The 144,179-nt window shown below is 41.1% G+C and overlaps 9 protein-coding genes and 2 pseudogenes across 14 annotated transcripts in view; 4 read left to right on the top strand and 7 right to left on the bottom strand.

Moving 5' to 3' along the window:
* The first annotated feature begins 8,461 nt into the window (after positions 1-8,461).
* On the top strand, positions 8,462-13,258 carry LOC309637200 (olfactory receptor 52I2-like; annotated as a pseudogene). Its single transcript has one exon. The product of its transcript is annotated as an olfactory receptor 52I2-like (transcript).
* Positions 13,259-13,600: 342 nt separating this feature from the next.
* TRIM68 (tripartite motif containing 68) lies at positions 13,601-28,169 on the bottom strand. 3 transcript variants are annotated; one of them, XM_082411402.1, is made up of 7 exons: positions 23,290-28,169; positions 20,235-20,716; positions 18,522-18,617; positions 17,489-17,650; positions 16,900-16,922; positions 16,204-16,304; positions 13,601-16,012 (listed from the first exon to the last, which is right to left on the bottom strand). In XM_082411402.1, the coding sequence occupies exons 2-7, from the start codon at positions 20,658-20,660 to the stop codon at positions 15,462-15,464; spliced, it is 1,359 nt and encodes a 452-aa protein (XP_082267528.1). In that variant the 5' UTR covers positions 20,661-20,716; positions 23,290-28,169; the 3' UTR covers positions 13,601-15,461. The 3 variants fall into 3 exon arrangements, with proteins under 3 accessions (XP_082267528.1, XP_082267526.1, XP_082267527.1); XM_082411400.1 differs by having other exon boundaries at positions 17,390-17,650; positions 23,290-28,164; XM_082411401.1 differs by having other exon boundaries at positions 17,390-17,650; positions 23,168-23,308.
* A 4,541-nt stretch (positions 28,170-32,710) lies between these two features.
* On the top strand, positions 32,711-51,912 carry OR51E1 (olfactory receptor family 51 subfamily E member 1). 2 transcript variants are annotated; one of them, XM_082411432.1, is made up of 2 exons: positions 32,711-33,436; positions 49,186-51,912. In XM_082411432.1, exons 1-2 carry the CDS (start codon positions 33,326-33,328, stop codon positions 50,179-50,181), a joined length of 1,107 nt encoding a protein of 368 aa, XP_082267558.1. In that variant the 5' UTR covers positions 32,711-33,325; the 3' UTR covers positions 50,182-51,912. The 2 variants fall into 2 exon arrangements, with proteins under 2 accessions (XP_082267558.1, XP_082267557.1); XM_082411431.1 differs by lacking the exon at positions 32,711-33,436 and adding an exon at positions 41,135-41,190.
* On the top strand, positions 33,450-37,944 carry OR51D1 (olfactory receptor family 51 subfamily D member 1). The gene is given in 4 exon segments (XM_082411430.1): positions 33,450-34,888; positions 34,892-35,227; positions 35,231-35,629; positions 35,631-37,944. Coding segments are annotated over 4 exon segments (951 nt in total). The 5' UTR covers positions 33,450-34,777; the 3' UTR covers positions 35,736-37,944.
* A 2,140-nt stretch (positions 51,913-54,052) lies between the features above and the next one.
* LOC309637208 (olfactory receptor 51I2-like) lies at positions 54,053-60,284 on the bottom strand (annotated as a pseudogene). Its single transcript has one exon. The product of its transcript is annotated as an olfactory receptor 51I2-like (transcript).
* An 11-nt stretch (positions 60,285-60,295) lies between these two features.
* On the bottom strand, positions 60,296-89,981 carry LOC309667833 (uncharacterized protein). The gene is given in 6 exon segments (XM_082476783.1): positions 60,296-61,653; positions 61,657-61,729; positions 61,731-61,799; positions 73,865-74,942; positions 81,655-81,993; positions 81,996-89,981. Coding segments are annotated over 6 exon segments (2,973 nt in total). The 5' UTR covers positions 82,597-89,981; the 3' UTR covers positions 60,296-60,840.
* An 11,774-nt stretch (positions 89,982-101,755) lies between these two features.
* LOC309637206 (olfactory receptor OR51C1-like) lies at positions 101,756-117,916 on the top strand. Its single transcript, XM_082411434.1, is given in 2 exon segments — positions 101,756-104,563; positions 104,566-117,916. Coding segments are annotated over 2 exon segments (942 nt in total). The 5' UTR covers positions 101,756-104,040; the 3' UTR covers positions 104,985-117,916.
* Positions 117,917-124,370: 6,454 nt separating this feature from the next.
* Positions 124,371-125,748, bottom strand: LOC309637229 (hemoglobin subunit beta). The gene is made up of 3 exons (XM_082411480.1): positions 125,590-125,748; positions 125,238-125,460; positions 124,371-124,626 (listed from the first exon to the last, which is right to left on the bottom strand). The coding sequence occupies exons 1-3, from the start codon at positions 125,679-125,681 to the stop codon at positions 124,498-124,500; spliced, it is 444 nt and encodes a 147-aa protein (XP_082267606.1). The 5' UTR covers positions 125,682-125,748; the 3' UTR covers positions 124,371-124,497.
* Positions 125,749-132,500: 6,752 nt separating this feature from the next.
* On the bottom strand, positions 132,501-134,172 carry LOC309637230 (hemoglobin subunit beta). The gene is made up of 3 exons (XM_082411481.1): positions 134,023-134,172; positions 133,671-133,893; positions 132,501-132,756 (listed from the first exon to the last, which is right to left on the bottom strand). The coding sequence occupies exons 1-3, from the start codon at positions 134,112-134,114 to the stop codon at positions 132,628-132,630; spliced, it is 444 nt and encodes a 147-aa protein (XP_082267607.1). The 5' UTR covers positions 134,115-134,172; the 3' UTR covers positions 132,501-132,627.
* A 3,036-nt stretch (positions 134,173-137,208) lies between these two features.
* Positions 137,209-139,445, bottom strand: LOC309637235 (hemoglobin subunit epsilon-4-like). Its single transcript, XM_082411485.1, is given in 5 exon segments — positions 137,209-138,126; positions 138,129-138,150; positions 139,002-139,202; positions 139,206-139,224; positions 139,349-139,445. Coding segments are annotated over 5 exon segments (438 nt in total). The 5' UTR covers positions 139,441-139,445; the 3' UTR covers positions 137,209-138,022.
* Positions 139,446-139,487: 42 nt separating this feature from the next.
* Positions 139,488-144,179, bottom strand: part of LOC309637231 (hemoglobin subunit epsilon-1) — an 8,988-nt gene continuing 4,296 nt past the window's right edge. Inside the window, exon 3 of the mRNA XM_082411482.1 lies at positions 139,488-144,179. This exon is cut by the window's right edge and continues 1,842 nt beyond it. The gene's annotated coding sequence lies outside the window, so the exon portion shown is untranslated.

The raw sequence follows: 144,179 nt of genomic DNA on the forward strand, positions 1-144,179 counted from the left end.
GTCTCAAAGGCAGAGTCACCCTAGAAAGGAGGATATAAGCCCTTAACCCCACTCAAAAGGGCTGGTCAGGTCTTGTGAGTACTGCTGATATTAAGATCACATTCTGGAAGTGATGGAACAATTGGGGAAAGAAAAGGAACAGGGAACACATGATACTTTGGTTCAAAGCTGTGAGAGGAAGGGCTATGTCTCACCTTGGGATGATGGAGAGACAGTTTTCCGGGACCAGGGGGAGTTATGAGAATAGAAACTGGGCAGTAGGGATGATTGGGGGTATGTGCTTTTGGTTGTAGAGTGGAGGCATAGGGTTATCATAAACACAAAGGCTTCATTTGAATGAATTATGCATTACTACTTTTACCTTTAAGACAATCTTAATTTGAATTGTGTATTTCCCACCCTTTAAATAGGAATAAAAAATCCTCACATATCCTATGATTTACTTAAGTGACTTGTCTAAGCTTTTGCTTACTGATTGGCTCTCCAGGTCTTCATGTGAATGTCTCTGCAGGGTTGAAGGCAGAGGCAGGTTCTAGGCTGGAAATGCCTTAGGAGAGTTTGGACAGAGCTTTCTGAAGTACAGTGCACCTTAACAACCAGGAAGCAATTGTGCCTGTATCTTGATCTGGGTAGTGGCCACGAGGGTGTGTTCACGTGCTCACTTTATAAAACTTTATCAACTATACACCTTCTGTGCATTTTACACAGTATATATTGATATGTTATACTTCAATCAAAAAGTTAACCAAAAAATAAGCTTCAAGATGCTGAAAGAGTAAGATGTGGAGATCACCTTCCTCCCCACAAATACATTAAAAATACATCTACATGTGGAACAACTACAGAACACCTACTGAACACTGGGAGAAGACCTCAGACTTCCCAAAAGGCAAGAAACTCCCCACATACCTGGCCGTGTGGCTGACAGGGTCTTGGTGCTCCGGTTGGGTGTCAGATCTGAGCCTCTGAAGTGGGAGAGCCAAGTTCAGGACATTGGTCCACCAGAGACCTCGTGGCCCCTCATAATATCAATTGGCGTGAGCTCTCGCAGAGATCTCAATCTCAACACAAAGACCCAGCTCCACTCAACGACCAGCAAGCTACAGTGCTGGACACCTCATGCCAAACAACTAGCAAGACAGGAACACAACCCTACCCATTAGCAGAGAGGCTGCTTAAAATCATAATAAGTTTACAGACACCCCACAACACACCACCGGACGCAGTCCTGCCCACCAGAAAGACAAGATCCAGCCTCATCCATCAGAACACATGCACCACTCCCCTTCACCAGGAAGCCTACACAACCCATGGTACCAACCTTACCCAATGGGGGCAGACACCAAAAACAACAGAAACTACGAACCTGCAGCCTGTGAAAAGGAGACCCCAAACACAGTATGTTAAGCAAAATGAGAAAACAGAGAAATATGCAGCAGATGAAGGAGCAAGGTAAAAGCCCAAGAGACCAAATAAATGAAGAGGAAATAGGCAGTCTACCTGAAAAAGAATTCAGAGTAATGATACTAAGATGATCCAAAATCTTGGAAATAGAATGGAGAAAATACAAGAAACATTTAACAGGGATCTAGAAGAACTAAAGAGCAAACAAACAATGATGAACGATACAATTAATGAAATTAAAAATTCTCTAGAAGGAATCAATAGCAGAATAACAGAGGCAGAAGAACGGATAAGTGACCTGGAAGATAAAATAGTGGAAATAACTACCGCAGAGCAGAATAAAGAAAAAAGAATGAAAAAAATTGAGGACAGTCTCAGAGACCTCTGGGACAATATTAAACTCACCAACATTCAAATTATAGGGGTCCCAGAAGAAGAAGAGAAAAAGAAAGGGACTGAGAAAATATTTGAAGAGGTTATAGTTGAAAACTTCCCTAATATGGGAAAGGAAATACTCAGTCAAATCCAGGAAGCACAGAGAGTCCCATACAGGATAAATCCAAGGAGAAATATGCCAAGACACATATTAATCAAACTATCAAAAATTAAATACAAAGAAAAAATATTAAAAGCAGCAAGGGAGGGCTTCCCTGGTGGCGCAGTGGTTGAGAATCTGCCTGCCAATGCAGGGGACATGGGTTCGAGCCCTGGTCTGGGAAGATCCCACATGCCGTGGAGCAACTAGGCCCATGAGCCACAACTACTGAGCCTGCGTGTCTGGAGCTTGTGCTCCACAACAAGAGAGGCCGCGATAGTGAGAGGCCCACGCACCACGATGAAGAGTGGACCCCACTTGCCACAACTAGAGAAAGCCCTCGCACAGAAACGAAGACCCAACACAGCCATAAATTAATTAATTAATTAATTAAAAAAAAATTAACCTATCTTTAAAAAAAAAAAAAAAGCAGCAAGGGAAAATGCAACAAATAACATACAAGGGAATTCCCATAAGGTGAACAGCTGATCTTTCAGCAGAAACTCTGCAAGCCAGAAGGGTGTGGCAGGACATATTTAAAGTGATGAAAGGGAAACAACTAAAACGAAGACTACTCTACCTAGCAAGGATCTCATTCAGAAATTAAAACCTTTATAGACAAGCAAGAGCTAAAAGAATTCAGCACCACAAAACCAGCTTTACAACAAATGCTAAATGAACTTCTCTAGGCAGGAAACACAGGGGAAGGACAAGACCTACAAAAACAAACCCAAAACAATTAAGAAAATGGTAATAGGAACAAACATATCGATAATTACCTTAAATGTAAATGGATTAAATGCTCCAACCAAAAGACACAGACTGGCTGAATGGATACAAAAACAAGACCCATATATATGTTGTCCACAAGAGACCCACTTCAGGCCTAGGGACACATACAGACTGAAAGTTAGGGGATGGAAAAAGATATTCCATGCGAATGGAAATCAAAAGAAAACTGGAGTAGCAATTCTCATATCAGACAAAATACTTTAAAATAAACACCATTACAAGAAACAAAGAAGGACACTACACAATGATCAAGGGATCAACCTAAGAAGAAGATATAACAATTGTAAATATTTATGCACCCAACATAGGAGCACCTCAATACATAAGGCAAATTCTAACAGCTGTAAAAGGGGAAATTGACAGTAACACAATAATCGTAGGGGACTTTAACACCCCACTTTCACCAATGACAGATCATCCAAAATGAAAATAAATAAGGAAACACAAGCTTTAAATGACACATTAAACAAGATGGACTTAATTGGTATTTATAGGACATTCCATCCAAAAACAACAGAATACACTTTCTTCTCAAGTGCTCATGGAATATTCTCCAGGATAGATCATATCTTGGGTCACAAATCAAACTTTTGTAAATGTAAGAAAATTGAAATTTTATCCAGTATCTTTTCCAACCACAACGCTATGAGACTAGATATCAATTACAGGAAAAAATCTGTAAAAAATACGAACACATGGAGGCTAAACAATACACTACTAAATAACTAAGAGATCACTGAAGGTATCAAAGAGGAAATCAAAAAATACCTAGGAACAAATGACAATGAAAACACGATGACCCAAAACCTACGGGATGCAGCAAAAGCAGTTCTAAGAGGGAAGTTTATAGCAATACAATCCTACCTCAAGAAACAACTCAAATAAACAACCTAACCTTACACCTAAAACAATTAGAGAAAAAAGAACAAAAAAACCGCCAAAGTTGGCAGAAGGAAAGAAATCATAAAGATCAGATCAGAAATAAATGAAAAAGAATTGAAGGAAATGATAGCAAAGATCAATAAAACTAAAAGCTGGGGGCTTCCCTGGTGGCGCAGTGGTTGAGAATCTGCCTGCCAATGCAGGGGACACGGGTTCGAGCCCTGGTCTGGGAAGATCCCACATGCCGCGGAGCAGCTGGGCCCGTGAGCCACAACTACTGAGCCTGCGTGTCTGGAGCTTGTGCTCCACAACAAGAGAGGCCGCGATAGTGAGAGGCCCGCGCACCGTGATGAAGAGTGGCCCCCACTTGCCGCAACTAGAGGAAGCCCTCGCACAGAAACGAAGACCCAACACAGCCAAAAATAAATAAATTAATTAATTTTAAAAAAAACAAAAAAAAACTAAAAGCTGGTTCTTTGAGAAGATAAACAAAATTGATAAGCCATTAGGCAGACTCATCAAGAAAAAAAGGGAGAAGACTCAAATCAGTTGAATTAGAAATGAAAAAGGAAAAGTAACAACTGACACTGCAGAAATACAAATGATCATGAGATATTACTACAAGCAACTATATGCCAATAAAATGGACAACCTGGAAGAAATGGACATTTTCTTAGAAAAGCACAACCTACTGAGACTGAACCAGGAAGAAATAGAAAATATAAACAGACCAGTCACAAGCACTGAAGATGAAACTGTGATTAAAAATCTTCCAACAAACAAAAGTCCAAGACCAGACGGATTCACAGGCAAATTCCATCAAACATTTAGAGAAGATCTAACACCTATCCTCTTCAAACTCTTTCAAAATACAGTAGAGGGAGGAACACACCCAAACTCATTCTACAAGCCCACCATCACCCTGATACCAAAACCAGACAAAGATGTCACAAAGAAAACTACAGGCCAATATCACTGATGAACATAGATGCAAAAATCCTCAACAAAGGGACTTCCCTGGTGGCGAAGCAGTTGAGAATCCACCTGCCAATGCAGGGGACACGGGTTCGAGCCCTAGTCCAGGAAGATCCCACATGCCATGGAGCAACTAAGCCCGTGCACCACAACTACTGAGCCTGCACTCTAGAGCCCATGTGCCACAGCTACTGAAGCCCGTGCACTTAGAGCTCATGCTCTGCAACAAGAGAAGCCACCACAATCAGAAGCCCGTGCACCACAACGAAGAGTAGCCCCCGCTCGCCGCAACTAGAGAAAGCCCGCGTGCAGCAACGAAGACCCAATGCAGCCAAGAATAAATAAATAAATAAATAAAATATACAAAAAAAAATCCTCATCAAAATACTAGCAAACAGAATCCAACAGCACATTAAAAGGATCATACACCATGATCAAGTGGGGTTTATCCCACGAATGCAAGGATTCTTCAATATATGCAAATTAATCAATGTGATAAACCATATTAACAAATCGAAGGAGAAAAACTATATGATCATCTCAATAGATGCAGAAAAAGCTTTTGACAAAATTCAACACCGATTTATGATAAAAACCCTCCAGAAAGTATGCATAGAGGGAACTTACCTCAACATAATAAAGGTCATATATGACAAACCCACAGCCAACAGTGTTCTCAATGGTGAAAAACTGAAACCATTTCCACTAAGATCAGGAACAAGACAAGGTTGCCCACTCTCACCACTATTATTCAACATAGTTTTGGAAGTTTTAGCCACAGCAATCAGAGAAAAAAAGAAATAAAAGGAATCCAATTTGGAAAGGAAGAAGTAAACTGTCACTGTTTGCAGATGACATGATATTATACATAGAGAATCTTAAAGATGCTACCAGAAAACTACTAGAGCTAATCAATGAATTTGGTAAAGTAGCAGGATACAAAATTAATGCACAGAAATCTCTTGCATTCCTAAACACTAATGATGAAAAATCTGAAAGAGAAATTAAGGAAACACTCCCATTTACCACTGCAACAAAAAGAATAAAATCCCTAGAAATAAACCTACCTAAGGAGACAAAAGACCTGTATGCAGAAAACTATAAGACACTGATGAAAGAAATTAAAGATGATACAAATAGATGGAGAGATATACCATGTTCTTGGATTGGAAGAATCAACATTGTGAAAATGACTATACTACACAAAGCAATCTACAGTTTCAATGCAATCCCTATCAAACTACCACTGGCATTTTTCACAGAACTAGAACAAAAAATTTCATAATTTGTATGGAAACACAAAAGACCCCGAATAGCCAAAGCAATCTTGAGAAAGAAAAACAGAGCTGGTGGAATCAGGTTCCCTGACCTCAGACTATGTTACAAAGCTACAGTAATCAAGACAGTATGGTACTGGCACAAAAACAGAAATATAGGTCAATGGAACAGGACAGAAAGCCCAGAGATAAACCCACGCACCTATGGTCAATTAATCTATGACAAAGGAGGCAAGGATATATAATGGAGAAAGGACAGCCTCTTCAATAAGTGGTGCTGGGAAAACTGGACAGCTACATGTAAAAGAATGAAATTAGAACACTCCTTAACACCATACACAAAAATAAACTCAAAATGGATTAGAGACCTAAATGTAAGACCGGACACTATAAAAGTCTTAGAGGAAAACATAGGAAGAACACTCTTTGACATAAATCACAGCAAGATCTTTTTTGATCCACCTCTTAGAGTAATGGAAATAAAAACAAAAATAAACAAATAGGACCTAATGAAACTTCAAAGCTTTTGCACAGCAAAGAAAACCATAAACAAGACGAAAAGACAACCCTCAGAATGGGAGAAAATATTTGCAAATGAATCAAGGACAAAGGATTAATCTCCAAAATATATAAAGAGCTCATGCAGCTCAATATTAAAAAAACAAACAACCCAATCCAAAAATGGGCAGAAGACCTAAACAGACATTTCTCCCAAGAAGATATACAGATTGCCAACAAACACATGAAAGGATGCTCAACATCACTAATCATTAGAGAAATGCAAATCAAAACCACAGTGAGGTATCACCACACACCGGTCAGAATGGCCATCATCAAAAAGTCTAGAAACAATAAATGCTGGAGAGGGTGTGGAGAAAAGGGAACCCTCTTGCACTGTTGGTGGGAATGTAAATTGATACAGCCATATGGAGAACCGTACGGAGGTTCCTTAAAAAACGAAAAATAGAACTACCATATGACCCAGCAATCCCACTACTGGGCATATACCTGGAGAAAACCATAATTCAAAAAGAGTCATGTATCACAATGTTCACTGCAGCTCTATTTACAATAGCTAGGACATGGAAGCAACCTAAGTATCCATCGACAGATGAATGGATAAAGAAGATGTAGCACATATATACAGTGGAATATTACTCAGCCATAAAAAGAAACAAAATTGATTTATTTGTAGTGAGATGGATGGACCTAGAGTCTGTCATACAGAGTGAAGTACGTGAGACAAAGAAAAACAAATACTGTATGCTAACACATATATATGGAACCTAAAAAAAAAAAAAGGTTCTGAAGAACCTAGGGGCAGGACAGGAATAAAGATGCAGACGTAGAGAGTCGACTTGAGGACACGGGGAGGGGGAAGGGTAAGCTGCAACGAAGTGAGAGAGTGGCATGGACATATATACAGTACCATATACAAAATGCATAGCTAGTGGGAAGCAGCCGTATAGTACAGGGAGATCAGCTCTGTGCTTTGTGACCACATAGAGGGGCGGGATAGGGAGGGTGGGAGGGAGACAGAAGAAGAAGGGGATATGGGATATATGTATATGTATAGCTGGTTCACTCTGTGATACAGCAGAAACTAACATACAATTGTAAAGCAATTATACTCCAATAAAGATGTTAAAAAAAAATTTAACCAAAAAAAAAAAAAAAAAAAGAGAGACCAAGCAGTAATGTTAAATGTTTTGGATAGGTCAGATAAAATAAAGAATGAAAACACTGGATTGGCAACATGTTATTGATGGAGATCATTGTTGGTCTTAGCAAGAACATTTTTAGTAGCAATAGACTGAAGAGTGAAAAAGAAAAAAAAAAAAGACCAACAAAACTGTCCAGTCATTTGAAAGCACTAATAAGATATGTAAACCTCTAGCCGTGCTAATTGAGAAGAAAAAGGAAAGGGGGGGGGGGGAATCTCTCAAGAGAATGAAAGGTATGACTAGTTACAACTTGCCAGGGCTAGAGAGAGGAGGGATGGGCAGGCACCGGCTGAGACTGCCCTCAGAAGAAAGGTGATTTTATACAGGGCAGAGATGCAGAGAGGAAGATCTTGGATCAGAGGTGAGTGGGGGGAGGAGGCATTCTGGTTCCTTAGGCTCTTCTTCGACTTTTTAAGGAATGATGCTTAACCTTGAGTTTGTGGCATTCAGGAAACACACAGCTGTCTTAAGGATATATATTTTTTCACTCTGCACTATCATTCTACTTCAAAAAGTTTTCCCGCATCTTCTCATGATCTATAACTGAAGATGTTTCACCCATCACAGCAAGGTCCTCTGACCATGAAACAGAGCTCGTTACTTTATTCAGTCTTTATAAGTTCCGTTATAAGGCATTTATGTTTAGGGGTTTTTTTTGTTTGTCTGTTTCAATGAAGACCACAGATTGTAATCATATCCCAGAAATTTGGCTTTTTAGAAAACTTCAGAGGACTCTCATTAAGGCTGCTTTGGTACCTGGGTGTGGAGTCAATTAGTGGTAGGCTCTCCAGGGGGTAAATGGAAGGGGCAAATGTATGTCACTTGATTAGCATTGAGAACCAGGTAAATGTTTGTCTCATCCTTGGTTAAAAGAGAAAATGCTACTGCAGCTGACGGGATTCTGTGGCCAGTACTCCATCCATCTGATCTACTCAATTTTTTAGGGAGGAGCCAGGCCTGATGAGAAATCCAAGAAGGGTCAAGTGAAGGCAGTCTCCAAGGGTATGGAAAGTTCTCAGCCTTAAAAACTCCTGACTGAGGGGAGGGACGGGGTGATAATTAATAGCATGCTAGTCTCCAGGCTTGGCAAATAAGCACTCTTCATTTAAGATTGCCTGCACACCTGGGAAACAGTTCTTGGCCTATATATGACTATTGTAAAGTCAACATAGTCACACAATTGGTGTGGTGACCCACTAGCCTGAGGCCTTGAGAGATGCAATATTAGGGAAGTGAGAGATTGAGGAAGGAGAAGATGCACAATGTGACATGTTCAATCTCACGAAGTTTCATCCAACAATTATTAAATATTAGGAACTGAACATACAAAAATAAAAGAAAAACTCTTTCCTCTGTTTTCTCATTCATTCATTCAACTGTTTGCTATAATGAGTACACATATCTTCTTTTAATGGACTTGTGCACCACAGCTATGGGTGCACACACTTGGTATAAGGTATAAGGCCATGAACAAGACACATATGATTGAATACAATAAAGTCACAGGTAGAGTATTGGAATTGTCAATTTAGGTCCCTCAGAGGTCAGCATGGATGAGAGTCTATAAAAGCTCTAAAGGTACCTAATTTAGTTTCTGTATGGGATGGGGCAGGAGGCAGAGAAGACTTCCTGAAGGATGTAACTCATGATATTTGAACGATGAACAGAAGTTAGTAAGGCACAGTACTGAGGAGGATGGAAGGTGGAGCAGGAAAATTTTGTCAGATGTCAGTTCCTTAATCCTGTGGTCCACTGAGTTGAGAATACCATCAGGCTCTCCTAACACCATAGCTGGGAACAAGTCTTACAGGATTGCATCCTTTTACATCATTTTATATATTAACAGGAAAGCAGTCTCATCTGTGATGCTGGGGCCACCCTACAACCATACAATGGAACCCCCTGCCACCTCGTCCTGGTGGGTATTCCAGGTCTGCAATCTTCACATCTTTGGCTGGTTATCTCACTGAGCATCATGTATACCATAGCCCTGTTAGGAAACACCCTCATAGTGACTGTAATTTGGATGGATTCCACTCTACAAGAGCCCATGTACTGCTCCCTGTATATTCTGGCTGCTGTGGACATTGTTATGGCCTCCTTGGTAGTGCCCAAGATGGTGAGCATTTTCTCCTTAGGAGACAGCTTCATCAGCGTTTCACTCAGATGTATTTTGTCCATGCAGCCACAGCTGTGGAGACAGGGCTGCTACTGGCCATGGCTTTTGACTGCTATGTGGCCATCTGTAAGCCCCTACACTACAAGAGCATTCTCACACCTCAAGTGATACTGGGAATGTGATCATCACTATCAGAGCTATCATATTCATGACTCCACTGAGTTGGATGGTGAGTCATCTGCCATCCTGTGGCTCCAATGTGGTTCTCCATTCCTACTGTGAGCACATAGCTGTGGCCAAGTTGGCATATGCCGACCCCATGCCCAGTAGTCTCTACAGTTTGATTGGTTCCTCCATTACTGTGGGTTCTGATGTGGCCTTTATTGCTGCCTCCTATAACTTGATTCTTCAGGCAGTATTTGGTCTCTCCTCAAAGAATGCTCCGTTGAAAGCATTAAGCACATGTGGCTCCCACGTGGGGGTTATGGCTCTGTACTACCTACCTGGGATGGCATCCATCTATGTGGCCTGGCTAGGGAAGGACATAGTGCCTTTGCACATCCAGGTGCTCTTAGCTGACTTGTACATGATCATCCCACCAACCTTAAACCCCATCATCTATGGCCTGAGAACCAAACAAATAAGGGAGTGAACATGGAGCTTGCTGAAGCACTGCTTCTTTAATCACTCCAACCTGGGTTCATGAACACAAAGTCTGTTCAGACCTTGAGCGTTCCAGCCAAGTTCAAAGATGCCTTAGAGGTCTGTGGAGCTGGTTTGGTTCACCTGGTACCACAGAAGTTCTAAGATGAAGCTGTAAAGGGTAACTTTGCCTAACTTTTCAATTTTTAGCAAGGATATAAATGAAATAATTTTCTGACAATGTGTTTTATGGTTTCAATTAACTAGTATCTGAATCAGAGCTAAGTCTGGGAAGATAATATAGATTGGGGATTTTTCTTTCCTTAGATTCTGACCTACATTTCCAACTTAGTATCCTACCAGTCCCTCTGCAGAAGAAACCAACTGTTAGGTACCCCCATACCTGACTGATTTTCTCACAACTGTTCATCTCCTTATGTTATTATATGGAAGCAACTGTTAATATATATGACCTGACCTCTGGCCCATTGATGAATCCACTCAACTTGGGTCATGTGCTCACACCTGGACCAGAGTCTGTCTCCAGTCAAAATGGATCCCAGTTTATCTGAGGAGATACAAACTTGGGGTCACTGATGGTGGCCATTTTCCAGCACACAAACTTGGAAAGAGAAATCTGTTCCACAGCAAGAGAAACAGATTAGCAAAACGGGATGAAGAAACTAAGTCTCTGGTTCTCTGGTTACAATTCATTTTCAACACCTAGGTACATCCCTGTTATTAAGTTCTATAAGATATACCTCTATAGCCTTTTAATATTCCCACTATTGTTAAGCTAGTTGTAATCAGTATACTAATCACCAGCTTTCTGTTTCTAAGCAAAAGAAGCTAAAGCAACGTGAGTTTGGTTTTGACATCTATCTCTTTGCTTCTTAGTCCTGCTTGTGTAACTTAACTGTAAGATACAAAATAGAGGGATCAAATATAACACAGGTCTTTCTTCTTTTGGACATCTCTAAGGAGGTATGCTCTGGGATAAAAAGGTTAATAGAGAACAATAATAATAATGAAGTTGAAATATCACCACTCTTTCCAGGTCATCAGATAATTCATTGGTTTTTGTTTTTATTTTCCCCTTTCGGAAAGTCTTAAGCTGAATAATCAGTGTATGTTAAAAGAAAGAGATTTCATATGTAAGAGGTACATATATTTGACCCTTGTATATCTGAAAATCTTAAGATAATTTCCCAATAAGTGTTGATGGCAAGTTATTGTATTTGAGTCTTAATATCTCCTTTCTACTGATGAGGAAACAACACTAATTCATAGAGGGTATTGAAGATAAAATAATGAATGGAAAGCACATAAAACAATACCTGAATTAATGTATATACTTTAAAAATATACCCAGTAAATTTCTAATTCCATAATTTTAAAGGGTAGCCCTAGGCACTATTGAAACTGTATTCCTGCGTAGATCAGCATTCATGCGGTAACTGTTCCAGAGGGATCTCATGCTTAACAACTTAGCATCCATACTCTTTGCTAATATTGATATTTACCTACCTAGAATGTATTCTATTTCTGAATATCAGAGAAGTAGGAGTCAACCTCTCAAAATCAGATAACGATGCACTGAGTTCCCAAAGAGTAGAAAAAAGAAACTCTCCTTCCCTTGCAACCCCACAACATAAAACCAAATCAAGATCGTGAGATGGTTAAGCATATTTGATAAGATTTCCATTTAGTCACACTATTCTTTCTCTACAAGCAACCCAATGATTTGGCTATGCCCATTTAATCAACGAGTTATTAGACGCATTAAAGCATCTGATGGAAAGTGACAAAGGGATAGTCCAGCCTGCATTCAAAACAGAAATTTCTTTTCGGCATTTCAATCAGAAGCCTGCCCTGCCAGCTTTGTGTTTCATTCACACTGGTACTCACTGAAACTAGCTGAGACCCACCGTTGGTACTCAAATATTGAACTTCATACTTCCTAAAACGGACTGGTTCTCTGCCATGGCTGCCCCAAACAGAAAAACCTGTGCTTCTCCCAATATATTCAGATACGACCCCCGCCCTAGCATGTGAAGCAACGTGTGCTCATTTAACTAGAGCCTGGGAGCAACAGTAGACTATCAGTGTTAGGATTCTTAAGAGATTACAGCCAATCCTGCCTGGAAAAAAAGAGAGATTGGATTTCCTGTGGGGAGTTGCTACCCCAAGGTTTGCCCGCTGTCTCCACCTTTCGCAGGACCCAAGCATTTTACCTTTTGAATAGCCTTCCCCCTCAAGGCTCAGGCATTGCACCCCTTGGTTTCTCTGCCAGCAAAACAAGGATGGGCAAAGTTCACCCCTGCCTTGTAGTGAATTATCACACCAAGTTGGAGGTACAACCCTAGGCATTCCAGGGAGCGGTGCAGGCACTCTGCCCTCCACATGGCTACCTGCCTTGTCCCCTTCAGGACCACTTTTCTAATTAGCCATCAAATCAGTTTTTGAACAGGACTGTAATTAAATAACATCCAGTCTTTCATGCCCCTATAAGGCAAGAAGATCTTATTTTCGTTTTGATTCTAGGCATATGAATGAAAGTTCCCTCACTTAAATATTTAGACACACACACACACACACACAATGCTAGACTGGGGCTACTATGGTGAAGCAGACAAATAAGGTTTTGTTCTTAGAAAGGAAGTGTAAGCAACCACCCTAGAGAAAAGGATTTTCATACACTTAAGACCTTTTATCTTTTTGCCTGGTCTTCAAAATCAGACATTATGATAACACATAATATACTTAACCTCGTAATTCTTTTAACAAGTAATCACAGCACCCAAATCAGCTTATAAATGTAAAAAAAAAATTTAAAAAAAACCCCAAAGAGCACATTACAAATAATGCCATTTCACTCCTTAATTCATTCTAGGTTTGAATGAATTTATCACCTAATAATTCTCTTTTTCTAGGAACCTTCCAAGATTTGGCCTAATAAGACCACAGAAAAGAACAACACCGATTCAGTCCCTAGACTCTCTGTTAAGTTTCCATGGACATAGCTGGAAGCACTTCCTAAAGATCTATTTCTCAAGTCTATACACACTTCCCCAGGGAGTCCCCCTGCCCCGCCCCCCTACACACATAAAGATATATGTTCCCTCTAATGTAGGTCTGTTCAACCCTTTGCCAAGACCAGGTCTGTGACTTACCAGTTCATTCCCCTCCAGGCGGGTGATAGCAAGTTCTCCCCTCCTACTGCTAATGCTCAAGGAGCAACTTGGAAGCATGGTGGGAGGAATGAGTTTATTTCTCCATTTTGGCCTGTTTCACCTCCTTCATATGTGAACAACCAATACAATTAAGGTAGAAAAACAATTTTTGCTATTCTTTATTACAGGAATGATTTTGGTTCTGCCTGTACCTAACCTAGTATCTACTTTGCTGCCCAATCCTAACTCAACAGTCACTACTTTCAAGCTTAAACTACATCAGAGGTTGTGTTACACAGCATCACGGTGACAATACATAATGTATATATTGTAGCCCCTCACAACAGGCAAACCCCATAGTTCTCACATGCTTGCTTTAGTTTGTTTCCAGCACAATCATTCCCACATCACACTTTTAAGACCTGTAATGATTATTTTCGCCACACACAACAATCACTCTAAAGGGCCAATAGCCCAGATATACAGTCTTAATTCCCTTTCATTATCATATATGGCTTTTTGTGCCTAGGCCTATTCTTCCTCCCCACACTGCCCTTCTGCTTTACTCCTTCTGTCACAGATTTAGGGAAGAGAAAGGCAGAATATTTACCAGAACCATGAAGATTCCCTTGGTGACAAAGATCCAAACTTTAGCCCAACGAGCTTGTGGGTGAGCCTTCCTTTCAGTGCATTTGTTTTACATTTTTCTTTGTATTATTTCCATTCTCTATCCTAATGTCACAGTCCCTGTTCTAACCCAAAGACAAACACATATAATAGACGCTCAATATATTACTGTGGCCCGGAGTTTGCCAGGGCATGGGTATCTTTTGGTCTAAAAGGACAGGACTGTCAGGAGAGGCCCTAAGAAACTAAGGCAGTGCTGCAAAGATGCTGTAAAAAGGTGAGATGGGAAGGTTGCCACCACAGGCAAAATCCATGGCTTGCCTTCCCTGCCCCTGAGAAAGGAACAAAAGTACGGGATGGATCTGAGATCTTCACAACAATCCTGCGAGGTAGGAGAGTATGCAGTTACTATACCCATTTTCCCATTGAGGACACTTAAATTCTTTCAAACATTGGGGTGTTTCAGACCTGAATGTAATGAATGATATGCAGACATGTGACCTGAGAAGTGAGTTTGTCAGTTTGGTTTCATTTGAATGTGAGAAATACTTTATACTCTATACACTCTTCTTTCCATCAGCTTTGTGAGAAATAACTGACTGCACTAAGGCCATTTCAGTTTCTTCATCCATGAAGTGAAAATCAAAACAAGGCTCACAGGTTTTCTGATTCTGACATTTAGAGAAAAGGGCAGGACCCGGACACAGGTCTCCTTAGAGTCTGAGATTAGTGACTTGCCCAGCTTGTGCTCAGAGAGGGGACGGCCACTGGGGTGGTGTGGGCAATTGGCGGTGCATTTCTCCAGTTGGGAGGTCAGAGAGCTGGGGTGAAATGCGGGTGCTCAGAGGCCGTAAACCTCAGCTGAAGCATCCTCCCGCTGGTATCAGCAACCAACTCTGGACACGGACAGTATTCTTCCGGCTTGTTGGTGAACCTGACCCCATGGGTTTCCTGAAGATCGGATCTAATTCATCATCCTCACTGAATTATGGCACTGACGGGGATGGGGAAGAGGGGCGTGACCTGCAGAAAGGACTATCCTGATCCTTAGGACCACCGTGATCCTCGCCAAAAGCCTTGTCATACTTCCCGCGGGGGTGCAATGCTCCTTTTGCCGAGTCTCAGCTTTTTAACATGAGTGGTTTAGTGGGAGACTTTGGCCCAGTAGCGACAGACCACTGGGTCAGGCAGAGAACTCCCTGGCTTCCAGGCTCAGCTCAGTTCAAGGGGACCCTCGTCAGGGGCAGGGTCCTCCAAGACCCCTGCGGGCCAGGCAAAATTCCAAGGCCTCTGGCTAAGATGGTGGCTCTCTTATTCCTCCCCGTCCAGGGAGCAGATGGCCAGGGGAGCGGTGTTGTTGGCTCCGATGCTGTAGCAAGGACTGAAATAGGGCAGGAGGCGCCCAGGGAAGGGATAGTGGGGGAAAGTGAAAATGTGGGAGCCGCTGTCAGTCACGTTGTAGAAGGAGATATCATGGGCCTCGTAATCCAGGAAGACTCCCACCCGGCGGGGAGGGACGGGCAAGGACAGGAGCGGGTATTCGTCGGTGCCTGCCCGGTACTCATTGCCCTTCCTCAGCCTTATCACCCAGAATCCGTAGTGAGGGGATAAATAGACCACCTCCTTCCGGTCTACATTTTCCTTACACACTCCCAGGCCCCATTCAGACCTGTCTCCCACCTCCACCTCCCAGTAGTGCCGACCCGAGGAGATGCACTGACTGCCCAGGACGATATTGTAGCGGTAGAATCTCTCAGGATTGTCGGGCAGCTTCTGCTTGGTGTCTCCATAGCGCACGCATTTTCTGTCCTCAGACACGATGAGGCGCGAATACGCAGTGTCTGGATCCAGCCGCACATCCGCTAAGGAAAAAGATCCTGGTTGGTACCGACACAGAGCGAGGGGACCTGGGCGAGGTCTCTGTGATAGATACAGCCAGCGATTTCCTCGATGACGGGTGGGCGATGGGCATCCCAGAGGGCACTGAGCCATTTCATTCCTCCGGGAGGGGTCCCGCCCCCCGCTCATCACAATCCCGCCAAGCATTCATTACCTGCATACGTCTTCAGGATCTCTCTGAGCCCCAGCACACGGCAGTCCGTCTTCAGCTCCAGCGAGACTGGTTCTGGTCTCTGCAGGCTCCAAGACTTGCTCCTGGTAGAGAGGGGTAGGCCTTGGGGCCAGAAGTCCTGGCTCTGCCACATAGGCCTTCCCTTAGTACAGGGAAGGGGGCTTGGCCAGGGATGGAGTCAGCGAGGTGCCCCTCCCCAGCAATACCAGGCGGAGCAGAGATGTGATGATTATTTGACTGAGCTGAACGGCTTGTGGCACAGAGAGAATATTCACATACCTAGGCCATGGGAAGGGTTAGGTGTGAATCTGACACTGGGAGAGGAAGAGGTGTACTGCAGAGGAGAAGGGCCCATATGCAGACTCAGAGCACCGATGTTACTGGAGACAGCTGCAGTCTTCTCCCCTCCTTGGGCCATCTACTTGAAACCATACATTTTATAGCTTTACCTGAAACTCTTATTGGTAATGCTTGAAATGAATTTGGCCAAGCACAGAGAAGAAAAAAGAAGGATGTTCAAAGCTTCCTGAGCCAATACAATGGAAGGGGCAGAAGATTACGGGCCAGCACCCACTTTTCTGTAGGTACTTGGTCTACGTTCCTTCCCCACTTCTGGCTCTGGCCAGGCCCCACTTTCTCTTACAGGGCTGTCGAGGGGCTCCAGAGATGGAAACATACCTGTTTAAGACTTCCTGAATACCCTAGAAGGAGAAAAAGATATGCAGCACATGAGTATGCCCCGTTCCTCAGAGGGACCAGACAGACACAGAGCTCTAGGAGGGAGTTTCTCCGAGGGAAAGGGAAGGCAGAGAGCAAAGCTGGAGAGAAGGCGTGCAGAGGGAGCGGGGGAGAAGCCTACAGGAGGCAGGCAGGGCAGGCTGAGCCCTGGCTGCACTGGCCAACTTCGGGCTCCATCTCAACTCTCTGGCCAGAGGGAGGGACAGGTATGATGTGAGGGCCGCCTAGACAATGTCCATCTAGGAGGCCACGAGGTCATCCACCCAACCGGGGGTAGGGGAACAGCCGGCACGGGCAGCGGGTATACGGGATCCGTGTCTGGTAGGCCGAGTGCTGACAGGTCCCACTGAAGACTAGGTACCCCCCTCTCCTAGAGTCCCAGGCTATCCTCAGCCCTTGCTCAGACTTCCCAGGAAAGCCTGCTTCTCACCTGCAGCATCCAGCGGACAGGCCTCTGAGACCTTTCTTCCAGCTCTGCGATCATCCTCCACAGGACCCGGCTCTGCTGGATGAGTGCATTGTGACTCACCCCCAGTTTCTGCGTGGTCTCCCCTTCCTCCTGCTCCAGGCTGGCCAGAGCGGCGGCGGCCTCTACTTCCAGCCGCCGACCTGGTGGCTGTGTTTTCTTTAGTAATCGCCGGTATTTCTCAAACTCCCATATGATGCTCTGCTTTCGGGTTTCCACCTGTATCTGTAGAGCCAAGATCAGAAATCAGCACGGACACTGGTCGTGTAAGGGCCACCCGGGATTGAGGACGTTGGTATGTGCACACACACACGCACTCTGGAATGTTCTGGTACCAACTGTGTGCCAGGTACTGTAGAGGCAAAGATAAAGGATATGATTTTTCCTAACTTCCTGTTCCCACAGCTCCAGTACATGCTCCTCAGTCCCTATTACTAACTCTTGTTGACCCCAGTAGGGCCCAGGATATTACCTTTGTACTATATATTCCAGACTGTTTTCCATTTCCAGAATAATATATTCTATCTTCAGAATAATGACCGGAAGCATTACACTTAAGCCTCTAAGACAGTGTAACAACTACACTGTTAGATGATTTTGCTTCTTACTGGTATTGTATCAATTCAATATGCTGTTTTAGACTGATTCAATGTTACCTTCTGTTGATCACAAGTTCTGATAGTTTGATAGTTATAGGCCTTGAGTTTATTTCTGAAATGATTTTCTAACATTTTAATAACTTAATTTTTAGTAAATATGCTTTAGCTGAGGAAAGAGAAACAGAAACTGTGCTTTACTAAGCATTATACAAGTCATACCCCTGTGAGCTAAAGCATATGTGAGGTGTGTACTTTTCCTTTCTCACATATGAGGAGAGCCCAGAATTTATCTCTACATCACATTCAAGAAACTGGAAGTGAGTGGTCCCAAGGCCGGCTGAAGGCGGCACACCTGGTAGAGAAAGCTGGCATGAGGACCCCAGGCTCTCTGACCTCAAACCCCACATTCTGCCTCACAGAGATGAGGAAGGTACCATAGGCCAGCTTCGGGACAACACAGGGACCACACAGACTCCTTTCCCCAGGGGGCAACTTGCCTTCCAGTTGGCAGTTCGTTTCCTCTCACCAACTTCCAGCTTCCAGGCCTCTTCTTGCTCTTTCCTCAGATGTTCCAGAGCCTCATGGAGTTTCCACTGAAAGAGACAAAAACCTCCTGAGGACACCTCGCGTAGCCTGGGTGGATAGCCAGACTTCCTAGCATTGGTAGGTGATGGGAAAACAAGCATCCCTCAGGGGGTGGGCCAGAATGCATGCTGGGAGAAAAGGGTGTTCCCTTTTCACAGAGGGAGCAGATTCCTGCCCAGATTACATCCAAGGTCTCTCTATCTGAGAATCATTTCAACTCCCACAGTCTCTAAGTTTCTGTAAAGCAGAAGAAAAGGTCCATTTCCCACCTGGCCAGAAAACTATCTTGGACTTTCCTATCCATGCCTCTTTTTATCCTTATCTGCTCTGTTATCCTACAGCCTCCTAAACCTTGTTATTCAAAGTGTGGTCCATGTGTGTCAGCAGCATCAACGCCACCTGGGAGCTTGTTAGCAATGCAGGATCTTGGGCTTCACCCCAGACCTCCTGAATTTTAGCAAGACCCTTGTGTGGTTCATATGCACTGTAAAGGTAAGAAGTACCATCCTAGACTCTAATGCGAGAGATGACTACTGGGAAGCATAAAGTAATCTCATAATAATATTGACCATTTTATTAAAGATGTCCTAACAAAACTGAGGCTTAGAGAGTGACCTACCCAAAGTCATTCAGCTAGTAAATGGTCGGGCTGGGATTTAACCCAGCTCTTTAACTCTTATGCCTATGGTATACTGCCTCCCTATTCTAATACCTGCAAAACAAAATAAATAAATACTTTTAATTTTTCAGAAATTCTTTTTGCATAGGAAAACAGCTAATTCAGGGGATTCATCTTACAATTTTACCTTCTAATCTCAACTTCAAGAAAGAGAATTAAGACGAGTACAGGATCAATGGATCACAGAATCAATGGGATAATGATTCCAATAAAGATATGTCAGCATGGACATCTAAGGAAAATATAAGAAGTTAGAAGTTGATAGGATAGCTATAAAAAAGGAGCAGTGGGTGTCACAGATGGCTCCCCCTATCGCCTCCAATAAACAGAAGGTAAGGAGAAGAGAAAGAACAGTGGCTGAAGAGTAAGAAGGCCTTTGATCTTCCTTTAACTAACTTAAGTCAGAAGGGACCCTACAACACTAGATTAGACAATCTCACTCAATCCTAAATGACTCAGCCATGGTCCCTTCTAGCTCTAAAACCAATGGTCATGATCTCAAATTTCTAAGCCTTTGTTTTGTCTATAAAATGAGGAATTTAAAGTGACTCACCTGATGTTCAGTGATTATCTGTGGCATTGCTAGGAGGAGTTTGCACGTTCTGATAGGTACAGCCTTGACCACCTCATCCAAGGCGCCCAGAACCCCAGCTAGACCAAAATGGTCTCCCTCAAATTCTTAGTAAGGAAAGCAAGTTTGGGTTAGGCATTAAACCTGTTGGGATTGGGGTGAGGTGTGGAAGTGGGAAAGAAGGAAGTCAAAGGAGGTCATAAATGTAAGGAGAGGTACGGCTCACTGTATCAGGTCCCCGGGATCTGGGGGTGTGAGAAGCCAAAGGAATCAGCTCTCATTTTGTCTCTGGGGCCCCCGGTCAAGTTCTTGATCTAGAGATAGCCAAGTGGGGGGCAGGGGAGAGACTGGGGGGAGCTGGCCTTCATCTCCCACCTTATAATCCCAGGCGACATCCTCCATGGGCACGACACTGTGGGCCTCGTGCTCGGGGGACCGGCCACAGGCCTCGCACACGATCAGGCCATCCTCTTTGCAGAACATCTTTAGCTGTTCCTCGTGGACCTCGCACACGTCGCCCTTCAGCCCCATTCCTGGATGCAGCCCTAGCCGTCGGACTTTTTCTACAACATTGGCCAGCTGCCAATTAGGCCGCAGGTTCCTTGGCTGGATGGGAGCCCGGCAGAGAGGACACGAGTAACCCCAGTTCTGGGATTCTCCTGGGACCTCCCAGAGTCCAGAGAGACAGTTGTGGCAGAAGCTGTGGCCACAGTCGATGCTCACGGGCTCTTTCAGGAAGGTCATGCAGATGGGACAGGCCACTTCTTCTACAACGGCTTCCACCAATGCTGCGGGATCCATGGCTCCTGTCACACCCTCCTCAGAACATGAATAAAACTAGGCGGAGCCACTGAAGGCTGAGAAGAAGGAAAGAAACACAAATAAGGGCAAAAAGAGCAGAAGAGCAGAGGGATAGGTAAAAGGGATAAGTAGTGACTGAAAAAAATAACTTCCTCTTTTGGATCCTTTCTGAACCCTGTTTAATAAGCTCTGGCTTTCCCAACTGAATCCACTGGGTCATGTTTCTCACACCACAGAAGGGACATCTGGGGATGCCTGAGTGTTGGGATGCTGGGAATTCTCAGTTTCCGTTCACCGGGTCATCTCTGACCCTCCTCTGGGTTCGCTCGCCAGCCCATTCTCACTCCACCTCCATCATGCTCTCCAAATCAGCACTGTTTCTCTTGAACTTCGTGTGGTTTCACTATCCAAAATAAAGCCAGAAATACCCACCTTCCTCACTCTCTAGGATGCTTCTATGTATATTTATGTACGTCAAGGTGCAGAAAAGGTAATATGCCAGAAGCCCATTGCCTATATGCTCAATTTGTTTTCTTGTGTTGCACACTGAAGTGTAAGGTATAAGGGAACCAGCAACACTTTCCCCACCTCCTGTGAACCTCTGCCCACTTCTCCAGCACTAACATCCGCTAAGATGCCAAGACACTCTCCTCAGTGATACATTAGAAGCAGATATGGACAAACAGCCCTTGGAAGATAAAAACAAAGGTCATCTGATGATAATTAAACCCATATTGATGAATTCACTACTCCAGCAAGAAACCTGAGATTTCTGCTAGGGCCATATGTGGGCACAGAACTTGAATGACCAATGGCAGGCTCTTGGTACAGTTGACAATGTCTATTTGTTCACCGTGCAAGTTTGTGTTACCAGTTAGTCTATAAAGGGAAAAGCCCTGATGGTCTTAGTCATCGTTGTATCCTTGGACCTAAAAAGTGCCTGTCATGCAGTTATTGCTGAATAAATATTTGCTGAAGGAATAAATGAGCTAGACACAGAAAACAGTTCTTAAACCCAAAATGCTTTTATAATTAAGTTAGGGAGTTGAGAGCATATTATACATTAATAATAATAGCGAGCACTCCTTGAGTACACTATATGCCAGGCACTCTTCTGAGCATTTTACATGGATTGGCTCAATGTATTTCAAAACCCTAAGTAGAAACCATTATTCTACTCTCCCCTCATTTAACAGATGCTTGGTCCAGGGCTCTGCCATTCTATCTTGGGCAAAGTACTTAACCTCTCCAGCTTCAAAGTATAATAAAAATTCAAGAGGAGAGAGAAATCACTATGGTTTAAGGGTAGTCCAGTGAGGTTTCCTGAAGGAAGTGGGGCAGTAAGTAGATTTTGCAGAACTGTCTGTCACAGGCCATCAGCAGGTCCTGCCTTCTCACTGGCCTCCCTGCCTCTTGCTTTTCCTCCTCCCACTGTCACTACCAAACTGTAGGACCAATATCCTAAAACCTTGTTTTACTAAATCACTAACCTACTGAAGAGCCTATCCTGGTTCCCCAGCCCTCAGTCCAACAAGAAGCTCTCTCTTCACCCTGAAACAGCCCAGTCAAGCAAAAGGAGGAACTTCTCGCAGACACTTTCTCGCAGACCCCGTGTCCATTCATTCCACCCACTTGGATTCCTGCTGTCCTCCCAGCTTGAAATGACTTCTCCAAATTCCTGCTTTTAATGTCATTTGACATGTATGTGTTTACTGTCTTACTTCCCACAGTAGAAGTTTCATGAGGATAGTGACATACTCTATTTTGTTCACGACCATATCCCCAAGGCCAGAGACAGTGCTCAAATATTTTTGAATACATGAGTATTAAATGTAAATGTTAAGGTCTAGCTGATAGTAGGCTCGATGTGGAAGAAATGTCAGTATCCTCATCTACCACGGATGGGCCCCAAGAGCTACTACCTAAAGCTGACACAACAGAGTCTGATATCTATGATTTAAAGCTACAGAGATCAACAAAGAATTGAAAATAGCTACTGAAAATTGAGAAGATGGTGGCAGAAGGGAAGTGGGGTAAAGAATTATCAAAATGATAAATCAAGAAATGCGATGGAAGCACATTATTTAGATTTAGTAGGGTCATAAAAAGCTCTAAACATGAAAAAGTTAAATGTGGTGGCCTCTGAAAAAAAGGATTTAGGGGCGGGTACTTATTGCCTTATTGTTTTGTTTTCATGATACACAGATTACTTTGACAAAACTTTAATTATTAAACATTTAATTGCTTCAACCGTGCATTTGGCAGAGTGGGAAGCCTTCTAGGAAAGACATTTGCCGGGGGAAAGGGCGAAGCCGGGAAGAGACTCGAGAGGAGGGGCCAAAGTGGGAAGTGAGGAGGCGGTGACCTCCGGAGTTCGGGAGGAGAGAGGGGGAGGGTAACCTCCGGGCCACAGGACGCCGGGCAGGGCCCGAGGGTCCCGGGCGGGTGCGGGCAGAGTAAGGCTGACGGCCTGCAGGACCTCTGAAGAGGCACAACTGTCTACCCACCTCCCTTCTCAGCCGGGAGTAGCACCCCGAGGCTGAAACCGAAAGTGGAGACGCCCTGTTGGTTCCCACGGCCGAGTGTCCGCAGCATCCGAAGCGGCTGGCCCAGCCAGCCCGGCACTTACCGCCGGCGCGGAGACCAAGGCCCCAGCAGCGCCCAACTCCTTGGTTTCTCCTGCAGGATTCCGAGGCCCCGCCCACAGGGCCGGAGCCAATGAGCTCGCCGGCGGCATCTTTGTGGGAGCAGCCAATCACAGACAGCGAACAGGACAACCCTAGCCAATCGGAGGAGAGGACAGGGCCCTGCACACCTCTTGGCCTGACGGCGTATTTTCTCTTTTTTTCGGTTTTTCTGGCCTTTTCCCCCACTCAGAACCCTTTAAACTGTAAAAGGGCCCAGGAGTCAGTCGAGGACGGGTCGAAGGGGTGAGGCCCCTTGGCTGAGGCCGCTCGGGCCATGCAGTAAGAGGCCTAGCTGGCCCTCAGCTCAAAGAACCCCTTGCGTTTCACGCTTCCGTTCTGGATGACTAGTGGCTCTTCAGGGCGAACCTTGTTCCTTCCGTGTGGTAGCTCCGGACATAATGCTGTTCCTTTGCCAGTTTTCCACGTTAAACTCAGCAGCCTATGAGATCAGCCAGCCATGTCTGATTCTGAGACCCAATTTAGTGCAGGGCTGGGCACTGATAATGCAGTGGACTCTGCACTTTGCTGCAAGATGAGCGACCTCTCCTGGCTCCAGGCTGCAGATGGTGGTTTCTCATAAAAAACCCTGGGTTTTCTTGGCAAGCTCTTATCCTTCAGTACTTCAGCAGGCAGTCTCTCATCACTATTGCCACACCCCCCTTTAGAGTTAGAAGCAGATGGTGGGAAGTGGCGGAGGAGAAGTGGAATTCCTCGTCTGGAACTGCTATACAAATTGGAAAAAAATTTTAAACGACCGGTGTTCGTCCCTCGCCTAAACGCACAGACATGTGCACACACAAAGTGCTACTTAAGGCAGTGATTTCGGGTTTTCTTTGTAGTCTCTGCACCTTGTCCTTTTCCTGATACTTCAGTGTTTACTGAATAAGCAAATAAAGGCACATCCTGCCTGTGTGGAAAATAACCAGGAAATCCTCCAACTGAAGCCCAGTTCCAAATGATTTTCTTGTTGGAACTGTTACTCTTTGGCTCTTCATGCCAATGTCAGGGCTCAGGCCATGGTTGAAATTCTGAAGGGTGAGGCCCAGAAAATTCCTGAAACAAATGGGACCATGAGCAAAAAAAGAAGAAAAGAGGTAGCTGAGGTCTGAGCTGTACCCTGTGTCTCACTTGGATCTGTAGGCATGGCTGCCTAACAGAGTAGTAAATGGATTAATCGAAACAAGCCACTTTAAACATTTATTGAGCATTCACTTTTTGCACTTTGTGTTGGGTGCTGGAATTACAACCATAGGCCACAGACTGTTTAAGGAACTCAAAATCAAGTTAGTTGTACAGTGGGCCCTTAAATATTGCAGGGGCCAACTGTACAGTCAAAAATATGCATATAACTTTTGACTCCCCCAAACCTTAACTGCTAGTAGCCTACAGTTGGCCTGAAATCTTACCAATAACATAAAACAGTCGATTAATACATATTTTGTTTGTATTATATGCTGATAATAAAGTAAACTAGAGAAAAAATGTTAGTAAGAAAATTATAAGGAAGAGAAAATGCATTTACTATACTGTACTATATCAACATCATAACTTTACATCTTCTGTTTACAAGATGAATCATCAGTCTATCAATACATACATCAATATTGTCTTATATGATACAAAACACTGTAGATGTTATAGATATTATTAACACTAGACATAAAAAATGAAAAGATAATGTGAAAAAGAAATTAACATTTGTAGTTATAATAATTCATGCATTGATAACAGAGAAGCAGCAATGATTGCTTTGTGGTAGCCTAGTATAATTGATGTGATTGCTTCACCGTAGCCTAGCCTATACACTAATGAATGAATCATAAAATTTTTATGGCATACAGTATTATAGTCATATTAATAATATAGTATTGGAAACACTTTCATTTTTTAAAAAACAACTTAAATGTGATGATAGGCTGATATACAATTTCTCCATTTATGAGAGAGACAGGTATATTGTATGATAATGTAATTCTTTGAAAGCAAAGTTGTAAAACAGTAAGAAAATTAACACATTAATTTTATATTAAATATCACTCACCTTATGCCTATGTAAGGATAGACTAGTATCTACATATAATTTATGCATTCATGACATACCTAACTTTTTCTTATTTTTTTCAATATTTCCAGGCTACATGATTCATCTGTGAGATTTTTCAAATTGTTGCAAATCTCCAAAACATTTTCTGATATATTTATTGAAAAACATCTGCATATAAGTGGACCCACACAATTCAAACCTGTGCTGTTCAAGGGTCGATTGCACTTCTCTGGAGCTTCTGTGAAGTTAAAGCAGTTAAAGGGGAGATCTTTTTCATTTGTAACTTGGCAATTTGTCCATAACTATGATTGGCTCTCAAGGGCCCTGGCAAAAGGGCACCTTAGTATTCCTGAGGGAGGGGGTTTGTGTTCCCGAGGAGAAAGCTGGACAGAGCACTGTTGAAGACAGATCAGTCCAGTGTACAAGCACAGCAGCTCTTCTTCCTGGCCTCCATCAGGGTGCTTTGTTTGCTGTGAGAGGCAGACAGCTGTGTCCAGGTGAGGCTCTGTCTTGGATATAGCCCATGGCTGTAGCTACAGATTCCAACCCTCTGCCTGAATCCAAGATGGACCAGGACAACAAGTTGAGTGGCTAACTGTGGGATGAGCTCTATCTGTGCTAAGGGAGAGGAGTGGCAGGGAATGGAGTCCCAGCTTCCCATGGTGATAACCTGCTTGATAATACACACTTTATTGACTTCCTTTCCTTCCATTTCTCACTTGTCAACACTCCTAATATTTCATCCTGGGATCACCTCCCAGTTAAGCTACTTGAACTCAGATCCATGTTTCCAGTTTGTTTCTGGGACACCCACACTAAGACAAGTCAGATTATTTGCTAAGACAATTCTTAAATAATTTCTCCATGCTATCATAGTAATTATGAAAGTGTGATATTGGTGCAGGGTACCACTGGGCCAATGAATAGAAAAAAAAGCCCAGAAGCACATCTGCTCATATATGGCCAGTTGTTATATGACAAAGGTAGTACTATAGAGCAATGAAGAAAGAAGGATATTTTTAATAAATGGTACTGGAGACACCAAATATCCATATGGAAAAAAATGAAACACGAACCCTAACCTCATATCACACACATATGGATTGTAGATATAACTATAAAAGTCAAAGCAATTAAACTTCCCAAAGTAATTTAAAAGAATATTTTCATGATCTCAGGTAGAGATTGATTCCTTAATGCCAGCAAATTCATCCATGAATATTTATTGAGTGCCTGCTATGTAACAGGCACTCTTTCAAGTGATCGAAATATATCAGTGAACAAAACAGAAAAATGCTTTTGTGGAGCTTACCTGCTAGCTGGTATAATTTGGCATTACTTTGTAGGCATATCTGTCTAGATGCATACAGGATAGTTTATTTTTTATTGGAATTCAGAAATTTCATCTGAAATTAAGTATACATCTTTTATTTTATGAATGAGTGAGCATGTTATATCTTAAGACAGGTTTTGGGCTTTCGGAAATTTTCTCCTAGTTATTTCCTTGATTGTTGATTTTACTCCATCGGCTCCATCCCCTCCTTCCTTTCCTTCTGGAATGCCTGTATTTTCCCCTCCATGTCTCTTACTTTTTCTTGCCCAAGTCTGTATATTTGCTGAAAAAGCAAAGAACTGTGCATGGCCAACTTGAGAGATTCTCCTAGAATGTTTTGCAGAAAGACAATGGATATTGTCTATCCAATCAGTGATTTGGTTTTGTTGTTGTTATTGTTGTGTTTTACACCTTAGGGATTAAGGGATTCAAGAAAATACTCCTATCTCTTCCCACTCTTGGTTAAGAACCACCCAAGATTTCCCCATAAAATTTGCACACTCTGTTTTATTGTTATTATTTCAAATAATTCTTATTTTCTTGCACATTGCTTTTCTTCAGTAGCAATCTGTTCATGTTTTAACACAACAGGATTTTCTCAGCTCTCACTGATGCTATGGATTTTTTTTCTACGTTCTTCCATTTCTGCCCTGTTTCCTACTGGGCATTTGATCTGGTTTCTCATATTTGTTCCCTGTCTTCAAGCTCTGATATTTTCCACATTACTTGCTTCCTTTGTTTGCTCATGGTTATGAGAGATGATTTGATAAGTCACTGTCCTTAGCTGATGTAGGTTCTCATGGAGTTCTGCCTCCTTCTCAGTGAACAGTAGATTGGGCGTCATCTTAGGAAGGTTATAAGGAATGGCACAGGTCAACTGGCCAGTCCATACTCTTAAGTAAGGTAAGACCCATGGAGACATGAGGCAGAGCTCTTTCCACAGGGACCAAATACTGGAGGCTCCAAAGTGAGGGCCTCTCAGCAGTTTCTTGAAAGCTTTCCTTCAAGGTAGGTTAGTTGCCTTCCACCATACTCTGAACAGACACACAGGAATCCCAAATTTTAGAAAGAACTTTTGCTCTCTTTTGTGTGACAGGAGTGTAGATTCTTACTGAAGGTTATCTTATTTGAATTTTTTGACACACAAAATTAGAGAGAATCGAAGATGTATTGCCATATTCCCAGAACCCTCCTGAGTGCAATGTTGAATCTTTTCTTCTTCTTCTTTCTTTCTTTCTTTATGTGGCTGGGTTGGGTCTTCGTTGCTGCACGCAGGCTTTCTCTAGTTGCGGTGAGTAGGGCTACTCTTCGTTGTGGTGCGCGGACTTGTCATTTCTCATTGTGGTGGCTTCTCTTGTTACAGAGCACAGGCTCTAGGCACACGGGCTTTAGTAGTTGTGGCACGGAGGCTCAGTTGTTGTGGCTTGTGGGCTCTAGAGCACAGGCTCAGTAGTCGTGGCACATGGGCTTTGTTGCTCCACAGCATGTGGGATCTTCCCAGACCAGGGCTCAAACCTGTGTCCCCTGCATTGGCAGGCGGATTCTAAACCACTGCGCCACCAGGGAAGTCCTCCTGTTATTATTTTATAATGGACTTCCTTTTTGCTACATAACCTTGTATGGTCCCAAGATAGAAATATCAGGTGCAATCCTAGCACTGATGATACAGTGATGATCAAGATATTCCTTGCTATCACTTGAGTTTAAGTTGAACAAGCATAATAACAAAAGAAACAATCATTAAAATAAAAAGACAACTTATGGAACAGGAAAAAATATTTGCAAATCATCTATCTGATAAGGGGTAATATCCAAAATATATAAGGAACTCATACAACTCAATAGCAAAAAACATAAACAAAAACAATCCCATTAAAAAGGACTTGGGCAAAGGACTTAAAAGACATTTTTCCCAAGAAAATATACAAATGGACAACAGGTAATGAAAAGATGCTCAACATCACTAATCATAAGGAGATGCAATGAGATAATACCTTACATCAATTGGGTTGGCTATTATCCAAAAGACAAGAGATAAGTGTTGACAGGATGTGAAGAAAAGAAACCCTTGTGTACTGTTAGTGGGAATGTACATTACTACAGCCACGATGGAAAACAGCATGGAGGTTCCTCAAAGATTAAAAAAGAAATAGAATTACCATATGATCCAGAAGTACCACTTCTGGGTATGTATCAGAAGAAAATAGAATACTATCTCAAAAAGATATCTGCACCGCCACATTCATAGCAGCATTATTTACAATAGCCAAGAAATGAAAACAACCTACATGTCCACTGACGAATGAATAAAGCAAATGGGTTTATATTTCTATTCATTGGCCCAATTTTCTACCTTGCACCAATATCACGCTTTCATAATTACTATAGTTTTATAATAAGTCTTGATATTTGATATAGCAAGTCTTCCCACATTGGTCCAATTCTTTAAGAGTGTTGTGGTTATTTTCAGCAATTTACATTTCACTATAAATTTTTAATTAAACTTATCAAGTTCTACAAAATGACCTGTTAGGATATTAATGAGATTGCATTGAATCTGTAGAAAAATTGGGGGAGATAATTAAATTCTTCAATTAAATTCTTAATATTATTGAGTTTTCCAATAGAAGAACATAGTTTATTCTTCCATTATTTAGATCTTCTTCAGTTTCTCTTAGGAATTCCTTCTGGTTTCCTGTGTAGAAGTTTCTCTATATCCTTTACTGGATTTATTCTTAGCTATGTGATTTTTCTCTCCTATTGTAAATGTTGTTTTAATAAAACCATGTCTATTTTATAAAGAAATACAGTGGAATTTTGTATATTGACTTTGTAATTTGCAATCTTTTTGTACTTACTAATTCTAATTATTTATCAATGGATTCTTTTGGATTTTTATACATATTCAGTCACTAATCCACAAATAATGACTATATTCGGTTGGCCAAAAAGTTCGTTTGGGTTTTCCATAACAGCTTATGGAAAAACCCAAACGAACTTTTTGGCCAACCCAATATAATTTTTTTCTAACTCTCATGCTATATATTTCTTTTTCTTGCCTTAATACAAGTTATTAATGTAAAGAATCATTTCTAAATCCATATTCTCTTTCATGAGGGCTGTCTGTGGCTTTGTATGGCCATGTCCATCAGTGTTTCCTAACAAAAAACAATGGAATTATTCATCTGCAAAAGGAATTCGGATACACTTGGAAACAAGAGAACATTTTCTTACAGGAAAGATTTCCTTGTAGAAACAGTACCTACAGTGGAATCTAAGAATGGTTACTATGTAGAGGAGGGAAACAAAGAGGTTGACTATTCCAGACAAAGCAAGTGCTTGGAAGTGGGTGTAAGAAAAGAGAACTTTCATTTGAGGAACTGAAAGAATGCCAGTGTAGGACCATATTGAGGGACAGTTGGTGGGTCATGAGATGGGGCTGGGGAATTATTATCAGCAAGTTCATATAACTGAGCATCTCCTAAGCCAAGAATTTGAGTATATCCCTGGCCAGAGGTCTCCATTATTGGCTGGTCATTTTAACACTCTGTTTACGTTGAATGATTTTTTCCTTATTTCTTGTGAAAAATATTGAAACAACAATATAGGGATATACAATTATTTTAAAAGTTCACCTTATGCAGTAAGATACTATTCTTGTGACTGTAACAAGTGAAAAAATGCTTGAAAAATTCCCATGAAAAATCTTCATTCAAAAATTGTGCCAACTTGGTGCTTGACGTTACTAGTAAAAATTTAAGGGGACCGCCCATTAAACATGACTCAATTGAAGTAACTGAATTGTGAGTTATGAGTGAACATCAATAAGAGGACCAATAATTTCTGTAATAAGAGTGAATGAAAGAAGGCTATGTAAACCTCCCCTTTTAAATGTACACATCAGTGTCCATCCCCCCCTACAAAAATAGGAGGATATGATCTGTTTGGAATTATGAAGGATAATTAATCTCATAATGTTAAAGTTTTCAAGTGAAACAAAGGGAAAAAAGTAAAGTGATTACATCAAGATTAGGGCCCAGAATAGATCTTCCTCAGGAAGGTTGTTTAAACAGATATCTGAAAGCTAAGAATTAATAAAAACAGGAAGTAAGATGAGTATTTTTACCATGCGGAAAAACATGCGAAAGCTGAAGGGTGAGAGAAAGCATGGCACATTGAAGCAGGGGGATAATTTCAGTGTGCCTGCTACTTGGCTTGCAAAAAGGGAGGTAGAATGGTTGAAGATAGGGTGGAAATGTGCACTGAGATGGCACAAGAAGGTTTAAGAATTGGGTTATGGAGTGTGAACTTCAACTTTTCATTCTAAAGTCAATGGGGAAATGCTATGAACTGATTTGTGTTTGGAAGATCACACTGGCCACAGTGTGGACAGTGAATTGGTAGGAAAGATCTTCAATGAGGCTGACCAGTGAACAAGTTATTCTGATGGTCTAGGCAAGAGATTATCTTGGTTAGGAGGCAAAGGGGATGGAGAAAAATAATCTGATTCATGAGATAACCAGGATATAAATTAAAGAGAACTTGGTGACTGATTGGATGGGATCAGAGAGAGGTAAGAGAGAGGGAGAAGGCAGAGATGAAGGCGTCTAGGTTCCTGGCTGGGGCAACAGAGTCATTTCTGTGACAGAGAACAGAAAACACAGATTGGGGGCATAGACTGCAGATCAGAGATAATGAACTTAGTTGGAGGCACTGAGTTTGAGGTGCCTGAAGGATGCTTAAATAGTGATGTCCAATAGACACTCCCATGTCTGGAGTTCAGGATATTGGTTTTGCCTGTTTGGGTGATGCTATGGGAGCAATTAAGATTTCTCATGGTCACTATACAGAGGGGGAAGGACAGAGGGTCTACCTGGGTCACAGCGTTGATGAACTCCACTAGGAATATGAGAAATAAAGGACAGGGAGCCTCTCTACTAACTCCATCCTGTTGACATTTACTTGTGTTTAATCTCATTGAGCTCCAAAATACAAATTTTAAAACTCTCCTTAGAGCTATCAATTCTTCATGTATTGCCCATTTCACTCCTTCTCTTCACATACAAACTTCTCAAAATAGTGGTCTACACCCATTTTCTCCATTTCTTCCCAACTCACTCACTCCTCACTCTGCTGTATTCAGGACCCCATTCCTACCAACCCACCTCAACAGTTCTTCCCAAGGTAACCAGTGACTTTTTATTTTCAGTCCTCATACTATTTGATCTCTAAGCAGCCTTCTGCACTGCTGTCCACTCTTCCTCCTCAATGTATTTTCTTCCTTTGGCTGTTGTAGCACTATCTCAACTGCATTTCCTCCTATTTCATTGGCTCTTCCAGTTGTTTTGAGCAATAATAATGAACACAATCATTCACTGGAGAATTGCTAGTATCTCATTTTATTTTTCGCATCAAACTGAGGCTAAGGATGGTATGTGATGGAGCCCAGATTTGGACATAAGTCTGTTTCCTGATAGAGCCCCACATTTAAACAACCATTCTACACTGTCTCATTTGGGGGCGGGGGGCAGGAGAGCCATTATTAGCAGCCCGAGGGATAAGGAGTTGGCTTATTAGGGAGAGAAGTGTGAACTAAGGAGCAGCCGTAGTGCAGTGGCAGGAGCTCAGATTCAAGGTAAGTTAGGTCTTTGGTTCATCATCCTCAGTCAGTGCCCAAGTAGCCACGAGGCTGCAATTCGCCTACATTACCATAAGGGGGCAGCATCAAGAAGCGACAGGCAGTGCCTGAGCACAGGGCTGGATCCCCTTGGATAGTGCGTCTGAGAGTGAGCAGGCGTATTCACGTCTGTGTGCTTTTAGGTGCGCGCCCACGCCTCCATTCCAGTAGCTCCTTTCTTCCAGTGCAGGTCATCCCTCACCTCCACTGCATTCCCCTTACCTCTAATCTCCTAAGGTGGCCTTAGACTAGTAACAGAGTGCAGCCCCCCGGGGTAGGAGTCTGGGTTCAGATTTACTTGGGCGCCTGAGTGGAGCGGTGCTCCCAGGGAGCCTGGAGTAGTTCACTGTTCATCATCCCTCACGCTCCCTAGGGCCCCCAGGGAAGCTATATAAGGGCAGCTGCCTGGGGCGGAAGCATTGTTGGTGAGTGTGCCAGGCTTAGCCCAGGGTGGGGAGGAAAGGGGAGGGGAGGGGAGGGGAGTCTTGCCTGGGCCCTGGGAAGTTCGCGGAGACCCAGGCAGGGAGGGTGCATTACCTGAGGAAGCCTGGTCTTTGCTCAGACAGCCTTGTTACTTGGAGACGTCTGCCAGCGGGCACTCTTCCTGATTACAACGTCTGGATCCCAGACCTGGTTCAGTGACCTTCCCAAAGAGGAGTTTCTTCAAACCACTGTGCGGCTCATTCCAAACTTTGTCTATCCCTTGTGCCAGGAAGGACTCCCCAGTTCCAGCTGCCCACCCTTCACTGAAAAAAACAAGGCAAGGGGGATTAATTTAGCGGGAGAAAAATACTTGTGTGTGTGTGTGGTGGCGACTGGTAATGAAGAAACAAACTGAGAAGCTGGGCTGGAAAGTTACGTGGGAGCCACATTGGGAAGGACTTTGAATGTAGACTGTGGAATTCCACCTCGATCTTGAAGGCTATGGGAGTCACCTGGAACTTGCTAAACAGGAGCCTGACATGTCCAGTTTTGCCATTTAGATGGCAGCCATGTAGAAGGTGGATTGAAGTGTCTGGGTTTGGAAGCAGGGAGGTGAGTTAGGAAGTTCTTTTCATAATCAGAGCAGAGTGGGTGATATAATGAGGTTGGTAGGGAGGGAGGATGTGTTAAATAAAAAGAAAGGCACAATTGATTACTTGGAAAAACAAAATCACAGTGGAGGAGAAAGAGCAGAGAAATCAAGATGGGACTAGCTTCCCTGACCAGGATGACTCAGGTGACCGATTGGTACCATTCAGAGGGGTCCTATTTGGGACAAGATGAATGTGAGGCCCTTAGGCTATCCAAGTAGAACTATGAAGAGGCAGCAGGTTATATGGGTTTGCATCTCAGGACAGAGGCTTAGAACAGAGTGGTCTGTGTAGAGAAAGGAAATTGAGCTTGGGGTGTTCTGTGCTCCCCAGGGAGGATAGTGGAGGAAGGAGGATGTGTTGTGGATATCACAGAGCACTGGTGGCAACACAGACTGATTTTCTCTTCATGTCTCAGCTGTATCTGGTTTCCATGTCACAGCCCAGCCAAGCACAATCTGGGACTGACTCTCATGTGGGCCTTGAGAGATCCCAATGAAAGACTATATTCCATTCTTTGTTGGGGGCTGGAAATGATAGTCTTTCTTCACTCCTATCTCCCCACCTCCCAGAAGACCAGAAAGCTTTTCCCCAATTTTTCTGATTAAAAAAAAAAAAAAAAGTCCCCTGGAGAGAAGGGATTTATTGTTTTTTAACCAGATTTCTGGACCCTTCCCCTGGAAAATCTGATTCTCTGGGCCTGGACTAGGACCTGGAGAGATAGTGTTTTCAATAACCACTTCAGATGGTTCTATCAAGGAATTTTAAGAAATGGTACTCAGGCTGAAACACAAACCTATCTCTTGAAATCTAGGCTCAGACTGACCCCCTGCTTCCCATCCTAAAATCAGATTAGAGTGAGTCTTAAAGGAAACCACAGACTGAACCTCAAACTCTGAACTCAGACAGACCCTAACCCTAACACGCACTAGAAAAGCTGGGATCTGGAAGGATCTGTGCAAGCCTGGCAGTTGTGTTGTGGAAGTGGCCAAGAGCAGTGTCTGTGGTCAGAAACATCAGCTCTGGAAATGAAGAGCTCTTGCACGTGTGTTCTGAGTGGGCTTCACACACTGAGATTAATGGGACCCCCAGGGAGGTATGTCTGTGAAGAATTAGAGCAGAAGGAGGCTGGAGTTCAGGATTACCAGAAGTACTTAGGCTTTGTTTGCTGCCCTCACTGTTTCAGTGTCCTTTCCTAATAAGTCCTTTCTCTCCTCTGAGCCATGACTGAGTGATGTTTCTCCTTTTCGCTGTCATAGACCCTGGACTAGGGATGCAGAAACCTTGATTCCTTGTTCCTGCCATGACCACACCAAATGGAACTCCGGTCTACCCAGCATACTTCCTGATGATGGGCATCCCTGGCCTGGCACCTAATGTCCACTTTTGGCTGGCTTTCCCACTGTGTTGTATGTAGGCCTTGGCCACCCCGGGCAACCTGGCCATTGTCCTCATCATCCGTGTGGAAAGGTGCCTGCATGAGCCCATGTACCTCTTCCTGGCCGTGCTTTCTAACATTGACCTAGTCCTCTCCTCCGTTACTATGCCCAAGATGGCCAGCCTCTTCCTGACGGGCATCCAGAAAGTCGAGTTCAAAGTCTGTCTGGCCCAGCTGTTCTTTATCCATGCTCTGTCAGCCATGGAGTCAGCTGTCCTGCTGGCCGTGGCGTTTGACCACGTTGTGGCCATCTGCCACCCACTGCGCCATGCTTCTGTGCTCACGGGGCCTACGGTCACCACGGTCACCAAGATCTGACTAGCTGCCTTGACCAGAGGATTTGTATTCTTCTTCCCCCTGCCCTTCATCCTGAAGCAGTTGTCGTACTGCCAAACACACCCTGTCACACACTCTTTCTGTCTGCCCCAAGATATTATGAAGCTGTCCTGTACTGCCACCATGGTCAGTGTGGTGTACGGGCTCTTCATCATCCTCGCGGTCACGGACGTCGACTCTCTCTTCCCTGGCTTCCCCTGTATCCTCATTCTGAGGGCTGTGTTGGAGCTGTCCTCTCGGGGGGCGGCACTCAAGACTTTCAACACCTGCGTCTCCCATCTCTGTGCTGTGCTGGTCTTCTATGTGCCCCTCATCGGGCTCTCGGTGGTACACAGGCTGGGTGGTGCCACTTCCCTTCTCCATGTGATTACGGCTAATATCTGTCTATCTACTACTACCACCCATGGTTAACCCTATAGTCTATGGAGCCAAAACCAAGGAGATTCATTCACGGGTCCTCCATATGTTCTTACAGGATGGCAGGTGAGCAGGATAACCTCTTCAGTGTCCTCAGTCTCTACCAAAGATGGCAGGATTTGGGTCCTGTTGAACATCTTGGTGATTGCAACATCCAACCCACTGGGATGTCTGCTCCCAGTTACTTAAATAGACCTTGAATTTCTGTCTCCAGGAATGTGTCAATACAGAAGGACTTATGACAGTTTGGACAGGACATCCTGGAGAATGGTCACCCTGGTCTCTCCGCTATGGTGGCCTTGCTGTATTCCTCTCTCCCAACTAGAAAATGCACCCAATACTGACATGAGAAGGCTGTAAATGACATACCTTATGATTCATTCCAGTCTTGATATATGATTTTAATTATTTTGCTTCCATGTATCCATGTCAGTGAATCTGTGTTAGCTATAAAGCTTCTTTCTTGGACCCCAAAGTGGTTACACAGCCCCATTTTTAGGGGTTAATGAAGGTATTTGGGTGATAGTAATTGGAGGGAGGGAGATGGTAGCAAGCGAAGAAACAGCTCACATGAAATGTTACTTTTCTGTATGCATGTGAGTGTATTTATGTGGAATCTGCCAATGTCAATGTCATCTACATGGTTCTGTTGGAGACTGTTTTTCCTTAAGGGTGATGTTTATCCTGGTTGTGGCTGTGAGTGTGTTTATGTGACTATATGTATTTTTAGTGTGTGCGTGTGAGGACATAGAACATGTGCCAGTTGTGTTTTGGTCTGTGTGATAGTTGTGTCCTGGTGTGTATACACTACATAAATAATGTCTCTGTACGTTTATTATGTTTATGTGGCCTCTGTTAGTTGGTATGTGACGTGCATCTATGTGAGAATGATGGACAATATCTTTATGTGTATCTGATGAGAATGCTGCCTCTTTTTTCCTTCGTATCTGTAATATGTAAATGTACGATGTAAAATGTTACATATTTGTAACAATGTGGAATATATAATATGCATGAGTGTGTGGAATGTGTAGTGTTGGGATGCTGTGCCTTTTGGCATGTGTGGTGTTTATCTTTGGGCGTATATCTGTTGTGCATCGTATTTGTGATATGAAATCCATTTGTGTAATATATATGTCTTTAGTCATATGTAGGTGGAATATAATGTCTGAAGGATATGTGAGAAAAAAAGATATGTGTACAAGGGGGCGTGTGTGTGTATGCATTGTTTGTGATTATTGTGTTTTAGGGAGTATTTCCTTTGTGCACTGGGTATGGATTATATGACACAAGAGTGGGTATAACTTCTGTGTTCCTGGGCACTGACTGAAGAATGTGTGTGTATATCAGGGTGGAGGTAGGAAGTTGAAGTAATTTCCATATTTGGGAGCCATGACTCAAAGAGGCCCAGTTTCTTGGCCTGGGCTCAGCCTGGGATTATGTTTCAGTCTCTGGGACTGATAGGAAAGCACAGTGGTTATCTTCTCAATAGGCAGATCACACCTTCATCCTGACCACAAGGATTTCAGGTGCTTCTGTGACTTCTTCCCATCTTTCCTCCCACCCTTCAGGAGGTACTGACCTCCCTAAATTGTTGGCCTTCAATAGCAAATCACATATCTTCCCCTCTCCCTTGGCTTTCTTGCTAATCTACTAAACCTGTTTAAGTGTCCTTGATTGTAGGGAGTTTCTTTTAATCCCTTTGGGGAATCAGTGAACAAGGATGGGGGTTGAGTGTGAAGGAGAGCAATAGGAGACATTGTGAAGACTCCGTCGCCACCCCACAGCGGTCTCTCCCCCCAGGTGGACTCACTTAACTTCCAGCTCTTGAAATTTGTTAGGTCAAAAACATTCACATTGAAGAATTATAGGCAGAAAACAATGTATGCTCATTTGAGGCAGAAGAAAGAATACTGAAGTACGACTTACAAGGTTAAAATCCTGGAAATATCATAAAGTGACATACTGTATAACCTCTCTGGATTTTGTTTCCTCTTCTGTATAATGAGAAACTACAATAACAGTGATGTTGTAAAGCTTAAACCCTATGAACGTCCTTTGTAAACTTCAAAGTGTTGTAAACATGCAAGAAATGATCATATTCATGATTGTCTCACTGCACAGCTTTAGGAGACACTGTCCACACCATGGTCCACGTGAATGGTGCTCCCGTAGTGTGCAGTGCATCACCAGTTTTGCCATATGTGGCTGTCCCGACTTATTGTTATTAAAACAACTCTTTGCCTCTTAATAAAGTGTTTTCACAAAGCTTCAGACAAGTTAACATTTATTTTCCTGTGCTGGTGTCTGATTTACAAATGACGCTCAAATTTACAAATGAAATTCAAAGACAGCACAACCTTGCCAAGAAATTCCTTTAGACATGGTAGATAACTGTATTAGGAAAAGAGACATTGTGGGGTTGGAATTAGATACAATAGACGTTAGGATCACTAGCTTTAATATTTGGGCAAGTTACTTAGCCTACTGCACCTCAGTAATTTTTGGAAACTCTAAGTGCTGTAAAAAGGAGATATAATGTAGCTCCTGTTGGGTGGTTGTGGGGATTAAATAGCATAATAGGTGTGAAAACACATGGAAAATAGAAAGTAATCAATACACATTGGTGGCAACAGTTTTAATAACAAAACTGATAAAATGAGATATGTTTATTCCATTACAGGGAATTTTCAAAGTACAGCAGACTTCACCTTTCATAACGACCTGTTGTGTCAAGGCCAGGAGCTAGTCCCTTATCCAGGTTACAGTATCACTGGCTTTAGGTTAACTCATGGCCTTCTTTCTCAGGAGATCTTGGGAAATCTCTGTTCCTCCAGAATCTCTTTACTTGGATAATTGGGGGTGACTGGGGTAATTGTTGCTTGTTGGAAAAGTCGGCTAATTGCCAGACTAGATTAAGGGCTTCCCCTAGGCTCCCGCAGAATCTGTGTTTCCCTCTGTCATAAAACTTAAAGCTTTGTATTCCAACTGGATGTTTATCCCTCTGTCATAGAGCTTAGTTTGTTTTTTTTTTAATTTTTATTTATTTATTTATGGCTGTATTCGTTTCTGTGCGAGGGCTTTCTCTAGTTGTGGCAAGCGGGGGCCAATCTTCATCGCGGTGCGCGGGCCTCTCACTACCACGGCCTCTCTTGTTGCGGAGCACAGGCTCCTGTCACGCAGGCTCAGTAGTTGTGGCTCACAGGTCCAGTTGCTCCGTGGCATGTGGGATCCTCCCAGACCAGGGCTCAAACCCGTGTCCCCTGCATTGGCAGGCAGACTCTCAACCACTGCGCCACCAGGGAAGCCTTAAATAGTTTTATGATAGCTGTTTATCTTCCATCATAGAACTGAAATATACATATACATAGCTGTCTGTCTCCCTTGAGGACAAGGACTAGTTTTCTTTGTCTCTGGGGCCTGACATATAATGTGCTCAATGGCTGTTTGGCTGGTACCCCTCGGAGAGAAGGAGAGGGTGAGTGAGTTCCGGTTTACCTAAGATAAATAAATTCACTTATCCCTCCCCAGCCCTCCCCTTCCCCACCCCATCCACGCTCATCTCTTTTTCCTGTCTCTATAAATTATAGTCCTTAGTTTGACCTGTGCTACTTTATAAAGTCAACAAAGTACTTTCCCCACCCATTAATGATCAATTATGATCTAAAACCAACATTATACTATAGATAATATTTGGTTAATTATTCCCCACTATGGAGGCAGGATCCTTCTGTATTCTCTACTCAACGCCCTGTGAATCTTGAAGTTTTCCAGTCTGGCTGGTGGAAACAGTCACTCTCCTTGGCCCTATGTGAACGCTGGGTGGTGGTGCTACCTCTAATCTTTCCAGGTGGCTCTGTCCCAGCTTTAGGTAGCTTGTTCACATGCCTGTGGGCTCAGTACTCAGCTGGAATCTTGCAGAGGGCCCTCTACATGTCTCTGGAGTTCTCTCTCTGTGTAGATCTCTCACCTCCAATACCTGGTCTTCAAATTCTAGCTAGCTGGAGCTTCCTGGACTCTCAGCTCCACGTCCCTAACTTAAGGTGTCCTCTGGATTCTGCCTGGGTTCTCCTTCCCTGGGCGGCAGCAGGGAACCTCTCTCAAGGCAGTAAGTTGGGGAAACCCCAGGTTCACCTCATTTGTTTCCTATGCTGCAGAGCTCATTGTCCTTCATTGCCTGATATCCAGTATCTTGCAAACTATTGTTTTATGTATATTGTCCATTTTAGGTTCCTTCAGGTGGATGTTACTTCCTGTTATTCTGTCTTGGCCAGAAGTAGAAGTCCCTGGGGTATCACTTTTTAAGTCTTCACACTGCCTAAGTCTACGGGAGGTTGAAGGAGGCAGCAGAGATGGCTCCAGGGTGATGGCAGTGAGTGTCAGGCTGCAGGTTTACAGGTACTTGGAGATCATGTAATCACTAGTTTTGATGCGGTCTGAGTTGGAATGGCCTGATTTGACATTGTCTAATTTTGCATAGTTTAAATCAGCATGCCCTGTGTTGTGAATTTAAACTTGTAGTTGTGAAACTGATGAGTAAAACATAAGGAGAAACCAACTAAATTTTACTTTGTTTTATTAATAGACTTTTAAAAAACATTTAAATATGCGAGGTATTTCGTTTCACATTCAAACTGTTCTCTAACTCTCTAAAATGTTCTCTCACTATTTTTGCCCTTAAGAGAGAAACAGATGGCATTAGTCTTATATGGCTGGGGTTGGAGGTAGGGGAGGGTTAAGGCAACATCCTCCTTCCTCAACAAGAAGCTCAGGAACTCAAGGCCAGGGAGTGGAAGGCAGAGGCATGGTCCCCAGGGATCCCTGTTATGCGTTAGCTAGAGACAGTCCCCAGAGCTTGGGGAACAGAGAAGATGCAGCCCTAGAGCTCTGGGGAAAGGCAGGTGGGTCCATTGGGATCCAGGCCCAGCAAGGACCCAACCAGGCACCACCAATGGAAAGAAGGTCAGAGAAAGCTTCAGGAAGGCGATGAGTTGGCACTTAATCTTGGGGTCCCCCTGGAAGTATATCCTGCTTTTCCTCTGGTTGAGTTTGATCAGCCTGGTAAGAAACTTGGAGAAAGCTCCTCGCAAAGGCCATGGCCACACACATGAGTTTCTTCTAGCCTTTCCTCACTCATTCACCCTGTCTAACCTCACATGGGAGCTGGCAGAAATATCCCAGCTGGCACAGGGCCCATCTGGGGAGGATTCTAGAGACCCCTCTACCCACTGCCCCTCCTTCCCCATACTCCAAGCACACCTTCCCAGAACACAGAAGCCAAGAAGGACACCAGTCCCACAGTTGGCTACGAGGGGTACCTGCTGATAGACCCTCTGGCAGCACCCTGCCCCCCAGCAGGGAGAAGCCAAAGGAGGAAGGAGGTATGACAGAATAAATAAGCCTGACGTGGGAGGCTCAAAGGAGGGGGTGGAGACAGAGAGAGGGCTACTCTTCAGTGCAGCCTGCCAGACTGCTTCTGGAAGCGTCCTGGAGAAAAGGGCACACGTTCCTTCAGCGCAGTTGAGGTGAGTGCAGGAGACTGGGGGTGAGTCCGGGTGTGTGGGTTTCTTGCAGCTAGGGGTCCCTCATTAGACCTGCTGAGTGAATGAGAAACCAGGCCAGGAAGAACCAGAAGTCCAGGGGTAGGACCAGGGATGTAAAGGAGGCCCCTGACTCAAATGACAGACAGACTTAGCGATTTCTATGTTCGTCTGGTAAAGGGAAGCATGGGTGGTGTTGGATGTTTCCTTTGCAGTTTCCAAGAAATTTTCTAGTGATCGGTTTACTGGGGTGCCCATCTAGAACCTGGTGGGAATTGGCCTAAATGAAAGTGATGGGGGCAGAGAACAGATGGGGCTGGGACTGAGCTAGAGTTTGGGGTTCAGTGTGAGAACACAGCCAGTCCCACTCAGGTCGTTAGTGTGGTCAAAGCTCACTTTGTGATCAGGGGTCAGACTATAGCTCTGTTTGGGTTGTGGGCTCTGAATGGGGTCCAGGCTCATATTGTACTTTGCATCAGGAGTCAGGCTGTGGCTGAGATTGGGACTTAGCAATCTTCCCGGGGCTCTGATCCTGACCCAGTCTGTGTCTAGGATCAGGGTTCAGTCTTCAGCCCATTTAAAAAGTGGATTTTGTGTCCACACTGCGACTTCCCCTGCCTTGCACTCGTTTAACCTCCCACCCGCCTCCTCCCACTGAAACACTTGCAGCTTTTCAAACAGGGTGTGTTCTCTTTCTCTCTGGGTCTTTGCGTTCACCAGAATGCACTTTTGAAAACAAATTAGATCAGGTCTATTGCTTAAATTCCCCCAAGTCACTCAGAATTAAATCAAAGCTCCTTGCCATGTCCTGCAAGCCCCTACATGATCTGGCCCCTGCCCTCCTCTCTGACCTCATCTCTTACAACTCTCCTGTGCTCTTGATACTTGGGTCACCTTGACCTTCTTCCTTCTGGGAACCCCCAAAGCAGAAGACCCTTTTCTCTTGCCTCCTCTGCCTGAAACATCTTTGCCTCGATCTTAGAATGGCTGGTGTTTTCTCATCACCCAGCTCTCAGCTCATATATCACTGCCTCAGAGAGGCCTTCACTGACCCGCTGTCTCAAATAAGGGTGCCCCGCCTCTGTCCTTTTCTATCCATCACTCAGTCTTATCTTCAGTGCACTTACCTTTACCTGAAATGTTCTTGCTTATTTGTTTACCTTCTGTTATGGCTCTCCTAGTGCTTGAGCTCCATGAGAGCAGTGATCTTTTCTGTTTTATCCACTGTTTTATCTCCAGTTTTGGGCACATAGTAGGTGCTCAATGTGTTTTGTCATCTCACTGAATGCTGCTGTCCCCATGCCCCCAACCCTGCCTGGTTAACTGTGACTGGCCCTGCAAGTCTTGGCTCAGATGTCACCTCCTCAGGGAAGCCCTCTGAGCCTGATAACTTCGTGAGCTTTGTTCCCGAGGCTCTTGTAATTACCCCTGTCCTAGCATTTATCACAACATGTTATGATAGCTGCATATTTGTCTTAATGTCTCCCCACCACTGGAGGGCTGAACCATGACTTGTTTACTCTGTATTTCAGTATCTCCAGCGCTTAGCACGGAGTCTGGCGTAGTCATTCAGTCAATAATTTTTGAAAAAAAAAGAAGAAATCAGTGTATCAATCAAAGTCCCAGATCAGGCTTTTCCACTGCATGTAGGCAACACTCAGGGAAGCTCAGAAGGGCCCTGATAACTAGGTCAAACCTTGAAGGTGTGTGGGAATCTTATTGGCTCTGGTTCTACCTGGGAAATGGATGAGCAAGGCCCTGGACCCCTGGAGCTTGCCTGGGGGTGATTTTGGAGGGCCAGGCTGACTTGAGTGAGGAGAGTGGGAATGGGAGCCCCACACTGCTTTTTGTGAGTCAGAAATTGCAATCTCTCATCTTTCCAATCTCCTCGTGGCCATTCTAAAAAGAATGGCCAAGGTCCCATAAGGGTTCATCTGCATTATCAAATCCAAGCAAGGTACGAGGGACAGAAGATGCAGAGGATTTGGGGTGGATACGATTCTGGGGCCAGCACCCTCATGGAGTGTCAAGAGAAGGGCTCCCTCTTCATGAATTGAGTGATGAGCTCTGACCATCCTCGCCGGCCACAGCGTCACCCCTGAGGTCTGCCTTCCCTCTCTGGGCCTGGGAGTAAGAGCCAGAGGTTCCCAGGTATTCCTGGGCTTCCCTCCAAGGACATTTTCTTCCAGGTGTTCCCACAGAGGCTGGCAGAGGCACCAGAGGCCCCTACCCCACTGCTCTAGGCATGGAACATTCTGTGTGTTTAGCCACTGAACCTAAGTGGGGAGAGCTGGTCAGGTGTCCTGAGTCTTAGAGAGGCCTTCTGGACCAAATTTTGGATTCTTTGGAGATTAACATTGAAATAATCCTTAAAAACCATTGGTTTATTCAAAAGGAAACTGGGAAAGGGGCAGGGCAGTAGCTTGGCCTATTGGAAAGCACATGGATTTGATGCTGAGAGCTCTAACTAACCCTCAACATCCTTATCTGTCAAATGGGATTAATGTTACCTGCCTGACAGGTTGATGAGAGGCCTGTATTGTTTGAGAAGAAAGTACTCAGTAGAGGATAAACCTTTTTACTTTCCACTGTGGGCCCTTCCCAAGTCACAGCCAGAGGAGTTGGGGCTGAAAAGGGGACAGCGCCCAAGTCCCAGTCCAGGAGGGTCCTCCTTACTGCCCTCTTGGTTTCCCTTCCAAGAGTCTAGCTGGGCCAGGTGTCCTACTTACCAAGCCCTTCTTCTACCCTGCCTCTTGGGCAGATTTTATTTGTTTTCAGAAGGTGCAACACAATTAAAGCCGGTTAAAGGGGAAAATGTACGGGTGTTGGAATTGAACAGTCTAGGTCAAGTATCTCTTTTGCCAGTCAACTACTAAACCCTGGGAATATTATTTAACTTCTTGGGGACTCAGTTTTTGCACCTATAATGTAGAAATGATACATAGAAGTCCTATTATGCAGAATTGCTCCTGGGTTCGATAATATTTATATAGTGTCTGGCATTTTGTAGGCATTCAGTGATTTCTGTTATAATCACAAAAACAATAGAATCAATGCTGGCAGTGACCTCATTGTTCTTATGGGTCTGTATCCCTGACTGCTTTTCCACGCGTCTCTGAGATGGAAGGCGTTCAGAGAGCTCTGGGAAAGAATGTGAGGATGGGCTGGTATGGGGGCTGAGCTGGCACTGGGGGACAGAGTCCTAGAGGCTAGGGGGAAGGAATGGAGAGGACTGAAGACCTCAATGTAGATTTCTACTCTGTATCACTGGAGGCTCCTTATCCCCCATCCTCAAGAAAGGGTTAAGATGTTCTTCACAGCTCTCCAAGAAACATTCCTGAGACTTGCTAAAATAGTGTGACTTTTGAGAGAAAATCTCAAGCACAGGTCTACTCCCTGGGGGCTAAGGCAGTGCAGGCTTTCTAAAAAAGAAAAAGACCCCTTTCTTTGTTTATTCTTCCTTGATTATGTTTTGTTTTCAAAATAGAGTGATTTAGCTCCAGTTTCCTTCAGAGCTTCCAAATGTTATCTGAGTGTGTGCTATGGTTCTAATTGTTAACAGCTGCTCAGGCTGGCAGTCAGTTGGCAGGACTGTGGGAGGTTAGGGTGCTTCAGGGCTGGACAGTCTGAAGGATGATGCTTGGGTCCTCCGGTTGGCTCCCCTCTCTATTCCTTCATTTTTCTCCTGCTGCCGCCTTCTGAGGTCCATCCTGATTTGACCTCCAGTGAGAACAGCCCACTTCATGCTGTGGAGGTGCCTCCCTTCCAGGCCAGCTGAATCTCAGTGCTTCAACTTTGTGCTTCAGTGCTTCAGTATCTTCATCTCAGTGCTTAGTCTTTGCCATTGCGAGAGACTGGCTGCTAGTTAGTATGTGTGTGTGTATAAGTGTGTGCTTGAGGCGAAGCGGCAGTTAAGGTGATAGATGGAGAGGGGATAGAAAGTTTTTGGAAACTTCAGACATTTTCAGAGACCTTATTCCCCATTTTTATGGAAACATGAAAAAAAGTGCTTTGTACACTGTGATGCTGTTTTATGACATCTTTTGACATTCCTGACCTCATTAATTTTGCAGCAGCACAATGAGGTTATTAATGTCCTCTGCGTTTACTTAGACCCGAGACTCTCATTTCTAGTCCCAGGGTTCTGTTCAACACATCACTTTACCCTCCTAGGTAATAGGGTTGAATGTGCCAACCCATGACTCTTCCGCAGTATGTTTCCTAAGGCAGCACATTTTTATCCTGGGAATTGCCCAGGTTTACCTTGTCTGTCCATGTAAAATTTCTGGATGGTATTGATATCTGACCCTCTGGAACACTAGAGCCTTTTTGCTAATGTCTCCAGTCAGGGATCCTAGGTCAATCCCTCTCTTGGGCACAGACTATGCTGCATGCCCACTTTGCATTTATTTAGAGCCAAGGCTTTCCACTTGCCCTGTTCTCCACATGCCCATTCTCAGGCCCTCTGGCTCCCTGGGTAAGAAAGGTCTTTTCTGTTTGACTCTAAAGTTTCTTGTTCTGAACTTATGACCACCCTGCCCTGACCTTCCAAACAGTCTTCATTTCTTCTCAAAAATCTCTATAGTTCAGACAAATGGCAGTCTTTCTTACCCCCTTGGCTGTGCTACCCTTGTTAGACACTTATTGAGGAATTCTTCTTTTGATAAAACTCCTTTTTATTTTCAACAAACATTAACTAAACACTAATTAATCAATATGATAGGGTCCCTGACATTAAGGAATTAATAATTTAGTGGGAAATAAACATAGCAATAATTCCAGTTCAGGATGGTAAATGCATAAAAAGAGCCCTAAACAAAGTTCTTTGGGAGTACAGAGCAGGAAACATTTAATCATACCCAAGGGAAAGAGGCTTAGGAAAGTGCATAGGAAAGAGACAGTAAACCAGGATGTGGAAGATAAGATTTTGCCCAGTGAGAACTTAAGGAGGGAGATCTGGGAGGACCATGACAAAGGGAAGAGAAGTAAAAAAGACAAGCAGACACAGAGGCATGGGATCAATGCTACATTTATGAAATGGCATGTATTCCAGTGTGCCTGGAGCATAGGGACCATGGTGAAGAGTGGTGAGAGAGAAACTAGGGCCAAATGCTGAAAGACAGAGCTTTGTCCCGCCCTAGTAGTTTAGTCTTTATTCCAGAATTAATTTGGAGCTTACAAAGGTATTTTTTAAACAATAAATGGTGACCTGATTTCATGTGGGTAGAAGATTATAGGGATTGTGCTGATGACAAAGTTAACACTAGGGTCATGGCCATGAGAATCAGAGTATTTAGCTCATGTGTCTGTTTAGGCCACCTTAATAGAAAAAAAGAAACACTACAGGAAAACAGTTAACAACAACAGATATAATTTTTCGCATATTTACTTTGTTCCAGGCATTGTGTTAAAAGCATTACACTCATCTCATTTAATCCTCACATTGACTTCTATTAGGCAGTGACTGTTATCCTCATTTTAGCAATAAAGAAACTGAGGCTTAGAAAGATTAAATGATTTGCCCCACATCACACAGCTAACAAAGTTGTTGACTGGGATTTGAACCCAGGATCGACTTTAGAGCTCATACTCTTAACATTAAGCTATACAATACTGCCTCTGGAAGACTTTGATCTTCAGGCATGGAGAGTTTGATGTGCTTGAGAGACAACTCAGTGGACTCTTTTAGTGACTAGAATTATGAATCTGATCACAAAAGATAATTCAGGCCTTCCCAAGTAGATTTGGGCATCAATAGTTTATACGTAAATAATGGGTTTACTGAAGGAGATGAGATGGCCTGGGGAGAGTGTATAGAGAGAGAAGAGATCTGAGGATAAAATTCTGAGAGCATTATCATTTAAAAGTATGCTTAAGGGTCAAGTGGAGGAGGCTGAAGACCCAGAAAGAACCAAGAACTAGTGATCAGAGAGAGATGAGGAGAAGCAGAAGGAACAAGGAGAAGTTTTAAGAAGGAGGGAACTGATCACAGTGTCATATGCTACAGAGAGGTCAGTACAGAAGACTTAAGTGACACTGAAGACTTTGGCTTCTTAGCCTGAAGTTCTTGGTTAAGCATGGCTCCTTATACCTTCTCCCTCCAGTTGTTTAAATTAAACTCTGTCACTCTCTGTTCTAAAACTCATGCTCCCAGTGTTTTCTCCTTTGTGTCTGGTCTGAGGGAACCTCTGGGTGACAGCTCAACAGTGGAACAAAGACCATCAACACATCCTGAGCCCAGTGAATGGTGTAAGCCCCTCCTGATGCTGCCCATGAGCTCTTCTGCGCATTCAACTGTTGTCTGGTAGCCCGTGCAGAAGCCCCTACCCCAGTTGTCAAGGGCCAGATCTTAAGAACCTAATCCTTCTTTTTTTCTTACCAAGATAAAATTATCTTAAATATACCCTAGCAATAAGTGTCACTATTTTCACAATGGGAAGAGGAGACAGCTATGTATATATATAGAGAGAGAGAGAGAGGGAATACATACACATATATAGTGAGTGTAAATACAATTATATAATCTAATAAATAGTAGGAGCATGTGAATATTTGTGAATGGAGGAAAGGAAAAAAGGGAGGAAGTTAGTTAACTCCCTAATTGTTTCAACAGAGAGATATGATCTGAGAAAACTCAAATCTGACATTTCCCACCTCAGCAATCTCTACTTATATCCATCACTTTAATAGCCAGATTCAAGGATATTGGAACCCTGGTATAGGATTGATTGTTCCTTCAGTGCTTTTAATGCCATCATCTTTCAGGTTTAGTCCTCTGTGTCAATCCCACTCTCTTAAGCTTGGTGGGTCCCCTAGAAACAGAGCTTGAGGTAGAAATTCTTGTTTAAAGGATATATTGTCATGAGAAGATGAGTGAGGGAAGTAGGATAGAGCAGGGAAAGAAAATTATGTGAGGCTGTGGTCTCAACTGGAGACCAGCTTCAGCTTTGGTTCCTCAAGAAGCTCTGAAGCACACATTACATCACAGCTTTGGTCCCACCTGAAGACAAGGAGGCTGGCCTTTTGTATCTTTGTGTCAGGCACTCATTGACTTCTAGATGTGCTCTGGTGGGGATAACATAACTTCCTGGGTGAAGTGCCTCTCATTTGATCAAGGAAAATTTTCTGTAGAAAGAGAGAACTCTGAGCCTTTAGTACTCAACACCCACTGCAAATGGGATATAGATGCATTGGCTTGGTGAAGGGAATCTGAGTGGGACACCATTGGCATACATTGCAGTCATTGTTCCTTTTATGATATAAACTGGGCAGTCTGAGCAAGTGTAAGACTTTGGGTGGACATTTGGGCAAGAGTGAAATGTAGAGTTAGAGTTCAGGATGAAGTTAGTGTCTTTTTTTTTTAATTAAATTAAGGGTTATCATAATAAAATAGGTGTTATGAAGTTTTACATTAAGTTTTAAATAACAACTAGAATTAAGTCTTAGGTTCATGTTAAAGTTAGGGTTAAGGCTAGAATTGGCGAGATCATTAGGATTAGTGATAAGGTTAGATTTCAGCATTAATCTATGTTACTAGAGTATCGCTACATTGGACTGGGCTTAGTCTTAAAGATAGTCTAATGATATAATTAGAATTACAGTGGGTATTAAGCATAGGGGAGCATAAGGTAGGATAAGATAGAAGCTATGGGGATTTTTATCATCTAAGTCTGATGTGTACTTAGTCAATAACCTGTCCTTGGTGAACTAAAAGATTTAAAATGCTTAGAACTTTTACTTTAGTATTTCATTTGTTTTCAGAATTAACTTTAGAGGTGGGGTTAGTAAGAAAGACTGGATGAGTGCTCATTTGGGCCTTGAGTTATGAAAGATAGTTAGGTTGAGTTTAGAATAGAATCAGAGTTTGGATAGGCAATGAAGTTAGAGTTCTGGTCAGAGAATAGGACATCAGGGTGGAGGAAAAGAAAAATGGCAGTGGAATTCTGGAGGATCTGACAATGGCTTATCTTTGTATTCCAGCCCCTACCTGCCTGGCAGTGGTCGCAGCTCAGCTTCTTCACTATGGTGGATCCCAGTGGCAACGAATCCAGTGCCACATATTTCATTCTAATAGGCCTGCCAGGATTGGAAGAAGCTCAGTTCTGGTTGGCCTTCCCGTTGTGCTCCCTCTACTTCATCGCCGTGCTAGGTAACTTGACAATCATCTACATTGTGCTGACGGAGCATAGCCTACACGAACCCATGTATATCTTTCTTTGCATGCTTTCTGGCCTTGATGTCCTCATCTCCACCTCGTCCATGCCCAAAATGATGGCCATCTTCTGGTTCAATTCCACTACCATACAGTTTGATGCTTGTCTGCTACAGATGTTTGCCATCCACTCCCTATCTGGCATGGAGTCCACGGTGCTACTGGCCATGGCCTTTGACCGCTATGTGGCAATCTGCCACCCACTACGCCATGCCACTGTGCTAACATTGCCTCGTGTTACCAAGATCGGCATGGCTGCTGTGGTACGGGGTGTTGCACTTATGGCACCCCTGCCTTTCTTCATCAAACATCTGCCCTTCTGCCGCTCCAATATCCTTTCCCATTCCTACTGCCTACACCAAGATGTGATGAAGCTGGCCTGTGCTGACATCCGCGTCAATGTCATCTATGGCCTCATTGTCATCATCTCTGCCATTGGCCTGGACTCACTTCTCATCTCCTTGTCGTATCTGCTTATCCTCAAGACTGTGTTGGGCTTGACACATGAAGCCCAGGCAAAGGCATTTGGTACTTGTATCTCTCATGTGTGTGCTGTTTTCATATTCTATGTACCTTTCATTGGGTTGTCTATGGTGCACCGGTTTGACAAGCGGCATGACTCCCTCCTGCCTGTCATCATGGCCAACACCTATCTGCTTGTTCCTCCCGTGCTCAACCCTATTGTCTACGGAGTGAAGACAAAGGAGATCCGGCAGCGCATCCTTCGTCTTTTACATGTGACCACCCACACTTCGGATCCCTAGATGTCAGGGATCAAACTTCTTTTTCACGGGAAGTCCTTCAATTCAGATTTTAATATCAACATTTTGGAAGACAGTATTAGGAAAAAAATTCTTAATGAAAGCACAACTGATCCTTCAAAGATGAAACTGATTGGAGAATCTCCATGTGAGTGGGGGCAGCAGAACTGTATACTCCCAATCTTTATTTTTCAATATTATTTTACCCTTTAGTTCTTTGAGGTAGTTGTGGTTGGAGGATTATTACTTCCCACTTAACAATTCAGTCCAATTGTCAAGTCCAAAAAATTCATATGGTTGCTTGCACTGATAGTTTATAGCATTCTGAGATAAGGGTGATATTTCTAAAAGACATTTACCAATGGCTTAAGCAAGGCAAAAATAAAATAAATACAAGAATATAATACAATTAGATAATATGGCTTAAAACCGTGATTTCCTCTTCAGAATCCCCTACCATTTTGGATCTTAGGAAAGGAGACATACCTGGATTTCCCTCTTCAAAATGACCACAGAGAAGAAATAATTTCTTTTCTTCTGAGTAGCAATGCTTAAGAAAAGATTGAAAGTAAATTCACAAAAAGATTATATTTATCTACATTAATGAAAGATGATATACTGTATTCTGAGCATTTTCATAGACAGTGAAAATTTTTCCTTAATTTCCAATTTTCTTATCAACCTTTTGATTCAGGCAGGAATATGATTAGTTACCCCCATTGTACCAATGGGGGAACTGATGTTCAATGAGATCACACAGGCTCAAAAAAAATTGTCTTTTGATGCCCAATCCCACATTATGAGGAGGGAATGTTAGACTAGTGGGATAGTGAGTTAGACATTCCAGAGTCTTGCATTTTCTAGGGTAGGTATTTAAGTTCCTTTCTCACTCATCCAGTACTGTATTTAGGAATTTCCTGTTAATGTTGCTGATGGCTTTAATCTCAATAGTTCCTGGCCTATTTGCCATTGTACTTGTGTAGTAGCAACAGGAGTATGTTTGAGTAATTCCCAAACAGTGGCTAGTTTGGGAAATAGTATAATTAGCAGTAGGGACATTCACTGGATATCTGGAGAGACACTACATGGAGAGATGCAGCTGAGAAAACCTAGAAGCTCATGGCAGAAAGAGCAGGGTTGGTTACAGACCAGGGAGTCAAGAGCAGGAAGCACTGTGAGACTGAGTAGGGCCAGTGGCCCAGGTGGCTAGCCAGGAAACAAGGCTAAGTCAAACATAGGTCCACAGAAAGTGAATAGAGTATATAAGTGAACACCATGTATTCCCAGGGCTCTGAGCTACCCTTCAGGGAATGCCCACAGCATCAAAGCTCAGAGAACAAGACCATAGGAGAGCCCAATAAAGACGGCATCCCTGATAGCTGTACTTAGCATGAGTATGGTTCCAGAGGCCCACCCAGGAGCCCTACAAGCCAAGCACAGCACTCCCAGAAGAAGCAGAATGGGAAGGAGGGATGTGGGCACTATAGGAGTACAGTAGGAATGAATGGGGGAGGAATGAGATCTCCATCCAAAAGAGAGGTAGGTAGTGTGAGAAGCAGGTAGTATAGTAGAGAGCATGGCACATGGCCGGCCAGACTTTTCCAGCTATAGCTAGTAGCACAGGACTACTTGGTACAGAGGATATGGAAAAAGCATATCTAATTTCTTGGACTGGAATCCAGAAGATGAGAATTGTGAGCAGTATGGAATCTGCTATGCCCAGCTGAGTGGTGGCCAGCAAACAGAATGAAAGAGAGAGAAGAGAGAGAAAGAGACAGATATTTTTCATATTCGGAAACCAGTATATGATCACTGTAAACAAAAATCTTAGACACTCTGAAAATATAAAAGAAATAAAAATATAATAAAAACTCCAATAAACTTGTCACCTTAAAAGAAAAAAATTATTGTTGGCATTTTGGTGTTTATTCTTCCAGATTTTTAATAAGTGTTTGTGTACATGCTTCTGTATGCACATAAGATGAATGTGTGTATCTGTATCATATTGTCTGAAATCCCATTGGAGACATAGATAGGTGGATAATAAAGAGATAAATCAGACAGACACATATATTTTTCTTTTTCTGGGGATGCTGCCACTATCTTAGATTTCAAAAGGGATTCCAAGTTTATGATAGTTTATATGCTCAGGATAAAGTTTCATGGTTTTGATCCTAAATGGATTAACCATTTGGTGGATGTAAATACAAACACACATACACACACACATACACATACACATCACCACCACCACCACCTTCTTATGTTTCTCAATAAGTACTAAATGCAAGATACAGAGACAAAACTATATCTGGTCATTTACTTCATAAATACTTAATGGGTCATCCAGAAAAGCCTGGAGTTAAGAACTAGGATAAGAGGAAAAGGCTGCCTCTTGTAGGAGATTTGGTTGGAAGTTAGGGTATGTTTAAAGACCTTCATCATATACATTTTACATGGGCATCATTTTACCTTCCCCATTTCCTTTATTTGGATATTCTCGTCTCTGGCCCCACCATCTCAGCTATTTGGACCTTTTTTGGGCCCTAGAGAAGTCTGCATAATATGAAATTTCGGTTTGTAAGTTCCTTACTCATTTTTTTTAGGTTTTACCTAGAAATGATTCGTAAACATGTCTTGTGTTCTCAATTCTGACTAGCTATTCTCTAGTCGAGATACTCCCCTGTTGCTTGGACAATTGTCAAAACCTCCACACTGGTCTCCTTGCCTTAACCATCTTTTGCATCAGTCCTAAATCCCACATAGCTTATAGGAGTTTTTCCAAGCACAACTCTGATTAACTTCCCTGCTTAAAAATCATCAGAGATCTTTTATTACTTCCCATAAAAATTCGCACTTCTCAGAATGACAGTATCCTCCTTTCCCCTTTTATACCTGTTCCCATCTTACTTTTCCAGTATAATATCTCTAATTTTTCCACATACCATATTATTCAGCTACTTTACTTGGTGTCTCTCATTGATTTTATGTACTTTTAAAGCCTCTGTTTCACTCCATTTCTGTTGTCTGATTTGATTTTTGCCATTTTTCTTTTTAGTAACACATTATTAAATGAAGCTGTTTATGATTTGTCAGGCCAAAAGAAGTATGCCCTCTTCAGTGTTCCCGGACTTCTTGAAAGATCTTTAGAACTGGACCATTTCCAGTTCAGAAAAGTTTGAGTGAGACCTCTGAGTTGTATCTATTTAAGATAATAAGGTATCTTATATCACTCCTTTAATTACATTGAGATAAGACTCCCTTGGATGCAATGGACATACATGTGAAGGGTCATTGCCTTCCACTATGTCTGGCCTTCTTTTTTTTTTTTTTTTTTGGCCTTCTTGACATAGGCAAATCTGAACTTGGGAAAGGATTATATTATAACATTGGTTTAGGATTTCAGAGTTGATACTCATTGTTCATCTCTTAAACAAAGTACTTTCAAACTTCTTGCCCACTCCCCTGGCAACTCAGCTTTTCATCTTAGATTTGAGCCAAAGGGAATGGAGCTGATGCAGAACTTGCCATTTCCCTTCCTAAGGGAGCCAACAAGGATGTAGGGCTTTTAACTCTAACAAAGTTGAAGAATGAGGGTATGGATAATCTGGTGGAGATCTGAAATGGTGTTATAGAAGAAGATGCAATTGTCAGTGTCAGACTTCATCACGGAATCTGTCAAGCAAGGGGGTCTCTTGGAGAAAAGGACATTCCTGAGAGGGTTACAAGAAGAGTTAGTGCTGAGGTGGGTGGTACCATATCACATGATCAACACATTTATTTATTCACTTGTTCAATAAAACTTTATGAAAAAATTAAAAATGCCTTTTTCATGTGTTTTTTCCCTAGATTTTCCTCTTTCTTTTTTTTTTCCTCTTTCTTAATTCATAATTTGCCTAGAAAAACCCTATATATTTTTTCAAGATGAAATAAAAACATTCTCCCCTTTGTAGAGGTTTGTCCGATCTTCCCAGAACAGTTCTGGCAAGAACGGATTTGCAGTCCCTAGTAATCTCTTGCACTGAACTTTATTATGGTATGTATAAGTCTACAGTCTAATTGTGTATTTACATGCCTTTATCCTGGCACAAGATTGTGAGTTTCTATAAAGAAATGACCATATTTAATATATTTCTCAGTCTTTAATCCTCAGCACTGCTTCTAGTACAAAGTAAATGGTGAACATCCATTTGTATCATGAAGAAGCCTGATGGTCTTCCCACTGTATTAGCATAGACTAGGAATTTTCAGTGTTTGCTGAGGGTAGCAGGTTCCTATGAGGCTATAGAAAGTGTCTTTTATGGTACCCAGACCCTGCGATATTTCATAATTACCTCAGCCTTGGTCTTTCCCCCTCAGGACCCTGAGCATGGCCTCCCTGATGGGCTTGGACTTGACACTGTAGATGATGGGGTTGAGCACAGGGGGCACCAACAGGTACACATAGGCAACAAGGGCATGTACAATGGGACGCAGGTGCCTCTCAAAACAGTGGATCATGGACATGGTGATACCTGGAATAAAGAAGACAATGACGGCCAGGATATGGGAGACACAAGTGTTGAGGGCCTGGATGTGCTCCCTGGGAGAGGTCAGCCCCAGGACTGTGGGCAGGATGAGAGTGTAGGACAGGACAATGAGCAGGGAATCTATGCCCCCAGTGGACAGTACCACATAAAACCCATAGCATATATTGATGGTGATCTCATTGCAGGCTCTTCTCATCACATCAGGCTGGAAAAAGAATGAGTGAGACAGGACGTTATTGCCAGGGCAGAAGTTTTGAGCAAGGTAGCATGGGTCACAATGGCCAACCCCATCCTGAAGATGACAATGTTTGTGAGGACAGCTGCATATCGCAGGGGGTTGGAGATGGCCACAAACTGGTCAAATGACATGGCCAGGAGCACTGGCCAGTCCTCACTCCACCATGGAGAAAGAGTGGAGGAAGAACATTTGGACCAAGCAGGCATTGAAGCCAATGAGCTAATGGTCAAACGAGAGCACAGCCAGGGTGGTGGGCATTGTGGACAAGGTGAGGCCCACATCGGTGACCACCAGTATGGACAGGAAGTAGTACATGGGCTCGTGCAGGTTGGGGGTCCTCCTCACTGCCAAGAGGATCAGGCAGTTTCCAGTGAGGGCTGGGCTGCTGTGTGCATGGAGCAGAAGGGGATGGAGATCCAGCCATGAACAGCCTCCAGCCCTGATGCCAATCATCAGGAAAGCAGGTGGCTGGAAGAAGGAGATGTTGCCAAAGGACCGGGAAGGGAGCATACTTGTGGGACAGACGAGGTCTCCAGAAAGATGTGATCTCTTTAATCTGGGCAGACACTTAGAGGATCCAGGATGATAGGAAAGAAAAATCTAGTAATGAATCCAAATTCTAAAAATCAATTCCATAACTGGTTGTACCATTCACCAATATGTTTAAAACCTAATAATGATAACAATTTAAATCTTCACTGACTCCCTATTATATTATATTCCATATACTATGCTAATGCATTTGCCTAGATTTTCTCATTTTATTATAAAAATCATAAATTTCTTTTTAAGGCTGTTCCCTCTCATCCACAGTATTGGACCCTAAGAGTCATGTCACTATTACATAATCTTATCTATCCTGCAAAAGTTCATCATCCTTAACATTGAGCTCTGGTATGAGCTGATGAAATGAAATTTCTCTGCAGGAAACAGTGATTAGAGTTCAGAGAAACTGGTCATTGTCTACTTGTTGACCAAATTGAGGATGTGTTATTTCCATGTGCATAGGGAGAAAAGGAGAATACCTGTTTGGAGAGAGATAAGGATAATTGAATCAGATATGCAGAAAGAGGCAAAGATGAGAGTTCCTGTAGTCCCATAGAGAGAGTGTCTGAAAGAGTGAGAAGCTCCTTTTTTTCCCCCATGGAGATGGCTTTGCACTTCCAGAAACCAGGTCTTCCTAAGGTCACACGTTTTTCTTGCTCTTGATTTTGTATGATACATTTTTGAGTATAATAAATCAATTGCTTTGCACTTAAGCATTTTTGACTGAATTTCTCCATCTCAGAATCAACAGAGACTTTGGACAAGGCCATCTTCCCCCTCCTATTATACAGATGAGGAAACTGAGACTCAGCTCTAGTGGCTGACTACTGAATGAACAGCTCATATATTATTGTCCTGGATATTGAATCTGAGTCTCTCTCATTCCAAATCCAATATTCTTTTCTGTGACCTCTTCTTTAAGTGAGACAAAGTATGTGAAAAATTGTCTTTAGTGCAAAGCACCACAGACATGATTTTTGTTGTTATTGTCTAACATGTTGTATTTCTCTAAATCTTTCACTGTATATTATGCCTTTAATCTTCACGATTATCCTGTGATGTAGACCCTGAAGGGATTACTATCCCTACTTTAGGGACGATGTAACTGAGGTTCAGGGAAGAGACTGGTTTACTTTACTCCCCTGCTTAAAACCCTTCAATCATTCCCCAGTGCACTCTGATAAAACGCTTGTGATATGATGACATATGATGATATTGACCCATCATTTTTTAAAAAAAATTTTTATTGGAGTATAGTTGATTTACAATGTTGTGTTAGTTTCAGGTGTACAGCAAAGTGAATCAGTTATACATATACATATATCAACTCTTTTTTTTTTTTTTTTTGGATTCTTTTCCCATATAGGCTATTACAGAGTATTGAGTAGAGTTCCCTGTGCTATTAGGGTTCTTATTAGTTATCTATTTTATATACAGTAGTGTGTATATGTCAGTGCCAATCTGCCAGTTTATCCCTCCCAACCTCTATCATCTTGTATCTGCCTAACTCTCCACCCTTATCACATAACGGGCTACCGCTTGCTCAGTATTCTTTAACCACACTGACCTTATTTCAGTTTATTAAAAAGGCCAAGTTACTTCTTCTCTTTGGGGCTTTTCTGTTCATCCAATATCCCTCTCTTTGCTTTTCTCATGGCTGGCTCCTCAGTCTTTAGATCTTAAATATCATTTTCTCAGAGACCATTTGAGATGACCTTCACTAAGGAGGTGCCCAGAGCCACATACCCTACCCATTATCCTCACCCCACACGTTCTTAGTTTCCTTTATACCATTCTACACATTTTATAATTTTATGATTGCTTCTTTCCTTGAAATCTTTTGTTCTCTCTTGCTAGACTGTATGGGCCATGAATACAGCAGCCATATGGTTTTATTTGCTGACGCATAGCTCTTGCATAGTGCAGTGCCTGGAACAGAGCAGATTCTCAAATATTTGCTTGTTTGAATAAATAAATGACAGAACCAATAATCAAATCTACAAACTCATGAAAGGAGAGGAAGTAAAAGAAAATTTGTGTTTCCTTATCCTCCAGATAGTAGGATCAGTGGTTGATTTTGAAGAGGAGTGTGGTTGAGGTCTTATCCCAGACAATAATGCATCATAGAATCAGAAACATATTTGATTTATGGATGACTGGGCATAGAAGAAATTTCCAATGAAGTGTTTGGTGAAATGTCTAAAAAAATGAATTCATAACAGGTCAACAATGAATCTCAAGTATTTGGGTCTATCCATACTCTGCTTTGAGAAGTGTGATGGGGGCTCTCACAGACATATGTGTACTTACAATCTTACCATTGGATGATCTGCATAGAATTAAAGCTAATGGATGTCTTTTCATCAACTCATTCTATCTGCCCAATATGCCTTATATCTGTGCTCTCCTTCCCATTTTTCGGCCCCTAATTCAATTGCTCATAATCTCATCATTTCTCTTATGGTTTCTTAGGGTGGCTGCTTGGCTGGTATCATTTCTCTCTACATACACCACCACTTCCCTCCTCTTGCAGATTTCTCGAACTGCTTTAATCAGCTCAGTTTTCCTAAGGCACCACATTGAGATTGGCATATCCCTGCTCCACTGAACTTCTTAATCATTCTCTAGGCCAGTCCATCAGCACATTCAGCTGAAGCTCTGTACTGTCACTTGGATGTACATTCCTTCAAGGCTCTAGCATCTCTGGGGCAACTGCAAGGGCAGAGACCCTTGGTTTTCTCTCCATGGTTTGTAATTGCTGGAGTAAAACTATCATACAGCATGAAACAGATATGATGCATTTCAACTTATTTTAATGTAGAGAATTAGAGAAGAGATTTCTGGACCCAGCTATGCCACTATATCATTGAGTTGTGCTGGTTATATAAGACACATATTAGAAATTAGTCAAGTTTTGATGAACAACGAATTCCCTCAACTCTGAAACAACATCGTGAGATAGATCTTTCTCCATGTATATCAGTGAAGACACTGAGGCTTGGAGAAGTCAGGTGTCTAGTGAGGAGAGAGCATAGAATGATCTAATCTTGGTTCTGTTTGCCAAAAAATACCTTGTTCTTCCAAATCTCTTTGTCACAGATTGCACCCTGGTGCCAGGCTTACTAAAAATTTGTCAGTTTCTCCTTATGGTGCTCAATTTCCTCATCTGTAAAAGGGAACTGGACTAGATTATCCGTCTTTCTAATTCTGGCATTCTATGACTGCAAGATCCAGTGTTCCTGAAATAGAGTTATTTTTTACTTTCCCACCTCTTTACTTTATTCTGTTTTTCTTCCCTCCTCTAAATACCCTTCCCCTAAGGTTTTCTTGCTCCTAACCTTTTGTTTTTGCTAAACAACCCTCCCCCATGCCCAACCATTTTTTTCTTCCCTGCTGTTTGTTCATTCATATCTCTTAGAAACCCCATTCAATCATTCAGTCATTTACATGGTAATTTCTGATTTCTCGCTCCTCTCAGCTAGCTTGAGCTTCCCAAGAACAGTACTTCTGATTTATATTGATAAGGCTCCATTCAGCACAATGTATGGTATATCTTGGGAATTTGGTTGTTTTGATGAATGAATGAATGAAAATTTTACTAGAGCAATTTGCAGACTATGCTTGTGTATTGCCAAGCATGAACATTTCTATTTTTCTAGAATGGCAGCCCAGAAGAGATTTTGTATCCTTAACCATTACTAATTCAGATCATCAATATAGGCGTCGTTCTTAGAAATAGAGTCTGAGACTCTGAGCCCTTCTCTGAGCTAATCAGAAGCCTCAGCAAGAGAGTCTCCTTGATCTCTTCCTTATGCAGAATATGAAACTACCACTGAGGATACTCAATACCTCCTGTCTCCATATTTCTCTGCTACCTCTGCCTTCTGTCATTTATTTCTATTTGACTCTTATTTTGGAGGAGGAGAGGAGGAGGTAAAAGAGGTGCCCTCCAGGACTCTGGGCATAGAGAAGGGTCTGAGTCTCAGCCCTGGCTACTCACCCTGGCTGCTTCCCCAGGCTGTTTTGTTGTACCATATCCTATAGAAGCCCAGGAAGACCCTGCAGCCAAGACACTCCTCTTTTATGCTGCTGCAGGGAAATGCAGCCCATCTCCAGAGACATCAGGCTTTGTGTCACAGAGAAATTACTCTCTACTGAGCTTCACCCCTGGGATGGGAACATGTGATGAGAGGGTAAGGAAGATGGAGGAGGCTGAAGGGGGCTCTCAGGAGAAAGGAAAACCCAGGGAGATTAGAGACATGAGCCATCAGAACTCTCTGGAATGTAGAGACCCTTTGGTTATCTAGCCCAGCCCTCTCTAAGACATACTTTCAAAAGGTTCACTGACATGCTTCAGTGACCCATCTATACTGTTCACCTCATTTTTAAAAAGAGTATCTTTCTATTTGCTGGAAAGAGGCAGAGTTAGTCAACATGGGGGTGAGACTACTTGTGACTAATAACTAGATGGAACACTCAGTAGGTCATGAGAAAAGAAGCAATGCCTACGTCACAGAAGGAAAGATGCTTTTCACCAAAAGGGCTTTCAAGAACTGAAGGAACATGATGTTTGGACATAGATATTGAGATAACTAACAAAGGTTTTGGAAACCAGGAAGTGGTAAGTACTCTGAATACCCTGGTAAGACACATGCACATCACAGAGTGGGAGGTAAAGTCCTCAAATATTAGGTCGCCTGACACATCAGTGAAGTTCTTATAGGTTTAGTGTTCTGTGTCCTGTCAGCATACCTTCTCCAAGGTAAAGGGCATGTTATTGCACCTTGCCCTTCCTACTGCGGCGAGCGGGGACTATTCTTTGTTGTGGTGCGCGGGCTTCTCATTGCGGTGGCTTCTCTTGTTGCGGAGCACGGGCTCTAGGCGCGTGGGCTTCCGTAGTTGTGACTCGCGGGCTCTAGAGCGCAGGCTCAGTAGTTGTGGCTCACGGGCTTACTTGCTCCGCGGCATGTGGGATCTTCTTGGACCAGGGATCGAGCCCATGTCCCCTACATTGGCAGGCGGATTCTTAACCGCTGTGCCACCAGGGAAGTCCCCCTTGGGTATTTTTCATATATATTCAAAGGTGAGATGTTTGAAGGGCAAGACCATTTATAAATCATTTCTGTGTTCCTGGTACTTAGCATAGGACGTGAAAAAAGTTAGCATTGAGAAAATATATGTGAAATAAATGAGAGAATAAATAAATGAAAGTCTCTCATAATTATCTATCACCTTTTTTCCCAGATGCCCAAAACGAAGCTATGGGTGGGACTTGATCTATCCAGAAGTTTATTTTTTTGGTTTACCAAACTCTTTTCAGGGCCCCAATCCTGCAGGCATCCTGCATCATCAACTTTGACCTTTCCCCCTCAGGACCCTGAGCACAGCCTCCCTGATGGGCTTGGACTTGACACTGTAGATGATGGGGTTGAGCACAGGGGGCACCAGCAGGTACACATAAGCAACAAAGGCATGTACAATGGGGGGCAGGTGCCTCCCCAAATGGTGGATCATGGACATGGTGATACCTGGAATAAAGAAGACAAAGACGGCCAGGATATGGGAGACACAGGTGTTGAGGGCCCGGATGCGCTCCCTGGGAGAGGCCAGCCCCAGGACCGTGGGCAGGATGAGAGTGTAGGACAGGACAATGAGCAGGGAATCTATGCCCCCAGGGGACAGTACCACATAGAACCCATAGAGGATGTTTATGGTGATGTCAGCACAGGTTCTTCTCATCACATCAGGATGGAAACAGAATGAATGGGATAAGAGGGTCTTATTAGGGCAGAAGTTCAGACATTTAAGTAGGAATGGCACTGGGAAGAGAGACAGGGTAGCACAGGCCAGAATGGCCAGCCCAATCCTGATGATGACATTGTTTGTGAGGACAGCTGCATAGCACAGGGGGTTGGAGATGGCCACAAAGCAGTCAAAAGACATGGCCAGGAGCACTGAGGACTCCACCACAGAGAAGTGGAAGAAGAACATCTGGTCCAGACAGGCATTGAAGCTGATGAGCCGATGGTCAAACCAGAGCCCAGCCAGCGTGGTGGGCATTGTGGACAAGGTGAGGCCCACACCGATGAGGGCCAGCAGGGACAGGAAGTAGTACATGTGCTGGTACAGGCTGGGGGTCCTCCTCACAGCCGAGAGGATCAGCTAGTTTCCAGTGAGGGCCGCAGTGTACATGGGGGAGAAGGCGATGGAGATCCAGCCGTGAATGGCCTCCAGCCCTGATGCCAATCATTAGGAAAGCAGGTGGCTGGAAGAAGGAGATGTTGGCAAAGGACTGGGAAGGGAGCATCCTTGGGGCACAGATGAGTTCTTCAGAAAGAGGGGACCTCTTCTATCTGGGCAGAAAACTAAGACAAGACAAAAACATTGGAAAAACACCAGCTCTGATATTAGGTGACATGGATTCACACACAACAGCAAATATGAAATGTGAAAGAGATTAAAAAATGTACTCCACCTAAAAGAAAACTAGAGAATAAGTATAATTTAAACCCACTGACTACAAAAGTAGCATTTCATATGTGAAATGCTGATCTCTTCACATATTGAAGACAGCAGTGCTTTCTTTAAAAATGTGAGATGATCGTAAAGAGTCTAATAAAAAACACTCTATTTTTAAACAAGAAGCAGTGGCCTCATGGAAATAAATTGCAAACATACTGTGGAAGCCTGAAAGGTTGACAGCATGGGCTTATTATAACTGTTTTTCTTGGATTTTCCTTTAAATCTCGATACAAAACAAAACAAGTAAATAAGCAAACAAAAAACTCTTTAAAGGTAGGTTAATAAAAGAATGTAAGGGAAACAGCCTCACAAATATCTTTTAGCAGAGATGAAAAATCCACCAAAAATAGGTCAGAGAACTACAAGGGGCTTTAGTCTGAATCCTGGGGTCTACAGTTATGTCATATCTGGCCAACATAATCAACTCACTCTGAAAGTAGGACTGACCTCTCTTTTTTTCTTTATTTTAGGAGGGTGACAAGCATTGTGCCTCTGGAGCAGAGGATTGTGCATATTCTGGTCGAAGCCTTTTAAAGAAAATACAGTGAAGTAAAGTTGCTGACAGTGTAGTTCTGGAGTCCTCCATCCCTTCTCTCTCAGACACTATTTCTAAGCACATATCCAAACCTGATGGAACTCACTCCATTCAAAAACAAATAACAAACAGAGAGGTTCCAACACAGAACTTGTGCAGACATATTTTGTAAACAATTATAAGGGATAAAACAAGTTAAAGATATGTAAAAACACTCTTTGAGATAAGGAATTATTCAAAAGAGAGAGGAAAATTCTTTATAAAATTGTTTGAAATAAAGAAATCATGAACCACATTAATCTTTTTGATATTCGAGTATAAAATGGGTTGATAATACATAAGGAAAATGAATACCAGATGCCGAGAGAACTTGACACTTCCCCTCATCTACTCCCTCTCTGCAGAGACTACGAGCACAGCTCTCCCTGGAAATGTGGACTCGGATTCCACTTCTTCTCTGAGCTGTAAGCTTCCTGACCCTCAGGAAGGTAGCCTCCTTGAGAGCCTCTTCTCAAGATGGCACTACTGTCTCCTATTGTTCAAGACTGGTTATTTCTCTTTCTTCTGCCTGACTTCCAGACCTTTCCCACTGTTACCTCCCCCTGGATGGTGGAGGGTGAGGTGCTGGTGGCCACCGATCCCAGAAGTGGAGAAGAGGGTGTGTTGAGGGCCCAGGTTACTCAACCTGGCTGTTGTCCCCAGCTGTTCTGCCACTCCGCATCCTGCAAGAGCCCAGGATGTCTTTGAGATGTTTAGCTGCAGTGCCTATCTCCAGGGAAGGCCAGGCTTGAGCCACAGAGGAGTCACTCCACTCAGGTCCCTGAGGAGTGAACAAGTTGGGGCTAGCTTTTGGAACCAGGAAGTGGTTGGAGGAACCAAGCAATAAGGGGGAAAATGAGACAGACTCATAGATTCTACAATACCCCACCAAGTTTAAATGATCTTCAAAGACTATCAGCTTTAACAGCCCGTTTGCATTTGAAACCCTTCCAAGACAATATTCCTGAAGACAGCCTCCTCTTAGCCAGGCCCCAGGATGAATCTGGCAGGAGCAGCCAGTTTTTGTAGAGGGTGGGGGCTATGGAGTGATGTGTTGGGAGCCTAGTAGTGTTGGCCTAACCCAGGCAGAGGGAATCAGGGAAGGCTTCCTAGAGCAAGTGGGGAGAGGGCAGACTTCTGAAAGGCCCACAGACCCTGTTCTAAACTCTCAGGTCTCATTCTGGGACAGACTCCATGACTCTAGGCTTGTAGCTCCAGACTGGGGCTAGCACAGACTCTGCCCACACTCCTATCCTGGGGCTGAACTGCTGAATCCAACAGGTTCAAAAAGGAGGGAACTTAGTGGAAAGTATATGAACTGCAGAGCCATTAAGAACCGGTTCAGTGCTTCCCTGGTGACGCAGTGGTTAAGAATCCGCCTGCCAATGCAGGGGACACAGGTTCGAGCCCTGGTCTGAAGATCCCACATGCCGCAGAGCAACTAAGCCCGTGCACCACAACTACTGAGCCTGAGCTCTAGAGCCTTCGAGCCACAGCTACTGAAGCCCGTGTGCCTAGAGCCCGTGCTCTGCAACAAGAGAAGCCACCGCAATGAGAAGCCCATGCACAGCAACGAAGACCCAACACAGCCAGAAAGAAAGAAAGAAAGAAAGAAAGAAAGAAAGAAAGAAAGAAAGAAAGAAAGAAAGAAAGAAAGAAAGAAAGAAAGAAAGAACTGGTTCAAGTTCTTCTCTGTTTCTTGCTCAGTTTCTCACCACATACAAGTTCTATGTCCCTTCTTTCTCACTTTCTTGAGAGCTCTGACCTCAGCTTTTTCCTATATCAATTTGGACTACAGTCATTCACCTGGAGCTGCTTTCTATGAACACATTTGACTTTTCTCCTCTTTGATTTTGGCTGCACTCTCACACATGAACTGGGCCCAGTCTGTCTCCCTTTCTCCTCCAGAGGTGATCAATAAACTTAGGAAAAATTACTCAACTTTGAAATCTTACATTCAAAGTCATGGTCATTAACCTGAGCTGAGACTTTAACAGTACTCCATAATTTTCCTTTCAGTTTTTAAATTGTCACCATTCTTCTCAAGCTGTTTATCCAACCTGCCATCTTACTCTCAGTAGCTAATTTGTTACTGCTCCTAACTTCACAGTGAGAAACAAAGGCCATCAAGTGTGCCATCTCTAAGAGTCTTGCCCAGCCCATCTGCTCTCTTACCTGCTTCCACTCCTACAGCCACACCCTGCCAGAGAGACCATTCTAAAGCGTGTGTGTTTCATGTCAACCCCATCTCCATCCTTTTAACCACTTCTTTGTTGGCTGCCCGTCACTTACAGCAAAGAATTCTGAATGCCATAGCAGAACCTGAGACACTTTAAGATTTTTTAAAAAATCTTTTTGAGCAGTTATAGATTCATAAGCAGTTGTAAGACTTAATACAGAGATCCCATGTATCCTTCACTCAATTCCCCCCAAATTAATATCTTGCAAAACAATAGTACAATATCAAAATAAGGATATTGACATTGCTACAGTCATGATACTTAAAATTTCCATCGTCACAAGGCTCCCTCATTTTTTTCTTTTATGGCCACTCCCACTTCCCTCCTTCCCCATCCCCTTCTTAATCCCTAGCAATCACTAGTGTGTTTTTTATCTCTATAATTTTGTCAATGCAAGACTGTTATATAAATGAAGTGATACAGTATATAATCTTTTGGGATTTTTTTCCCACTCAGCATAATTATTTGGAGATTTATCCAGCTTATTCCATGTATTAATAGTTCATGCCTTTTTAAAATTGAAGCATAATTGATTTACAATATTGTATTAGTTTCAGATGTCTGACATAGTGATTTGATATTTTTATACATTACAAAATGATCACCATGATAAATCTAGTTACCATCTGTCACCATACAACGTTATTGCAGTATTACTGACTATATTCCGTATGCTGTACATGACATCCTCATGGCTTATTTATTTTATAACTAGACGTTTATACCTCTTAATCTCTCTTACTTATTTCACTCATCCCTCCACGCCTCTCCACTCTGGCAAGCACCAGTTTGTTCTCTGTATCTATGACTGTTTCTGTTTGTTTGTTTTGTTTTTTAGATTTCACATATAAGTGAAGTTATATAGTATTTGTCTTTTTCTGTATGACTATTTCACTTAGCATGATATCCTCCAGGTCCACCCATGTTATTGCAAATGGCAAGACTTCATTCTTTTTTATGGCTGAGTAATATTCCATTGTGTGTATGTATATATATATATATATATATATATATATATATATATACATACACACACACACACACAATAAAGAAGGATAAATGGATAAAGAAGATGTGATATATATATATATATATATCACATCTTCTTTATCCATTCATTTATCAATGGACACCTAGGCTGCTTCCATGTCTTGGTTATTGTAAATAATGCAGCAATGAACATAGGGGTGCATACATCTTTTCAAATTAGTGTTTTTGTTTTCTTCAGAATAAAAACACAGAAGTGGAATTGCTGGATCATTTGGTAGTTTTATTTTTAATTTTTTGAGTAACTCCCATACTGTTTTCCATAGTGGCTGCACCAATTTACATTCCCACCAACAGTGTAAGAGGATTCCCTTTTCTACACATCTTTGTCAACAGTTGTTATTTGTTGTTTTTGTTGATAGCCATTCTGACTGGTGTTAAGTGGTAGTTCTTTGTGGTTTCAATTTGCTTTTCCCTGATTATTAATGATGTTGAGCATCTTCCCATGTGTCTGTTGACCATCTGTATTTCTTTTTAAAACTGTTTATTCAGGTTCTCTGCTCATTTTTTAATAAGGTTGTTTGTTTGTTTGTTTGTTTTTATGTTGAGTATATGAGTTCTTTGTATATTTTGGATATTAGCCCATTATCAGTTACATCATTTGCAAATATCTTCTCACCATTAAGTAGGCTGCCTTTTGAGTTTGTTGATAGTTTCCTTTGATGTACAAAGGAAAGCTTTTTAGTTTGATGTAGTTTTATTTGTTTATTTTTGGTTTTGTTGCTCTTGACTGAAAAGACATATCCAAAAATTATTCCTAAGATTTATGTCAAAGAGTGTACTGCCTATGTTTCTTCTAGACATTTTATAGTTTCAGGTCTTACATTTAAGTCTTTAATCTATTTTGAGTTTATTTTTGTATATGGTGTGAGAAAGTAGTCCAGTATGATTCTTTTGCATACAGTTGTCCAGTTTTCCCAACACCATTTATTGAAGAGGCTGTCTTTTCTCCATTGTATAGTCTTGCCTCCTTTGTCATAGATTAATTACCCATTTAAGTGTGGGTTTATTTCTGGGCTCTCTATTTTGTTCTATGATCTATGTGTCTGTTTCTGTGCCAGTACCATAATGTTTTGATTACTGTAGCTTTGTAGTGTAGTTTGAAATTAGGACGTCTGATACCTCCAGCTTTGTTCTTCTTTCTCAAGATTCTTTTAGTTATTGGGGGTCTTTCTTATGTTTCCATACAAATTTTAGAATTATTTGTTCTAGTACTGTGAAAAATGTCACTGGCATTTTGATAGGAATTGTGTTGAATCTGTAGGTTGCCTTTGGTAGTATAGCCATTTTAACAATATTTATTCTTCCTATTCATGAACACATATATCTCCATTTGTTTGTCATCTTCAATTTCTTTCATCAGTCTTATAGTTTTCCAAGTAAAGGTCTGTTACTGTACTTCCTTGGTTAGATTTATTCCTAGGTTATTTTATTCTTTTTGATGTAATTGTAAGTGGGATTATTTCCTTAATTTCTGCTGGGACTCAGAGCATGGGGATTTTGTGTGTGCTCTTTAAGACCAGAGTCTCTGTTTCCTACAGCCCTCTACCTCTTCCATATGCAAATCCCACTGGCCTTCAAAGCCAGATGTTCCAGGGTTTCATCTTTCTGATGCAAGACCCCTGAACTGGAGAGCTTGATGTAGGACTTGGATATTTTTTTTCTTGGGGAGAACCTCTGCTATTGTGATTATCCTTCTATTTGTGCATTGTCTTCCCAGGGGTGTGAGTCTTGACTACACTGTGTCTCTGCCCCTCCTACCCATCTTATTGCGGTTTCTTTTTTATATCTTTAGTTGTGGAAAATCTTTTCTGCTAGTCCTCAGGTCATTCTCATAAATAGTTGCTCTGTAAATAGTTGTAATTTTGGTCTACCCGTGGGAAGAAGTAAGCTCAGGGTCTTCTTCCTACTCCATCATCTTCAATAGTTTATTCTTTTTAAGTGCTGAACAATATTGTAGGGCATGTTAAACTGTTTGTTTAACCATTCACCTGTTGAAGAACATATGTGTTGTTTCCAGTTTTTGGCTATTATTTTAAAGTTACTATAAACATTTGTGAACAAGCTTTCAGTGCAAATAATTCATTTCTCTGAGATAAATACCAGAGTGCAAACGTTCAGCCATATGTCAGTTGCATGTTTAGTTTTTTTAGAAACTACTAAAATGTTTTTCAGAATGGCTGGCTATACCATTTCACATTTCATCAGCAATGTATTAAGTATCCAATTTCCCCACATCCTTGCTAGCATTTGATGTTTTCATATTTGTAAAAAAAGTTAGCCATTCTAGTAGACGTGTATTGATATCTCACCATGGTTTTAATTTTCATTTCCTACTGGCTAATAACTTTGAACATCTTTTCATGTGTTTATTTGCATCTATGTATCTTTTCTCATGAAATATCACTTTATGTTTTTTGCCAATTTTTAATTAGATTTTTTTTCTAGTTGAATTTTCAGAGTTTTTTATAATCTTCATACTAGGCCTTTTTCGGATATGCAATTTGCATACATATTCTCACACTCCGTATAGTGTCTTTTTAGCCTTTTAACTGAGTCTTTGACATAGCAGCAATTTTTAATTTTAGTGAAGCTTAGTTTATCAATTTTTCCTTAAATGAATTATGTTTTTGGTGTCAAGACTAAGAAGGCTTTGCCCTAAATCCTGAAGATTTTCTTTTATGTTTTTCTAAGAGTTTTATGGATTTATGCTTACATCTAAAAAATTTTACATTTAGGTCAGTGATTGACTTTGAGTTAATTTATGAATGTATTGAGATATAATTAACAAATAAAACTGCAATATATTTAAAATGTACAATGTGATGATTATATATACATATACATTGTGAAAGAATTGGATTCCCACCATGCAGTTAATTAACAAATTAACTCAAATATCAATTTTTTTTTTTTGGCTGAGAACACTTAAGTTATACTTTCTTAGCACATTTCAATTATACAATATAGTATTATTAACTACAGTCATCATGTTATACATTAGATCCTCAGAACTTACTCATCTTATAACTAAGAGTTTGTATTCTTTTACCAATGTTTCCCTATTTGCACCTCCCCCACCCCAGCCTCTGACAACCACCTTTCTACTCTCTGTTTCTTTGAGTTTGACTTTTTTTCTTCTTGATTCCACATATAAGTGATAATATGCCCTATTTGTCTATCTCTGTCTGAATTATTTCATTTAACATAATCCCTTCCAGTTTCATCCATCTTGTCACAAATGTCAGGATTTTCTTCTTTGTAAAGGCTGAGTAACATTCCATATGTTATATATATATAATATGTATATGTAATATACCTGTATATCACATTTTCTCTATCCAGTCATCCACTGACAGGTACTTAGGTTGTTTCCATACATTGGCTATTGTGAATAATGCTGCAATCAATATGGGAGTGCAGATATCTCTTTGAGGTAATGCTTGCTTATGGCATTTTTATTTTTAATTTCTTGAGTAATCTCCATACTGTTTTCCATAGTGGCTGCACCAATTTACAGTCCCACTAACAGTGCACAAATGTTCCTTTTTCTCTACATCCTTGCCAACATTTGTTATCTCTTTTCCTTTGGATAATATCTGACACACACTACAATATCCACTATTGTTTATTTTTGTATCCTCTTCATTTTTTTACAGAGCCTAGAACATTGTAAGTTATCCTCGAACGTTTAATGTTAAATGACGTTAAAAAATAGACATTGGACATGAATTCTGGCACCAGTTGGGAGAATTCGTGGTGATCATTATTGGAAAGAATCTCAGATATGTTGATTCTGGTAATCTCTGGTCCTAAATGTGTATTGAGAGTAAATCTTTTCTTCTAATAATAAAAAAAGCCTGAGGAAATCTCTATCCCCCAAAACAAACAAACAAACTTACATTCTGTCCTTATTTCTTGTCAGTCCAGTGTGAGATAAATGATGTGTTGCTCAGAGATGGGGGCTACATGTAATTACTGGGGAGTGATGGGAGCTGTCCTGCTTACGGGGCAACCTCAGACACTTTGGCTCTCATGGGGAATTGGCTACCTAAACTGGTGCTGTCCACTGTCCAGGCCAACATAAACATGGCTGGGAACAAGGCAGTGCTTTTATGGTCCTCAGTCCCTGGAGACCCTTATTCACTGGGAAAGATACTCTCACTACAGTGAGCACTTGCCTGAGACCCAGAGGTCTCTCATGGCAGGGGCTGCCTGGAACTACCTCTACGAGTTGGCTCAGCTCCCCATGCACCCAGAGGCCCTCCTCCTGGAAGCCCTTCCAGGTCATTGGGAAACAAAATGCAAACACTCTCCCAGGACCCTGGTCTGTGTGAACAAGCAATAAGCAATGGTCATAACTCCCCTTTAGTTTGTCACCTTGTAGGATGCGATCACATTTTCCAGGGACAGCTTCGAAAACTATGGCCTTTCTGTTGATCTTCCTCCTGTAGTGCATAAAATCAGTCATTTCAATCCAATTTGAATCCCATTTAAGTCCCACCTCCCCTATCTACTACACTCCCTTCCTTTATCCCATCTCCCAATCTTAGTCCTGGTACTGGTGTAAGAGAGAGAGAGGAAAAAAGCCCAGGTCCTAAACTCCAAGCTCCCAGGCTAATGTGATCAGATGAGTGTTTAAAAAAAATCTGCGTGTCTTGCTTGCCAAAGGCAGAAATCCACATTTCTATCCCCTCAATGTCCCTGAGAGGCAGGAATTATTATCCACCTCCTCCCTGATGATGATGATGATAATAATAATAAGCATTTATTGAGTTCATACTATGTATTAAATATTGCACTAAGGGTTGTGCATGGATAATTGCACATAATCCTCACAAAATCACTGAGGGGTCGATTCTATCATTGCTCCTAATAAACAGAAGAGGGAAACGAACCTCACAGGGAGTGAATTGACTTGATGAGTCAGAATGGTTTGCTCTCTTTGTTGAAGGGGCTTCCTTTCAGAGAGCCCGTGAATATCTCCTGGGTGGAAAAGCATCAGTCTTTGAGAGAAGTTTTGATTTTTGGAAAGAGCTATAATTGGCAGAATCAGGGAGTAGGAGATCAAGTTGATAAATACTGTGTTTGGGTAAATAGCATGTGTGACCTCAGGGAAGGGGGCTGGTTTTCTTATGTGGGTTAGAAAGCAGTTCCCAAGGAGACCCTGGAGAGCTTCAGACTTGCAGGACCTTTAGAATTGTTCCTGGCTTCTTAATGTTCAGAGCACATAATATTTAGGATGGAGATGGGATTTAGAGTTTATCTAATTTAATCATCAAGTTTACAAACTTCGTTCAAAGAGATGTGATGTGATTTAGACAAGGTCACCGCTTAGTGGCAGAAGAGGGGTTCTGATCTCCTAAATCTCAGCCCAAGGATCTGCCCTCCTCTCAATATGGGAATTAAGTATCTTCCTCTTTGGGATACTTTTTTAAAAAACCTTAATAATATATTTTCTTTAACCCAGTGTATCCAAAATGCAATCATTTCAATATGTTCTTGTTATTAAATTGATGGTGATATGTTTTATATTCTTTCTTTGGTAATTATTTATCATAGCAAAACATACATAAAATTTACCATTCTAACAAATTTTTTTAGGTGTACAATACAGTGAGATTAAGTGTATTCACATTGTTGTGCAACCATCACCACTATCCATTTCTAGAACTTTTTCATCATCCCAAACTTAGTACCCATTAAACAATAACCCCTCATTCTCCCTTGCCCCTAGCCCCTGGTAACTTCTATTCTACTTTCTGTCTCAATGAATTTTTAGTACCTTATATAAGTGGAATCATACAATATGTGTCATTTTGTGTCTAGCTTGTTTCACTTAGCATCATGTTTTCAGGATTCATCCATGTTGTAGAACGTATCATTATTTTGTTCTTTTTTACGGCTGAATAATATTCCATTGTATGTATATACTAATTTTGTTTATCCATTCATATGTTGAAGAACACTTGGGTTATTTCCACATTTTTGGCTATTGTGAATAGTGTTGCTATGAATATAACTCTTTGGACTACTTTTAAAAAAGTGAAAATCTTAGGGCAGAGGGAGGGGTAGGGGAGACAGCAATAGACTATGAATAAATTGTATTACAGTGAACAGTGAGGAATTTGGGAGCACGAGATACACACTTTATTAAATTGTCATCCTCTTAGGTATATGGCAATAGCCAGGAGGGTATGATTTGAGGTAGAGTAATGCACAGGAAAATAAAAGAGGATGGAAGTTGTGAGGAGAGACATAGGTGGTTCAGTCTCATAAAACGAGGCTCCTGACCTCATTATTTGGGGTGAGGCCTAGTACCTGAATCTCCACTTTTGCAGAGCATGAGCACCCCTTTGTTTCTTTAGGGAAATCATCCATTTCTTCCATTTTGTCTCTTTCTCTCAGCCCTGGTCTTCTTGCACTGATTAGCTGCAAGACTTTGGAGCCTATTCTACTGCCTCTGGGCAGGGAATCACAACTGGATGCTCACAGATACATATGTTAGGAAGACCCTTCTCCAGGAGAGAGGTCAAGAGTCCGAGGTTCCTTCCTCCTAAGAAAGAGCTCACAGGTTGGAGTCTCCCCCATGGTTTATCCACCCTAATCCCCCACCTAAGATTTGTTCAGTGAAGCTACTGAGGGAACACATAGGCCCAATGATTGCCTTCAGATTTTAGCTTCTCATCAGACCTTCTCAACTGTACAATGGGAATAGCCCATCTTGAGAAAAGATGCATTCAGATTTCTGCACTGGTGGGAAAGAAGACCAGGGAACCTCTCACATCTCCAAATCTGAGTTTATGGGATTCTATAAACATGAAAGAAATAGGTATTACACTTAGTAAAATTTAAAATAAAATTTATAATATCTTATACCTAAGTTGAAACTCAGACATTGGAAATGTTTGACAGACACAGAATACACTTAAAAAAAGGGAGACATGATTGAGAAGATATATTCTCCCTTAATCTGGAAAGAAGCAGGCTGTAGAACGTGAAGGGTCACTGTAAAACATGAAGAGTCACCTAGATTTGTTGCTCACAACAGGGCAGGGTTACCTCTCAATACAGATACAGTCATTCACCTCATAAGGCGCACAGCAGAGAGAAAACAGGATTTACACAGGCTGAGGAAATAAATGACAGATGTTAAACAGGAAGCAATATAGCATGGGCATTAAATAACTGTATTTGGTTATGAAATTTAATTTCAGATCATGGCACAGCACCCACAAACTGTGTGACTTAGTTTTCTTGTTAATGTAAACCTCATTTCTCTCACTGGTAACGGGGGTCAAAAATAGTACCTACCTCATAGGTAGGGATATTTCGTTAGAATAAATTTTCAAAAGTGAGATTACAGCATTAAAGCATGTAACATTTATTTATTTATTGACCACTCCACACGGCATGTGGGATCTTTAGTTCCCTGACCAGGGATTGAAACTGTGCCCCCTGCAGTGGAAGCGCAGAGTCTTAACCACTGGACCGCCAGGGAATTCCCTAAAGTACGTAACTTTTAAAAAGTTCTTGCTATATTTTGCCAATTACACCATCAGCTGTGATGCTCAAGGATATGTGTTTCAACACAAACTCTTTCATTGTGAATTTTCATTAATAAAAACTGTAATTTAATAGGCAAAAATGTCATGTAATTATTGTTTTACTATAGGGTTCTTGGATTACTAGTCAGAACAATTTTTCCCTTGATTCAAAGCCAATTGTACTTTTTGTCACTCTTCTTTATGTTCTTTTACTATTGATTTATTTTATTATTTAAGCTTTATATATAATAAGGATGTCAATAGTATTTTTACCTGTGGAAAAGAATTACGGTAGCCTCAACATTTTCACCCCAAGCAGAGGAAGTGTTTGGAAGCCAACCAGAGAAAAGCACTGATGTGTTTATGGGCAAATGGGATTAAGCTAACATTAGGAAATCATTATATCAAGCCATTAAGGATAAAAGTGCCGTGGTAAGGGTCACCTGCCTCCCACAGCCTGAAAGTCCTTGTCACAACTGATCTTAAACATAGCTAGCACCCGAGTTCTGATCTGTTTGGTCTTGGCACCATAAATGATGGGATTGATCACAGGAGGCAGAAGTAGATAGACATCACCCATGAGAGCATGCACAGTGGGATCAAGGCTGTTTCCAAAGCGGTGCACCACTGAGAGGCCAATGAGAGGCACATAGAAGGCCAGCACCACACCAATGTGTGACACACAGGTTCCAAAGGCCTTGGCCCGTTCTGACTTGGAAGGCAGCTGCAGAACTGTTCGTAGAATCAGAAAATAGGACAAAGAGATGAACAGGGCATCCACACCCATGACCACCAGAATGGCAGTAAGACCATAGACCACATTGGGCAATGTGTCTGCATAGGCCAACTTCATTACATCCTGGTGCACACAATAGGAATGTGAGAGCACGTTAGATTGGCAGAAGGCTAGCCGTTTGATGAGCAGAGGCAGTGGGATGAAAAAGAGGGATCCACGGGCCACGGCCACCATGCCAATCCGGGCTGTCATTCTATTGTTGAGCACTGCGGCATGGCGCAGTGGGTGGCAGATGGCTATATAGCGGTCAAAAGCCATGGCCAGCAGGATGGTGGACTCAATGGCGGAGAGAGCATGAATAAAGAACATCTGGGTCACACAGGCGTCAAAGGTAATCTCCCGGGAATCAAACCAGAAGAGGGCTAGGATCTTGGGCATGGTGGATGTGGACAAGGCCAGGTCGATGGCTGCCAGCATGCAGAGAAAGAGGTACATGGGAACGTGCAGGCTGCGCTCCATCTTTACGATGAAGACCACGATGCAGTTTCCAAACACTGCCACGGCATACATAGAAAGCAGGGGGAAGCCGATCCAGAAATGAGCTTCTTCTAGTCCTGGGATACCAATAAGCACAAAGGTGGTATGTGTGAAGTTGCAGGCACTCATAGCTGGCACGGAGAAGGGGGCACTGGAGCAGGTGAGGTCACACTGGCAGCCTGCTAGCCTGTTAGGATAAGGAGTACAGTCAGAGAGGCTGGCCCTGGAGACCTGGCAACTGAATGCACCTTAGCTCTCCCCCTTTACTGTCTCTTCCTGCTTCTCCAAGTCATTTGGGCTCTCTCATAAGAACGCTCTTTGAAGCCTCCTGCCAAAGAGGAAAGTGACAGCTCAAATTCATTTATCAATCACTACTCTCTAAATCCATTTACATTTGTAAAAGGGAACCTGGAGAGAATGATGCTTATCTCAAAATCTATCCTTCCCAAGTTCCCTGGACTCCTTATCCTGGCCCATACCTTCACTGTCTGCATACTGGGCTGCCCTTTTCTCAGCTAGGTGCTAAGGGATACCTTACCAGGAAACTCTTCCTGAGAGGCTGTGTTTTCCTTCTACCCTTCCTTTCCCTACCCTTCCCTTCCCTTCCCTTCAATCATTCATTGGATCTGTAAGCATTTACTTATAGGACTTATTATATATGGAGGCTATTTGATAGATGCTGATGATACAGAGTCAAAGACACATCTTTTGTCCTTCAGATGCCCTGTCTAGGGTGAAAGATAGACAAGTAACCCAAATATTAGAATCTTGGGATAAGTGTTAGCAAAAGATGTGCATTTAATGCATGGGAGGGTGAAAGGCACGATCAGAGGAACCTTCCTGAAAAAAGATGGTCCTTCTGTTTAGTCTTGAAACATGAGTAAAAATTAAGCAGACAGAGAAAGGAATAAAAGGTGCTCCAAACAGTGGGAATAGGGAGGTTTTTGGTTTTGTTTTGTTTGCAAATCTTCAGGATTCCAGGTCCCCAGGTCTAAGGTCAGTGGAAGAGGAAAGAAACACAATTGTGATTAAAAATAAAAATAAAAACAAAAAAACACAAAATAAAAACTAAGAAAAAAAAGGCCAAAATCAATCTCTTAAGGTAACAAGGAAACTTATCTGGGGTCATCAAATGAAAGGCAGTAGCTCCCTCCAATGACTTCCCGGGAGATGGAGGTGCTGGCAGGATCCTAGCTGCCAGGCATGGTCTCTGTGAAGGCTCTTCTCTCTGTTCCTGGCTGATGGGTTCCTCCACACTTAAAAGCTGCCTCTAAGGACACTCTCACTGCCACAAAGAGAACTTGATTGAGTCCTAATACTCCTAGAGCTTTATCTTTCTTGGAACCTCTGCTGACCATTCATGTTAGGCGAGACATTTCTGTTTTAGGAAGCACGGTGTTGCTCTGCCTCACCCTGTTCTCTGACCTATCATCAAACTGTATCCCTGATAGGCTCCCTAGGTGCCCTGGTATTTAGAGCTAATTGTCTCTAAAGAGCTAAGGGCTTAGCTTCAAGAAGAGTTTCTGAATCTTGAGAATAAACTCTGCAGGTGTCTTCATCAGTGGTATTCAGGTTAACCTGTTCACCCCCCCAGGATTCTTCTTCACTCCTAACCTGGATCCTTTCTGCTACTGGGACATGCTCTTCTATTTGGCCTTAGTGGAGAGAGTTTGGAAAACATAGGTCTTAGAATATAATATGATAAAATGAAAACTAAAATTTTAAATTGGATTATCCTCATCGTGGATAAGCAAGGAAGAACAGATCCAAGGTTCAAAGGTCAGAAAATCCACATCTCTGTTTACTCTTTGTTCTTCTCCATTCTCAGAGCATGTGTCAAGATATGACAGCTACTTTCCTTGGCAAATATTAGATCCCAGATTTGGCCCACTCAGCTGCTCTCAGAGAATGAAAAGCCTTTTTCAGATGCAGATGCTTACGGGCATGGAGGGTAGCAAGGGGAGCACAGTAACACACTTCCCCTTTCTCAGGGCCTCTGATGCTACTGCATCAGCACCGGCAGACAGAAGGGTCTCTGCTTGTCTCAGAGTCAGATACCTCCCTGACTCTTCTCTCCGCAGGGCCCCTTTTCTGCTTTGCTGGTAACAGCCTAAGACTTGGGGCCATCATCACATCTCCCCAGTTACCTATCCCAGAAGACCTCATGTTTCCCTCCTATGTGCTCTGGCCTTCTGCCTAAAGTGACCCCTGGCCAGACCCAGTTTCAGCTTCAATTTGGGTCTGAATGTGGTTGTTGCATTTACTCTCACTTGCCTTTCTGGATGTCAGCTAATGCTCTGGAACATTTCGTCTTGGCCCATGAAGGTATGTGTGGGATGCAAGGGCTTCCCCTTCCCCTGCCATGAGACAGTTTGTGGGGTCTTCGAGGTCCCTTAGGATGGCAGGGACCTTGGTCTGCTTGACCCCAGTGAGGATGCACTCACTTGAATATGGTACAGTCCTGCTGAGATGCAGCTGAATCTGACATTTCCTTTCAAGCACAGGTTTATTTATAACTCTGCCCATGAAGCCCATGGGGACAGGCTAGGGGAATATAGACTGAGGGCCCAGACAGGGGACAATATCTCCATGGTCACTTGTATGTCACTCCCACAGGCTTCCCACTGTTTCAGTCTGGTGGGTGGGGGGGAGATCACCAGGGGCCCACCGCCTCTGCCATGACTCCCGCACTTACACATATAGGGCTCTAGACAATCTATTTCTGCTCTTCCAAGTAACTCAAACTCCAGTTAGCCACAGTGGTTAGCACTTTTCCTCATCAGCCACTTTGCTAGACACAACGTGGGTATATAGTTAGGTCCTTGGGCTCTAGGAGTTCGCAGCCTCTATACTGAGATGGGTACACAAAAATGTAGTCCCATAATTCAAAATAAGGTCACGTACCTCTTGAGCTTTTCTTTTCCCAGCTTTTCTTTCAGTTGATGACACAGACTTTGAGGTAGGGAAGCCACTTTTCATTGCACCTGGGTCACAGATAAAGAATACATGACATAAAGGCTCTTTGCTTAGATCACATAGTTAATGAATTATAATATTGGTCTGAGAACCAGATATTCTGACTCTTTATTCATTCACATTCAACAAATATTTATCAGGGGCCCACAATGTAATAAGAAAAATAGACGCCACACACACAAATCCCCAACCTCATGCAGTATTCTGGTTAGGGGGACAGACAATAAATGGAGTTGATATAAAAAGTGAAATAGGATGTTAGGTAGTCTTATGGAGAAAAATAAAGGGAAGAAGGGAGCAGATAAATATCCAGGGGGTAGTTGAAATTTTAAATGAAGCTCCTGCACAACATTATGTGCAGAAGGCCACACATAATGAAAACATTTCAGAAGCCTGAGGGAGTGAGAAATAGATTTATGGAGATATTTGATGAAGACCATTCCAGGAAGAAGGAACAGAAACTGCAAGTAAAGTTCCTGAGAAGGGAATGTATCTGGTGGGCCAGTGTGCCTGAGCAGAGGGAACCAGGGCAAGAATAGTAGGCAGATAGAATAGGAGAGGTAATGGGGAATTGAATAATATAGGGCCTTATAGGACTTACAGGACTTTTAAGGATTTTCACTGGGACTCTGGGTTCAAGTAACTTCAACAGTGGCCATGTATCCACCACTGTTCTGGCTTTTAGGGAAGTCTCCAATTCATGGTGAGCTTGTCCACTTGTGTCACAGATGACATTTACTCTGCAACACCCATTCCCCAAGTGTCCAAATTACACACTCACTTCCTAGGAATGGAAACGTACAAGTTTCTAGGATTGTTGGACAGTGGGGCTTTTCACACGTTAGTGGGTGGTAGGTGTGCTGGGGGAGAAACCTCTGTAGAAGTAGTGAGGACATCTTGACTGTCCAGTTCTTACGACTGAAGTTCCATCTCCTTCCCATGTTTAGGACTCTGGGTACCTCATCCTTCTTCTCTAGCCCAAGCCCCTCTTTCTCTTTCTCTCCTCCCTTTCTCCATGACCCATCTTATGTCATGTGTGGAAAAAAACAAGCAAAAATCCAGTCTGTAAGTCCACATCATCTGCACTTTTTTTACTTATGTCCAATGGTGACTAAGACATGGTCCCTGGTCTTGAGAAGTGGGCAGAGTCTGCTGTGGGGAGAATGGTTACAGTAGAGTCTAAAAAGGGCTGTCATGAGGAAGGTGCTGTAGGAGCACCTCAAAAGGACACCAGACAGACTTGAGAAGTCGTGAAAACATCTCTGAAGGAAAGTCAGTTCTATTCTAAGTCAGGAGAAGGGAGAGAGTGAGGGTGCTGTAGGTGGAGGTGACAGCTTGTGCAAAGACTTGAAAGTGAGATAGAGCAATCAGGGCTAAGGAAATGCAAGTTGTTTGTTGTGCCTGGAGCATAGAGAGGAAGCAATGAACCTCTTCATTGGTAAATAGAGCCACGCCATGCAGAGATGTTATGATTTTTCTATCTGGCAGGCCTTGTTTTAGGGTCTGGAAGACAACATAAATGAAACAAAGAGTTCTTATTCTCAAAGAACTTACCTTGTAATGGGGAAACTAGACAAGAAATAAACAGGTATGTAATATGTTGGGGAGAGGGTGAAAGTGCTAGAAATTAAAACAAGGTAGGTAAGGAAGAGAGAGTAAATGCAGGCAGGAATTGAGGGAGAGGTGTTGTTGTCATGATTATTTTTTATAATATAAAGGGCCCTGTAGTAAGGGGACACATGAGCAGAGCCTGCATGATAAGAGGCAGTAAGCCACGGGGGCATCTGGAGGAAGGACATCCCAAGTAAGGAGAACTGCAAGTGCAAAGTCTGAAGGTGAAGCATGCTTGGTGAGTTTAAGGGAATATCTGGAGGCTAGTGTGGGTGGAGTCGAGTGACTAAAGGGGAGAGTAGTTGGAGATGAAGTTGAGATGATGGAGAGGAGCAACGACACATAAATCCTTACAAGATATTATAATGACTGTGAATGTTCCCTGGGGGCTTCTGGAACATGCTGTGCAGAGGAAGTGACATGATTTGTCTTGTGTATTAAAATAATCCGTCTAACTATGGTGGGGATTATTTTACTTTACTGTACTTTACTGTAATTCTACTTTACTTTACTTTACTGTACTGTAAAGCAAAAGTGGATTAAAGGTAGATCCACCAGGAGACTATAATATTTCAAGTTCAAGATGATGATGGCTTGGATCATGGGGGTAGCAGTTGAGGTAGTAGAAAGTAGTTGTACTCCAGATAGCAACATCTGGAATACCTGGAAGAAAGAGTCATCAGCATTTGCTAAAAGGTTGGATGTGGAATGGGAGAGACACACAGGTGTCAGAAATAACTCCAAGTGTTCTATCACAGCAACTTGAAAGGCAGAGTTTCTGAGTTATGGAAGACTGTGGTTGAGAATGTTTTTTCCTTGATGTGAATATTAGGATATGGTTTTGGACATGATGAGTCTAAGATGATTGTTAGATGTTCAAGTGAAGATAGTGATGCACAGGCAGTAAGATATGAGTCTGGACTGGAGATATTAATTTGGGATTTACCAGCATATAGATGGTATTTAAAGACACGATGCTAGATAAGATGACCAAAAATGAGAATATAACAAAGAATAAGACAGGTCTGAGAACAAAGTCCTGAGACATTCCAACATATAAAGATCAGGAAGATAAAGACTAGCAATAATTGAGACTAAAAATATTACTGTCAAATATGCTGAGGATTTTGACATCATCCTAATTATTAAGTAGCCGGTACTGTAGTCACTTAAATTCCCTGTAGATATGAATGACTACTTCTTCTTCCTTGCTGGATCTGAAACCAGCTATAGGGTCCACCATTACTGAGTGACACTAATGTATTATTGAAATATGCACTTTAAAATTTCTAGAATTTTTGGATATACCCAGCTTGGAAAAAATAATTAACTTGCTGGATTAAGCCATTACATAAAAATATGCTACAAGTTAAAACAATTCTAAGTAAATAACACAAGTTATAATTCCTTTGCAATTCTAGTCACTTTTCAGTTTCTGCTGGGGCAGAATGTTGACAGAGGGCAGAAAGAAATTTTAGAATATGCTTAGTTGGGAAAGAACATCAGGTAGAAATACATTTGTGAGGTTTGAAGATTTTGTTTTGGGCTTTTCTTCCATAAATTGGTTGAAAATTTCTAGAGAACAGAGTTTTGTTTTTTTGTTTGTTTGACTAAATTATGTCCCCCAGTACAAGTTAATTAATTCATGTATAAATGTATATTATATAGTTTATATTATATATAATATACATATATGTTTATATTATATATAAATATAGTCTAGATATATAAATATATATATAGTTTATATTATATACAGCAATACAGCATTAAAGTTAAGAGTGGGGGGACCGTGGAGTCAGTTTGCATGTGGATGTGAAATATGGCTTTGCCACTTACTAGCTGTTTAAGTAAGTTACTAAACATTTTTGTGCTTCAACTTTCCCATTGATGGTAAAAGTAACTACCTTATAATGTTGTTTTGAATATAAAAATGTGTTAATATATGTAAAAAACAGAACCATGACTGGTCAAAGGAAATAATAAATGTTAGTTACAACTATTATTACAGTTAGAAAATACTACCTATTTCTCAAAAAGGAGTCACTTTTTCATACTGTGTCATTCTAACTGCCGTGAATGTTTAAAGTAAAAAGAGAAAGACTACTGGCAGGATAAACAAGCATAAGCAGGAGAAACTCTTTAGAACAAGCAGTGATCAGAGGAGAAATTCTAGACAGGCTGTTTGTTCCTCCCATTCTTATGTCTCTTGTCTCCTCATTTGTAAAATACAGAGGTCAGTCAAGCTGATTTTCTAAATATATTTCATCTTTGATTTTAAATATTTGCACACTTAGCTTCAACAAACACCAGATTTACTTTTCTATTGATAGTATGACCTGACATAGACTGTCTCTAGAATTCTATGATTCTATGTGCCTTTGGAATGGAGAATTTTTATCACAGCTCTGCGTATCTGTTCTGTCTTCACACTATAGATGATGGGGTTCATGACCGGGGGGATCAGCAGGTAGGTGTTAGCAATCATACAATGTACATATGCTGGGGCTTGTTTCCCAAATCTGTGAACAAAGGAGAGACTGATCAAAGGAATATAGAAAATAGCAATAGCCCCAATATGGGAGATACAGGTGCTGAAGGCTTTCTTCCTCTCTTCTGGGGATGTGATGCTGAGGATAGTCTTAATGATCAAAACATAAGAAAGGGGGATGAGAATTGAGTCCACACCAACAGTAGAGGTCATGGCAGTCACCCAACTGCATTGTTGATCCTGGTGTCTGTGCATGAGAGCTTCATCACAAGAGGGTGGAAGCAGTAAGAGTAGTGGGGCACGTGGCTGTGGCAGAAGGACAGTCTCATAAGAAGTGCTGCCATTGGTGTCAGCATTAGTGTCCCCCTGATGACAATTGCCACTCCAATTTGAATTATTCTGGAGTCAGTTAAAATGGTGGCATACCTGATGGGATTAGAGATGGCGACAAAACGATCAAAAGCCATGGCCAACAGCACTGACAATTCCATGACAGTGAAGAGTTTAACAAAGAACATCTGTGACAAGCAGGCAGTAAAGCTGATCTCCCTGGCATTGAACCAGAATATACCCAACATGGTGACCAGAGTGTATACGGACAAGCCAAGGTCAGTGGTGGACAGCATGGAGAGGAAATAATACATGGGCTCATGAAGGCTGGGCTGAATGACAATGACAAATGGAATCAGGCTGTTTCTTGAGAGAGCTGTTACATAGAGAAAACAGAAGGGAATGGAGATCCAGCTGTGGAAGGCTTCCAGCCTAGGAACACCAGTTAGCAGGAAAATAACGGAAGAGGATGTGATATTCTGGAAGTTGGACATGCTGGATTAAAAGTACAGAATTCCAAGATGAAATTCTGGAATAACCAAAAGCACCTACATTTAAAAATTAACCCAATTACAAATAATTTTATTCAACCAAAAACTAACCACAGATGAATGTCTATATACTATGTAAGTATGAATGGCTCATTTAAATTGATAAAATAATTGTAAGATTTCAACTGTTGTAGTAGGTACTCTTTTTTTTTTTTTTTGTATTTTCCCAAGCCCATGATTTTTCTTCCCTGGGGCCCTTTGCTGGTAGCTAGGTTTATACTATGTGATCTTTTCCTCTAGCCAAAGATGACTGGACTAAGAAAAGACGCTTTACCCAAGATTGGCCAATCATATTCCATCCTCTTTGGAATGTTTTTCTGTATAGTTGGCATCAGAGAAAAATCGATTGGGGCTTTAGAGCAGCAGTATTACATTGGCCATGAGAACAGAAAGTAGTGAAGCTTACAGACAATTTGGGAAGCCAGAAAATATTGAGAAAGAGATACTTATAATGCAAAGCAACACATATGAAGTGATAATAAATGGCTTAGGCATCAGTGCAGTCATGAGCAGGTGCCTACAGTATCTAACCTTTCAAGTGACTCTTGCAGTACAGCATCTGGAATTGCATTTGAGAGAGATGGAGAGTTAGAACTCAGACCTATCACCTACAGAGGGCTCTGCCCCCACTTGTTATAGTGTGCTGCCGTGTTCAAATATATTTCTTTCTTCAATCTGCTTGAAGACTAGCTTTTCTCCATTAGCAAAGAACAGATTTTCTCTGTTTTGTTAAGACATACTTCTCAGGTGACACCTAATAGAATGTTATTGTTTTGCTTTGGAGGAGAATATAAAACTTTGTTGCAAACATTATTTTTTTTTTTCATTGAGTAGAGAATTGCAGACTGGGTAAATGGGTCTGTATGAGTTGGAAGAGGGGGTCTGGGGAAAAACAGAGATTAGTTTATTAGATTATTCCAAGGCTTTTAGAATGGCATATGTTGAAAGTGCTGAGTCTGAATGAACTTGTACTTACAAGAATGAACTTGTAGCCAATGTTAAGGTTCCTCAGGGGAACCTAAGTGTTTCCAGACCTCACAAGTTCACCCAAAGTGCAAACTCAAGAATTCCCTAAATAAATCTCTTAGTCTTAACAATGGGAAATTTTTAATTCAAATTAATGGAAAATTAGAGAAAAAAAAGTGTTAAGTTACATGAGTTGACCAAATCAGTGAACTATGACTTTCGAGTTTCCAGTTTAGAATAATGAGAGTGTCCTCAGAGAACCAATCAAATTACTGTCAAATGTATTATCAAACCTCATAATGGAAATGAGAGTTAACAATAAAGGGAACATTTATTTAAAAAGGGAATTTTTTTGGACACTACTTCCAATGATTGTTTATTGAGTGTCGTGAATTTGACAAACGTTGTATAGAAACGAAGTAGATATGGTCTTGCCCAGCTGGCATGCATTTCACAATTAACTCTGAAAATTTGAAAGATTAACAAGTTCTATTAGTACTTTTCATAAATAGATTGATTTCTGAAAAACATTTTTATAGCTTTTACTTTTAAAAAGTATGTCTTGATCAGAAAGATAAACTAAAAACCTATTAAATGAATGATACTTATAATAATTTAAAAGAATGTGTTCACCTCTCATTTTCCACAAGTCTTTGACCTGTTTATTTATTATTAATTCACAGAACCTGGGATTCAGTTTTTCAAGTTAACAACTTCCTGGGGTTACTGGGAAGCAGAGTAATCATGAAAAAGGGATCACTTCAATTCTATGTACAAAAGGTTTGGGGTATTTGGAGAAGGCTTTCCAAGAAATTCAGTGCTTGAAAGATTTCTATGTTTTGTGTATGTCAAGATGAAGTATTCCAAGGCTTTTAGAGTGGCATATGTGAAAATGTTGAGCCAGAATGAACTTGTAATATCTCTTCCTTTGCTCTTGCCTTACACTCTCAGAGACATTTTCTGAGCACCTACTCTGTGCACAATGCTGTGTTAGAAGCTAAGACATAAAACAAACAAAACCCCTCTTAAAGAGTTTATAATCAAGTAAGAGAGAATGAATGTTGCTGTTTATAAATAACTCCAATATCCAGTGTATTATGATGAATAATAAAAACAGTTATGAGAGTGCAGAAGGCCTCTGTCAATTAATTCTGCCTACCACAGTGATTTTCATGGTGATATGCAATGATTGAGTTGTAATTTTTGTCATTGAGTTCTAGGAAATTTTATGAGATCAGTTTAAAAAAATAAATTGCTACCTGAACAATTTCTCTTTCACCTAACATCTTCATGGTTCCCCTTACATTATTTCATTAATTCAATTTATTCACTGCTCGTTTTTATTCTTCTTATCATTTTTTTCCCTTCCCTTTCACAGTGCAGGTTGAACTGATCTGTGCTGAGCCTGGCAGAAGAGAACTCCCTTGAATTCCTTCTTTTTCATTGGTCTACAACCATAAATCCCTGCACCCTCTCGTCACCCATGCTGGGCTCAGACACAGAGGTTTCCTTATTCCTTTCATAGCCAATAACCCCACCTAAGCACTTGATCATCCGTCATAAACACTTCATTCATTCCAACATCAAACTGGGAGCTCACTGTGTATTTTGTCAGCACTAAAGGTATGAAGCAAGTAAAATAACAGTGTTTTGGTTCCTGAGGAAACCAAAGAGGTTGTCAGGACCTCATCTTTATAAGGCTGAAAACCTTACCTTTAATGAGTCCAGGGACTCCTCTGAAAATAAAAAATTACCAATTTTGAACACCTACTACATGCCAGGCACTATATTCGGCAAGGTGTGTATCAGAGGAATCAGAGACGAAGAAATGCCACTAGCTGTAGAGTGCACAAGGGTAAGATGCTTTAGATAAGACAGAAATTAGTGTGGAGTGACAGATTCTGAGTGCGTGTATACATGAATGTGTTTGGCTGTGTGTCAAGAGGAATTAGTCCCAAGAAATCTTAACAGAGTAGATGAATTTTAACTGTGTAAAGTTTTGATGGGTGGGTGTGAGTCCACAAGGATGGAAAGCAGGAAAGAGGTATTCTTGACATACATAACAAGGGAGCAGAGGCTGAATGGAATAAGGACACAATACAGTTTGTTGGCTGACTACAAGAAAATCAATATGCTGAGCCTTAAATGTGAAGCTGGGTGCTGTGGGAAATGAAGCAAGAGAAGGCGGTGGGGGGAAGGACATTGACATCTTGAATTCCATGGAAAGGATAAGGGACTTGGATTTTAGTTTCAGAGCATCAAAAGCCAGGCATTTCCAAATATTTTATGAATAAGTAAATAAATCATTCTTCATCTCTTCTAATTTAACACCAACAAAATTCCTTTCCTTTGTTAGCATCTTATTTAGTACCATTGACTCCTTTTCTGCAGTCTACAATACTCAAGTTTTACCCCAATCTATTAATGAAAGCTTCCCACACATTTATATCAATGTTGTCAACACATTCAATGCAACCAAGACATATTGAACATCTTTCATAATTGGCCACTGTGCTTAGCTAGTGAGAGAGATAAGACATAAACCCTGTTTCTCTCTCAATTTCCTGCCATATCTTTTATAATAACAAAATTGTTCTTTGAAGGACAGTCTGCTTTTGTTTATTATTTCTTCACCTTCAGTAACAATCTGGATTCTTTCCCTAATGACTCTCAGAAATTTCTCCAACTGATGTCACCAATGACATTCTAAATACCAAGTGCAAAGGTTTATTTTCACATTTGTTTTCCTCTCCTTTATCTCAAATTGTCTCAGTGTTGACTACCTCCACTTTGAAACTTTCTCCTTTATTAGCTTCGATGGTAGTGATTCTGTGAGATTCCCCCCCCCCTCCCCGTTTATCAAATAATATTTTTGTTCTCTGTCTTGTAATTTTGCTGTTCTTTAGGAGTCTGTTTTTCTTCCAAGGAGTTCCTTTTCTTTCTTGCTCTCCATGTATTCTCCTTGGGATATAGTAGTTATTCCCATGGCTTTAAATAGCACTTATATCCAGATGACTTGCAAACCTTAAATCTAATTATGGCCTCTTCTGAGTTCTGTATTTCAAAAGTTAATAGAATCTTTGAAGCTGTGGCAAGATTTCTAGGCTTAAACTTGAAGGCAGTAATGAATCATGGAACTAGAGTGAGGAGATCAAACTGATGATTTAGAAAAAGAACTGGCAGCAGTTTGGAGAACAAATCAAAGCTCACTTCTTAGTGCCAGTGGATAAAATGTGAATAAACTATTTTATCTATACATGAGGGATATCTCTACTCATACATCCTCAGACACCTCAACCTCAGTAAGAGCCACAAAGACCTCACTCCCCGTCCCATTCCAAACCTGGCTCTCTCTCCAATGCTTCATTTATCAGTAAATGACATCAAATTCTAGCAAGTCATCTGCTTAGAATTGTCTCCCTCATGCACACACACCACACACTCTTCTCCTTCTCTCTCTCATCCTCAACATACAAATCGTCGTTAAATTTGTATTGATTCTACTTCGGAAATGTCAAAAACTGGAGCCTCAGGAGGTCTATATATGAAGGCTAAGTAATACCAGTCTGGTTGGTAGTGGGACCTCGAAGCTGTATTTCATTGCAATTGTCTTAAATTGAGAACACAAAACTGTTCATATCAACAAATAAAGGAGGACTAATGGATATTATTAGGAGGAAGCACAAAAGTTCCCCCAAGTTACTCTTTTTTGCAGCCATCACAATCGAATCTGTTCAGTCCCTGCACATCATCCCCATGCAGCCTCTCCAATCGCTGCACAACCTTCATTTTCTCTTGTGAGAAATAAGCTATAGTCTCTCCACTAATTTTCCTGTCCACTTAGATCACAATGATGCTCTTTCATTGCACTGCCATGAGCTGTAGCTTGTGGCTACTTCTTTAACTGCTGAATTAGACCATATGGCATTATCAGTATTGTCCAAGTCATTGCCAATGGCATGGCTACTGTGTGACTGATCTGGGTTTAGATCCTTGCTCAAACACCAACTAGTTTTGAGATCTTGTAATAACAAGATCGGCAATAACAAAAAATATTATAACAACAGCTACCATTTAGTAACTTGTTCTGTGAATGTTACTTTGCCAAGCACTCTATAACATTTTATCTTTTCATTCTTACTACAACACCATGTGGCAAGTATTATTAAATTCACTTTTCTGATAACGAAACTAAGTATCAGAGAAGTTATGAAACATATACAGGATCACATACAACTAGTGAATAGCAGAGCTGGGATTCTAGACCTATTTCTTTTTAATTCCAGTGCTCATGCACTGAAACCTACAAGTAATATAAACTTTCTTTGATTCAGTTTCCTTATCTATGAGATAAAATAGGCATTGTGTCTAGTACAGTACCTGGCATGCAGTAGATGTTCAAAATTGGTATTTTTCCATTTTTAATAAGAATCACTGGGCTTAGAAATGAGGTTTTCAGCCCCTGAAGACCTCTTTGGTTTTCTTGAGCACCAAACCACTGACCAGGATAAATATATTAGCAACTGATTAAGTCATTTGACTAATGAGCAACAGGGTATCCCACCCACACCTGGCAGAACAAAATGCCCCTTCTCTATAGATTCCCCGAGAATAAATAATTCTACAAATTCTACCATCTGCCTCAGCCCACCATCCCATTATCTAATCTAATTCTGCACAGGGTGAGGAAACTCTTCTCTGTGGGTAAGAAAGTTTGGTTTGTCTAGAGTTGAGCTTTTTCATTGAACAAAACGATTTTACTTACAGGACCTGTGCAGCAATTTTTCTGTCCCTCTCAGGCTGACCCAGAATGCTGAGGAGGCTTTCGATCCAGGGGAGGGCCAAGCTTATGTGAAAACTTCTCGCCCGCCTGGTTGGAGACAGTCACAGAGCTGAGAGGCCAGTTTCCGGCAGTGGTGTCATTCACTGTGTCTCCAGGGTACAGAGGTTCCCACAAGACTTATTTTCCCTCATACAGTATTTTTGTATCTTCCATTATGCAATTGCTTTCTGTGGCTGTGTGCTTTATAAGCTGATGTAATTTTTTGTCCTGAGCCCTTTCATTGAAAGATTTTTTATAAGAACAGTTTGGAGATAGAAGACACACACCATAAATTCCCCCATTTAAACTGTACTTTTTTTTTTTTTTAAGATTCCATATATATGTATTAGCATACAGTATTTATTTTTCTCTTTCTGACTCACTTCACTCTGTATGACAGTCTCTAAGTCCACCCACCTCACTACAAATAACTCAATTTCCTTTCTTTTTATGGCTGAGTAATATTCCATTGTATATATGTGCTTGAGGACACTGGGAGGGGGAAGGGTAAGCTGGGACGAAGTGAGAGAGTGGCATGGACTTATATATACTACCAAATGTAAAATAGATAGCTAGTGGGAAGCAGCTGCATAGCACAGGGAGCTCAGCTCTGTGCTTTGTGACCACCTAGAGGGGTGGGATAGGGAGGGTGGGAGGGAGATGCAAGAGGGAGGAGATATGGGGATATATGTATATGTATAGCTGATTCACTTTGTTATAAAGCAGAAACTAACACACCATTGTAAGGCAATTATACTCCAATAAAGATGTTAAAAAAAAATAAAGTGTACTATTTAATAGGTTCTAGCAAATTCACAGAGTTGTGCAACAACAATAATCACAGTCTAATTTTAGAAAATTTTCATCACCCCAGAAAGAAACCCCATGCCCATTTGCAATCACCATGAAGAGGATTTTTTAAAATGAAATTTTATAGCTAATTGCTAAAAGGCCTCTGCTATTGGGAGTGTAAATCATACTCCACCCCATAACCCTAGTATCTATCATTAACAGCAGTCCTGTTTCATTAACCTATCTGTGTTTTTAGCAGCCTCTTCTTTCAACTAAGAAAAAATTATTTATTTATCTATACATTTCATAAAAGTGTCCTGTATTCCAAACATCATGCAAAGTGCTGGAGGTAAAAAAAAAAATAATACAACAATAGTTCTTACTGTCCAGCATCTCCTAGTTTACTGTAGAAAACAGACAGGTTAACCAATAATTACCAATACCAATAACAAATGATAAGTTTTTCTCAGAGACTGAACCAAGTGTTGGTAAATGTAGTAGATAATCTCAGTTCATCACTTAAGTGTGCAGAAAATAAAGTTTACTTACCTTTTCATAATTCAGCCTGTATTCTGTTTTGAAGTCCCAGTCCACTAGATGGAAGAAAAGTAATCACAATAATTTGGAGTTCTCCCTACTTGTGTTCAAATTTGGAGGATTTTTTTTATTGGAGTATAGTTGCTTTACAATGTTGTGCTAGTTTCTGCTGTACAACGAAGTAAATCAGCTATATGTATACATATATCCCTTCCCTCTTGGACCTCCCTGCCACCCCCACCCATCCCACCCATCTAGGTCATCACAGAGCACCAGGCTGAGCTCCCTGTGCTATATAGCAGCTTCCCACTAGCTATCTATTTTACACATGGTAGTGTATATATGTCAATTCTTATCTCCCAATTCATCCCTCCCTCCCTTTTCCCACCATGTCCACATGTCCATTCTCTACATCTGTGTCTCTATTCCTGCCCTGCAAATATGTTCATCTGTACCATTTTTACACATCTGAGTACATCTGATGTGAGGTGAATACTGTCTTCTTTAGTCTTTAGTAAATAGTACCCACAGATTTCTATGGGCTATCCATCTTGTCTACTTATGGTACCTTTAGATCCTCAGATATTTCCACCATTTCTGGACCACTGTTGGGTAGATGGGTCTTTGAGTCATCCTTGATTTCTACCTCTTACACTCTGTATACAAACAATTGGCAAATCATGCCAATAACTTTGAAAATATAACCAGAATTTAATCACTCTCCATCGCCTCCAAAAATGTCTTCCTTATCCAGGTCACAATTATCTCTCACTTGGATAATTTCAGTAGTTTCCTAACCATTCTCCCTGCTTCCATCCCCACCACCAAGTCTGTTTCACCACAGAAAATGTCTTGTCCTGAAGTATTTTATTTTTTATAATGTAGCAAAACAAAAACAGCAATATTTGATTATGCATTCTTTGTCCAAGATATAATGCCAAATGTTTGTGGTAGGCAAAATAAGGCCCCCAAAGATGACTGTGTCCTAATGCCTGGAACTTGTGAATATGTTACCTTTACATGACAGAAGGGACTTTGCAGATGTGATGAAAGCTGAATCCCTGGAGATGGGAGATTATCCTGGGTTATCTGGGTAGGTCCAGTCTAATCATATGAGTCCTGAAAAGTGGAGATAGAGAGATGGCAGCATGAGAAGGACTTGACCCACTGTTGCTGGCTTTGAAGGCGGCAGAGGGATACAGTAAGCTAACGAAGGTGGGCAGCTTCTAGAAGGAGAAAAGGCAAGGGTATTGATTCTCCCCTAGACCTCTCTTAGACCCTCTAGAAAAGAATACAGCCTTGATGATGCCTTGATTTTATCTCAGTGAGACATGTCAGACTTTTGACCTACACAACTATAAGATAATAAATTTGGTAGAAGGATCCATTATTACTTTGACTTATGCAGTTAGCAAGGATTATAGGGTTTAAGTAACATACTTAGGTCTCTCAGTTAATAAGTGGCACAACCAGTATTCAAAGCCTGGGCTATTGGAGACCCTTTCAGGTTTCAAACACATTCCCTAGAGAATTTTCACATGACCATTCATTCACCACTGATTCCAATTCAAGATGTTCTAAACCCACAGCATGCATGAATGCTTGTGTGCCAGGCTGGATGTTAGCACGTCACTTGTGTAAGCTTATATTATGCATATGAAGTTTTGTTGTGTTGTGTCGCCTCACAGTGAACTCCTTGGGACCTTTGAAAACATTTTCTCTACCAGGCTGGGCAAATTCTAGGGCAGTGACTGCTTTCCCACTGGTCTCAGGAACTACCTGACAATGAACACAGTTACTTTTCCCCTGGACAAAAGAATGTTACTTTTCTCTCAAGGTAGTAGAGTTACCATAGTAGTATCATGTGCATTCTGTGCCAGAGTTTGGCACATGCGCATGGAATTGGTGTGCGTACTGGTGAAGCATTGATCCACATACAGGTGCACATACTTTCAAAATATGGCCCTTCTCACTGCCCTGCTCTCACACCAGCCTAGCAGAAGAGCAGCTGGTAATTGTATCCAACCTGAAAAACCTGAGCAAAATGTCTCTCAAGAAAATCAATTGCAACAGGAATATTCTGTTATTGATACATCAATATCAATAACATCGGACCTGAGAAACATACCACAGTCTGTGATGTCATTGGATTCCATACTAATGTTCCTCAAACTTGCTAATCCAAACAGAAAAAGTAGAATTAAAAACAAGAAAACTATGCCTTAGGTACTTGCAATAAATATTACTTTTGAGTATCAACATTTTGCTACAGTAAACAGTAAAATATTCTTACCCATCAAATCAGCAAATTTTTTAAAACATAATACACAGTGTTGTGTTGCTGTGTTAGGGCATACTAAGCACTATTTTACAATATTTGTATCAACTTTATGGAAGTGAATCTTCCAGTACATCATTGTTTTAAAACGTCCAAAAAAAAATGTTCATAATATTCCATCTCAAGAAATTTATTCAAAGGAAAAGTATCAGATGCCAGCCACGTTATATGTAGGGGAACATTTATTGCAGCATTATTCACTAGTAAAAAATGTAGGCAATTCTCAATGCTGCAGAAATAAAGTATTTATATCCAGTCATAGGATGTTACAGAACCTTTGAAATTCACGCATGTAGCAGCTGTTGTGGATGGTCATCCTGAATCAGGAAACGGAAAAGCAGGAATCAGGGCTGTGGGTTTTGTAAGTCAGTAAACAGTACATGTTCTGAAAGAAACAGAAAGTCTGAGACAGAAGCAAGAGGCCAGAGGCAAACCAGGTAATCTAGAGTTAATGTATCCAAGTTGTAGAAATAAACTTAAAAACAAGCAAACAATAATAACAGCAGCAAAACCTGGTTGCTACCTCAATGATTGTTCTGTTTGGGCCACTGTTCACAAAAAAATATTAAGGTCCTACAATGCCTACTGGCCCTACATGGTCTGGTGAAAATCCGATTCTCCTCTTCCCCTCGATTCAAGCCTGTCAAATTAGTAGCAGTTCTCCTCCCTTGATGACTTGGCCAACATTAACCATTCGATTTTAGTGGATAAAGAAATGTATCAATAGCTCTTCCTATTTTCTCTTTTTTAAAATTAATTTTTATTGGAGTATGGTTGCTTTACAATGTTGTGTTAGCTTCTACTGCACAGCAAAATGAATCAGCCAGATATATACATATATCCCCTCCATTTAGGACACTACTATTCCTATTATTCCTATTTATTTCATTCCTCTCTGCTCCCACCATGCCTTGTAGGTGTTTCCTTCAACATTCTTTATTCATTCATCTTTAGAAAAATATTGTATGCACAATATATCTGTTATTGAACAAGATCTGATTGTAACATTGCCCCATATATTACAGACTCTAGTGGAGGATATAATTTAAGAATGTGGGAAATTATGATATCATATTATAATTACTCTAAAAGGGGAAATAATAGAGATCTTTGCTGCTAAAAAACTAACAGTGAGACAGGCTGGGATCTGGGACTTGGGACCCTTTGCTGCAGAGCTTTCACCTGGACAAACTTCTCCTCAAGCAACAGAATACAAAGAAACTATAAGGGAGTAAAAATAATTGCATGCACAGGTGGAGTCAATTATGAACAATAAGATACAAAAAGGCCACAAACCAACTGTCACTTTCTGAGGTGCCAGGAGTAAAAGCACGGCACTGCCCATGATCCTTGCACACAGTACCACCATGGGGGTGGGCAGACCACCTAAGCACCTCCTCTGGCCCAACTCACTCATCCACCCCTACCCTCGCCCCATTTAAGCAACCAGCTCATTCCTCCCTCCTTGGGGAGTGAGCAAAGGAACCTGTTACTTGTTTTTGCTCCCTCCTGCTGCAGCATGAGTCCCAGTAAAGCCTTGCCTGAATTTCTCATCTGGCCTCTTATCAGTTTCTATTGATTAAGGAGTCCAAGAACCCTGGTTGGTAACAATAGTATTGGCATCACCTGGAAGCTTGTTAGAACTGCAGAGTATCAGATGAACTGAATCAAAATCTGCATTTTTGCAAGATACTTAAGAGAGTCATGTGACACACATTTAAGGAGCAGTGACGTAGATCACATAGGTGTTGGCACAACCTAGCCCCATGTGATCAAGGGAGGCTAACCAAATATAATTGCTAAAATGAGATTTTAGGAAATGAGGATTTTCCCCAAAGGAGTTAGGGGTGAGAGCAGGAGAGTAGGGGGTAGAGAGAGGTGAGGAGAGGAGATCATAGAAGGTTGAAGAAATGTTGCAGACATAGGCAACAGCTGTGGTGTTTTATCCCATAGGCAGGCTGAGCACAATATTAGGGCACCGCAAAGCAGGAGAGCTAAGAAACCCCAAACAAAACCAAATCAAAGCAAAATTTTTAAAAAACCCACCATATTCAGCCTCCATTAATTTATCTTCAAGTTTGAAATCAGAGCATCTAGGAAAAAAAGCTATTTTAACACAAATGTAAATTTTATGTTGGCGAGTCGAGGTCAAGATGGCAGAATAGAAGGACCTGGGGTTCACCTCTCCCCACAAGTACCTCAAGAATACATCTACAAGTGGATCAATTCGCACAGAGCACCTGCTGAGCACTAGCAGAAGACCTCGGACACCTAAAAGGACAAGAAAAGATCCCAGTGTAACCAGGTAGGACGAAGGAGAGAAAGGGAAGAAAAAGAAAAGAGGAAATGGAACGGGACCCACACCCCTGGCGGGGAGCTGAAGGACAGGAGAGCTTACCGCACCTGGGAAGGCCCCCTCACTGGTGGTGAGATATGCTGAAATAGAAGGGGGCGTCTTCAGGGACTAGTGGAAGAAAATGAAGCAGCCGGTTGTGGCAGGCAGGACAGAGCTAGATTTGCACGAACGGTCTGTGCCACAGCCCTGGGTGCCCCAGCCTGAGATGGGTGTACACCAATGCTGGTGTGCGCTGGGTGCTGAAGTGTGGGGTTAGGAGAGCGGATCCGGGGAAAGGACTGATGGTGACTGCATGGAGAGGACTGAAGGGATGGGAGTGAGGAGCTCAGCTGTGCAGAGACAGCCTGAGGGGGTGGGAATGAGGAGCTCCACAGCTGGTAATGCTCCTGGAAGAGGTGCGGTTTGCCTTGGAAGCGAGGCGCCACTGTTGAGTGGCGCACAAGGAGCAGGGCCACCATCGCGGACTCTCTGCCACACGCCAGCCCCTGCCTCCATGGGCATTGGGAGGGGCTCCCACCAGAGCGAGCACACCCGTCTGTCGCAGCCTCCTGCCAGCCCCTGCCACTGCAGGCACTAGAGGGGGATCCCATCGGGGCGAGCGCGTATACCTCAGTCATGGCCCTCTTATCCCTCTCCCGCCTGACCAAGCACACACATCCCATTCAGTTACTGCCTCTTGCTGCTCCCACCTAAGTGAGCAAATGTGCCCCAGTCAGTCAACGCCTTCATCCCATCTTGCCTGGGCAGGGAACAGAAGCCTGAGGGTGGCCCACATGCACTGGTGAGGCCAAAAAAAGCTGACCCCCAAGGGCTGTGCGACTAAGGAAAAGGAACTGAAATCTCTCTGTGCAGCTGCACAAGCCGTGGACTAATCCCCCACGATTGGCTTGGTAAACCCAGCTTCTGTGGAATATCTGAATGGACAAGAAGTGCTCCAATTGAGACCAGTCTAGCTTTAACAGCTATGGACTTTGGGGGCACGTACACATGGGAGTTAGGCCAGGTCAGAGTCTCAGCTGCCCCCACAGTGGGTCCAGAGACCTACCTAGAGGTCTTGGAGGGCTTCCTGGAGAGGCGGAGGTTGGCTGTGCCTCACCATGGGGGCAAGGACACTTGGAACATGATAAAGAAAAAAGAATGAAGAGAAATGGGGACAGTCTCAGAGACCTCTGGGACAACATTAAACTTACTAACATTCAAATTATAGGGGTCCCAGAAGAAGAAGAGAAAGAGAAAGAGTCAGAAAATATTTGAAGAGATTATAGTTGAAAACTTCCCTAACATGGGACAGGAAGTCACCCAAGCCCAGGAAGCGTGGAGAGTCCCATACAGGATAAACCCAAGGAGAAATGCACCGAGACTCATATTAATCAAACTAACAAAAATTAAATAGAAAGAAAAAATATTAAAAGCAGCAAGGGAAAAGCAACAAATAACATACAAGGGAATCCCCATAAGGTTATTGGCTGATTTTTCAGCAGAAACTCAGCAGGCCAGAAGGGAGTGGCATGATATATTTAAAAGAATGAAAGGGAAAAACCTACAGTCAAGATTACCCAGCAAGGATCTCATTCAGATTTGACAGAGAAATCAAAAGCTTTACAGACAAGCAAAAGCTAAGAGAATAAAGCACCACCAAACCAGCTTTACAACAAATGCTGAAGGAACTTCTCTAGGCAGGAAACACAAGACAAGAAAAAGACCTACAAAAGCAAGCCCCAAACAATTAAGAAAATGGCAATAGGAACATACATATTGATAATTACCTTAAATGTAAATGGATTAAATGCTCCAACCAAAAGACACAGGCTGGTTGAATGGATACAAAAACAAGACCCGTATATATGCTGTCTACAGGAGACCCACTTCAGACCTAGGGATTCATACAGACTGAAAGTGACAGGATGGAAAAAGATATTCCATGCAAATGGAAATCAAAAGAAAGCTAGAGTAGCAATACTCATATCAGACAAAAGAGACTTTAAAATAAAGACTATTACAAGAGACAAGGAAAGACACTACATAATGATCAAGGGATCAATCCAAGAAGAAGACATAACAATTGTAAATATATATGCATCCAACATAGGAGCACCTGAATACATAAGGCAAATGCTAACAGCCATAAAAGGGGAAATCAAGAGTAACACAATAATAGTGGGGGACTTTAACACCCCACTTATGTCAATGGATAGATCATCCAGACAGAAAATTAATAAGGAAACACAAGCCTTAAATGACACATTAGATCAGATAGACTTAATTGATATTTATAGGACATTCCATTTGAAAGCATCAGAATACACTTTCTTCTCAAGTATATATGGAACATTCTCCAGGATAGATCACATCTTTGGTCACAAATCGAGCCTCGGTAAATTTAAGAAAACCAAAATCATATCAAGCATCATTTCTGACCACAATGCTATGAGATTAGAAATCAATTACAGGAAAAAAATTGTAAAAAACACAAACACATGGAAGCTAAACAATATGTTACTATATAAACAATGTGTCACTGAAGAAACCAAAGAGGAAATTTAAAAAAACCTAGAGACAAATGACAATGAGAACTATAAAATCCAAAAGCTATGGGATGTGGCAAAAGCAGTTCTAAAAGAGAAGTTTATACAATCCTACCTTAAGAAACAAGAAAAATCTCAAATAAACAACCTATCCTTACACCTAAAGCAACTAGAGAAAGAAGAACAAGCAAAACTGTTAGATTTTAGTTTTTGGCTATTGTTTCCTTTTCTAAAAATAGAGCTACTGTATGACCCAGTAATTCCACTCCTAGGCATATATCTGGAGAAAACCATAATTTGAAAGGATTCATGCACCCCGATGTTCACTGCAGCAGTATTTACAATAGCCAGGACATGGAAGCAACCTAAATGTCCATCAACAGAGGAATGGATAAAAAGATGTGGTACATATATATAATGGAATATTACTTAGCCATAGAAAGGAACAAAATAGTGCCATTTACAGAGACGTGGATAGACCTAGACCTTGTCATACAGACTGAAGTAAGTCAGAAAGAGAAAAACAAATATTGTATAATATTGCTTATATGTGGAATCTAGAAAAATGGTACAGATGAACTTATTTGCAAAGCAAAAATAGAGTCACAGATATAGAGAACAAACTTACGGTTACCAAGGCAGAAGGGGAGGTGGGATGAATTGGGAGATTGGGATTGACATATATACACTACTATGTATAAAATAGATAACTAATGAGAACCTACGGTATAGCACAGGGAACTCCACTCAGTGCTCTGTGGTCACCTAAATGGAAAGGATATCTAAAAAAGAGTGGATATATGTATATGTATAACTGATTCGCTTTGCTGTATAGCAGAAAGTAACACAATATTGTAAAGCAACCATAGTCCAATAAAAATAAATTAAAAAAAGAAAAAATAGTAACTTCAGAAAGTGCTTCTTTTAATATTCAATAATACCTTTTTCATGTGACTAAACTTACAGTTAATTTTCAAATTAAAAGGAAATCTGAATATCAAATAAATAAATAAGTAAATAAATAAATAAATTTTGTGTCAATACAAAATAAAATCTCTTTTGAGTTGCATTTGAGGCAGAATTTTGGAACAAGTAAATGCCTTAATACTGCCTTGGAGGACAGAATGAGACAAGGTTCAGAGGAGAATGAGAAAAGCATGTCATATTCAGGGAATTGAAGATGTGTTCAGTAGAGTTGAAGCAGAAAGAGTATAAAGACAGTGGTTTCAGGATAGAACTCTAAATGGGTAGGTGAGTGCAGAGAAGTTATTCAAAGTATTCAAGCCCTGGGACAGGTCAATTAGAAAAGACACTCTCCCTGTCAGAAGGGACACTGGTCATTTTACCCTTTGTGTATCCACTGATTATTAGACCTGGGCTGATGAATAATTTAAATCCCTTGGGTTTGTGCTCAAGAAGAGCCTGAGGTTCTGCTAACTGTGTACCATCTCCTGCAGCCCTGGTCATGGACCAGCACTGTTCAGATTGGAATCCTTAGCATGGCCAGCAGGATTTTCCCATTTATATCCCTATAACAGCCTGGCCATCTCCTTTTGCTTCTATACCTTGGAAGCTTCTCAAACATTTCCTGGCAAACTTATCCAGGGCTGTGAAAATGTCTCCCCCATCTGCTGAAGTGCTTTCTGGAGGAAAACAATGCTTCTATTAGTCCAGAAGATATCCAAAACAACAGCATATTTTATCAGGTTCTTGATGAATTCCTGAAAAGAAACGTGTCTTTCCAGACTTTCCTGGGGATCTAGAATCTTGTGACAAAGGGAAAAACATTAAACAGTATAAGTAAGGTCTCTGCTCTGCAGTAACTCTAATGGAAATAGTTACCTCATCCTCTTCTTCCATATAGCAGACGTCTTTGCAAGGTAATGTCCACTTGGCATACCCTTTTATGCCAAGAAGCGTGTTTGATTAATTAGTGTTCTTAAAACTTACCAACCTTCTCAGTTCATCACAAATTGTCGAAAACTGTATTAAGTTGACAAAGGCTGAAAGCCACTTATGTGTTTTCACAGTTTTGATAGAGGCTGTCTGTCAAACATGGTTAATATCTCCACCACAGAGATAACTACACTGGTGTCAGTTTCAGGCCAGTTATCAGAACAGCCTAGTGCCTTTGTAAGCTAGCAAGGGACACACAAGGGACTCAAAGTTTTGTAGTCCTCTTTAGTTTTTTTCTTTAAAAAAATAGGCTTTATTCTTTAGAAAATTTTAGGTTCACAGCAAATTGAGAGGAAGGTACAGAGATTTCCCATATATTTCTTGCCCCTACACATGTATATCCTCTTCATTATCACCCACCCCCCACAGAGTCCTTCATTTGTTACAACTGATGAACCTACATTGATACATCATTATCACCCGAAGTCCATAGTTTACATTGGGGTTCACTCGGTGTTGTGTAGTCTATGGTTATGGACAAATGTATAATGACATGTATCCAACATTATAGTATCATACAGAGTATTTTCACTGTCCTAAAAATCCTCAATGCTCCACCTATTAATTCCTTTCTATCCCCAAACCCTGGTAATCACGGATCTTTTTATTATCTCCAATAGTTCAGCTTTTCCAGAATGTCATATAGTTGGAATCATACAGTTAGAGTAATTTGTCCTCCCCTCCCCTCTCCCCTCTGACTGACTTCTTTCACTAAGTAAATATGCATTTAGGTTTTCTTCATGTTTTTTTCATGGCTTAGCAGCTAATTTCTTTTTAGCACTGAAAATATTCCATTGTTTGCATATATCAGTTTATTTATCCATTCACCTACTGAAGGGCCTCTTGGTTGTTTCCAAGTTTTGGCAATTATGAATAAAGCTGCTATAAACATCCATGTGTAATCTTTGTGTAGACATAGGTTTTCAACTCTTTTGGGTTCCTACTAAGGAGTACAACTGCTGGATTGTGTGGTATGAGTATGTTTACTTTTGTAAGAAACCACCAAACTGTCTTCTAAAGTGGCTGTACCAATTTGCATTCCCACCAACAATGAATGGGAGTTCCTGTTGCTCCAAATCCTCACCAGGATTTGATGTCAGTGTCAAGGATTTTGGTGTTTCTGACAGGTGTGTAGTGATATCTCATTGTCTTAATTTCATTTCCCTGATGACTTATGATATGGAGCATGTTTTCATATGCTTTTTTTGCTGAGTTTCTGTCTTGTAAGTTGTACAGGGGTAAAATTGCTCTTAAATGAGAACTATAATCATAATCAATCTCCAGGATTCTCTTTTGGGGAAAGAAGAGAAGTTAGACTGAAAAGAAATTGCCCTCCATAATCAGTGGTCTGGAGCATAAATGGTTAGCAGGACACGGCTGTATGGAGTTCTCTCCTAGGAATTGGTTGTTTTTCTGCTGGGTAAATGGCTCTCACCAGGCAGCTCCTGGGCTCCTTATAAAGTCTTTCTTTCTCAAATCTGAGTGTTCTCTCATTCCTGAAAACTGCCAGTGACTTCTCCTGACAAATGAGAACTGCTTTGGAGATGGTTTAAAGGGGCAAGACTGATCAGGGACTGTTTCCCCAGTCTTAGAACAGAAGACATTTCTGCCTGTAATTTTATGAGATTGAGATAAATCTCTCTCTCTATCTCTTTAAAAGACTCTCTGCTGCTGCCTGGGATGACTTTCAAACGGTCAAATGACCTCCCTTTCCAGACTCAGGAAGTCTTCTTTGCATGAGGTCAGTGTTTTAGTGCATTGAAGTATTTTCTGAATACATCAGGGACTGTATAATCTTAAGATAGTTTATAAAACTAACAGTTCAGAGGAAATTTGTGAACTTAGTAGTACATATTCAAGAGATTTGTATATTATAGATATACATGAGTATATATATATATACATGAGTATGTGTTCATTCATTCCACATTTTTCTTTAAAATTAAGTTCTTTTAAGAATAAGAAGTGAAGAGAGCAGGGTGAAGTCAGAGAGAACAAAGTTCAATTATTAGATTTGCCATGTGGATAAATGTGAGAAAGTAACATGATTCTTCTGAGCCTTGGTTATCTAATCTTAGCCTCAAAGTTCTCATCTGTAAAAAGGAGCTAATAATACCCAATGCATGTTGTGATAGTGATGGATGTGAACCTTTGTAATGGGGGCAATATTTACATGTTCTTGGTGGCCTGGTTACAAGGATGTTTTAAGTCATAGCCCTCGTCTTAAAGAATTCTCCATGGGGAAGAGATATTTAAATATATCTTTCCAAGAATAGTTATTTACTATTAGCTCATTAGATTTAGTGCAAGAATGCCCAAGGGTAGTTTAAGAATCACAGAATTTAAAAAAAGGAAAACTATTCCTGCCCACAAGTTTTACTAATAGAGTTCCATGAATTAGAATAGCCCTACTATGTTTCCCTTTGATTATATCAGTTGAAAAAAGATACCATAAGAAGCTTGCAGAACAGTGGAAAGAATGATTAGGAAAAAGAGATAAAATGGCATAAATTGTTTGGCCCACAGGAGACACTGAAATATTATCACTATCATTAAGGAGAAGGTTAGTTTGGACACTTGGATAATCCATTGAGGTCTCTTAATTTATTTACTATAATAAAAAGAGCATTAACTTGAGAGCCTGCTTCTGCTACAGAACCAAACTTGGGTCTGCTTGCCCATGTGCAGTAAAGCCTATCTACTGACATTGTGAAGGAAAATGCAGCATTTAGTGCAGGGCACCAAGCAAAAAGTTCAGGACAGCTAGTGCGCAAAACACACGAACTCCCAGATCTGATGGGTTTCAGGAAAGCATCTTTAAAAGCAAGGTGAGGGAGGGGCATCCCAGGGTCTGTGATCAGCTTGGGCACAATTCTCTGGTTGGTTGATGGTGAGGGAACCAGGGCAGTGTCACAGGTGTTAACATTATCAATCCTCAGGCTCCAGTAGGTCTGGGGGCTATGCGCTCATGGTCATCAAGTAGTTAAGTTCTTCCATTTGGTGGGGGTTTTAGCATCTGTAAAAAAACAGAAAAACAAAAAACTCAGGACATGTGCATTCGATACTGTTATCTGGGTATTTCAGAGAGGAGCTAAAGCAGAGGATATGCGGGAGCGGTCTGTCCTGGGAAGGCCCCATAGGGTCCTGCTCGGTTCCACTTCCTCATCTTAAAAATAAAGAGGATATGATTTAAGGGTCCTTACAACTTCATCCAGAAAAATTTGTTTTTATCACCAGATCTAAATTTGAGCAAAGTCCTAGCACCCAAGATAAACACCAGATTAACAAGAAAATTGTCAGCTTATCTCTTATATTAATATATACCAGTATGTTTACATGAACTTTACTTCTAATTCGAAGGGGCTATATATCAGGAACCACAATATAGGCCTTGTATTGTGTCTAGGGTCTGTCACTATTATCAGATGCAATTCAGTTCATTTATTCAACAGATACTCTTAAACACTATTGTGCCAGGCATTTTTCCTGGCTCTGAGATCAAATGTCTGAGAAAAACTGATGAGGTCCTTGCTTTTTCCTGGGGTTCATTTGCACCTCAGTGGCCGTGCCTCTGCAGTCTCACTAGTAGGTTCTACTCTGTCTTTTCCCTAAATACTGCTGTTCCCCAGGTCCTTTTTTTCAGGCCTCCTTCCCCTTAGATTTTATTACTCTAAGATATTTTTCACCACTCCTGTGATTTCAACCCAGGCATCAGTTTAACTCTCAAAGGGCAGGAGTCACTTTGTTGGGAATGCAGAGGTAAGTACATATTCTAATTCCTGTGAGTCAAAAGTGAAAAAAATGAGGCCTCTTTTCCGACTGAGGTCCAAGGGCCAAATCAAAACCCATGGAGTTTAGTTTTTTCTGCATTCCCTCTTAATTCAAATTTTCCGGCCATTATTTATTTATTTATTTTTAGTAAGTCCTTAAGACGCTGCCTATATTGAACGTTTTTCTCTTTTCTTCTCAAATACCCTCTTCATCACAAGTCCTGTAACCAGTTATTCCCACTCAAGTTGAAGCTACTCCCTGTTCATTCAGGGGCTGGAATGAAACTCATCAGATTAACTTACACTCTTTTTTTTTCCCCAAGTCATGTATAGACCATCTTGGAGTACTAGGTCTAATTCTAATTCTGTTCATTGCACACTGGCATTTTGTCAGTTATTTACATATTTCTTGAAAGAATGCATGCATGAGTGAGAGAAAGAGGATACACACATACTATAAAAACCAAATATTCTTTCTACAGATAAAAATAGGGCATCAGAAAACTTAGGACAAGAACCAATATGGAGGAACTTTTTTGATCCTAGAGATTTCTTGATCTGGGTTGAGTGTATGCTCATATCCTCAAACAGAGAAGATGGTTCAGAAGATGGTCCATTCACCATCTGAATGGAGATGCACCCAGCCTTAATGAGGCTTTCTGAGGGACTACACCCCCACCTCCAAACCCCTCAATTCATTTTCAGTGTCCTTTTGTTATGATGGAATATTAAGAACCTTACTTAGATCATTCTGCTCCAATTATTATCTGTTAGTTTGCAATGACTTTTTGTTCTTATTAAGGTTAACTTAAGCCCTATTTCTTCAAGGAGAATTTCCCTTAAACGATACCAGCTTCACAGGTATTACTTGAATAAACGCTTTACCAACCATCACACACTGTAGTTTCTTTGCACAGATTGAATTGCTTCTTTCCTAGTATTTCATTTTTATCAATAGTTCTTGCATATTTATTTAAACAGGAGTATCCTTCTGTAAAATATTAATAGTATCTTAACTATACTGTTTTCATTGGGTATGCAAAGACTTTTAACTCTTAATGGATCTCTTAAGGGTTTTTGCCTTGGAAAGTGAGAAGTGAAGAAGCAGAATGAATTGCCTTTTGTGTTGCCCTAGATTTGTATAGAAATGCCCTATCTGCCCATGACCATAGAATCATAGAAGTGGAAACTATCTTACCATTATCTAATCTAATCTTTTTTATATGTGTATATGGATATACACTGAAGCCTAGAGATAACAAGTGGGCCCTGTTTTTGCAGGACATGTTCCTTTTCCCCAGGGAAATCTGCTTCCTTCACTCATCATGCCATCCTTCAACCAGAGCATTTTCCACTCTGCAGTCTTCTTCCTTACTGGCATCCCTGGTTTTGAAACTTACCATGCCTGGATCTCCATCCTATTCTGTTGTCTCTTTGCCATTGCCATCTCAGGGAATGGCATGATCTTGTTTGTCATCAGCACTGAGTTGAGCCTCCATGAACCCATGTACTATTTCCTCTCCATGCTGTCCTTCACGGACCTAGGGCTGTGCCTTTCCACGTTGGTCACCATGGTGGGTATTTTCTGGTTCAATGCTCGAGAAATCAGCTTTGATGTCTGCATTGGCCATATGTTTTTTATCCATGGTTTCACATTAATGGAGTCCTTGTTACTCCTGGCAATGGCCTTTGACCGTTACACTGCCATCTGTAACCCACTGAGATATGACACAATCTTAACCAATTCAAGAATCATCAAAGTGGGCTTTGCAATTGTTATTAGGGTGACAACAGTTGTAGTGCCTTTACTCCTGCTCCTTAAGCGTCTGTCCTTTTGTGGAAGTCATGTTTTCACCATCCATATTGTTTCCACCCTGATGTGATGAAGCTTTCATGCACAGACACTGAGATCATCAGTGCATTGGGTCTGGCCATTGTCATCTCTACTGGTACCTTGGACTCTGTCTTGATCCTTCTCTCCTATGTCCTGATCATCCATTCCATGCTCAGCATTGCCTCCCCAGAGGAGTGGAAAAAGGCCTTTGGTACCTGTGTATCACACATAAGTGCTGTTGCCATCTTCTACATCCCCATGATGAGCTTGTCACTGGTGCCTAGGTTTGGGAAGCACGCCCCTCCCCTTCTGCATACTCTCGTTGCCAATATTTGTCTGCTCATCCCTCCTGTAATGAATCCCATAATCTACAGTGTGAAGACAATGCAAATTTGCAAGGCCATGCTCAAACTATTTCTTTCTAAGCTAATTTAGGACATTTTTCAGTGTATTCTTTCTTTACATTGTCTTCTCTGACTGATGTTTGATTGTTCACTAATGTGAGTTACCACCATATACTGATAAATGTTTACACATGCTTTCATTCTTCTGATAATCCAATAATTTACGATTTACAGAGTTCTGGATTGAATTCTTTGAGAACAGGGATTATGTCTTATGTATCTGTAACCCTATACTGCACCTGGCACAGAATAGGACCATGGTTAAAATATGTCTGCAAAATGGACAAATTAAGTCATAAATTGGAGTCCAAAAAGTCTCACCACCTCTAGGGTATGTAACTATCAAGGCATGTCTGATATAATTTAGATCAGTAGAAAAGTCTAGGTTTTAGTAATTCTTAGTTATTGGTAATGATTATTATTCTCCCAAATAGATTATTCATGGCTGAGGACCATGAATAAGTACAATAAACAAAAAGAAATATGAATTAAAAAGATACTTTCCTAATTCTTAAAAGAGTTCTTCAGAGCTTTTGGTAAATGTATTGATATTTTAAGTATCTAATGTCTGGTGATTCGTCTTCTAAATATGTGTCTAATGGGGGAAAGTGGGCAAGAATGCAGTGATGTGTTGTGATATTCAACACATCATTATATATTGCAATGATAATTTAGAAACTACTTAAACATTTACTTCAGATTATTGGTAAAATAAAATGTGAACTGTCATGCAACAAGATAAATATTGATATAGATATAAAGTGATATATTAAGAGAAAAGATAGATTACTATACAGTGTACTTATTGTTGTGTGTATATTTCATGTGAATATACACACAAGTGTACACTTACATGCAAATAAAACATTTGTTATAAAGGTATGGAAAGACATCTTCCAAATGTCAAAATTACTTATCTTTTGATAGCTGAATATTGGTTTATGTATACTTTTTTTTTACTTTCCTGTACTTTAAAAATGCTCAATAATGAGGTTTTTGTTGTTGCTGTGTTTTAACTTCAGATAAGAGAATAATTTCTGCTTAACAACTACCTAAAAACACAACTTGTTTGTTCTTCATCTTCCACGGGCTCTTCGTTCCCATGGGTCCTCACAGTCTGTCTTCATACTACCCACTGGATACATTTATAATATGACTTCCACTTTCCTTTTGCATCCTTCACTGTTCTCGGTGTGGTCCAGCACCGGGGCATCAAAACCACTTGAAATTCTTTTATAAAGTGCAGATTCCTCACCTCCACCCCAGAACTACTTAGGCACTCTTCAGATGGAGCACAAGAATTTGCATTTTCACAAGCTACCTAGAGGTTATCATGCATATTAGAGTAACACTCTTATAAGACGTTTTCACTTCTGAATAACGCCATGAATAACTCTAACCCTTGTCCATAGTCTTCAATCATTTTTGCTCTCTCCTACTGAAATATCCACCTGCTTTCATTTATATTTGAACTTTTAAAAATATATTTTTATTTTATTATTTTTTGCTGGTATTGCTTTTTTTTTTCATTCTTCCAGGTGCCATTAAGACTCCTTTTTGTTATAGGTAGTCAGGTCTTTCTTCCCTGACTGATTTGAAATTATTTTATTTTTCTCCCAGTTTTACTGGGAGATAGTTGACACACAGCACTGTGTAAGTTTAATGGTTACATCACAATAATCACATACATCATGAAAGGATGACCACAATAAGCTTAGTGAACAACATCATCTCATATAGATACAGCATTAAAGAAATAGAAAAAAAAGTTTCCCTTGTGATGAGAACTCAGAATTTACTCTTAACAACTTTCATAGATAACATATTTATCATGATGTATATTACAACCCTAGTACTTATTTATCTTATAATTAGAAGTTTATACTTTTGACTATCTTCATCCAATTCCCCCTCTCCCCATCCCCACATCTGGTAACCACAAATATGATTTCTCTTCCTATGAGAGTGTTTGTTTTTGAAGTAGAATTGACCTATAACACTATGTTAGTTCCTGTTACACAGCATAGTGATTTGATATTTCCATAGATTTCAAAGTTATCACTATGATAAGTCTAGTTACCATCTGTCACCATACAAAGATATTACATAATTATTGACTATATTCCTTGCACTATATATTTCACAGATGTGACTCATTTATTTTATACCTGAAATCTCCCTCATCTATTTCTCTCCTCCCCTAAGCCCTCAAACAGCTTTCCTCTGGCAACCACCTGTTTGTTCTGTATCTATGAGTCTGTTTCTGTTTCATTATGTTTGTTCATTTGCTTTGTTTCTTAGATCCACATGTAAATGAAATCATACTGTATTTGTCTTTCTCTATCTGACTTATTTTACTTAGCATAATATTCTCTGGGTCCATCCGTGTGTGGCAAATGGTAAGATTTTATTCTTTTTTATGGCTGAAAAGCATTCAATTATATATATTACATCTTTATCCCCTCAAACATTGATGGACATTTAAGTTGCTTCCACATCTTGGCTATTATTAATAATGCTGCAATGAATATAGGAGTGCATGTATCTTTTCAAATTAGTGTTTTGTTTTCTTTGTATAAATACCCAGGAGTGGAATTGCTAGATCATATGTTGGTTCTATTTTTAATTTTTAAAAATGAATCTCTATATTTTTTTCCATAGTGGCTGCACCGATTCACATTCCAACAACACTGCATGAGGGTTCCTTTTTTCCACATCCTCTCCAACACTTGTTATTTGTTGTCTTTTTGATAATAGTCATTTTGACAAGTTTGAGGTGATATCTCACTGTGGTTTTTATTTGAATTTCCCTGATGATTAGACATGTTGAGCATCTTTTCATTTGACTGTTCGTCTGTATGTCTTCTTTGGAAAAATGTCTATACAGGACCTCAGCCCATTTTTTTAATTGGGTTGTTTGTTTTTTTGATGGTGAGTTGTATAAATTATATATATTTTTGGATATTAAACCCTTGTTGAATATAGTGTGCAAATATCTTCTACCATTCAGTAGGAGGTTTTTCTGTATTGGTAGTTTTTTTTTCACTGTGCAAAAGCCTTTATTTTGATGTGGTACCAATTGTTTATTTTGTCCTTATATTTCTATTGCCTGAGGAGCCTTATCCAAAAGAATATTGCTAAGACCGACACCAAAGAGTATACTACCTATGATTTGTGTAGAAATTTAATGGCTTCAGGTCTTCCATTTAAGTCTTTAATTCATTGTGAATTTGTTTTTGTATAGGGTGTGAGAAAGTAGTCCAGTTTGTTTCTTTTGCATGCAGCTGTCCAGTTTTCTCAGCACCACTTATTGAAAATACTGTCTTTTCCCCATTGTGTATTCTTGCCTCCTTTGTCATAGATTAATTACCCACATAAGTGTGGGTTCATTTCTGAGCTCTCTATTCTGTTCCATTGATCTATGTGTCTGTTTTGTGCCACTACCATGCCATTTTGATTACTGTAGATTTGTAGTGTAGTTTGAAATCAAGGAGCATGATACTTCCAGTTTTGTCCTTCTTTCTCAAGCTGGAGTTGGTGTCCACCATCTGGTGGGTGGGGCTGGGGCTCAGGGCATCCTGGGGCTGGTGTCCACCCACTGGTGGATGATGCTGGGTCCTGGCGATTGTGTCACCCTACTGGTGAGTGGAACCAGGTCCAGGGGTCTCAGGCTGTGGGGCTTAGGGTTCCTGGAGCTGGTGTCTTTCCACTGGTGAGTGGGCTGGATACACAGCTGGCTGCAGATCCTTGGTAATCTTGAAGTTGCTGTCTACCTGCTAGTGGGTGGGGCTGTGGACCAGGTGGTCCCAGGGCTGGTGTCTGCCTACTGGTGGGTGAGGCTGGGTCTCAGGGCTACTGCTGGCTCACTGCTGAGTGTAGCTGGGTCTCAGTGTCTTGGGAAGCAGGGCCCTGGAGGTCCTGGAGTTGGTGTTGGCCTGCAGTGGGCAGGGTAGAGGCCCAGATGGTCCTGGGGCTGGTGCCTGCATCCTGGTGGGTGAGGTGGGATCTGATGGCTGGCTATGGGGCCCAGGGATCCTGGGGCTAGTGCTGGCCCACTGGTCTGTGGGGCTGGGTCCTGTGGTGGCTGGGGGTTCTGGGGGCCTGCTGGTTGTTGAGGCTGTTTCCCTCCCAGCTAGCTGCTTGACCTGAGGTGTCCCAGGTCTAGTGGCCAGGGCTGGGTCCCAGTGTTAACAAGCTAAGATGGAGGATTCCAGAATGGCTCTTGCCAAAACCAGTGTCCTCATGGTGGGATGAGCTCCCCAAAATGGCTGCTGCCAGGGTCTATGTCCCCAGGGTGAGTCCCAATTGCCTCCTGTCTCTCTGGGAGATTCTCCAAGAGGATCTGACTTAGGCTCCTTTCAAATCACTGCTTCTACCCTGGCCCTTGGAACTTGTGAGGTTTTGTGTGTGCCCTTTAAGAGTGGAGTCTCTATTTCCCACAGCCCTCTGGAACTCCAAGTAAGCCCCACTGGCCTTCAAAGCTAAACATTTTGGGGGCTCATCTTCCCAGTGTAAGACCCTTGGCCTGGGGAGCCTGATGTGGGCTCAGACCCCTTGCTCCTTGGGGAGAATCTCTGCAATTGTAATTCTCCTCCTGTTTGTGGGTCACCTACCTAGGGGTATGGGTCCTGACTATACCACATCTCCACCCCTCCTATACTCCTATGGTTCCTTCTTTATATCTTTAGTTGTAGAAGATCTTTTCTGCTAGTCTTTGGGTAGTTCTCATTGATAATTACTTTGTAAATTTTTGTGATTTTGGCGTGGGTGGGAGAGGGTGTTGGGGAGATAGGAGGTGAGCTCAAGGTCTTCCTATTCCTCCATCTTGGCTATACCTGATTTGAAACTTTTTGAAAACAGGCATTATACTTTATACTTTGGGGACTGATACATCTTGTACAGACCGAAACTCAATGCTTTATTAATAATAGCTAACTTAATATATGCTTATTAAATTTATTTTTGTATAACTTTGTATATATTCTTCTAACATATTTTGAACATCTTCATTTTGGCAAAACTGCGGGAAGCACTGGGGTGAAACAGTGAGCAACAAAGACATGGTCTCCATCCTTAAGGAGTAACTATCTGACTATAAATATCTAAATTGAAATGATATTTTAACTAGTTGTTTCTTATTCATGATACTGTGTATACATCATTGTACCAGATATTAAGAGGAGTCATAGTTGGTGGTCTCTTTCTATAGGAAGAGCATGAAATAAAGGGAATATCATCAACCCAGGAAACTCTTAGCCCAATGAGAAAAATTAGCTCCTAGAAATATACTGTTTAACAGAAGAGACAGAATGCACATTCAAATCTAAGCAATAAAAGCACAAATATCATGATTCAAATTTCATGGATGCTCAGTAAAAGTTTTGAAAATGGAGAATTTAAAGGTAGGACAACCATATCTCTTCTTGTGTTTTAAAATAAATGTGTTGGAGAATGTTCTCAAGAAAGCTACACCAGTAATGTACACTGTAATAACAAAGGTGACTGAAGAAGTGTGAGTTACATATAATTTTGTATAGTATAGTCATGCATACATTAGCACAATCCATTTTAAAGTATATTACTTTTCTTTCTCTATAATGTAATACAATTCACAGAAGACTACCTAAGTATACTCTCTTTTCTTTATTCTTACAGGCAATACTTTTCACTTTTCTATTAGCTATGTTTTCCTGTGAACTCACTGTCATCAAATAGAGAGAGGTCTACACCTTTTTACAGCTTTTGTTTTTATTTATAGACCTTATGAAACAATGCTTGTTCAAGATTGTCTGAGTCATGCTGAAAATAATTGCCTGGTTAATCTGATGCAGAATTTGGAAGAGTAAGTGACGAAGTGTTCTGCTGAGACCCTATGAGTCACTGAGGTTCTGTTTGAGAATGTTTCCTAAACTGATATTTCTATATAACTGATAGATTGTGGCCTAGAGGAAAAACGTTATTTTCTTATCATTCAGGTTGATACTTCACCAAGCAGGGAACTGCTGTATATTATGGAGCCTCAAATAAGGTGCCTGAATTCTTCAGTTACTTCGCAAGGATCTGTAGAAATGTGCTTTTCTAGGAAAGGAGAAAGATTCAATTTCATACTGAGCAGTTTCTGTTACATTATTTAAATTCAAATGCTTTAGAATGCCTGTAAGGTTTTTTGCAACATGTATCCTGCCTGCATGTTCAGTTTCAGTTGCCACTTGCTGTCCCACTTGCACCCAGAGCTCTAGGCATGCTGAATATGGTATTAGTCACTTCTGTTTTTCCCATACTCTGTTCTCCCTTGTCTCCTGACAAACTTGGTGCTGACCTTCCTGCAGGATAAATATATGCCCTTTGATGCTCTCATCATAAATATGTCCTGTTGTAATCATCAAGTTTTATTTCTGTTTCTTCAATGGGCTTTGAGCATTTAGAGGGACGTGACTCAGTTCTATTCTGTACATTACCAGTGCAAAACCCTGGAATGTGATAGATAAAGTGCTTTAAGAAAGATTTAATGACATTTTAAAAAAAGAAACGGAAACTTTTCTTAGAAATGTAAAAAATTCATGCAAGTGTTTTTGGAGGCTGATATATTTGTCAGCTGGGTGTGGGGTAGTATGGGGATTAGGAGTGAGCCTGTGCATAGAGCAGGTGGTTTGTTTTGGGTTTTTTACTGACAAATTTACTTTTAACAAACTTTTACCTAGATACAAAGTCAAGGAAGTACCATACCAATCCCTGCATAGAAATGACAAAAATAACTGTAATGAAGTACGAGGGGAAGGCGGCCCTGAGGTAGAATGAACCCTTGAGAAGCTTCATACTCTGGGGGCCACAGAAAGTCCACCAGGAGTTTTCTGATTAAGATGTTTCACACAATCTGCATCATAACTCCTTATATATGCTGCCAATCCCTGAGTAGTAAACCTCCCCAGCTCCTGAGGCCCCTTTCTGGCAAATAGGGCAGGAACGAACACACCTCTATACTGTGTAATAAAACTGCTACATTCAGAGAAAAATATCAGATTTTACCCACACTGGTTTCTTTAAGAGTGAGGAAGATTTTTGTTAACTGCAAAAAGCTCTCATGGTGCCTAAGGAAATTTGTATTTCTGGGGACATAATATTCTAACTGGTGGGGTTCCATTGGTCTATGGGCCATATGTCATGCTGTTTAGAATGATTTGTAAGTATGTTCTTGCAATTGTGAGTTTTCTGGTTAGTTGTACCACATTTCAAAACCATCTCCGAGGCCAGCTGGCGCTACTACTACCACTCACCACCATCCTCATCCTCATCCTCATTTACCATTATTAAATGTCTCCCAAGTACTAGTTATCAGATTAAATGCTTTACAAATGTTATGTTATTTAATCCTTACAATTTAATGCTATTGATATGCTACCAATTTCACGGGAGAAGAATCTAATGTAAAATGCTCACTTGGGGCACCTCATCTAGTTGTTGCTAGTGCCAGCAATTGACCCTAGGTTTGCCTGACCCAACAACCATATCAGTAACTTTCTGTAATTCGAGGAGAGAGAGGAGTCAAGGTATTCCAGCCCAGAACCTGCAGCATGCTTTTACAGTGAGGCTGGAATATTATCTTCATATAAGGCAAGAATCGCTATCAACAAATGGAAGGAGGTACATAAAAGTTTACCCTACAGCACTAGGAGAGAGTCTTCCATCAAAAAACCCAATGTGCACACACACACACACACACACATACACACACACACACACAGAGACACTTGTTTTGTGGGAATGAAAGAGAGTTCAGTGAGATCCCTTTGTCAGTTTACAACTCTTGGATTTAATTTATATCAAGAAGCATATATTTTCTTCCTTCACTGCAAAATATAGTACAAAGTACTGGGAATATAATGATGAATAAACAATAATCCACCTGCCAGTAGCTAATTTCTGTCAGAGAGACATTTTCAAATAACTCACAATGGAATAACCACTGTTCTAGATGTTAAAATTAAAAAGGATGTGACTCTAGAGGAAGTACTTTCTTCTGACTTGACTTGGAGAAGGTGATGCCACCAAATGTTTTCTAATGTAACTATTTAATGTTTAAATGTAAATAAATGAGATGTTGAATTTATAAATGGTTCAATGGAGCAAATGATGAGTCTAAAGAATGTAGGCTAATTCAGAGAAGAGTGGAAGGTACATGAATTAAGCAAAGCTATCCATGTGAAAGAACTTGCTGTATTTGGTAGTTGGGTGAATTAGAAAAAGCCCAGGTTGACTATATCAAAAGGTTCCTGGGGTAGCGAAGAGGATTGGTGGCAGTTAAAGTAGGTTGAGGAGATCTCAGCTGCTGTAATAAAGAGATAGAGTTTTGACTTCATGCTGAAGGCAATGAAGAGCTCTGTATGAAGGGTCATGTGGAGATGTATTTTTGAGAGATCACTTTGGCATCAATATGGAGAAAGTTTGGAAACACTTGAAACTCAGGGCAGGGAAATTACTTATGAGAATATTGCTAAGTTCCTGCAAAACTAATGAGAGTGTTATGTAAAGTATTGGTGGTGGAACTGGAGGATAAGGATAGTCAATCAAAGAATAATGTGGAAGTTGCACCTATGAAAGTTTGGAAATTAGATGGCCTAGAGAGTTATGGAAGGCAGAATTCTAAAAGGACTCTCAAGATTCCTGCCTCTTATGCACTTGTTCAGTATAAAACCCATCCTTTGAGTCTGAGTGGAGCTATGAATGTGATGGAATATCACTTATTATACTACATTATATGGCAAAGGGAGTTTACAGATATTAATAAGGTCCATGATTACTTTACTTTGAGTTAATCAAAAGCAAGATTAGGGACTTCCCTGGTGGCACAGTGGTTAAGAATCCACCTGCCAATGCAGGGGACATGGGTTTGAGCCCTGGTCCGGGAAGATCTCACATGTCACGGAGCAACTAAACCCGTGCACCACAACTACTGAGCCTGCACTCTAGAGCCCACGAGCCACAACTACTGAGCCCATATGCCACAACTACTGAAGTTCGCGTACATAGAGCCTGTGCTCTGCAACAAGAGAAGCCTGCACATCGCAACGAAGAGTAGCCTCTGCTCGCCACATCTAGAGAAAGCCCACGCGTAGCAACAAAGACCCAACGCAGCCAAATATTAATTAATCAATCAATTAATTAATTTAAGTAAATAAATAAATAAAGATTATGCTGGGTGGGCCTAACTTAATCATGTATGCCTTTAGAAGAGAATGCAGCAGAGATATTCTTCTGCTGGATTAGAAGAAGCAAGATGTGATGTTGTGAGAAGTCCACCTGGCTGAAACTGAGAGTAGTCTCTGGGAGTTAAGAGCAATCCCAGACCCCAGCCAGCAAGAAAATGGAGACCGGAACCCTACACCACAAGCAACTCACTTCTGCCAACAACCTGAATGAGTCTGGAAGAGGACCCTGAGCTCCAGATGAGAAGACAGGGCTGGCTGAAACCTCAAAAAGAAACCAGACTTCTGCTGTAAGTGTGAACCATTAAAGCGGTGTAAACCCTTAAAGAGAAATGTGAGGACAGACAAACATTCAATAAGTGGTTCGTGAGGAGAAGGAGAAGCATGCAACAGGGAGGCAGAGTTGATAAGAAAAGGTTTCTTTTTCTTTCGTTTTTTCTTCTTTCCTTTCTTCCTTCCTTCATTCCTTCCTTCATTCCTCCCTCTTGTTTTTCAACAAATCGTTTAGGTTGAGGAAGAAACTGGAATATTTACAGACTGTGGTAATGTTACAAATGAAAGAGAATACAAATTTCAAAAAGAAAGAAGGAAAATTATTGGGATTATTTCATAGTACAAAAAGAGTTCTATATATTCATTTCTTTTCTTAGTGTTTAGAAAAAAATCCACATTCCTTACCCCCTTGATGGTGATAAGATAATTCCATACTGGATCACTGTTATCTTTAAATACTACCCTTTCACATATTATAGCTCACAGTTCAGTGGCATTTTGAAAATATCTGAAACTACATACTTTGGGACATGCTTAGAATTTTTTTCATGTTGATTTTTACCTATTAACTCCTACACAAGTAATCTTCCTGTTCTCTAGGAATCTTTTTTTTTTTTTAACCATTACCCACACAACTTTCTAATATATAGGTGAGACATAATACTTCCATCTCTCTGTCAGGTATCAGATAATAAGATAAGTGTATATATATATATATTGTTATTCAGATTCTTTTCCATTATACGTTATTACAAGATATCGAATACAGTTCCTTGTTCTATAAAGTAGGTCCTTGTTTTTTAGTTTTTTATTTTTTAACATCTTTATTGGAGTATAATTGCTTTACATTGCTGTGTTAGTTTCTGCTTTATAACAAAGTGAATCAAAAATACATATACCTATATCCCCATATCCCCTCCCTCCTACATCTCCCTCCCACCCTCCCTATCCCACCCATCTAGGGGGTCACAGAGCACCGAGGTGATCTCCCTGTGCTATGTGGCTGCTTCCCACTAGTTATCTATTTTACATTTGGTAGTGTATATATGTCCATGCCACTCTCTCACTTCGTCCCAGCTTACCCTTCCCCATCTCCATGTCCTCAAGTCCATTCTCTACGTCTGTGTCTTTATTCTTGTCCTGCCACTAGGTTCTTCAGAACCTTTTTTTTTTTTTTTAGGTACCATATATATGTGTTAGCATACGGTATTTGTTTTTCTCTTTCTGACTTACTTCACTCTAACTTACCTCACTACGAATAACTCAGTTTCGTTTCTTTTTATGGCTGAGTAATATTCCATTTTATATATGCACCACATATTCTTTATACATTCATCTGGCGATGGACACTTAGGTTGCTTCCATGCCCTGGCTATTGTAAATAGTGCTGCAGTGAACATTGTGGTACATGACTCTTCTTGAATTATGGTTTTCTCAGGGTATGTGCCCAGTAGTGGGATTGCTGGGTCATATGGTAGTTCTAAAAAGTTTTTTAAGGAACCTCCATATGGTTCTCCATAGTGGCTGTATCAATTTACATTCCCACCAACAGTGCAAGAGGGTTCCCTTTTCTCCACACCCTCTCCAGCATTTATTGTTTCTAGATTTTTTGATGATGGCCATTCTGACTGGTGTGAGGTGATACCTCATTGTGGTTTTGATTTGCATTTCTCTAATGATTAATGATGTTGAGCATCCTTTCATGTGTTTTTTGGCAATCTGTATATCTTCTTTGGAGAAATGTCAATTTAGGTCTTCTGTCCATTTTTGGATTGGGTTGTTTGTTTTTTTGATATTGAGCTGCATGAGCTGCTTGTATATTTTGCAGATTAATCCTTCGTCAGTTGCTTCATTGGCAAATATTTTCTCCCATTCTGACAGTTGTCTTTTATTCTTGTTTATGGCTTCCTTTGCTGTGCAAAAGCTTTTAAATTTCATTAGGTCCCATTTGTTTATTTTTGTTTTATTTCCATTTCTCTAGGAGGTGGGTCAAAAGGATCTTGCTGTGATTTATGTCATAGAGTGTTCTGCCTATGTTTTCCTCTAAGAGTTTGATAGTGTCTGGCCTTACATTTAGGTCTTTAATCCATTTTGAGTTTATTTTTGTGTATGGTGTTAGGGAGTGTTCTAATTTCATTCTTTTACATGTAGCTGTCCAGTTTTCCCAGCACCACTTATTGAAGAGGCTTTCTTTTCTCCATTGTATATTCTTGCCTCCTTTGTCAAAGATAAGGTGACCATAAGTGTGTGGGTTTATCTCTGGGCTTCCTATCCTGTTCCATTGATCTATATTTCTGTTTTTGTGCCAGTACCATACTGTCTTGATGACTGTAGCTTTGTAGTATAGTCTGAAGTCCAGGAGCCTGATTCCTCCAGCTTTGTTTTTCTTTCTCAAGATTGCTTTGGCTATTTAGGGTCTTTTGTGTTTCCATACAAATTGTGAAATTTTTTGTTCTAGTTCTTTGAAAAATGCCAGTGGTAGTTTGATAGGGATTGCACTGAATCTGTAGATTGCTTTGGGTAGTATAGTCATTTTCACAATGTTGATTCTTCCAATCCAAGAACATGGTATATCTCTCCATCTGTTTGTATCATCTTTAATTTCTTTCATTAGTGTCTTCTAGTTTTCTGCATACAGGTTTTTTGTCTCCTTAGGTAGGTTTATTCCTAGGTATTTTATTCTTTTTGTTGCAATGGTAAATGGGAGTGTTTCCTTAATTTCACTTTCAGATTTTTTATCATTAGTGTTTAGGAATGCAAGAGATTTCTGTGCATTAATTTTGTATCCTGCTACTTTACCAAATTCATTGATTAGTTCTAGTAGTTTTCTGGTAGCATCTTTAGGATTCTCTATGTATAGTATCATGTCATCTTCAAACAGTGACAGCTTTACTTCTTCTTTTCTGATTTGGATCCCTTTTATTTCTTTTTATTCTCTGATTGCTGTGGCTAAAACTTCCAAAACAATTCAACTGAATTTTCATGTAATATATTGAGTGAAACAAGGAAAAATGTATTTTATAGGAAAATGCAATTTGTATAAATTACATAAAATCATTGTGCATTTTACAAGAATACACGAACAGTTTCTAATTACATTAGAAGTGATAACAGTGTAAGGATGAAGGATATATAGAAAAAATAAAATTAAACCTTTTACAGAGTGGTGTTGAAAATCTGCTATAAAGTAAGACTCTGCTTGAATTTCAAAATTATCATCTTTATGCTCGTCACTGAAACAAAAACAGAACAGTGGAAGTAATGTATACAATCTTTCTGTTGGATATGGGAGTACAGAATACATACTCCTTTTGTTTTCCCAGCATCTGAACAAGTTGAAAAATATATCAAATTTATACAGAGGAGAAATTGTTAATCCAAACAATGATAAAGTCTGCCCTACTTCTTTTACTAATTTCATAATCCTCTAAGCACTGCTTTATCATTTGCTAGTCCTAATTGCATTTTTCTCACATATTGCCCTATGTACTCTGACACAAGCACTTAGTGTAGGCCCGGGGTGGGGGGGGGTCAGTTATCAATTGTGTCTTGATTCTTAATCCACTCTTAATTGCCCATTCTGTGATGATGGATGTAGACTCTGATAGAAGCGCTCCTTTTCAAGTTGGCACAATGTTAAGTTTTGTCAGTAGAGTGTTCTGGAGAGGCACTGGAGGAGGAAGGGGACTCTCTTCCTCGTTCTGCTGTGATTCTCTAGGCAGGATCCTGCAACCATCTCTGTCTCTACAGCTCCAGGCTTCGGCAAGGTGCTCAGCTTCTCCAGGGCCAGCTTCCAGCAACACACATGGCGTTGCAGCGGTGGACTGCCAAGGCAGGATCTCTGGTGAATGGCTCCCTCTGACACCCCAGGAGTAACTTTGTAATCCAGTGTTGCTTTTCTGGAATTTTCTCATGAATCATTTCTCCCGTTATACCCCCAGGCAGTTTCATAGGAACATCTGAGGTGCAGTTCCTCCATATGGGTGGCCGCCCTGGCACCCCAGGGAATAGATTTTCAATAAATGCTGCTGACATGGCACTTCCCAATGGATGGATGCCTATGTACCTCACTTCAGGTAGCTTTGAAGCCTCAAATTTTTTTTCAACCATGCATTGAGCCTTGGGCATGCTCTCTCTCAAGAGGTCCGGGGAAAAGACCTCTCTCACACTGTTCCTTACTTGAATGCTCTATCTCAGCACTAGGAACAGTGCCTGCTTCCTATATCTTCTATTCTTAGCGATTTAGAGTCCTCTTTACTCCTCAGTAATCAGTCTTCCAGTTCTCCAATCTCTTGTTATAATTAACAATGTTGTTTCTTTCTCCCAGCTGGACCCCAACTGGTACATTCAGCTGTGGCTATTCAGGAATGAACAAATCACACACATCCCTGAATGTAAGAGGTTGGGGAGTGGGGCATAGCTTGTACCAGACAAGAAATAATATTTCTAGTCTTCCCTGGTGGTGCAGTGGTTAAGAATCCACCTGCCAGTGCAGGGGACACGGGCTCGAGCCCTGGTCCGGGAGGATCCCACATGCCCAGGAGCAACAAAGCCCGTGCGCCACAACTACTGAGCCTGCACTCTAGAGCCCACAAGCCACAACTACTGAAGCCCATGCACCTAGAGCCCGTGCTCCACAACAAGAGAAGCCACCGGAGTGAGAAGCCCGTGCACCACAACGAAGAGTAGCCCCCGCTCGCTGCAACTAGAGAAAGCCCGTGCGCAGCAACGAAGACCCAACGCAGCCAAAAATAAATAAACAAATATTAAAAACAAATAATAGTTCTGGTTATGTTTTTTCTCTTTAATGAGACAATTCTTTCAGGCATCATCATTGATATCAATGATGCCACTTCTACCCATATTATTCATAATAATTATAACAAAAATACTATTTAGTTTACATTTGCTGAGCTGTGTGGCAGGCAATGTGAAGTGCCAGATGTTGCAATGAACATTTTTGTGCACTTTATCTCATTTAATCCTTACAATCACACCATAAGAATGATATCATTTTGAGTATTTTACAGGTAAGAAAAATGAAGTTCAGCAAAATTAGCTAATTTTTCACAAGGTCAGAGCTAACAAGTAGTAGAGATTTTTTTCAATCCTGGCTGTCTGATTTCAAAATTATGTTCTGAACTGTTATACTATCTTACTTTACTTGTCAATTAGCAGTGCAAGCATCTCATGAATAATGAGACTGTATCCTCTTGTTGGTGAATATTTTTTTAAAATTAATTAATTAATTTATTTATTTTTGGCTGTGTTGGGTCTTCGTTTCTGTGCAAGGGCTTTCTCTAGTTGTGGCAAGCGGAGGCCACTCTTCATCGTGGTGCACGGCCCTCTCGCTATCACGGCTTCTCTTGTTGCGGAGCACAGGCTCCAGACACGCAGGCTCAGTAGTTGTGGCTCACAGGCCCAGTTGCTCCACGGCATATGGGATCTTCCCAGACCAGGGCTCGAACCCGTGTCCCCTGCATTGGCAGGCGGATTCTCAACCACTGCGCCACCAGGGAAGCCCTTGTTGGTGAATTTTTAATTTTAAATATATCCCCCACAGCGTTCACCAAAATTCATATACTCATATTCAAATTCATATTCATAGTCTATTCTATTCTATTCTATTCTATTCCATTCCAGGCAGTTTTGTTTCAATTCTCTTTCCTATTTACTTGAAATTCTCAGAATACACAAACACATTATTCATTGATGATTTGGCATATGTTATCCTCCCTTTCTATTCTGGTTTTTTTCCTCTTCTCCTTCGGACAAGTATCTACTTATCTTTATCACCCATTTCATACCAAGAGCTTCACCCTCTGATCTCATAAAGCCTTGTACACACTCATTTATAGTCACGTGTTAGATGCATTACCTTCAGAATCTTCCCAACTAGATTCAGAATTGGGATGCAGCAGGGGACAAGGATTACTTGAAATTCATATATTATTTCCAGAATCAAACATCCACATAAGTGGGTATTGAATAATAAAATTAAATTGGCATGTGTTGCTGCTGGTAACACTATGTTAATAACTACAAAGGCAGAGAAACCATCAGAGACAGGATAAGGAAGAGAGCAGACCTCCAATCACTTCCTGGATGTAGATGTTAAACCATCCTGAGGACAATAGAATTCCATTTGGTGTAAGCCCAGGAAAGAATTACAAGACAGCAGTGAATATCAAGCCACAAAAGCCCCTTTTTACATTGTCTTCAGTCCTATATTTATCACAGTATTACAATACAAGGGAAGAGGTAGCAAATCTACCTCCCCCTGGTTTCTGTCCTTCATGCGGATCTTTATAAGACGACAGAGGAAACTAGGATAAGAGCGGTCAAAGGAGGAGGAGCAATAAGGGCAGTAAAATACATAAGGAAAATCTTAGAAGAACAGTGGTGTCTTTAGGCAGAAGAACTTAGTGGAATTATGGCTGTTAGGTTCTGGACAATTAAAGAGAGAGAAGACATTTACAAGGAAGGCTAAATAAAATAATTGATTTAAATAAAACATAGCAATGATCTAACTCCCAAATCAAACTGCAACTTGAATTCTTTAAGGGAAAGTAAGAATAAGCAGCAGAGTCTGTTTTCCACTTATATTAGCTGTTTACAACAACTCCAGTCATGGAGTCCAAGATACAGATATATTTTCCCGACATCTCAACTAGCCCCTTATTTCTTTATGACTTAAATGCCTGCCCTCCCATGTGAGAGACATCTGAGTGAGAGACGTGAAATAATTTAAATACACCAGTGCAATGAAAAGAAATGTTTTTATTAGGCAGAGGCCAGATGCTCAAAACTCTTCTTTATTTTTCTATATCCAGGTTTGGGGCTCTGAGGACAAAAAGGTCTTTCCTGGAAATCAGGAAAGGGGGCTTAGTGGTATTTGTGGGACAGGGCGTTGGCCACACCAGGCGCCACCTTCTGATAGGCAGCCTGCAACGCCGGGGTGAATTCATTTTTAAGGTTCTCAGCCAGCTCAACCACCAGTACATTGCCCAGGAGCTGTGTGGAAGAGTCGAGAAACAAGGGCATGGTTATAGAGGCACCCAGCTTGGACTCAGCATATTTCACTCTCATCCCAAACTGTGCCCCTAGAATATAATATAATCATGACATTCATCCAGAGATGTGTGGTATTATCATCTGTTTCAAAAATTACTTTTCAGTTAGAACTCTTTTGTACATGCTCTAGTGTTCAATTTTAATTCCCCGAGTAGACCATTTCAGCAATCTAATCTATATTTTTCTGGGTAAAGCAGTTATTATTTACTCTTCTCTCCCAGATACACAGTATCTTAGTTACCTCAGTTTTGGCATTCTTCCAAAAATAATAAAGTAAAATAAAATATAACAAAATAAATTAAAACTAAATTAAATAAATACAATTAAATAAAGCAAAAATGCTCCATGAAGAGCAGAACTCATAAAAACAGAGGTCCTACACACAGAATAGTTTAAGAATAGTATGGTTTAACTCATTTAAAAAGAAAAAAAGTCATATTTCTGTCTATAAAACAATAAATTCAGTATAACCATAACTTTGATAAAGGAATTATATTCTAATTATTACAGAACAGGTAATGTCTCAGTTAATAACTTCCTTATTAATATTTCCTCTATTGGGCTCAGATTTTCATTCAGAATTAGCTTTGTTTACCTCATAAGTGGGCTATGGTACTGACATATCAAGAGCAAAGGGACACTTTCCCAAGTTAAATTTGGAACTGTACATCTTTAGAGGCAGAATCTTGGCTTCAGTCTGGAAACCGTTTACAAATATGTAAGGCATTAAATCCTAAAGCTAAACCTTCAGGGCCCTTCTCTGAGGCTCAAGAGATGGATAATCTAGAATATTACGCTGAATTCCCTTGACATTAAATTAGTTTATTTTAAAATGATTATGGAACATAATGCACAGTATTAGTTACTTCCCTTTCTCGCTCATCTCCTTTCTTCTCCCCTCCCTCTTCTCCCCTCCCTTTCCCTCTCTCCCTGACTCTCTGTCCTTGCCTCCTCTCTCTTTCCATCTCTCTTTCTTCCACACACATACCCCATCTTCATTAACACGTACTGAACATAGGCTATAAAGCAACATGGTAGCAGAAAATAGAAATAACCGTTGGGTAAATTATCAAATAAAATTGAAATCAAATATTAAGGAACTAATTTTACTCCTAGACTTTTACGGAAGCTCCACTTTAACAAGGAATGAAAGCATATAAGAAGCTGCCAAAGTCTCCTTCCATCCCTTGACCTCCTCACTCCCGATGTGGAGACACCAACACCTAGTATATAGTAATAGTTTGAGCTTGATCCAAGTCTTATCCCAGTGATGTTCTCTTGAATTCTCCAGTATTGGAGATTTTCAGGCCCAACTTCTTGTCTAGATTCATTGGCCAGTTTCACAGGTGAAGGAACAAAAGGGAGTGTAGTAAGTCTTTATATATATATATATTTTTATGACCATTTAGAGGGAAGAATGGTACTTTGTTTCCTCATTTCCAGATTGTGAAACCCACAGCCTCTCTTACCCTCTTTCTAATCCTGTGAAAATCTCTTTGTCTCCTAATGTCTGATTCTTATGATGACTTTTCTGTGCTCAGGAGTGTGAAAGGAAACTTCTTAAAATTTTCCTGAGGCTCCTCTGCTTCTGGGATGTGACCAGGTGGTTCTTAAACATACTGTTGGGATGTAAAGCGTTCTCAGTGCCTACTGTGTACAATGACCTGAGAAGAAACAAATAGTACTTAAAAAATCTTCTGCCTTCAGTTAATTCACAATATAGTGGTGAAACAGTAAACTGTAATGCATTGTCTATAACCTGGTAGTAAAACAGAATTATTATAAAAACACTTTTTATAGACGGAAGCAACATGTTCTGTTTCAGGTAGTCAAGTAAACCTAAAATTAATCAACAGGAACATGATATAGATTTAAAGAAATGCATATGAATTAGAAGGTTCTCGAAATCCTTCTAATGTTACATTTGACAAAAATAATGCTCAAAGATATTTTACTACCTATGATGACGCAGCAAATGTCTGATCAGTGGTTTATTTTCGTATATACTTCCTCAGTGGTTGACTTTCTTTGTGCATTAACACAAAGAAACTCTACGCAATGGTCTATTGTTTGGATTGTCCTCTACTCCCAGGAATTCTAAGACAAGAAATAATTATTCATTCATTGATTGTTTCATTTAATAAATATACATTTGCTGTCTATGGAGGATCTACTATAAAAGGCACGGTAGTCACGTAGGATAGTACAAAATACGCAGAAACGCTTATACAGCATGCAGAGTGAGTGTGCTTGATAGGAAGAAATGTGAAAAGTGGGTGAAGGTGGGGGTTGTATGGAAAGATTTCCTTAGGCAATACTGGAAAGTTCATTGAGGCCACGGTCAAAAGATATGTGAGCAGGTGGTATGTGAGCACTGAACTTTACCTCAAAAGGGAGGGTAGGGTTAATTTTGAGGTCTTTTGGGGCAAGTGAGAGAGGGAGGTTAGGCCTTAGAATGGGAACATCTGATACAGTATAGCATTGCTGCCTACAGCATGCAAGCAACGGAAGTAGGAAAAAAGGAGACATAACAGTACTTTGAGCAATCATTATGTCTCTGACTGAGCACATTATTTTTTGAGTAATTACTGGAAATGGATCAGAGCATTAACCTGAAGTTTCTGTCTTAGGTTTGAGGTCTCCCATACAGCCCCTGTCGTGCCGGTATCCTCTCTATATTTCAAACCTTCTTGACAGTTTTTACACTTTAAGATAGAAGTTTCGTCCATTGCTGACTGTGTATGGCCCCCTTCCTTTTCTCTTTTCCCTTGACCTCTTTCTATAAGACACAAAGGCACCCTATCTGTAGACCCTCAGGGACTTTCCCATATCCTTAAGGGAAAAAATGAGTAAAAGGAATCAGGAAATTGTGCTGAAAGTTCTTTATTAGGCAGAAGCCATACCCTTGAGAGTAGACATTATTTCCCCAAGTTCAGAAAATAGAATCTAGGGAAATATGGTCTTCCAATGGTCACCAAGAAATAGGCCAGGATCTCAATGGTACTTGTGGGCCAAGGCATTAGCCACACCAGCCACGACCTTCTGGTAGGCAGCCTGCAGCTCCGGGGTGAATTCCTTGCCAAAGTGGCGAGCCAGCACAATCACCAGCACGTTGCCTAGGAGCTGTGTGGAAGAGATAAAAAGCAAGAGCATGGTTAGTAGAGGGACCCAGCTTAGAGTAAAGTCTCATCCCAAACTGTGCCCCTAGGGTATAAGCAGAAAGGTAGCTGAAGTGTAGGTGTTACTACTGATGTGAATCCATCCATATCAGCCTGAATTTATATTTAGAAATGTTTCTCTCTTTCTGCCTTAATCCAGAACATGTTTTCCTTTTTATTCTTTAGAACCATTTCAAGAAGCAATACAACATTTTATCCTCCTTGCTTCGAAAGGAAGAGATAAGGGGAAAATATTAGGTAACATTTTTTTAAGTGGATAAAAGAAGAAAGTTTTTTTTTTTTAATTAGACACTCAAAATAAAGTTTGATTAAAAAAGGAGAAGGCATTGCAGAGAACAAGCAGAAGAGAACAAGAATGAATAAGAGGAGATGATGGCTGTGAGCAAACAGGGTAAAATAAACTAAAATAAACTAAATGGTCCCGAGGAGTCCATAGTGCTGTAACCAGAATACCTCTTCTCCATTCTAAACTGCATCCTGCCATTGAGCCCTCTCCCCATGACGCGAGCTTGACCATAGAAAAGAAGGAGAACATTGAGGGTCCCATAGACTCACCCTGAAGTTCTCAGGATCCACGTGCAGCTTGTCACAGTGCAGCTCACTCAGCGTAGCAAACGTGCCCTTGAGGTCGTCGAGATGCTTCAGGCCGTCACTAAAGGAGGCTAGCACCTTCTTGCCATGGGCCTTCACCTTAGGGTTTTTCATAACAGCATCAGCGGTGGACAGGTCCCCAAAGGCCTCAAAGAACCTCTGAGTCCAGGGGTAGACAACCAGCAGCCTAAGGGGTGAAAACAGCACAAGGACAGAGGGAGTCAGCACCTGTCTGAATCTCAGGGGACTGCTCTGTCCCCACGTGCCCAGCTGCCATTCACTCCCCTTAAGCCTGCCTTGTAAGCTGGATACCTACCTGCCCAGGGCCTCACCACCAACTTCCTCCACGTTCACCTTGGCCCACAGGGCAGTGACGGCAGACTTCTCCTCAGCAGTCAGATGCACCATGGTGTCTGTTCGTGTAGTTGCTAGTGAACACGGTTGTGTCAGAAGCAAGTGTAAGCAGCCGCTGGCCTTGCTCTTCCTTTTATGCCCAACCCTGCCTCCTGCCCTCCCTGCTTCTGTGACCAGATTGGCCCAGGCTGGGGTGTGGTTCCACAGGGTGAGGCTTGAATGATGACAGCCATACCTCTCCTTGGCATTCCTGGCACTGACTCCAGGCCTTCAGTCCTCTCTCTGGGTATCTCCAGGTCCCACTCATTCCAGCAATACAAATTGCTACTAAAATCATCATCCTTGGCAAGTTTACTTGTACAATTTTTAGAATCACAATGTAGTAATCTCTTAGAGACTGCCTCCTCTATTTTCTTAGTACACAAATGAAGAATCTGAGGTCCAGAATGTGGAAGGGATTTGCCCACTGTGATTCAACTTAAGACTCTATGGATGGATCATATCCTGTGCCTTCAGAATATGCAAAATTATTACAAGGACAGCATGGATAAAACCTCTGCCCTAGTTCTAAGTATGTATCTCTTTTCTTCTCTTGATTGGGATTAAATCCTTCTGGTAAGAAAACAAATATTCATTCATTCATTCATCTACTCATTCATTTTTTTCTTATTTATGACCAAATAAATAATGATAGAAAAATAGAAATATGAATCGAGAGGTCCTGTGAGATAGTTCCTCTATTAGGGTTTGGGAATCCATAGACGAAAACAGAGATCTCTCAGTGTAGTAAGAAACACAAATAAGTAAAAAATTGATCACAACTCCAAGGTTTTAGTAACCCTGAGGGAAGCAATGTTTTCAAAGACTAAAGAGAGGCATATAACTTGTTTCTTCCTGGACTGACGTGGGAAAGGGTTTGGGAGAACAGAGAAGCTTCTCCGTGATTTAAAAGGAGGGGTAAAAATGTGGAAAGGCATTCTAACCTTGGCTCAGATTATTTCTTTTCCTCCCCTAGGCCACTAAGAATGCTGTGTTTATAACAATTTCTCTTATTTAAATTCATCACCCATTATTCTATTTTCTCTATATATTTTTGTTTGTTTGCTCCTTCTTTTACTAAAATTTATTCCTCTATATGTACAGCTCTTCCAATATTCCTTCTTCCTCTTTTTTCTCCATGTAATAAATCCTGTTAACTTCTTAGGCAGGAAAAACTTCTCTATAAGTATAGAGTTTTGCTTCTTACTATTAAAAAATTCAATGAAAAAAGCAAAAGCAGCAAGCATTTCTGAGCTCAGCATATGATCTCAAGTGCCTATTAGTTATTTTCCCTACTTTTCGTCATCTCTACCTTCTGCATCTTACCCGCTTCCTGAATTCTCATTTCCTTTCAGTAAGGAAAGGGCCATACAATTTTTACTCACCATGTTTCTCCTACCTTAGAATCTCCTGATTCGGGTACCTTGATGTCTAGAATCACCTTTCTCTCTCCTTTGTCATCATTGGCAACACATATTTAACAAAAATCTCTCATCCTTTTAGCTCTAAGGCTCTGAAACTCCAACTAAAATAATTTTAAGTGAACTAGAAGAAAAGGACGTCTCTATTTCTAATTGTTCCAAAGAAATACATAAAATTCCCACTTTCATTGCTCCATTTTCCAAAATATTTTCTCCATCATTTCTAGATAAATAAAGATTCCTCAACCCTTCGACCTGTCCCAAGCCCCATCAAGCACTTGTGAACAAATTCACTCTGATTATTCTCAGACATGTAAGAAAATCTTGGTTCTTGTTTTGCTATCTGGAGTTTAGGGCAGAATTATATGCCCAAAAAAAAGATTATAGGGGTAAAAAAGATAGAATTTCAACATTTTCAATTTATATTCATTCTTTTCTAAAACCTTGAAGCAAAGAGGATCTTACTATTGTTCTATCCTTGGAAAAAAAATTTTACATGTTGACTTCTGGGGAAAGATGTCTTTCAAATGTCTTAAATGTTAAAAAAAAAAACAACCAAAAAAACCAACCCCACATTTGGTTTGACCTTTAGGTTTTGAGTTTCATTTTATTCAACTGAAACCTCTGTTAGCTTTATCATTGTTTTACATTTGTACTCTTTTCAAGACCCTATTTCAGACTTCTGATATCAGAGGTCAGGCATATGTACGTGAAAGGACCACTTCTGGGGAAGTTTGGACATATCTTTTCAGGAAACCTGTGTCATGGAAAACTCATGGAACTTACTAAATAAGAGTATAGAATATGCCTATATTTTCCTGTAAAGAGCCAAATTGTCAAGGCTACAATTTTGCCATCTTGACTGACAGAAATAGCACCTACTTAAAGACTTCCCCTACCATTTCCTGTTCTCAGAGGTGGTTTCCTTAAATTCTTTTGATTCTAATTTTAACTTAATTAATTAATTTTAATTGAAGTATAGTTGATCTACACTATTATATTAGTTTCAGGTGTACAGCATAGTGATTTATTTAGTACTTTTATAGATTATACTCCATTAAAGGCTATTACAAGATAATGGCTATAATTCCAGTGCTATACAATATATCATTGTTGCTTATCTATTTTATACATGGTAGTTTGTACCTCTTAATTCCCTACCCCTTTCCTGACCCTCCCCTCTCCTCTCTTCCCACTGCTAACCAATAGTTTGCTCTTTATATCTGTGAGTCTCTTTTTCTTTTTTTATATTAATTTGTTTGTTTTGTTTTTCAGATTCCACATAAAAGTGACAACAGACAGTATTTGCCTCTCTCTGTCTGACTTATTTAACCAAACATAATACCCTCCAAGTCAATCCATGTTGTTCTTATGGCTGGGTAATATTCCATTGTATACATATACACCTAAATTCTTCAATTGTGTCTTCTTTCTTTTTCTTTTTTTTTTTTTTTAACATCTTTATTGGAGTCGTGTCTTCTTTCTTACGCCGTCCTCTGCCATGGATGGCCTATGAGCCACTCTTTTGTATGGACAGCTGTGGCATCCACCACCATCCAAGTCTCAGGGCAAGAGTTGCTGCTTTGTTTCACCGTTGCTGCTTGGTATGATTAAAGAGTGAAACAGGTTTCTCCTTCTATTACCATAACCCTGCAGGGATAAGGCTTCAGGTTGTAATAAGGCATCAAAAGCTCAGACATACCAGGCAAATATAAGGAAGAGTGAATAGTGTGATAAATGGTGTATGTGCAGAGCCTCAAGCTCAAATCCAGGTCAGCACTCAAAGGTTCTGGAACACTTCTTAGGCCCACTGACGCCTTCATCACTGTGAGCTAATTTGTACTCTGTGAAGGGATCCACAGCATGTTTTCTCTACTTTGATTCCAGCCGCAGTGAGCACTAAACACACACACGCATGCCCCTCCACACACACACACATGCTACAAGTCCCCGAGAGAGAGGTTTTTTTTTCTTTTTCCTTTACTCCAGTCGGTCAAGTTTAACTAATTCCAAATGTTCTATACCAGGATGGGCCTAGTCTGAATACAATTAAGAGGATGATTATTAACTTTCTTCAAGAGGATCATGACATTCATCCAGAGATATGTGGTTTTATCATTTGTTTCAAAAAATACTTTTCAGTTAGAACTCTTTTGTACATGCTCTAGTGTTCAATTTTAATTCCCCGAGTAGACCATTTCAGCAATCTAATCTATATTTTTCTGGGTAAAGCAGTTATTATTTACTCTTCTCTCCCAGATACACAGTATCTTAGTTACCTCAGTTTTGGCATTCTTCCAAAAATAATAAAGTAAAATAAAATATAACAAAATAAATTAAAACTAAATTAAATAAATACAATTAAATAAAGCAAAAATGCTCCATGAAGAGCAGAACTCATAAAAACAGAGGTCCTACACACAGAATAGTTTAAGAATAGTATGGTTTAACTCATTTAAAAAGAAAAAAAGTCATATTTCTGTCTATAAAACAATAAATTCAGTATAACCATAACTTTGATAAAGGAATTATACTCTTAACTATTACAGAACAGGTAATGTCTCAGTTAATAACTTCCTTATTAATATTTCCTCTATTGGGCTCAGATTTTCATTCAGAATTAGCTTTGTTTACCTCATAAGTGGGCTATGGTACTGACATATCAAGAGCAAAGGGACACTTTCCCAAGTTAAATTTGGAACTGTACATCTTTAGAGGCAGAATCTTGGCTTCAGTCTGGAAACCGTTTACAAATATGTAAGGCATTAAATCCTAAAGCTAAACCTTCAGGGCCCTTCTCTGAGGCTCAAGAGATGGATAATCTAGAATATTACGCTGAATTCCCTTGACATTAAATTAGTTTATTTTAAAATGATTATGGAACATAATGCACAGTATTAGTTACTTCCCTTTCTCGCTCATCTCCTTTCTTCTCCCCTCCCTCTTCTCCCCTCCCTTTCCCTCTCTCCCTGACTCTCTGTCCTTGCCTCCTCTCTCTTTCCATCTCTCTTTCTTCCACACACATACCCCATCTTCATTAACACGTACTGAACATAGGCTATAAAGCAACATGGTAGCAGAAAATAGAAATAACCGTTGGGTAAATTATCAAATAAAATTGAAATCAAATATTAAGGAACTAATTTTACTCCTAGACTTTTACGGAAGCTCCACTTTAACAAGGAATGAAAGCATATAAGAAGCTGCCAAAGTCTCCTTCCATCCCTTGACCTCCTCACTCCCGATGTGGAGACACCAACACCTAGTATATAGTAATAGTTTGAGCTTGATCCAAGTCTTATCCCAGTGATGTTCTCTTGAATTCTCCAGTATTGGAGATTTTCAGGCCCAACTTCTTGTCTAGATTCATTGGCCAGTTTCAGAGGTGAAGGAACAAAAGAGAGTAGTAAGTTTTTATATATTTTTTATTTTTTATGACCATTTAGAGGGAAGAAAGGTAATTTGTTTCCTCATTTCCAGATTGTGAAACCCACAGCCTCTCTTACCCTCTTTCTTTCTTTTTTTTTTTTTTTAATTAATTAATTTATTTATTTTTGGCTGTGTTGGGTCTTCGTTTCTGTGCGAGGGCTTTCTCCAGCTGCGGCTGTGCGCGGGTCTCTCACTGTCGCAGCCTCTCCCGCTGCGGAGCACAGGCTCCAGACGCGCAGGTTCAGTAGTTGTGGCTCACGGGCGTAGTTGCTCTGCGGCATGTGGGATCTTCCCAGACCAGGGCTCGAACCCGTGTCCCCTGCATTGGCAGGCGGATTCTTAACCACTGCGCCACCAGGGAAGCCCACCCTCTTTCTAATCCTTTGAAAATCTCTTTGTCTCCTAACGTCTGATTCTTGTGGACCAGTGTCCTGAAGTTGGCTCTCCCACCTCAGAGGTACGGCCCTGATGCCTGGCTGGAGCACCAAGAGCCTTTCGTCCTCACGGCTGCGGATGCCCTTTGACTTCCGCCTCCCAGCGGAGCGCATGGCCGGCCGGGAAGTCTGGATGGGGCCCACCGCTGCGCCGTTGCCCCTTTAAGCGCTGGACCCGGGCGCACCCTAACGTCTGATTCTTATGATGACTTTTCTGTGCTCAGGAGTGTGAAAGGAAACTTCCTAAAATTTTCCTGAGGCTCCTCTGCTTCTGGGATGTGACCAGGTGGTTCTTAAACATACTGTTGGAATGTAAAGCGTTCTCAGTGCCTACTGTGTACAATGACCTGAGAAGAAACAAATAGTGCTTAAAAAATCTTCTGCCTTCAGTTAATTCACAATATAGTGGTGAAACAGTAAACTGTAATGCATTGTCTATAACCTGGTAGTAAAACAGAATTATTATAAAAACACTTTTTATAGACGGAAGCAACATATTCTGTTTCAGGTAGTCAAGTAAGCCTAAAATTAATCAACAGGAACATGATATAGATTTAAAGAAATACATATGAATTAGAAGGTTCTCGAAATCCTTCTAATGTTACATTTGACAAAAATAATGCTCAAAGATATTTCACTACCTATGATGACACAGCAAATGTCTGATCAGTGGTTTATTTTCCTATATGCTTCCTCAGTGGTTTACTTTCTTTGTGCATTAACACAAAGAAACTCTACGCAATGTTCTATTGTTTGGATTGTCCTCTACTCCCAGGAATTCTAAGACAAGAAATAATTATTCATTCATTGATTGTTTCATTTAATAAATATACATTTGCTGTCTATGGAGGACCTACTATAAAAGGCACGGTAGTCACGTAGGATAGTACAAAACACGCAGAAACGCTTACACAGCATGGAGGGTGGGTGTGCTTGATAGGAAGAAATGTGAAAAGTGGGTGAAGGTGGGGGTTGTATGGAAAGATTTCCTTAGGCAATACTGGAGAGTTCATTGAGACTACAGTCAAAAGATATGTGAGCAGGTGGTATGTGAGCACTGAACTTTACCTCAAAAGGGAGGGTAGGGTTAATTTTGAGGTCTTTTGGGGCAAGTGAGAGAGGGAGGTTATGCCTTAGAACGGGAACATCTGAGGTAGTATAGCATTGCTGCCTACAGCATGCAAGCAGGGGAAGTAGGAAAAAAGGAGACATAACATTACCTTGAGCAATGATTATGTCTCTGACTGAGCACATTATTTTTTGAGTAATTACTGGAAATGGATCAGAGCATTAACCTGAAGTTTCTGTCTTAGGTTTGAGGTCTCCCATACAGCCCCTGTCGTGCCGGTATCCTCTCTATATTTCAAACCTTCTTGACAGTTTTTACACTTTAAGATAGAAGTTTCATCCATTACTGACTGTGTACGGCCCCCTTTTTTTTCTCATTTCCCTTGACCTCTTTGTATAAGACACAAAGGTACCCTCTCTGTAGACCTTCAGGGACTTTCCCATATCCTTAGGGGAAAAAATGAGTAAAAGGAATCAGGAAATTGTGCTGAAAGTTCTTTATTAGGCAGAAGCCATACCTTTGAGGGTAGACATTATTTCCCCAAGTTCAGAAAATAGAATCTAGGAAAATATGGTCTTCCAATGGTCACCAAGAAATAGGCCAGGATCTCAATGGTACTTGTGGGCCAAGGCATTAGCCACACCAGCCACGACCTTCTGGTAGGCAGCCTGCAGCTCCGGGGTGAATTCCTTGCCAAAGTGGCGAGCCAGCACAATCACCAGCACGTTGCCTAGGAGCTGTGTGGAAGAGATAAAAATCAAGAGCATGGTTAGTAGAGGGACCCAGCTTAGAGTAAAGTCTCATCCCAAACTGTGCCCCTAGGGTATAAGCAGAAAGGTAGCTGAAGTGTAGGTGTTACTACTGATGTGAATCCATCCATATCAGCCTGAATTTATATTTAGAAATGTTTCTCTCTTTCTGCCTTAATCCAGAACGTGTTTTCATTTTTATTCTTTAGAACTATTTCAAGAAGCAATACAACATTTTATCCTCCTTGCTTCGAAAGGAAGAGATAAGGGGAAAATATTAGGTAACATTTTTTTAAGTGGATAAAAGAAGAAAGTTTTTTTTTTTTAATTAGACACTCAAAATAAAGTTTGATTAAAAAAGGAGAAGGGGGCTTCCCTGGTGGCGCAGTGGTTGAGAATCTGCCTGCTAATGCAGGGGACACGGGTTCAAGACCTGGTCTGGGAAGATCCCACATGCCACGGAGCAACTAAGCCCGTGAGCCACAACTACTGAGCATGCGCGTCTGGAGCCTGTGCTCCGCAACAAGAGAGGCCATGATAGTGAGAGGCCCGCGCACCGTGATGAAGAGTGGCCCCCGCTTGCCGCAACTGGAGAAAGCCCTCGCACAGAAACGAAGACCCAACACAGCCAAAAATAAATAAATTAAAAAAAAAAAAAAAAAAGGAGAAGGCATTGAAGAGAACAAGCAGAAGAGAACAAGAATGAATAAGAGGAGATGATGGCTGTGAGCAAACAGGGTAAAATAAACTAAAATAAACTAAATGGTCCCGAGGAGTCCATAGTGCTGTAACCAGAATACCTCTTCTCCATTCTAAACTGCATCCTGCCATTGAGCTCTCTCCCCATGACGCGAGCTTGACCATAGAAAAGAAGGAGAACATTGAGGGTCCCATAGACTCACCCTGAAGTTCTCAGGATCCACGTGCAGCTTGTCACAGTGCAGCTCGCTCAGCGTAGCAAACGTGCCCTTGAGGTCGTCGAGATGCTTCAGGCCGTCACTAAAGGAGGCTAGCACCTTCTTGCCATGGGCCTTCACCTTAGGGTTTTTCATAACAGCATCAGCGGTGGACAGGTCCCCAAAGGCCTCAAAGAACCTCTGAGTCCACGGGTAGACAACCAGCAGCCTAAGGGGTGAAAACAGCACAAGGACAGAGGGAGTCAGCACCTGTCAGAATCTCAGGGGACTGCTCTGTCCCCACGTGCCCAGCTGCCATTCACTCTCCTTAAGCCTGCCTTGTAAGCTGGATACCTACCTGCCCAGGGCCTCACCACCAACTTCCTCCACGTTCACCTTGGCCCACAGGGCAGTGACGGCAGACTTCTCCTCAGCAGTCAGATGCACCATGGTGTCTGTTCGCGTAGTTGCTAGTGAACACGGTTGTGTCAGAAGCAAGTGTAAGCAGCAGCTAGCCCTGCTCTTCCTTGTAAGCCCCACCCAGCTTCCTGCCCTCCTTGCTTCTGAGAGCAGATTGGCCCAGGGCACAACACAAGTTCATTGGTTTGGGGGAAAGTGAGATGCACTCTTGTTCCTCAGTTCCCTTCATCTGTGATTGGCTGATCCAGTGTGTCAGGACTCAGAAACCCTGCTCTCCCTGTACTTACCTCCCAGCTTCATTTTCTTCATCAGTAGCTTCTACAAATATACTGCCAGTCTCATTTATGATAAATGTTTTAGTCAACACTGTGGAATGTATCTTACAGTTTAACCCATCCAACTCTTTCAATTCATACATAAGAAAACTAAGACCTAGAAAGCAAAAATTTTATCAAGTTGACTCTATATGGAGCTTCACTTTGTTTCTAGATATGTTTATAAGTGGTTGGAATGGATAAATATTTTGCCATAGATTTAACTTTCTTTCTCCTTTGTATAATACTTTGGGTCACAAAATTCTTTTTTTTCCCATCCCTTCATTGAAATAAATGTCCATTAAGTGAAAGAAACATAATAAATATTGTCTCTCTACCACCTACTGAAACAGGTTTGGCGAGCATGGATTATAATGGGAACAATTTAATGAGAAATAAAGAAAAATATCTGATAACTATTGCATAAGTATTTAAATGTATGATGTGACTAAAGAGAGAATGCAAAGGAATTGCAAACAAGACTTATCTTATTCAGCCTGCTAAAGTCTGAGAGGGTTTCTGGGAAAACGCCAAGTGCAGAAATTTCCACAGCTGGGTCCTCAAGAAAAAAAGGGGAGTTGGACCCAGGAATGAAGATTCAAAGTGAATTTCACTCTTTTCTCAATTCAAAATAATACTACAACGATATACAAATATATACCCACCAGCATAGCTGGAAAGAAGGAAGGAAGGAAAGAAGGAAGGAAGGAAGGGAGGGAGGAAGGAAGGAAGGAAGGAGGGAGGGAGGGAGGCAAAAAGGAAGGAGGGAAGAAGGGAGGGAATGGAAGGAATAAGAGAAGGGAAAATAATGGAATGAAAGGGAAGGAGGAGGGAAAAGAATATAAAGAAGAGGAGAGATTGACAATTCCAAAATTTCGCAAGGCTCTAGATAAAGAAAATTTTTATACTTTGCTAACGATAGTGTAAAAACAGTATAATTGCTTTTGAAAATATTTGGTGGTGTCTACTGAAGCAGAATATATGCAGCACCTATGACCTGGCAATTATACTTCTAGATATACAGAAATGCTTTTTTGTGTGCATCCAAAGACATGTATAGGAATGCTTGTAACATCAATATGCCTCAGAATCTCAATTCAGTAGCAACTTAATTGTTCCTCATTTAGTGGAATAGATAAATTATGATATGGTAAAAGAATGAAATATTATACAATGAAAAGAATCTGTATCACATGCTGTAATACAGATTAATTGCACAACATAATGTTGATTAAAAATTACCAGGGACAATAATTCAAATTATATGATTTATATATAGAAAGACGGACAGTGTGACTGTGATTCAGATGACAAGGGGGGAATGTTATATGATAGGAAGTTGCTATGAACGATCTTTACACTATGTGACAGTTTCTTTTTCTTTAACTTGAAAGTCAAAAAAAAAACTATTGAAAAATTCAAGGGCTGGAGTGGCATGATTTGATTTGTATTATTTTGGCTTCAGTGGACATGGGGGTAAAATAAATGAGAGACAAATAGGATGATATTGTATTAGGGAGGGAAGTAAAAGCATCTCTATTTTCAGGCTTGAGCAATTGATGATGTGATAGTCATTAAGAAGGGGAACACAAAAAGAAGCCTCAGTTAGCAGGAGTAAATTAGGAAAAGATCAGGAGTTTGGTCTTGGACATACTGTATTTGTTGTAGTTTTGAGCAATCCAAAATGAGATATTAAGCAAATAGTTAGATATCTAGTTCTGAAGCTCAGAAATAATGCAATCAGTTCAAGAATATACAATGAAACAGGGCACAGAGGAACAGATCATAATGCATCATATAAACCACTACCACTACCTTTTCAAAAATGACAGGCAATGCACTTTACAAATATCTCCTTGAAACCTTGGAATGTATTTGTGGGGTAGGGATAATTATCCCATTTACAAACAAGGAAATTAATTCTGAAAAATGTTGACTAAATGTTTCAAGCCAATGGGGCAATAATTTGACCTTGTCTGTTAATCCCAAAGCCCTGGCTTTTCACCTTATGCCAGGGACTTCAGTACAGAAATTTGAAGTGATTTTTACAAAGGTGGCTATGCCCGTTGCCAGCTCTAAGTAAGAGACATCTAGGTTTTTTCTTCTTCTGTCAATAGATTTCCTCCTTTCATTCACTAGACAGGGAACCTGGCTATCGTCCATGACTTCTCCGCTCTCTATTTCACTATGTTTCAAGTCCTGCAGCATCTTGGCCACAGTGGTCCTTTATTTGATTTTTTTCTTAGTTCCACTGCTCCTGTCAAGTTTAGTCTTTTACCTATCACTTCATTATACTCACAGCAAATTCCTATGCCCAGATTCAGGGTAGATTCTGCCTTGTCAAGTCTATGCCCACACATGGATCAATTTCCCTAAAATACCCTATTCATTATTTCACTCTGCTGTGCAAGAAACCTCACTGGTAATTTTGTTTGCAACAATAGCTTCTTTTCCTGCTTTTTCTGGTCTCTCTAGCAGATTCTCTAATTTTATACCACCCCGCTGTTTTTTTTTTTTTTTTAACTTTTTATTTATTTATTTATTGCTGTGTTGGGTCTTTGTTTCTGTGCGAGGGCTTTCTGTAGTTGTGGCAAGTGGGGGCCACTCTTCATCGCGGTGCGCGGGCCTCTCACTATCGTGGCCTCTCTTGTTGCGGAGCACAGGCTCCAGACGCGCAGGCTCAGTAATTGTGGCTCACGGGCCCAGTTGCTCCGTGGCATGTGGGATCTTCCCAGACCAGGGCTCGAACCCGTGTTCCCTGCATTGGCAGGGAGATTCTCAACCACTGTGCCACCAGGGAAGCCCCACCCCACTGCTTTTAATGGGCCAGTTTCTCCTCTGTCAATTAGACCTGACATGCTGATTCTTGAGTTTGTTATTTTCCCTCATAAATGGTCTTTATCTCTACCAAAGGCTTAATAGAATTAGAAATGTGTTTCAGGTCACAGAGCTACCAGGTGATGACAGATTCAAACCAAAGCTGTCAGTTCATATGCTTTAGGGATGTTGACTTCATTAGTACCATTGAAGATGCTAGGAAAAAGTTGAGAGCAGAGTCCTTAACTGGGTCTCTAAAAAGTACCATTTTCACTGTATTATAGCTGCTAAAAATATGTTTCTTATATTAAATAGAAGTGATCTATAGTCCAAAAAGAACTCTATCCTGAGTTTATACAAATAACACCCTATACAGGTCCCCTACTTTGTGTCCTAACAACTCACTATCAATAATCATTTTGCATCTCTCAAGAGTAACTCCATTTCCTTCCTTTTTCTAAAGACCTTGTCCAACTAAAGAGTCTAGTTTCCCATCCTAAGAGTAATTACCCATTGAAGCCACTCTTATCCTGTAGAATCTTATAAGGGTCCCTTCTCTATCATCCCCAAACTTTCAATCTCCAATATTCTCATTCCAATAGGAGTGCTTTCTTTTAGCCGAATCAACTTATAAAAGATAAAGACAGAGAGAAAATACAAGGATATTCCTTATAGAGCATGACTTTTATTTTATTTGTATTATATAGGAGTTAAGTCTGGAGGCAGGGATCTCTCCCTCCACCTTCAGGAGATGGACTGTTGGGACCCAGGGCCCTCAGGTAGGAACCAACATAGTTGGCCAGGCAACTACTGGTACTTTTTGGCCACAGCATTAGCCACAGCTTCTGTCAGCTTCTGCCAGGCAGCCTGCATCTTTTGGGTAAATTCCTCGCTGAAGTGGGTTGCAAGACAATCAATATCATGTTGCCTAGGAGGTGGGGATAAAAAGAAGATAGTGCATAGTGAACAGAATGTCTCAAGCTGCCCTTACAGCAAATAGATACAACATCCATTTCCTTCTTGATAAGAGGTTGAGCAACTTTCATTGTCATGCTCCCACAAAAGTGCATCATTATATGCTTGACATTGGCTTCAGTGACTCCCAGCCCTGAACCCCTATTGTGTTCTATCCTTCTCTCATTTTCCCTGCCAACTTCCGACCCCAGAGCATTGCTATGGATTGCTTCTCTACTTTTTTAGAAGTAGGATTATAGTGCTGGGGCTTGATACGCATAGTCTAAGTCTTCAGATATTGCATACATTCAAATTGTTTGGACACCCATTTGACAAAGAATCCAGTGCTTTGTATACAAGAGCATTTCATCATTGCTGGAGTTGAGAGGAGGAGGGGCAAACCGTGAAAAAGTTTCTCTAACTTAGCCCTGCTTACTCCTGGTTCAAAGCTCAAGAACCATGCAGAAATGTGCTCATCGATTTTTATAGAAAATTTCCGTTATCAAAGGCAAGGTGTTCTTCTCCCTGGCTCAATTTGTATTCTCCAGGCCAAACTATTTAGCTCACTTCTGACCAGTGTTCTTCATGACATTTTTTTAAAGAAATATCAGATGGCCAGTGGCCTCCACTGGTCATAGCATAATTAATTACTCTACTTGGTCTTACCTTTGACCTTAGGAACAACCTAACTACCAAAATCAGGCTTTTTCCTGAAATATTACCTCCCCAAAATACCTCTATAGGATAAGACTTAAGTACCTGTGTTCCCTACTGTAACCACAGCACAGATACCTGGATAAAAGAACAAAGCACAAGCATACCCAGAACTCACCCTGAAGTTCTCAGAATCCACATGCAGCTTGTCAAAGTACAGCTCACTTAGATGTGCAAAGGTGCCCTTGAGGTCGTCCATGTGTTTAATGGCATTTCCAAAGGAGGTCAGCACCTTCCTGCCATGGGCCTTGACCTTAGGGTTGCCCATTATCGTAGACTCAGAGTATAAGTTAGCAAAATTGTAAAAGAACCTCTGGGTCTATGGGTAGACAACCAGGAACGTATGGGATGATCATAGTCACAGAGCAGATGGGAAGTCAGAGTATGTAAGAAACCTGACCAATCCATCTTTCTGGAACAATTTCTGCCTTTCTGCCCCCTGTCCTACCTGTGTCCAGCGCTTACCTTCCCAAGCTCTCACCTCCAGCCACCTCTACATTCATCTTGGCCCACAGGCTAGCAACAACCTCCTTCTCCTCAGCAGTAAAATGCACCATGGTGTCTGGGAGCTTACTGGTGATCACTAATGGGCCAGAAGCAAGTCTGTGCTGCTGCTTCTCTGCATGGCCTTTTATTCCTCATCTCTTGTCCCCAGGCCCGTACTTCTCCCAATAAAATGAGACTATTGTTCAAAGGTGGGTTGTCACCACCAGGGATGGGACTTGGGCAAGGGAAGGTCCGCTAGATGGACATTTGTGTCTCTGATAGTGTTGGGTGGCTCTATCAGGGGGATTCTGCTGTCCTCTCTCCTACCATGTACCGTGCAATTCATATCTCAAGCTCCCTGCTACCATCCCTGAATTGACCATAAGGCATAAATAGAATTAGGAAGAGTAACAGTTAGAACTCTGTTGAGCATTGCATCAGGTGTTTACAAGACATTGTTCTTCTCTTCAGCCAGGGTATAGAAGAAGTCACAGCTCTTCTTGGTTACCAGTGCTTCTAAAGCTTATATGGGGCTCATAATTTTATAGTTCTTGTAACCAAGAAAAAAGACCTCAATCCAGAATCTGTTTAGAAATAAGATAGGTAAGAACTGGGTAATTTAGAGAAAAATTGAGCATCACCCCATTGTTGTTGAGTTCTACCAATAATATATGCACTTGCCTGAATAATTTTTTTTCACTCTGATTATATGGACAAGTGTCTCTGGCCAATGCATGTATCTATGCATTTGTATCAGAGAATACACAATTGGCTGTTGGGGAAACAGGTGTTCCTGAGTTCAGTGAAGAGAGTATTAGAATTCTCCTTGGCAATGGCTATGGAAGAATGGAGTTGTCTCTTGTGTGCTGAATCCACACTCTCTGGCTGTGTGTAACTTTTCTTCATATCTAATCAGGCAGAGGCAATCTTCACTGACAGTACTCCACACACCACTGCCACTGTGATCTAAGGTACTTTGGTCTCATGCATCCAAATAAGCATTTACAGGACTAGAAAAGGCACACTTGTAGTGGGAGAGGGAATGGTTCATTTTGTTTCTTTATTTCAAAATTTGTTTTCCTACATTTTGACCTCCAGAAAGCTGGTTTGTTTGTTTCTCCCTGAGATCAATCTTACAAATATATATGCATATAATAATAATAATAAATAATCTCCATGTGTATTTACAGAGGTACTCTAAAATTTAAAGAGTTCAACCCAATATATTCAGTATATTATAGATGAATTTCTACTACTAGAAAACAAGTCCTTCCTGTCTATTTGATATAGCAAGAGGCTTTTATCTATTCAGCTTGGAAAACACTTAAATGTAAAATTTGGATAAGAATTACTAAGTTTCTGGAAGCTGGTTTACCATGACAGACATGATTATCTGTGAGCTCTCCATCCCAAGCTGTGTTAATGTGAGCACTTTGCTACAGAGATATGAAGAAAAGAGTTTGAATTAATGCTGAAAGAATTTGCTTCAAAATAAGAGGTCAATGAAATAAAATAAAGAAGAGGAACCTATGACTACAGCTAGGAATCCCAGCCACACTCAGGTGTGGGTTTGGCCTGCCGGGGTGGATCCAGGAACTTGCTGTTTGGTGGCCCTGACCCCCGTCTTCAGCAGAGTACGTGCACCCTGCAAGCCCCCAGACGCAGGGGCATCTGCAACTCTGAATGTCACGGAATAACCACCCATCTTTCCAGCAAACCAGGCAACAATTCTGGAAGTTTCCTCTAACTCCTGTTTTTCTCTCACCCTTTTTAGACAATCGCCGTCTCTGAGCAGTTTACAATGATCTCTCTTCATAAATGCTGTAGCCAATCTGCACAATCCTCTCCTGATAACAGCAATCAATTTAACATTCTTAGGCAGCTTTCATCACTTTAACCAGACAGTTCTTCAGTAAGTCCCACAACCAGTTCTTTGGAGTTGACTTTAAAAAGAGTTATCCCTTGCTCTGACGTCCAACCCCTCCCATCCCTAGTCTATCCTCACGAGGTCTGTGACAAACCAGCTACTTTTAGAAGATATGTTCTTATCGTTAGAATGGAATGACAATCCTTGCCTGGACTTTGCCATCTTAAGACCTGGCTTAATTTTCCTCTAAAGAATCTCCACTTTGGTACTCTACCTCCATCCAGATCCTTTTCCTTCACAGAAGTCTTCTCTCAGACCCACTTAATCATCTGGTCCTGAGGAGTTCTTGTCTCGTGACACACTTCCCCTCTCACCAGAACTCTCCCATATCTTTAACTTTAACTGGAAAAACTCACAAGTGTATGTTTCTGCCAAGTGTATATCCCAAGCATATCCCTTTATTGCTCTGTTTTTTATTTTCTTGTTAAAATCTCTACTTCATACAAAAATTTAATGGGGAGCTCACACACATACACACACACACACACACACACACACACACACCTCAACATATAATCCCTAAGGTTTTCACATATTTAAAAGCACATGCGAAAAGCAGAACTGAAGATAATTACAGAAGAAATCTTAGCAGAGCATTGCTACTACTACTACTACTACTGTTATTAATTATTATTTGAAAAATAAAGCTATTTCTTGGTGATGCTACACTATTGGGCGGGGCCCTCCGTGATACATGTGGGCCAGAGAGTTCGCCAGTCCAGTCACCATCTTCCTCCAGGCGGCCTGCACCTGGGGGGTGAATCCCATGTAAAAATGGTTTGCCAAGCCGATCACTAGCATGCGTTCCAGGAGCTGAGGAAGTGGAGAGAGACAACAGATGCGCACAGTGAACGGAGAGCTCCAGGCTGGCGTCTCAACTTCCACTCAGAACCCAGTGATGTCAACTTTTCGCAAAGCCTGGGGCCTTGCCTAGTCACTAAACACAGCTAGTTTGTTCTCCTTGATAGACTAGTACTTGACCATGATTTCACTCTTTCTACATTCTTAGCACCACCAACTTCATATTTAGTGGGCTTAAAAATAAAAACTCCTAGCTTTCTACTCCAGCCCACATGTTCCAGCTGTATCCCTCCCTCAGAGACACTTCGCCCCACTTCTGGATTTATAGGACATAAGTTTGAAATGGGTCTCCAGAAGCAATTCTGTACAAATGTCCAGCCAATGTATGAATAGCCTTAGCAATATATTTGTGAACCGTAGGTTCCTCCCTTATACAGAGCCAGCATATGCTTGCATAGACATTTCTCCTTGGCTATTTTTTTCTGCCTCCAGGAGGGGAAAAAGTGAAAAATAACAAGTAAAGGCAAAGTTCCTTTCATACAATTATGCTTTCCAATAGACACTTTCCTCATCTCTATACAAGCCTCTTCTAAAAGCCAATAGAGTCCAAACAGGTCCCTCTAGACTTCTAAGAGCACTCGTTAGGCCCAAATACATTACCTCTTTGTCTTAGTCCGGTCCTCTGGAGTTCCTTTCCTTTCAGCATCAATATTTCCAAGTGTTTCACCTCCCACAGCTATCCTTGGTTGCTTTCCAAATTTGATTATATCACCCCTCTGTTTTCAAAGGACTCATCTATTCTCTTTCATGCAGACCTGTCATGCTGATTCCCCAAATTCAGGCTTTGAATTTGCCATTTTCTCACAAACTAACCTTTTATTTCCACCAAAGGTCAATCGGTTTCAATAATGATAACTATCTTTATAGCTAAATTTTAAAAAAGCATTATCATTCAGAACAAAAGATCACATGTATTTATGAATACATATATGTATATAATGTAGATAAGTAGAGTTTATAGAGGACATAAATGCTACCACTAAAAGATAGAAATTATACGGGAAGTTAATTATCTTTTTTTAGAGAAAGAGATAAAGAGAGCTTATGTTCCAAGTAGTGAACTAAAGATGTGAGATCTATTAATTTATTTAATTCTCATAAAACAGTCTTCGATAAACACGATCAGCGAATGAGGGTTTAATGTATTTAGTAATGTATCTCAGGTCATAGAGTTAGCAGGATGCTCAGATTTAAATCAAGGCAGTGAGTTCTTAGGTCTTAGGCATGGCTCTCCATTAGTATAATTGACAATACTGGGGAAAGGCCAGGCAAGGGTCCTTGACTTGTGCTCTGAGAAACACATTTCATCTCAGTACAGCTGACCAAAAACTATGTTTCTTACATTAAATAAAATTAACTATAATGTTTTGTCAAACATTCATTCCCATGGGTTCTCAAATGTTCATTCAGTAACTATTTGTTGAATGACTGTGATCATAATTGTTCTATGTACTGGGGATTTAAGATAGACAAAGAAGAAGAAAACTTTCCTCTTAAGATTTATAATTTGGGGGTGGAAGATACAGAAAATGAATAAGGAAACCAATCAACAAAATAATTCCCCTTATTATCATTTGCTATGAAGAAAATTAATATCTGGAATTAATGAGAGAGGAACACAATTACGTCAGGGATAGTCTCTCTAAGGAGGTAGTAGTTGAGCTGGGGTCAGAATGGAAAGAAGGAATTTGCCATGGGAAAGTATTGGGTTAGAGATTCTGAAAGATGGAATACTGAATCCAAATCTCTGAGGAAGCAAACCTTTGGTATGCTAGAGATAGGAAAAATGGGCTAGTGTGGCTCTTATGTAAATAGTAAAAATGAGAATGGCAAAAAATATTGTTGCAGAGAAAGCATAAACCTAATAACTTAGAACTTCTCTTCAGTGGTAGAGTGTAAGAAGACACTGTGGGATTTTAATCCTGGTAATGACATACTCTGTAAACCCTATGACTCTTAGCTAAATTAACATTCCAAGCATATTCTGTTTATCACATTGTTTTGCTCAGGTGGCTTTTATTG

This window comes from Balaenoptera physalus, assembly GCF_965194825.1.
Source record: "Balaenoptera physalus genome assembly, chromosome: 10".
NCBI classification, from domain to species: Eukaryota; Metazoa; Chordata; class Mammalia; order Artiodactyla; family Balaenopteridae; genus Balaenoptera; species Balaenoptera physalus.

Excerpts from the sequence above, each read along its gene's own strand:
- OR51E1 (XM_082411432.1), top strand. The coding sequence starts at position 33,326 with ATGGGAGTCACCTGGAACTTGCTAAACAGGAGCCTGACATGTCCAGTT. Across the intron at positions 33,437-49,185 it reads CTGGGTTTGGAAGCAGGGAG|CCCCTACCTGCCTGGCAGTG; the intron begins GTGAGTTAGGAA and ends TTTGTATTCCAG.
- TRIM68 (XM_082411400.1), bottom strand. The coding sequence starts at position 20,660 with ATGGATCCCGCAGCATTGGTGGAAGCCGTTGTAGAAGAAGTGGCCTGT. Across the intron at positions 17,651-18,521 it reads AACGAACTGCCAACTGGAAG|ATACAGGTGGAAACCCGAAA; the intron begins GCAAGTTGCCCC and ends TTGGCTCTACAG. Across the intron at positions 16,013-16,203 it reads GATCCTGAAGACGTATGCAG|CGGATGTGCGGCTGGATCCA; the intron begins GTAATGAATGCT and ends CTTTTTCCTTAG.
- LOC309637230 (XM_082411481.1), bottom strand. The coding sequence starts at position 134,114 with ATGGTGCATCTGACTGCTGAGGAGAAGTCTGCCGTCACTGCCCTGTGG. Across the intron at positions 133,894-134,022 it reads GGTGGTGAGGCCCTGGGCAG|GCTGCTGGTTGTCTACCCGT; the intron begins GTAGGTATCCAG and ends TTCACCCCTTAG. Across the intron at positions 132,757-133,670 it reads TGGATCCTGAGAACTTCAGG|CTCCTAGGCAACGTGCTGGT; the intron begins GTGAGTCTATGG and ends TCTTCCACACAG.
- LOC309637229 (XM_082411480.1), bottom strand. The coding sequence starts at position 125,681 with ATGGTGCATCTGACTGCTGAGGAGAAGTCTGCCGTCACTGCCCTGTGG. Across the intron at positions 125,461-125,589 it reads GGTGGTGAGGCCCTGGGCAG|GCTGCTGGTTGTCTACCCCT; the intron begins GTAGGTATCCAG and ends TTCACCCCTTAG. Across the intron at positions 124,627-125,237 it reads TGGATCCTGAGAACTTCAGG|CTCCTAGGCAACGTGCTGGT; the intron begins GTGAGTCTATGG and ends TCTTCCACACAG.